This window comes from Salvelinus fontinalis, chromosome 42, assembly GCF_029448725.1.
Source record: "Salvelinus fontinalis isolate EN_2023a chromosome 42, ASM2944872v1, whole genome shotgun sequence".
Classification (NCBI taxonomy): Eukaryota; Metazoa; Chordata; class Actinopteri; order Salmoniformes; family Salmonidae; genus Salvelinus; species Salvelinus fontinalis.
This window is the reverse complement of record NC_074706.1, coordinates 16,303,538-16,447,716: the sequence shown is the minus strand read 5'-3', so window position 1 is coordinate 16,447,716 and position 144,179 is coordinate 16,303,538. Positions and strand designations below refer to the sequence as shown.

The 144,179-nt window shown below is 43.9% G+C and overlaps 3 protein-coding genes across 12 annotated transcripts; 2 read left to right on the top strand and 1 right to left on the bottom strand.

Annotated features, from left to right (window-relative positions):
* The first annotated feature begins 27,456 nt into the window (after positions 1-27,456).
* On the top strand, positions 27,457-83,181 carry LOC129841142 (protein FRG1-like). Of its 2 annotated transcripts, none has more exons than XM_055909277.1 (9): positions 27,457-27,485; positions 67,946-68,013; positions 68,129-68,251; positions 76,877-76,934; positions 77,236-77,350; positions 77,636-77,740; positions 77,947-78,038; positions 82,489-82,599; positions 83,009-83,181. In XM_055909277.1, exons 1-9 carry the CDS (start codon positions 27,472-27,474, stop codon positions 83,043-83,045), a joined length of 723 nt encoding a protein of 240 aa, XP_055765252.1. In that variant the 5' UTR covers positions 27,457-27,471; the 3' UTR covers positions 83,046-83,181. The 2 variants fall into 2 exon arrangements, with proteins under 2 accessions (XP_055765252.1, XP_055765251.1); XM_055909276.1 differs by lacking the exon at positions 27,457-27,485 and adding an exon at positions 67,581-67,728.
* A 1,915-nt stretch (positions 83,182-85,096) lies between these two features.
* Positions 85,097-89,566, top strand: LOC129841140 (acid ceramidase-like). The gene is made up of 14 exons (XM_055909275.1): positions 85,097-85,231; positions 85,354-85,400; positions 85,783-85,873; positions 85,979-86,065; positions 86,186-86,264; positions 86,364-86,438; positions 86,571-86,616; positions 86,874-87,018; positions 87,230-87,284; positions 87,371-87,452; positions 87,663-87,794; positions 88,563-88,686; positions 88,897-88,953; positions 89,090-89,566. Exons 1-14 carry the CDS (start codon positions 85,154-85,156, stop codon positions 89,177-89,179), a joined length of 1,188 nt encoding a protein of 395 aa, XP_055765250.1. The 5' UTR covers positions 85,097-85,153; the 3' UTR covers positions 89,180-89,566.
* Positions 89,567-90,334: 768 nt separating this feature from the next.
* LOC129841139 (pericentriolar material 1 protein-like) lies at positions 90,335-130,557 on the bottom strand. 9 transcript variants are annotated; one of them, XM_055909266.1, is made up of 40 exons: positions 130,387-130,557; positions 126,096-126,219; positions 124,992-125,243; positions 124,321-124,650; positions 123,491-123,661; positions 122,655-122,774; positions 122,026-122,206; positions 121,783-121,892; positions 121,133-121,418; positions 120,664-120,853; positions 116,861-117,067; positions 116,353-116,519; positions 116,029-116,252; positions 114,915-115,045; positions 114,612-114,741; positions 114,246-114,431; positions 113,792-113,970; positions 113,407-113,595; positions 109,815-110,106; positions 107,663-107,808; positions 106,899-107,128; positions 105,651-105,828; positions 104,843-105,162; positions 102,950-103,108; positions 102,734-102,790; positions 101,871-102,043; positions 101,449-101,580; positions 100,488-100,623; positions 100,162-100,314; positions 99,713-99,816; positions 95,998-96,132; positions 95,324-95,548; positions 95,144-95,203; positions 93,149-93,278; positions 92,712-92,854; positions 92,559-92,634; positions 92,081-92,277; positions 91,816-91,908; positions 91,564-91,684; positions 90,335-91,297 (listed from the first exon to the last, which is right to left on the bottom strand). In XM_055909266.1, the coding sequence occupies exons 2-40, from the start codon at positions 126,198-126,200 to the stop codon at positions 91,272-91,274; spliced, it is 6,444 nt and encodes a 2,147-aa protein (XP_055765241.1). In that variant the 5' UTR covers positions 126,201-126,219; positions 130,387-130,557; the 3' UTR covers positions 90,335-91,271. The 9 variants fall into 9 exon arrangements, with proteins under 9 accessions (XP_055765241.1, XP_055765244.1, XP_055765243.1 ...); XM_055909269.1 differs by having other exon boundaries at positions 109,827-110,106; XM_055909268.1 differs by having other exon boundaries at positions 113,792-113,967.
* Between the last annotated feature and the right edge of the window lie 13,622 nt (positions 130,558-144,179).

Here is a 144,179-nt window from a genome sequence, read left to right as displayed (position 1 = left end):
GACCGCCGAACGCCACCCGAACGGGAAGGAGAGCCTGCCTCGGTCGAAGTCGTGACAGTACCCCCCCTCTGACGCGCGGCTCCCGCAGCGCGCCGACACCGGCCTCGAGGTCGACCCGGAGGACGAGGTGCAGGGCGATCCGGATGGAGGCGATGGAAATCCCTCAACATAGACGGATCCAAAATGTCCCCCACCGGTACCCAGCACCTCTCCTCCGGACCGTACCCCTCCCAGTCCACGAGGTACTGCAGGCCCCTCACCCGGCGTCTCGAGTCCAGAATGGCCCGTATCGTGTACGCCGGGGACCCCTCGATGTCCAGAGGGGGAGGAGGGACCTCCGGTACCTCACCGTCCTGCAGGGGACCAGCTACCACCGGCCTGAGGAGAGACACATGAAACGAGGGGTTAATACGATAATAGGAAGGGAGTTGTAATCGATAACACACCTCGTTTATTCTCCTCAGGACTTTGAAGGGCCCTATACACTGCGGACCCAGCTTCCGGCAGGGCAAGCGGAGGGGCAGGTTTCGGGTCGAGAGCCAGACCCTGTCCCCCGGTACAAACACGGGGGCCTCACTGCGGTGGCGGTCAGCACTCCTCTTCTGCCGTCCACTAGCTTGTTGGAGTGATTCCTGGACGGCTCTCCATGTCTCCTTGGAGCGCTGCACCCATTCCTCCACCGCAGGAGCCTCGGTCTGGCTCGGATGCCATGGTGCCAGGACCGGCTGGTACCCCAATACACACTGAAAGGGGGACATGTTAGTAGAGGAGTGGCGTAGTGAGTTCTGGGCCATTTCGGCCCAGGGAATGTATCTCGCCCACTCCCCTGGCCGGTCCTGACAATACGACCGCAGAAACCTACCCACCTCCTGGTTCACTCTCTCCACCTGCCCATTACTCTCAGGGTGATAACCGGAGGTAAGGCTGACCGAGACCCCCAACCGCTCCATAAACGCCCTCCATACTCGGGACGTGAATTGGGGACCCCGATCAGAAACAATGTCCTCCGGCACCCCGTAGTGCCGGAAGACGTGGGTGAATAATGCCTCCGCAGTCTGTAGGGCTGTAGGCATACCGGGCAACGGGAGGAGACGACAGGACTTCGAGAACCGATCCACAATCACCAGTACCGTAGTGTTCCCCTGAGACAGGGGAAGATCGGTCAGAAAATCTACGGACAGGTGCGACCAAGGCCGTTGTGGAACGGGGAGGGGTTGTAACTTCCCTCTAGGAAGGTGCCTAGGAGCCTTACTCTGGGCGCATACCGAACAGGAGGAAACATAAACCCTAACGTCTCTTGCCAAGGTAGGCCACCAATACCTTCCCCGAAGGCTCCCCACTGTCCTCTTCACCCCAGGGTGACCCGAGGAGGGTAGAACATGAGCCCACCGAATCAATTTGTCCCGGACACCAAGCGGCACGTACTTCCGCCCCACCGGACACTGAGGAGGAGCGGGTTCCGCCCGTAACGCCCGCTCGATGTCCGAGTCCACTTCCCACACCACTGGTGCTATCAGCCTAGAGGCGGGAAGGATGGGAGTGGGTTCGGTGGGCCGATCGTCCGAGTCGTAAAAACGGGACAGTGCATCCGCCTTTACGTTCTGGGAGCCCGGTCTATACGTTAAGGTAAACTGGAATCGGGTAAAGAACATGGCCCACCTTGCTTGACGTGGATTCAGTCTCCTGGCTGCCCGAATATACTCCAGATTCTGGTGGTCGGTCCAGATGAGAAAAGGGTGCTTAGCCCCCTCAAGCCAGTGTCTCCACACCTTCAGGGCACTGACCACTGCTAACAACTCCCGGTCCCCCACATCATAGTTACGCTCCGCTGGGCTGAGCTTCTTCGAGAAGAAAGCACAGGGGTGGAGTTTTGGTGGCGTACCAGAGCGCTGTGATAGCACGGCACCTACCCCAGCCTCGGACGCGTCCACCTCCACTATGAATGCTAGAGAGGGATCCGGATGTGCCAACACGGGCGCATCCGTGAACAGCGCCTTCAACCTGTTGAAAGCTCTGTCCGCTTTTGCTGACCACTGCAAACGCACCGGACCCCCCTTAAGCAGTGAGGTAATAGGAGCTGCCACCTGGCCAAAACCCCGGATAAACCTCCGGTAGTAGTTGGCAAAACCCAAAAACCGCTGCACTTCTTTTACCGTGGTCGGAGTCGGCCAATTACGCACGGCCTTAATGCGGTCACTCCCTACCACCACGCCCGAGGCGGAAATGCGATAACCCAGAAAAGAGACGGCTCGTTTGGAGAACACACACTTCTCAGCCTTGACATATAGGTCATGCTCCAGTAGTCTACCAAGCACCTTGCGTACCAGAGACACATGCGCGGCGTAAGTGGCTGAGTAGATCAGAATGTCATCGATATAAACAACCACTCCCTGCCCGTGCAGGTCCCTGAGAATATCGTCTACAAAGGATTGGAAAACGGCTGGAGCATTCTTTAACCCATACGGCATGACGCAGTACTCATAATGGCCCGATGTGGTACTAAATGCGGTTTTCCACTCGTCTCCCTTCCGAATACGCACCAGATTATACGCGCTCCTGAGATCCAATTTTGTGAAGAACTGCGCTCCGTGAAATGATTCCATTGCCGTAGCAATGAGAGGTAGTGGGTAACTAAACCCCACTGTGATGGCATTTAGACCTCTATAATCAATACACGGACGCAAACCTCCCTCCTTTTTCTTCACAAAAAAGAAACTCGAGGAGGCGGGTGAGATGGAGGACCGAATGTACCCCTGTCCCAGAGACTCAGTGACATATGTCTCCATAGCCACCGTCTCCTCTTGGGATAATGGGTACACGTGACTCTTGGGAAGCGCAGCGTCTACCTGGAGATCTATCGCACAATCCCTTCCCGGTCGATAAGGTGGTAATTTAGTCGCTTTCCTTTTACTGAAAGCGATTGCCAAATCGGCATACTCGGGGGGAATGCGCACCGTGGAACCCTGGTCTGGACTCTCCACCGACGTGGCACCGATGGAAACTCCCAAACACCTTCCAGAACACTCCTTTGACCACCCCTGGAGAACCCCCTGTTTCCACGAAATTTTAGGATTGTGCCGGGCCAGCCAGGGAATCCCTAGTACCACCGGAAACGCAGGCGAATCAATAATATAAAAGCTAATACGCTCCTTATGATTCCCCTGCGTCACCATGTCCAGGGGAACCGTGGTCTCCCTGACCACCCCTGACCCTAATGGCCGGCTATCTAGGGAGTGCACGGGAAAGGGAGAATCTATCGGCACAAGCGGGACCCGTAACCTAAAAGCGAGTCCGCGATCCATAAAGTTCCCAGCTGCGCCTGAATCCACTAGCGCCCTAGGCTGGGAAGAAGGGAAAAATTTAAGGAAAAAAATCAAGACAAACATGTGACTAACAGGGGGTTCTGAGTGAGTTTGGTGCGGACTCACCTGGGGTGATCGAGAAGTGTTCCGCCTGCCATCTCGACTCCCAGACGGACCCCCCCAGCACCGATCGGCCGTGTGTCCTCTCCGACCACAGCTGGTGCAGGGAGAGCCTCCTCCTCCGGTACCCCTCTGCCCAGCCCCTCCCACCTCCATCGGAATAGGAGCGGAGGGGCTGGGTGGTGGAACGTACAGGACCCTCTCAGAACGCCCGCGGGCAGCCAGCAGATTGTCCAGACGGATAGACATGTCAATCAGCTCATCCAGGGAAAGAGCGGTGTCCCGACATGCTAGCTCCCTGCGGACGTCCTCCCGGAGACTACACCGGTAGTGATCAATAAGGGCCCTGTCGTTCCACCCAGATCCTGCAGCCAGGGTCCGGAACTCCAGCGCGTAATCCTGGGCGCTCCTCTTCTCCTGCCTAAGGTGGAACAGTCGTTCTCCCGCCGCTCGGCCCTCTGGAGGATGGTCAAATACGGCCCGAAAACGGCGGGTGAACTCTGGGTAGTGCTCCTTCGCTGAGTCTGGGCCATTCCAGACTGCGTTCGCCCACTCCAGAGCACGACCCGTGAGGCAGGAGACGAGGACACTCACCCTCTCCGCTCCCGAGGGAGTGGGTCTTACGGTGGCAAGGTACAACTCCAGTTGGAGTAGAAACCCCTGGCACCCCGCCGCCGATCCATCATAATCCCTCGGGAGTGTCAGATGGAGAGCGCTGGAGCCGAGGGATGGAGAGTCCTGGGCTGGAGGAGCCGAAGGTGGAGAGAGGAAACCACTCCTCTCCCATCGATCCATACGTTCCATTATTGACTCCATCGCTGATCCAATACGGTGGATAACCGTGGTGTGATGGAACACCTGTTCCTCCATTGATGGGAGAGGGTTGGCCGCTGCTCCTGCTGACTCCATATTTCTTTTTGGTGCGGGATTCTGTAAGGCCTGGGTGTCGGAGTGGAAGTCAAGCGCAGGCAACAGCAGGTGCAATAACCAAATGTTCTTTAATGAACATGCAGAAAACTAGGCCACCCAACTAACACACTGGGTGACCACTTAAACAACCCCAGACACGGGGAATACAAAACAGTACAGCAAACACGATGCACGGAACAGACACCACCACTTACAAACAAACACGCACAAAGAAACCTGTATGCCGGCTGATTAAATAAGCCCAACTAATTAACCCTCATACAAAACAGGTGCGCCCAATAAACACATAGGGAGGGGGAGAAAAGGATCAGTGGCAGCTAATAGGCCGGTGACGACGACCGCCGAACGCCACCCGAACGGGAAGGAGAGCCTGCCTCGGTCGAAGTCGTGACAGAACATGACAGGTATGTGTGTTAGAAATCACCCGTACTCTGTAAGAGCTCAACAAGAGCATGTCTTTTTGGCTCAACTGCAGACAGATATAGGGACTTCTCCTAAACCCGTAGTAGGGGAACATCAGACATATCCATAAAGAGAGAGGGCAGGGCACTGGAGATCTGAGGTGCAGAGAGGAGTGGAGGAGAGGTAAGCGCCTGAAAAAACAAAACTGTCATGTGTGGCAACAATACACTTAACTCAAAAGTCACCTTTAGTCCTATAAACGAACAACAAGAACATCTGAATGTGTGAGTTTCAATTCAGTACATGTTCATGTAATCTACAACTAATAATGAATGCTATCCTAAGTATTGAGCAACTATTTACTTTATGAATTTAATGCAGGGGCACTTAAATCAGTTTTACCTCATTTCTATCAACATGTTAAATGTGCAACCAGAGGGAAAATAACTCTGGACCACCTATACTCAGAGATGCATACAAAGAGATGCATACAAATCATTCCCTCGCCCTCCATTTGGCAAATCTGACCATAGCTCTATCCTCCTGATTCCTGCTTACAATCGAAAAATTAAGCAGGAAGCACCAGTAACTAGATCAATAAAAAAAGTGGTCAGATGAAGCAGATGCTAAGCTACAGGACTATTTTTCTAGCACAGACTGGAATATGTTCCGGGATTCCTCAAATGGCATTGAGGAGTACACCACATCAGTCATTGGCTTCATCAATAAGTGCATTGCTGACGTCGTCCCCACAGTGACCGTACGTACATACCCCAACCAGAAACCATGGATTACAGGCAGCATCCGCGCTGAGCTAAAGGCTAGAGCTGCCGCTTTCAAGGAGCGGGACTCTAACCCGGAAGCTACAAGAAATCTCGCTATGCCCTCTGACGAACCATCAAACAGGCAAAGTGTCAATACAGGACTAAGATCGAGTCGTACTACACTTGCTCTGACGATCGTCGGATGTGGCAGGGCTTGCAAACCAATACAGACTACAAAGGGAAGCACAGCCGAGAGTTGCCCGGATGAGCTAAACTACTGCAATGTTCGCTTCGAGGCAAATAACACTGAAACATGCATGAGAGCACCAGCTGTACCGGAAGATTGATTGATCACGCTCTCCGCAGCCGATGTGAGTAAGACCTTTAGACAGCTCAACATTCATAAGGCCGCAGGGCCAGACGGATTACCAGGACGTGTACTGCGAGCATGCGCTGACCAACTGGCAAGTGTCTTCACTGACATTTTCAACCTCTCCCTGTCCGAATCTGTAAAACAAACATGTTTTAAGCAGACCACCATAGTGCCTGTGCCCAAGAACACTAAGGTAACCTGCCTAAATGACTACCGACCCGTAGCACTCACGTCTGTAGCCATGAAAGGCTTTGAAAGGCTGGTCATGGCTCACATCAACACCATCATCCCAGAAACCCTAGACCCACTCAAATTTGCATACCGCCCCAACAGATCCACAGATGATGCAGTCTCTATTGCACTCCACACTGCCGTTTCCCACCTGGACAGAAGGAACACTTATGTGAGAATGCTATTCATTGACTACAGCTCAGTGTTCAACACCGTAGTGCCCTCAAAGCTCATCAATTAGCTAAGGACCCTGGTACTAAACACCTCCCTCTGCAACAGGATCCTGGACTTCCTGACGGGCCACCCCCAGGTGGTAAGGGTAGGTAACATCACAACCGCTACGCTGAGCCTCAACACAGGGGCCCCCCAGGGGTGCGTGCTCAGCCCCCTCCTGTACTCCCTGTTCGCTCATGACTGCACGGCCAGGCATGACTCCAACACCATCATTAAATTTGCCGATGACACAACAGTGGTAGGCCTGATCACCGACAACGATGAGAGCCTATAGGGAGGAGGTCAGAAACCTGGCCGTGTGGTGCCAGGACAACAACCTCTCCCTCAACGTGAACAAGATAAAGGAGAAGATTGTGGACTACAGGAAAAGAGGAGCGAGCACGTTCTCATCGATGGGGCTGCAGTGGAGCAGGTTGAGAGCTTCAAGTTCCTTGGTGTCCACATCACCAACAAACGAACATGGTCCAAGCACACCATGGCAGTCGTGAAGCGGGCAAGACAAAACCTATTCCCCCTCAGAAGACTGAAAAGATTTGGCATGGGTCCTCATATCCTCAAAAGGTTCTACTGCTGCACCATAGAGAGCATCCTGACTGGTTGCATCACTGCCTGGTATGGCAACTACTCGGCTTCTGACCACAAGGCACTACAGAGGGTAGTGCGTACGGCCCAGTACATCACTGGTGCCAAGCTTCCTGCCATCCAGGACCTCTATACCAGGTGGTGTCAGAGGAAGGCCCTGGAGATTGTCAAAGACTCCAGCCACCCTAGTCATAGACTGTTCTCTCTGCTACCACACGGCAAGCGGTACCGGAGTGCCAAGTCTAGGTCCAAGATGCTTCTAGACAGCTTCTACTCCCAAGCCATAAGACTTCAGAACATCTAATCAAAGGGTTACCCAAACTATTCATATTGCCTCCCCCCTCTCCACACCACTGCCACTCTCTGTTGTCATCTATGCATAGTCCCTTTAATTTACTCTACCTACATGTACATACTACCTCAACTAACCAGTGCCCCTGCACATTGACTCCGTACCGGCACCACCCTGTATATATTCTTATTTTTTACTGCTCCTCTTTAATTGCTTGTTACTTTTATCTCTTATTCTTATCCATATTTTTTTTAACTGCACTATCGGTTAGTGGCTCCTAAGTAAGCATTTCACTGTTGTATTCGGCGCATGTGACTAATAAAATTTTATTCCATGAATTTTATATTAAAAAAGCCTACTAACAAGGACATAGTAAATGGAATAAAGACAGTTGGAAAATCTCAATAGCATTTTCTTGATTCCTCGCTTCCTCTCTCTCTCCGGCTCAAAACCCATTGGAGGAGAAGGTCATAGTGAAGGAATCCTGACCTTCCCTCTCTCTGACCTCCTCCAATAGGCTTTGAGAAGGAGGTGAGGACTAAAGGAAATAGAGTTTACATTCTCCCATGGAGAAAGAGAGTAATGCAGACAGTCAACCCACCCCCTCACCAGTCCGCCTGCCTTCTCACCTCTATCTGCCTCTGCTCCATCCCTGTGGTTATCCACCACCATTCATCTCAACGGCCTCCTCGGGCAGAGGGAGATAAAAGGGCGGGGCACTGGAAATGTGAGGTGCCTCGAGGAGAAGAGCAGTGTGTGTGTCTCTGTCTCTGGAAAAAAATATATAGAATATGTAGCCATAACACAGCTAAACCAACGGCCCCTGGACGTCATGGACCATTCCATGGAACAAAAGTTCACAGCAAGGTCCAACACCCTGGTTTTCAGGTGGTTTTATATGAAAGAAATCTATTCACTGTTAGTCTTGTAAGAGACCAACAAGCACATCTGTGAATTCTCCTGTGTATGAGTTTCAATACAGTCGATTCAGAAATCTATGTAACACTAATAATAAATGCTGTTGTAAGAATTGAGTAACAATTGACTTTATGAATTGACTGATTTTAAACAGAATTGACACGTGTGAAAGGAAGGGGAGAGAGGGCAAAACAGCAACCAGACAACTTCTCTCCTCTTCCTGTCCTTCCTGTGAGCTGGTCTGCTAATTTGACTCCGGTAGGGAAGACAAAAACAACACATAAGTATTCAGACCCTTTACTCAGTACTTTTTTGAAGCACCTTTGGCAGCGATTACAGCCTCGAGTCTTCTTGGGTATGATGAAAAAGCTTGGCACACCTGTATTTGGAGAGTTTCTCACATTCCTCTCTGCAGATCCTCTCAAGCTCTGTCAGGTTGGATGGGGAGCGTCGCTGCACAGCTATTTTTAGGTCTCTCCAGAGATGTTCGATCGGGTTCAATTCCGGACTCTTGCTGGACCACTCAAGGACATTCAGAGACTTGTCCCGAAGCCATTGTCTTAATTGCAAGAAATCCGTCTGGCCCCTCTACCATAAAGGCCTGATTGGTGGAGTGTGGCAGAGATGGTTGTCCTTCTGGAAGGTTCTCCCATCTCCACAGAGCTTTGTCAGAGTGACTTTCGGGTTCTTGGTCACCTCCCTGACCAAGGCCCTTCTCCCCCACTCAGTTTGAACGGGCGCCCAGCTCTACAAATAGTCTTGGTTGTTCCAAACTTATTCCATTTAAGAATGATGGAGGCCACTGTGTTCTTGGAGACCATCAATGCTGCAGAAATATTTTGCTACCCTTCCCCAGATCTGTGCCTCGACACAATCCTGTCTCGGAGCTCTACGGACAGAGAATCTTGTATTTTTTTAACCCCTTTTTCTCCCAAATTTCGTGGTATCCAATTGTTAGTAGTTACTGTCACAGCCGGCCGCGCCCGGGAGGTCCATGAGGCGATGCACAATTGGCCTAGCGTCATCCGGGTTAGGGAGGATTTGGCCGGTAGGGATATCCCGGACGACGGTCGCGGCCGGCTGCGACAGAGTCTGGGCTCGAACCCAGAGTCTCTGGTGGCACTGCGATGCAGTGCCTTAGACCACTGCGCCACCCGGGAGGCTATGGCTTGGTTTTTGCTCTGACATGCACTGTCAACTGTGGGACCTTAAATAGACAGGTGTGTGCCTTTCCAAATCATGTCCAATCAATTGAATTTACCACAGGTGGACTCCAATCAAGTTGTACAAACATCTCAAGGACGATCAGTGAAAACAGGATACACCTGAGCTCAATTTAGATTTGCATAGCAAAGGGTCTGAATATATTTGTTTTATACATTTTGCCTTGTCATTACGGGGTATTGTGTGTCGATTGATATTTTATAATATTTTATAAATTTAGAATAAGGCTGTAACGTAACAAAATATGGAAAAAGTCAAGGGGTCTGAATACTTTCCGAATGTGCTGTAAATCCTGCTTGTATAGTGTAGTTAGTTAAATATTGGAACAATATGGTAAAGTTGGGAATTCTTCCTGTGTGCTCATGGAATTTGTATTTCAGATCAAAAGATGAATATGACAGGCAAATACTGTTGTTTCAGGATATTTTCCAACCTAGAAACAACAGCTATACATTTGTCTCATATTAATATTGTGATCTGAAATACCAATTAGCCTATATGAATATACCGCAAAAATTACCCACTTTACTTCACTGTCGCAATACTTATGACGCTACCTGTGTTGTGTATAAAAAAACGTACCAGTGAACTCGTGGCCACACTTCTGGATGACACGGATGTCATAGAGCACATATGTCAGAGTCAAGGCCCGCGGGCCACATCCGGCCCGCGAGAAGGTTTTTTACGGCCCCTGGGATGATCTTGATTTATTATTAGAACCGGCCCGCAGACCGCAGCAAGCCGGCAGCCCGCAGATCTTTTACACGCACCAATACTACATTTCCCACAATGCAACGGTGACGCACCGAGCAGTAGGCTGCTTCATTTCAATATTTATTGGCACAGCAGTCGTCAGCATCACAGTAAAATTAACTTTCAGATACCCATCAAAAATGGCAAAACGGAAGGTGGACACTGAGAACCGGGGGTTTCAAACAAGGTGGGAGTCGGAGTATATGTTCACGGAGGTAGCTGGAAAACCTGTGTGTCTTCTGTGTGGAGAAAGTGTGGCGGTACTGAAAGAGTATAATCTGAGACGACATTATGAAACGAAACACGCGGACAAAAACAAGAATATGGACATGGAACAAAGGCTACAAAAGGCAGAGGAATTAAAACGAGGCCTCAAATCTCGACAGGCTCTGTTCAAAAAAGCCAAATCACAAGGCCAGGCTGCTGTCAAGGCCAGTTTTATTTTGGCAGAAGAGATCGCTAAATCAGCCCGGCCATTTACGGAGGGGGATTTCATCAAAAACTGCATGATTAAAGTTTGTGACGAAGTTTGCCCAGAAAAAAGGCAACTCTTTTTAAATGTGAGTCTGAGCAGAAACACCATTGCCGAGAGAGTAGACCAGTTGTCCATCAATCTAAAAGAGCAGCTTGTGAAAAAGGGAAAAGATTTCATTGCATATTCCTTGGCTGTGGATGAGAGCACCGACATTTCTGACATTGCCCAGTTGTCAATTTTCATCCGCGGAGTGGACTCCAGCCTAAGCGTGACAGAGGAGTTTTTGGCTTTACGTCCTATGCATGGCACAACTACGGGGCATGATTTGTATGAAGAGGTGTCAAGATGTGTAAATGAGATGGAGCTGCCTTGGGAAAAACTCGTGGGTTTGACAACCGACGGAGCACCTGCGATGTGTGGACACAGGAGCGGACTGGTGGCGAAGATACGGGAAAAGATGCAAGAGGAAAACGCGACAGGTGAGCTGACAGCTTATCATTGTATCATACACCAGGAAGCGTTGTGCGGTAAAGCCTTGAAAATGGAGCATGTAATGAGCATCATCACGCGCACAGTTAACTTTATCAGAGCCAAAGGTTTGAATCACCGCCAGTTCAAGGCATTTCTGACGGAGTTAGAAACGGAGCATGGTGATTTGCCTTATCACACAGAGGTGCGATGGCTAAGCCAGGGAAAGGTGCTTCAAAGATGTTTCGAGCTTCGTGAGGAGATTTGTCTGTTCTTGGACAGCAAAGGGAAAGACACAACACAACTCCGAGACGAAATGTTTCTGTGTGAAATGGCTTTTCTGTGTGACATTACGAGTCATCTGAATGCAATGAACTTGCAGCTGCAGGGTCGGGATCATGTCATCTCTGATATGTACAGTACAGTGAAGGCATTTAAAACCAAACTGACTCTGTGGGAGACGCAGATGCGGAAAGAAAATTTGAGCCACTTTCCCAGCTGCCAGACCATGAAAGAGAAGCTCTCTACCAGTGCGTTCCCGAGCGCACAGTTGGCTGATAAAATAGGTATGCTTGCCGCTGACTTTCGACGCCGATTTGCTGACTTTGAAGCACAAAAAAGCAGGTTGGAACTGCTCGGTAACCCATTTGCTGTTGACGTGGAAAGCTCACCACCAAACCTCCAAATGGAGTTGATTGACCTCCAATGCAATGATGCACTGAGGGCAAAATATGCGGCAGTGGGTGCTGCGGAGTTCGCCCGTTTCCTCCCCGACACAATGCCCCAGCTGCGCATCCAGGCTGCTCAAACGTTGTCTATGTTTGGCAGCACATACCTGCGTGAACAACTGTTTTCTTTGATGAACCTGAACAAAACATCACACAGAAGTCGACTTACTGCTGAACACCTCCACTCAATTCTGAGGATTTCCTCAGCTCAGAGCCTTACCCCGAACATTGATGAACTTGTGGAAAAGATGGGACACCACCAAGTATCACCCTCAACCTCAAACAAGTGAACATTACTGTGCAATCACATATTTAGAGTTTTTACTCAGTTCAAGTTTAAAAGTTAAAGTTTAATATTTGTTTTCACTGCATGTTACTTCTCCTTAAACAAAGTGTTGTTTTTGATTAATAGATTTTTGCACTTTATTTTATTGTATTTCAATCCAATTATATTTTAAAAATATTTCAGTTGAGTGGATGATAGAAAATTGCTATTATTGTTTTTTTCTTTGAAGTAAATTTAGCCCACTTTTGCTAAAATAGAAAATATAGGCTACTGATGGTGCCTTGAATACCGGTTTCTTTCATTTAATGTTCATGTTATGGGGATTTTTATATAAAGGAAATTTGTCTTTTGTGTCTGTTGAAAATTAAAGATTACTGACAGAGCCATAAGAAAATATTGCTTTATTTATCTGATCATATTGGAATATATTTGTTAGGTTTTCAGTAGGTTCAATTAGGTTCACTAGACTATATGCGTCATTTAAAAAATTTTCAATGAACATTCGAACAGTCCGGCCCTCGGCTTGTAGCTAAATTTTTTATTTGGCCCTCCGTCCATTTGACTTTGACACCCCTGTCATAGAGGGTCTCGTGCGATGGTAGCACTTGTGGATGACGTAGTGGGTCTGGCTGTAAAATTGCCACTCGTTGCCCTAGTCACAATAAATGGATCCAGAAAATAAATAATGTAGGCAAAAGTGCCAAGACCGCTGGCCTGAAGCTGCTGACCCAGACCTCTTCTCTTTCTCTGCCCTTCTCTCTCTGTCACCTGTCCCTGAGTCCTCTCCACTTCCTGCTACAGTCTTCTTCTACATAGACATGAACATGATAAGCCAAACAATCACCTAACATAACTATAATTATTAGATAGCTAACATGGACATGTCACCAACTGTACACACAGACACACATCATTTATATTAGCATAATTTAGATTACTTTCTCTCTCTCTCACACACACACACACACACACACACACACACACACACACACACACACACACACACACACACACACACACACACACACACACACACACACACACACACACACTTCATTGGCTAGGTTAGGAAGCTAGCTTGCTAGCTAGGTTAGCTAACTAGGTTAGCTAGGCTAGCCACAGGCTAGCCACATCTAGAACAAGCTCACTACTAAACTGATCTCGCAATCCTACTATCGTGGACACTTGTCTCCAAGCAGCATTTTTTGCTTTTATGTCCCTGTAGCTGTCCTCAATGGTTTTGAGGATACTGCGAAAATGATTCTCTCCTCCATACCTCTGCAACACATGTGTGTAGATACCTGCGTTCAGCATAGTTGCATAGCTGTGCAAAATGTTAGTCAACATTGATACAATGACGCTGTCGGTATGATCAAGGCGTTGCTGTGCATCTGCAGTCTAAGTCACCTTTAGGGTGGTTATTTTTAATGGAACGGAATAGAAAATACGCCCAGAGCCTAAAAAGTCTGAATGGAGCATCGCTGTACACTAAAGATAGTCCATTTTCACCTTCATTGGCAGTTTGCTTCCTTGTTTGTGCCCAGTGCATGAAGACCGGGGTATTTGCAGTAATTTCTCTTGGCAGGTTTCCCACAATGACAGGTCTGCTGCCAGACTCTCCTGGGAATCTCATGAATATATTTTAGGCTATTAAACCAGTTTTAAAGATGCTGCTTTGCATGCATGCATTCTAATCATTACAATGTAAATTGGACCGGTGGGACTGTAAATAAGGAGTGAGTGAGAAAAATGTGGCGGACATTTTTTTTCTTCGGATACTCGCTGCTTCTGTACTAGACTGAATATGTGTTTCTTTAACATACAGTACATGTACTTTGTTGAGGCATATGGAATAAGGTTCTTCAAAACTGGATGCAGGAGTTAGTTCAAACTTCATTTTAGGGTCAGATAAGAAAGTCAAGGTGAGATTAAGGCTGTTACGGTGAACGTATTACCGCCACACCGGCAGTCACGTGTCATGACCGCGGTCCAATTCCACGTGACATTTTAGTCACAGTAATTAGGCATCTCCAAGGTCTGATGCTGCTGATGGTCATTAGTAGACTACCAAACTTGCTAACTGCCTGGTACTCAGCACTCTATTGTCACTTTAATCACTCTGACATCACATCTAAAAATCTTTAAATCAAATCAAACACTTCATGAAAGCCCATGAGCTCATGTTGCTCAATATTTCTATAGGCAATGCAATTGCGTGAGAAACAAGAGTTTTGATGTCCTTTATTGAAAAGAGGAGGATCCCGTCAGCTTTCCATAGGCTAGGCCTACTATATTTATTTCTCAACTTTCCTACTATTAAGCACATTGCTTCGATTTACAACAGGAGTACAGCCTACCTGGCTGGCATGAAAATGAACCACGGGAAAAGCAGCTTCCATCTGCTATTTAAGTGCATAGATGACATGTATTTTTTCACCCTGCCTCTGTTCTGAGACAGGTGCATGATAATGGTCCATTCTAAATCTAAACTAATTTCACACATGTATTATTATAGTATATGTAAAGACAAGATTAGTGTGATGGGTGACAATATTAGCCTATCACTTGTGAATGATACATTATCACTTGTGAATGATGCATTGTCACTTGTGAATGATACATGATCACTTGTGACTGATGCGTTATCACTTTTGAAATGTGCATTATCACTTTTGAATAATGCAGTATCACTTTTGAAAGATTCATTATCACTTGTGAATGATACATTATCACTTGTGAATGATACATTATCACTTGTGAATGATACATTATCACTTGTGAATGACACAGTATCACTTGTGAATGATACATTATCACTTGTGACTGATGCGTTATCACTTTTGAATTGTGCATTATCACTTTTGAATAATGCTGTATCACTTTTGAATGATCCATTATCACTTTTGAATGATGCATTGTCACTTGTGAATGATATATTTGCCACGGCTGTTGAAAGGAGAGGACCAAGGTGCAGCGTGGTGAGCGTACATTTCCTTTATTTAATCCAAATGACACCAAAACAAAACAATAAACACTACAAAAACAAACCGTGAAGCTCGAAGGCAAAGTGCCCTAAACAAAGTCAACTTTCCACAAAGACAGGTGGAAAAAAGGGCTACCTAAGTATGGTTCTCAATAGGAGACAACGATAGACAGCTGCCTCTGATTGATTGAGAACCACACCCGGCAAAACACAAAGAAATACACAACATAGAGCATAGAATACCCACCCCAACTCACGCCCTGACCAAACCAAAATAGAGACATAAAAAGGATCTTTAAGGTCAGGGCGTGACAGTAACCCCCCCCCCCCCCCCCCCCCCCCCCAAAGGTGCGGACTGGGGACCCTCGTAGCGGGCCCCGGACTGAGGACCCTCGTATGGTTCTCAATCAGAGACAACGATAGACAGCTGCCTCTGATTGAGAACCACACCCGGCCAAACACAAAGAAATACACAACATAGAACATAGAATACCCACCCCCAATCACGTGACAATATTATCACTTGTGCACGATACATTATTACTTGTGCATGATACATTAGCACTTGTGCATGATACATTAGCACTTGTGCATGATACATTATCACTTGTGCATGATACATTATCACTTGTGCATGATATATGATCACTTGTGAAGGATATATTATCACTTGTGAATGATACATGATCACTTGTGAATGATACATGATCACTTGTGAATGATACATGATCACTTGTGAATGATACATGATCACTTGTGAATGATACATGATCGCTTGTGAATGATACATGATCACTTGTGAATGGTGCCCAGTGGGTGTGCAGTAAGGCAAGATTCGCATGCTTTTTTGGGGGGTACTTTTTCAAATCATAGTCCCACACTTCATGTTGCCTAGCCCACAGGCCTACGTTTTGATTTGGGTTGTATTACAACTAAAGTGGCCAAATAGCTTCTTAAAATGAAGCATATTAATCTGCTTTACAACCAGTGTAGAGCCTAACTGGCATAGATACATTTACATTTAAGTCATTTAGCAGACGCTCTTATCCAGAGCGACTTACAAGTACATACATTCATACTTTTTTTGTACTGGCCCCCCGTGGGAATCGAACCCACAACCCTGGCGTTGCAAGTGCCGTGCTCTACCAACTGAGCCACACGGGGCCCCAGATAGGCGGCATGTGAGTTTCAACTTTGTGGAAGATCATTTTCACCATACAAATGCATGTTTATAATAAAGCATTACATGAGAGTGGTCTTTGCATAGCACCCCCACAACATGATGCTGCCACCCCCGTGCCTCACGGATGGGATGGTGTTCTTCAGCTTGCAAGCCTCCCCCTTTTTCCTCAAAACATAATAATGGTCATTACCGCCAAAGAGTTCTATTTTTGTTTCATCAGACCAGAGGACATTTCTCCAAAAAGTACAATTTTTGTCCCCATGTGCAGTTGCAAACCGTAGTCTGGCTTTTTTATGGCAGTTTTGGAGCAGTGGCTTCTTCCTTGCTGAGCGATATAGGACTCATTTTACTGTGGATATAGATACTTTTGTACCTGTTTCCTCCAGCATCTTCACAAGGTCCTTTGCTGTTGTTTTGGGATTGATTTGCACTTTTGGCACCAAAGTACGTTCATCTCTAGGAGACAGAACGCATCTCCTTCCTGAGCGTTATGGCGGCTGCGTGGTCCCATGGTGTTTATACTTGTGTACTGTTGTTTGTACAGATTAACGTGGTACTTTCAGGCATTTGGAAATTGCTCCCAAGGATGAACCAGACTTGTGGAGGTCTACAATTTTTTTTATGAGGTCTTGGCTGATTTCTTTTGATTTTCCCAAAAGTCTGCGTCAGTGGCTTGTAGGCTACAGTGTGTGTGGAAGCCTAGAGATGCTAAATGTGTTTATGTTAATTAAAGGTCAATAACCGTGAGACCAGCAGTTATTTGCCTGACAATCACCGGCTGACAAAATTTCATGACCGCCACATCCCTAGGTGAGATGACTTATTTAGCATTTCGAATATCTGACTGCTTAATTGGCCGTTCGGTAGCCCCAAGAACTATACCGTACAAATATACAATATGGACTCCGTATTTAGTGTAATTATACCACTCTGTTCAGTACCTCTGATTTATTGTTTCGCTATATTAATTATTAATTAATTTGTAATTACTTATCATGTCTGATACATATTTATTCCAGCCTATATTTCAACATCCCATTATGGCAATGACAGCTACACCATCTTCAATATGAACATGTCAGCACAAAACTCAAGCATTTCCACACTGAAACGTGAGCCAAGGATACAGCCTACCAGAGCAGATCAAACCCCTATTTCACTCTGTTCATTCATCTGGGAACAAAATGAAAATGTACACAATCTGTACGAGAGCTGAAATGAGACACATCAGAGAAAGGTGCCATTTCCCGCTGCAGTGATTCTGTGATGACGATCTGCCTGAGGTGGGCTGCGAAGCGTGACCTTATTGGAGCTCTGTGACCCAAAAGGTTTGCCCTGATAAACCATCTGGGGCTGCAGCGCTGCACAATGCACATCCACACTCTGGGGAGGCAGTGAACTGAAACGTAAGCATGTTGCCTTCCTGCAACTCCATCAATCACCAGTAAACAGAAACACATTTGCACATGAATCTTCACCTTGCAAATCGAGTGTTTGTATCAGAAATTCATGTTTTTTTGTATGACGCAGGAGATGGTTTATTTACAACTTTGGAGCACGATTGGGGAGAATTACCTTGTGGACACCTACTATTTACGATTCCCAGTGCAGCTAGCTTTAATCTTATATTTTATTCTATCTTATAATTACCATTTAATACAGTTATAGGCCGATAACTCTCTGTGCTAATTTTCAGACATTCCCCTATCATTTGCGGAGAGGATGTGATATTGGTAGTGACGTGGCTCTCAGTCAGTTTGCACCTGAATTTACCCCCTGGAAGTTTTGTGTCAACCGTACTGAGATGGTGTATGGAGAGACACATGTTGCGTGGTGTGACATGGGGTGTTTAGAAAAGGGTTCAGAATGCAGCTATACAGCTTTGCAGCTGTATAGTTTTATCGCAAACTTATCAGATGCGTTTTGATATCACTATTTAGTAAGCTTGTAGGTCGATAACAAAGCCCTCTACTGGTAATCATATGATACCTTGAATACTCTTGTCGATGGCCAACTCTTCAAAAGGGACAATATCTTATTTTGTAAGGACTTCTTATCTTTGCTTTGAAAAGAGAAACGTGGCACGGATCACAATATAAATTCGGACCCTAATTGACCTTTTTCAGGTCCCTATTTTGTAATGACTTTTAATCTTTGCTTTGAAAGAAGAAACGTTGCACATATCACAATATAAATTCGGACCCTTAATGACCCGACTCTCTCTAACATTGTCATTTTTAGAGGTCAGAGCAAACGGATGCGTTTTTTTGCCGACAGTCTTCATCAGCGTTCGGATAACAGAAGGTATTCACCAATATGTATAGATGACGTCACACTGTGGTACTGCTTCTTTCGTCATAACTTTTTCACAAACCTTATTTGCATTCATTATTTACATTTTCTACTGTTTTCCACTCGGAAAAAAATAAAACAATGAATTGCGAATCTGTTGCTCACAGAAAGCATCCTGAACAGAAGTTCTTAATTCCTGCCTCTAGGGCTCTCTGTTTGTGAGGATGTAATATGCTTCTCTTTGTAACAACAGCTGTTCCTCTGTCACCTCCTCTCTCTGATGGCTGTACACTTTTCTAAGCCCTGGAATCTGATGGCACACATCATGTCCCGCCGCATGAAAGAGTCTGGCTACCGGAGACTTCTCGTTACCATTTCTGATGTTGCTCTTGTGCTCTGTAATACAGACTTTACATTCTCTCTTAGGCTTCCCAACATACTAATAGCCACATGGACACTTCAGTACATGGACCACACATTTTGTTTTTCAAGATATTCTACCCCTGATATACATTTTCTTTCCCGTGTGGAGGCGAAGAAAGAAATCTCCCTTAATAATTGCATTACAGTTGACACAATTATGACATGGAAAATTGCCTGAGGGGAGGGTGGATAGAAAACGATGAGGGTGTACATATTCATCTGCTCTTACCATTTCAAGCACGTTTAAAAACGAATTGAGGAATATTATGAAAAGGCCCGGCCCACAGGTTAATGGAAGATTTGAAAGACTGATGGAATATGTAGGCACAAATGCAGAATGTTGACTATTAGGAGGGAACTGACCTTTCCTCAAACACTTAAGACAATAGGACTCTAAAAGTCTGAACACACTGTGACCTGAACTCAAACAAACAGCAAGCAATCGTCTTTCATAATAGCGACCGGCAATACAGCTTAACAATTTGTAAAGCCTGTAAAAGTCTCTAAATATATACTGAAGTGTACTATCACATCTGAGGCCTACTTTGCATAACCAGGTAAACAGAATCCTTTTTAAATGAAAGCCCTATGTACGGTGACCCAGAATGTACTCCACTATATCCCTCTGAAGGGTTCTGTGGATCTCTACGATGTCAGCAGTGGCTATGAGTCAGCCTAGTGAAGTGCAGTAGCAATGTCCCGAGCAGCTCTCCAACTGGGTGACTATCCCTGTAACAAATGACCCTCTTGGGCATAAATCAGCAGCTCTCTCTTTCAGCCCAGAACCACACTCAGCCATCCCCATAATCCACTCATCGTAAAAGAGGAGAAAGTCGAGAAAAGGTTAGAAAAATTGAAAAAAACCTCGGCCCCAAACACAGCTACCGTAGTACGGTGTGAGGAAGCCAACATTGAGACTTCAATAGGGCAATAAACAAGGAGCTCGATAAGGACAATCCACGATACCTTTGATGCCTTTTCACAGTGATGATAGATAATTGTTGAAAGAAAAGTGCATCTGTGACCTGTTTCGAATGTACCCACTGAATTGTCACTGACATTTAAGAGTTTGGTTTGGATTTTGAAGAATTTAGCGTGAAATATTCACTCCTGACAATATTAGGCTACACTGTGTAAAACAGCCAATGACACCCAGACACTTTCTATGAGTCACCTGTTTATGTACTTTATAGATATTTAAAGGTATACATTTCTTAAGAGGAGCAATGAGCTGTTTTATTATGCGTATTATCACTTGTGTGTGTGATGAATGCAAGACTAGCTGTCGCCATTGGCGTCGGCCCTAGGTGTTCCTAATCAAATCAAATCCAAATTGTATAGCCTTTAGGCATTTAAAAAGCCCGCTAAAAAAGAGCCTCTGAGCTGAATGCTTGTAGGAAGTCATATACTGCACTATTAGGCACTTTAAAGCGACAGTCTGGGATTGGTACATCCAAAAAACAAATGTTGGGTGACCTTTCAGTTGTTTTTCGAATCACAGACTGTAGCTTTTAGTACATTCATGATGTTTTATAAACAGGTGGCACCTTTTTTTTTTTTTTTTAACCAGAAACGGTAGTATGGTGACGAGAAGAGGCAATGTTCGAAGTTTCCAGTGTGTGCCTTTTTCAATATTTATGCCAGCACTGACATTCTTAATACAAGTAGCCTAATTGGAATCCTTACTCTCGGAAAATCACAGCCAGAGTTAACAGGATAGCACACTAATGGAGGAGAAAGTCATCTGTCAACGTGCTAGCAGCCGTTGACCATAAATCAGGACCACTGGAGCGCCGCTTCGGGGCTCCTCGCAACCAACAAGTCATTAATTGAACCTCATCCTTTTAATATTAAACAAAATGACCATGCTCTTTCCATCGCTCTATCTTTTAATTGCAAGAAATACTGCTGTGTGGGTGATCCCCCCCCCCTTTTTCCAATCATTACAATTAATCTTACTGAGCGTGTATCTGGATTTGCTTCCACTGTATTTTGGTTCATTTGTCCTCATCTCATGGTTAAAATAGCCGTTGTCTAATGCCACTGTCGTCTTTTCTCTAGACGTAGAGGCACCGTCGGTTGTCATTTGTTTGTTGGTTTATGAGCTGAATAGGAAACAATGGACACTCCGTGTTATCTCTTTTAAAGCTGTAAAAATATTTACGCCGTAATACGAGGCGATAAGTGAACCGCTCACTAATGCAGTTAAACGGCTATAATAGCGACTAGCTTATTTCATTCTCTGAATAGACTCCTCTACTAACGTGAGAGAGAGTCAGAGTGAACATCCCCTTTTGGAGGAGATCATCAGTGTGTCTCTACCTTGGCCACAGAACCGAGTCAGCCACGTAAGAGTTGAAGTGTCTTACCCGGTTGGAGAAATGTCAGTGAACTTTGACTAAAACCTCACCAAGTTGGGTCAAAACATTTCCATTTGATCAGTGGTCTCCAGGTTCATTAACACAGAGAGACGAAGTCATGTCTTTCCACAAAATGGCTGCTTGACAAAAGTTTCCAGGTGTCCCACACTGACGATCAGCACAAACACATATTATTACTTTTTTTTTCATCTTCATTTCATTGCCTTTCACAGTGTGCGCCCACGTGTAAAAAGCATTTCGTTTTTGCATCATCCCAAATAATGTTATTCGACCTCCATGTTTTTAATTCAAATGAGCTCCTCCATCTCCTGGGTGTCATTGATTATTCATAGATTTTGACGAAGGTGGATCGTTTTATCTCGGAAACTCGGCTGCTTTTTGTAATTCCGCTTTGGTTTCAAATCAAGTATCAAGTAACAAACCGATTGATTTCCTGCAAGAGGAAGTTTGGGTGCCGAAGTCCCAAAGTGTTCGTCAGCTTGGATTCAATTAATTAGCCAACATGCTGAGCTTATCTGAGTTCAACCGACTGTTACCTGGACCCAAGGTCACATCCAGTGTTCGATCTGGCGCTGAGAACAAAGGCCTCGTGGACCAATATGGCCTCCGTAACGTGGTCTCATTAGAATATGTTAAAATATTGATATATAACCATTGTAGCCACTTATGCTTACATATTAGTTGCATGCCACCTAACGGTGTGTTGTTTAATATCATGTTTTAAAACAAATACAAATAGGGCAAATCCTACACGAATGTACCCCATGTGACGTTCATTTTCCGCAACAGACACGTGAGGACATTTCCATGATGGCAGCAGAGTGCATTAAATCTATGATAGAGATAGAGAAGGCCAGTCTGGCCAAGGGAGGTTTGGTTGTATGAGGCAGGCAAACAGACACGGAAAGAGACGGAAAGATTGCTTCTGTGACAGCATTGAGGGCTATCGTCATTTCATTGCTAAAAACAGGCTCTTGTGACATGTGCTTCTATCTCCTCAGTCAGTTCATATTTGGCTGCTCCGTTTGACGAGGGGAGAGGGGGGGGGGGGGGGGATAGTGTCTGAAAGTCACCCCTGGAAACTAACCAGGGGACTAATAAGGTTGAACACCAATGGCTTGCTAAAGGGGATCATTTGGGCTTCCGTAATAACAGAAACATGCATTTTCTTTTCTTATTTCAATTATAATATACTTATACAATTTTTCTACCTCCTGGGACATGTTTGTATACAGTAATGTATAGAGCTGAAAAGGATTTAAGGCATTTGTCAGTATAAAATAATTTCTAATTTTGTGATTTCTGTGTGATGTTTAATGTGTTTAAAGGAACTCATTGGGATTATTGGCTTTGTAGAGGATTTCTACTTTCTGTTCAGTGCCTACAGTTTCACAGATGGGTTGAATTTCCATTTTTAGTTCAATGCAATGTCATACCTATTCAGAGGAAAACATGATTTAACGTGTGATTAAACTATTAAGAGAAAAAAACAATAATACTCAAATTTGACAGAAGCTTAAGATAGAAACAGAACATGTGTCTACTTCAATTGGCTTGGAAAGCCAGTATGAGGGTCAGCGCTCAGGCTAAAATGAAGAGCGGACAGTGCGTGGGAGAAGTGTATCTCCACTTAATTTGTTTGTAGAGCGCTGATGAAGGTGTTAAAGACGTAACGTATGCTACTTTTCCGGGTGAGCTCTTTTTAGCACTTTGCACTTATAAATATCGTATTCTTTCGAGCATGGATAAAATTAGAACAAATTTGCATCTCGGCCTTCTTGGGGTTTTTTCAATTTGTTTCGGATCGAGATCCCATTTAACTGTGCGAGATCCCATTTAAATTGTACTTCAATTAGTTGAAATCTAAGTCGTTGTTAGTTAAAGTTGAAGTTCCTTATCTAAATTTGCCTCATTCAGAGAACATGGTTTGTTCAGCTTGCATCTAGCCCAAAGCACTGACGGACAAAATCAGTTTTAAAAGGTTTTAAAGTTTATACAAAACAGATGAGTAACTAAAATATACGGTTTCCTTATTGTGTTCTTTGTTATGCATCACCCACCTACTTCTCCAAATTATCAGCATTAAATATTGGCTACATTTCTTGTGTTATATTCGCCTGCAATAAACAGCAAGTAAGCTTGGATGTATGGATAGGATAAGGATACAATATAAGAAATTGTACATAAAATTGTTTCTTATTGGATTGTATAGCAATCGTATCCTAAACATTGGAGCAACTGTTTTGTTAGCTATTCTAAAAGTTCCTTTACAGGGAATGCTTACGTTGATATGGTATTATAATGCAGAAATTAAGCTTTGTGAATATTGCAGACAAAATGGCCAGAAATACCAACTTTATCTCATAAGAAATGCTCACGTTGTTCGAATCGCAAAATATTCGCTATGTACGCGCAGGCACAACAGGTTCAACTTTTGCTATGTGGGCACAATTGAATATGTTAGCAAAAGGCTGAGTAACCATTTCATATGCAATATGTCATAGGAAGTATGTCATAGGCATTATGTCAGAGGGAGTAAGGTATCCTAAAATGTACACCGTACAGGCGTTTAACTCTACGCAACCTACCTTGCCGTTTCCCCGCACCGTCTGATGAAATTAGAATGGATTTATTGATCGCTGGTCCAGGTTAGGAGTGTACAGAAGTTATGATGGAAATGAAATGAAAATGTGCTAGTTCCAGCTTGTGGGTTGGATAAATGTGATGTTAATGATTTTAAAAGACATAGTGTTGCTAATATAGTAATGACTATATCCCGTGGCAGATGCAGATTGAAATTCGCCTTTAAAGCTGCAGTTGCAGATTTGGGCTCCCGAGACACTGACTGTGTATATAGACAGTGATCCTAATATGGATCTGCTGATGGGGAGATGATGCCTCTGTGATAATTAAAGAGGTATTCTCATTTCATTCCCATTTCATCAGCTCTGTAGGGGACTCTGGGTTCTAATGTGGGGCCTTGATCTGTAGTCAGGGAATATAGTGGAGAATGTGAGTGCCCTATACTGCTTGTATCATTGATTTTGTTCACTAGGGCACACTATAGCAAAACATTAAAGCAAAGAATAAAATTAAAAGCTGTGTTCTTATTCAAAGTTGAGGTAATACCTTCCCGTTTCACTCTGTTTAAAAACTCTATATCCCTACTGAACATGACCCCCAAGTCAACAGTGTTCCGATTGGTCATCTTGATTTTTAATATCAAAGTTGGAATCCTATCAATAATTTTTTTTGTTGAATATGAGCAAACTTACAAGCAGTGTATGTCCACCACAATTCTGAATGCTAATTGGACTCTGTAAGTGGCACTCATTCAAATAAGAAATCGCACTGATTTCTCAAACAGTACCTTGAGGTATAGGGATCGATAGGGACAGTTTGGCTTAAAGGGATATTCCAGCAATAAGGAATGAATCTCAAATATGTTTCATCCTCTGTCAGCAATTGTCTATATTCTTCACAAATGCATCTTAGAATCCAATTATTCATTACAGTTAGCTGTTGTTCTACTTTGACCTTAATCACACCATTATTTTATCCTCTATATTTCCTACTCTGAGGAACTTCCCTCAAATGCCACTATTCCCTACTCTATATAGTGTACTACTTTTGACCTCCATTGGGCTCTGGTCAAAAGTAGTGCACTATATAGAGAATAGATACCAAAATTGGGACACACCATTAGACGTTGCTCTTCCTTGGAGGAGTAGCCCCATATTCCGCCAGCAAAAAGGCTCCAAAAGCCCGCAATTAAGCCAGAAGTAATAGCAATTTTCACCTGAGATTTTCACTTGTCCTCCTCATCATTTCCTGTGGAAACCATAAAAAGGTGCAATTTTGCTCTTAACTCGGACCTGAGGGCCTCCATTCAAGGGGTTCCAAGAATCAGTACTTGTTTGTATTAAGTGCTGTTTAACATTATACATATTTCATATCCTCTGCCCCAGTAAGACACACACACCTCTCTTCTGGTGGTGATGATGGATCACATAACCAAAGCCTCTCTCCACCCCCCTCATCCCCTGTATGCGCTCTACCACTAATTTCTGTCTCTTCCACATTTTGTCCACACAGCCTGATGGATGGCGGCTGGCGCGGGAGATACGCTTGGCCTCTGTTTTGGTGCCAGAGAAGGCCCAGTAGGGGTCTGGTTCTCGTGTTTCACCACATCACCCCATTAGGCAACTCAACAGGTCTGGCGCTCGTGTTTTACCACATCACCCCATCATTCATTACCTAGAGGAGAGGAGAGGAGAGGAGAGGAGAGGAGAGGAGAGGAGAGGAGAGGAGAGGAGAGGAGAGGAGAGGAGAGGAGAGGGGTTCTTCAAGCAAACCCCGTATACTCAGTCTGGATCGTGAGAAGATCACAGTAGACCTAGGATTCCATCTCACTCGCTTAAAGACAGGAAGAGAGAGAAAGAGATACATTTACCTCCGCTACCTGCCACCTGAGTACCAACAGGTCCATTATGAGAGAGACAAATAAGAGTTGAAATTAGTGGTTTTAGATAAACGGTAAAGAAGGATCAAAGGGTTCATCTTGATTTTGCTTGGATGTTGGAACAAAGGGGGGATACAGTGCCAATACAAAGCCAACGTGTTGTAACACAGCTGATATGCTGCACTGTTGCACTGTGATAGAAACATACGTACCGGTCCTCTAATCAGTGTACAAAACTAATGTGGCCGGCCCTTGCACTAAACTGATCCATCAGTTGTGAAAAAAGAGCTCCACCTTGTGGTGGTCTCCGAAAGAGGCGTCAGCTTGGGTATAAGAGGATGGAAATGACCAGCCGAGAACACGGATGTTGTAATTCACACTTTATTACCACAGACCAAACAGACAGACAAGGCAAACAAGAATGGGTAATGGTGAAAGTGATAGTGGTTGTCTACAAGAGAAGACAAGATCATATATATTACACCTGATAGCAGTAGCAGTGCTATACAATGACAATGCAATAACAGTGCTAGCTATGAGTACCACGTAAACAATAGTGGTACATGTGCATAAGCAGTAATAGGTAATGGCTATACCTGTAGCAGGCTCAACATAGCTCTCAACAGCCAGACAGTAGGCTAAGTAGCAATGAACAATAGCACACGATGTACAGCAGAAGCTAGCATAGCACACAATACAAACAGGGCCAGCTAGCGTATTAATGAGCTAGCACGCTAGGGGCTAAAATAACACACCGTACAGCAGTAAATGTAACGGCAGCCAGCGGTAGCACATGCACCTGTGTTAATTAGTACTGGGTAAGAACAAAAATGTGCACCCCAACGCTAGGATTAAGAAAGCCTGCTGTAACACCAAGCTCCTCGTTGAAACACACGAGAGAGAGAGAGAATAAGACAACATACAGTGCTAGGAGAAGTATAGTGGGCAGTGCGCCGTGAGGAGGGAGAGCATCATTGTTAATCAGTTCATCCATCATGATGAATGATAGACAGCTGCTGAAGAATAGACGGAACCAAATGACAACTGGACGAGTAGCACAGAGTGGAGGAAGAACAGGGGGGTGATTGATTGACAGATGTGCCAGTTGGTGGCAGATGAGAGGTGGAGGCAGGCCCATAAGTCATGCCTAAGTTTGAGTCAGTCATTACAGTTTTACAGTTTTATTTATAAGATGTATTTGTCAGATATGAATGTGTGGAGTCGCTGTGCCAGAGAGTGGGCTGCTGTGAGAAGTTGAGAGCCACTCAAAATAGACAGAGACAAACAGCACTGTCAAACATATGCAATGTCAGAGAGAAAGCTTCTCACCACCTAAAATACTTCTAAATAGTTTATTTCAAATATTTGTAATTATTTTTGCCTTTATTTATACAGGTGAATCGATTGAGATTAGACATTTATTTTACAAGAGAGACTTGTCTGTGTTTAGACAGTCCCCAATGGGAAAAGTATGACCGACAAATAGGCCTATGATTTTCCTGAAGGCCTAGTAAAGTAACATGAAGAATTTCCAATATTTGAAAAATATTGACTTTGTGAGTAACAGCATTGTCCTTTCCAAACAGGAGTAGCTGCTACTTATCAGATTTGAGAGAAACCTCTACAGCAGCGCTAACAGCACTTTGTTTCCAGTAAAAAGAACAAATGACGTTTAAAAGGTGAGACTTGAGAGAAACCCATACCCCTCTCTCTCTTTCTACTCATCTCGCTCTTCCCCTTTGCTTTGTGTTTACACTCTAACCTCATTATTACGCAACTCTGAGGCAGCAGAGGAACACGACACAAAATAAACACACACACACACACAGTGGCGGATTTAGGTACAGGCGACATGGGCAGCCGCCCGGGGCGGCACGGGGCGCCCGCACAAAACATTTTGGATTGGTGACATTTGCGCGATCGGTTTTCTATCGCTCGTTTGCACGTCACGTCAATGAGATCATGTCACCATGTGGGACTGTGGGTCAATTAACCTTGTCGGAGTGGGCGCCCTGATTCTAGTTTGTGAGCTAGGCAGGCTACTGCCTGGGAAGGTCTCCCACTCAGAAGTACGAGATGGGGGGGGTGGGGGGGGGGGGATCTATCAAATAGCACACCTCTAACTTTGTACAGTACTAATGGAATTTGTAAAATCAGTCACACTACGAAATGCTACCAAGTACACCACAATTCATTCATAATAATGTGAATATATAGTTTCACAGACATATTGTAAAAAAAAGTTATGGTTTGTGCGAAATCATTAAGAATAATATAAAACCAGTCTGCACACCACCAAGGTGAATTGGTTGAGTCTTGACTCTTGGTTGACAGTGTTGGGGAATGGGTAATGTATTGATGCTCGAGTGCCAAATCAACACAAATTTGTTTCTATTTATCTTTGTTAGTTCTTTTTGATATTTATGAATCTTATTTTTTATATATTTTTATATATTTTTAAATGTTATGATCATTTCTTTGTGTTCCAAATGTCTGAATAAAAATTACAGTTAGTCCAGAATGGTGCTTTTTGGGTGGGGGGGCTGAAGGGGGGGGGGGGGTCGGCCAGGGAGTCATACAAGCTAGAGCCGCCACTGCGCACACACACACACACCCTGAAACACACACAAACACACTCCGACTCACACACCTCCCAGGAGATGGATAAGTGCTTATTGTTATGCACCAGAAAGAAATGACACACACACACACTCAGGCCCTTTCTGACCGCTGAGGGGACCGACATACTAATTGCTTTACTAAACTGATTAGAGCCTGTGTGATCCAATTGTTGTGGCAGGTCGGTCAGCAAGACTGACTCTGTGAAATAGACGGTTCATTTTGTACTGTAGGTGCACAGCGCAAATTCATTTAGCTCTTCTCCGCCCATTCACAGGCCACAGGAATCATCCTGATGATATCAGAAGCCATTTAGAAAGAGTTCACTAATGGTATTCATCACAGGTGTGTGCGTTTCATGAAACAAGTCATTGTATTTTAAATTTGTGTGACTGTCCTTGTGTATCAGTGTTTTGTTACTTGTCATGTTTGGTGTTTATGTGGACTCCGGGAAGGACCGCTGCTGCTTCTGCAAAAGATAATGGGGATGCAAATAAACACAATGGACTAGCTGAAGGTTATGAGTGATGGTGCAAGTGATTTTTTTTTTTGTTTATGTCCATTATGAAACCATTTGAGGAGGTGACCTGTAGAGCGAAAGTCACATAAAATACACACTTCAGATAGCTAACAGTGTGTGTGTGTCAATTGGGTGTCCCCACAAGGTTAGTAAAACAAGACTGTGTGTGTGCGTGTGTGTCTCCCTCTTCCTAGCTTCTATGTCTGTCTATCTGTCCGTTCTGCTAGTTCCAGTGTGTTGCTGACAGGTCTTTGGCAGGAGGAGGAACAGCAGTGCTGCTCTGGAAAGCTGCTCAGATGTTATTAGCTGTAAATATGTCTCCCCGGGCGTAGAACCGCAAGGAAATAGATTATCCCCCTGATTCTGCAGACTGTGTTGTACAAATGGACACAGATCCGATAGCAATGCATCTATACCTGAAGAGTGGAGTGGCAGATTCTATAGAAATATATATATATACAGTATATCTGGAGAAAGAAGTGACAGATTCTATAGAAAAACATCTACACCTGGAGAGTGGAGAGAGACACAGATCCTACAGAAATACATCCATATCTTGAGAGCGAAGGGAGACATTTATTACAAGCCCTATTATTCCTAGCCATCATAGCAGTCTTCTCTGCAACCCCAGAGTGAGTGTTGCCTGTTTTGTACAGATGAACCTACTAGTGCATCTCCAGATATACAATTGGTTAGCTAGGCAGTTTGTAATGATTCTGCTGTTGTGTAAATGCTGTATCTGATTTCTTCTTGCCACAGTAGCTTTACACTGCAGCTAAGGTACGCTCATTACCAGTCATGATAATGAGAACACCTTAGTCAAAATGATTTCGCTTCTCAGAGGTATTGTGAGCTCAGTTTGAGCATAAACACACTCACGTAAATAGCCAGTTGCCTCATTAGCTATACAATTGTGCTGCAGTTATTTGCTTTATCACAAATACTTATAATGAGGGGACTAGATACATAGTGTTTTTATTTCTAAATGGTAAAACAGATATGCGTCAAAATACCTTCAAATAAAGGTGACATTCTGTACTGTCGCCTAATACATTCTTTCTCAAATGCAAAATGCAGGAGAATAGAGCCAAATGTAAAATACATATGGTGATGACTGCATCTCCTCAACACAGGATTGAATCCCCTAATGTATGCTACAATAATACACTACTGTAAATCCGCTGATATCTCCTCAGGTTCTGGTCCAATCTCCTTCCGCGACTTTCAGTAGCGGTGCGTGAGTAAAATCACCAGGGATGATAAGCCAGAAATAAACAGCCATATTACAACCTATGTGCTGTGATAATTGTGTTGTTTGCTCTATAACCTGTTAGTTCATATGCCTTGACACCTTCGTATATAGGCCTAAGGCCGAGCCAATGAGAAGACACCGTGGCGGAATAAATTCAACCACACATTTGGTTAATTACAAAACCAGAGAGCAACATCTGTCCGGTGAAGTCCACAAAACATATTGTATGTTACTGTTTGACCTACAGCATGGTCATGCAAGGTAATGTTTCCGACATTTTCGGACTACTAAACAACTATTGATTTACAACCACGGAGTGACCGCAAATCGCAAAGAAAACAGGAGCTGCCTCCACTATTCCAGAACCATTTTAACTTCAACATTTCAACATCCTCAAATCACCTCTGCTTAGTCTAATAAGGCGACAACTAAAAGATACCAAAAAATGATTTAGTCCAATCAACGTAAGCTAAATATGATGTGGCTGTCAATGGTACTGATTTGTCTGTCTGTCTGTCTGTCTGTCTGTCTGTCTGTCTGTCTGTCTGTCTGTCTGTGCGCAAGTAGAAAAAAACATGTTGACTCACCCTACTTGTAGAGAAATGCCAATTCCATCCTCTTTCATGTTGCCTAAACGGTCTATGCCTCTGTAATACAGTACAAGCTTTAAGTTTTTGTTGTCCTAGGCTACCTGGCTAAAATGCTTGGTAGCCAGCATAACTTTCTTTCATGGGCAACGTTGCGCCAGGCCAGCTAGTTAACATTAGCATACTACATCTAGCGACACGGACAACGACACAATGAGAAGCAACAATTCAATTTTTTTTCTGTCCATGACATTTGGCTTCTGATGTGATTGGTCTTAAGCCAAATCCCAAATGGCTTCGCTTGACTTTTTTTTCTGTCACAGTTGAGCTCACTCAGTTTAGCTCAACGCTGATTGGCTATTATTTTATTATTATTTTTATCAGTGGAGGCCATATGCTAGCTGGCTTCCCTTGCATTCAGTGCTATGGGCGGCAATAATGTCATACTCATTTTGACCAGACAGCATCAGATAGATACGCTACACATACTGAGGCAGAGGGCCGCTGTTTCGTTCGCTCAGGTGCTTTCTCCGGTGAGATACATTCAGCCTCTTGATGAGATACATTCAGCCTCTTGATGAGATACATTCAGCCTCTTGGTGAGATACATTCAGCCTCTTGATGAGATACATTCAGCCTCTTGATGAGATACATTCAGCCTCTTGGTGAGATACATTCAGCCTCTTGATGAGATACATTCAGCCTCTTGATGAGATACATTCAGCCTCTTGATGAGATACATTCAGCCTCTTGGTGAGATACATTCAGCCTCTTGGTGAGATACATTCAGCCTCTTGATGAGATACATTCAGCCTCTTGATGAGATACATTCAGCCTCTTGATGAGATACATTCAGCCTCTTGGTGAGATACATTCAGCCTCTTGGTGAGATACATTCAGCCTCTTGGTGAGATACATTCAGCCTCTTGGTGAGATACATTCAGCCTCTTGGTGAGATACATTCAGCCTCTTGGTGAGATACATTCAGCCTCTTGGTGAGATACATTCAGCCTCTTGGTGAGATACATTCAGCCTCTTGGTGAGATACATTCAGCCTCTTGGTGAGATACATTCAGCCTCTTGGTGAGATACATTCAGCCTCTTGGTGAGATACATTCAGCCTCTTGGTGAGATACATTCAGCCTCTTGGTGAGATACATTCAGCCTCTTGCGGATTAAGGAAATTTATGAAACACTAATTATTTATTTGGGGGAAGCCTGGCTTCCCTTGGTATCCATGAGTACACGCCACTGGCGTCTTTTCATTTGCAGCAGACAAACACCAACAGTCCAGAGATGATTTGACCCTGATGCTCCTGGGATATTTACGGCTCTATTGAATTTCCCTCCTCCAGGAACGTTCCTCTTCTCTAACGCCAATGACACATCGCTAAACAAGTTCTGTCCTGGTCTTCCCTTACAATCCAATATTTTGTTACGTTATTGACATTTTCTTTGGAAATACTGTTGTTGTTTGCATCAGCCTGGGAGGGAGAAAACTAAGCGGTGTTTTGTTAAATTGACAGAAATACAAAGTGGCTTCCCCAGCAGGGAGTGACTGTCACAACACCTTGATGCTGGCAACCCAAGCACAGAGTACCATGCAGAGCAGGCAGCTCACACACATGTAGTCACGCACACACACGTACCCACACACAAACACATTAGTACAGAGCATCACACACATACACACACACACACACACACATTAATACAGAGCCCCATACAGAGAAGGCAGCCCTGAAAGCGCAGCACCTCAACAATTATGATGCTTTGCTACACAGAGACAAAACCCGGAGATCGTATTTACTCTCATGGGGCCGTTCGGAGTGAAGAGGTTGTTTAGTTCAAAGTGTTGTTGCCCTCTAATAGCCTTTACCTGAACACATGCAGTCCTGTGGGATAGTGTGTTTATTTATGAATACATTTGAGGCATGCTATGCTATGATTAGATTTTTTTCTGTTCACATAGTTGAAATCATATTGGAATGGTTATTTTATGGCGATGTGGGTGCCATCCATTGCTCCGTTCATATTTGGGAACCCATTGATAGCATCATGGCAAAGAAACCCCTGTTGAATTCAACCTGGTGTGCCATGGTGTATGGAAATGGTATGTTTTACTGTATGTTATGCTGATGATTGCATCCAAAACATTGGCTCATCGAGGGCTGTGAGATGCCGATCCGGCATGCTCCTGTTGAAAGGTGCCAGTTGCCAAAAAACCAGAGGGTGGATAGCACTTGTATCACGTTTTAGGGAAGACCCAGATGCAGACGGTGTCGAAGTAACACAAGTTTATTGATAGAACAGGGGGCAGGCAAAATGACAGAACAAGGGCAGACAGAGGCCAGTAATCCAGATCAGAGTCCAAAAGGAACAGAACGGCAGGCAGTCTCAGGGTCAGGGCAGGCAGAATGGTCAAAGCCGGGAAAACAAGAACTATAGAAAAGACAGGAGCAAGGGGAAAACGCTGGTAGGCTTGACAAACAAAATGAACTGTAAACAGACAAACAGAACACAGGTATAAATACACAGGGGATAATGACGGGAGATGGGAGACACCTGGTGGGGGGTGGAGACAAGCATAAAGACAGGTGAAACAGACCAAGGTGTGACAACTTGGATGTGCACTGGAATAGGACGTGTTTGCCTTTTTAAAGTAGGTTTTAAATCCTCGCAAAGATCCTATTCAATTGGTTTTGGGAATTGATATCTGATGAGCCAATCCGTACTTTCTGCAAAAGAGTCATACCTGTCTCTAAAAATGCGCTCTCTGCGAAATGCAGCGTGTGCCGAATCTTCCAGCAGAGCAAGATCAGCAATCTCTCATTTGATTTTCCCCTTTTATAGTATTTCAACAATGGTTTCACTCTCTAATTTTACAAATTCCTGTACTGAGGTGGTCAAATTATACATCGCATAACTCCACAATGGAAATACAATGAATTAAAACAATGATTTATTCATTAATCTTACAATTTCACAAATGTTCAACATATATTTAACCTTATTCTACACTTGACAAGCAGTTCCCTTATTTCACAACATGACATTGTGCGTACGCATGGTCATTTGCTGTGCATGAATTTACGCACACTCCCAAGCAAACATTCAGATTGCTGAATCTCACGCAAATGATCCCAGGCCTGGTTTATGCACAGATTTGCGCCTACACATGGTTGATACATGAGGCCCCTTGGAATTTTGCAACATGATGAAACTTAACAAAGATTGCACAAAAACAAGACAAAATGGAAAAGATCAGTTGGTTGCATATCCAGCACAGCTCCAAGTTGAAGCTTTCCTCTTTCTCTCTCTCTCTATGTCTAGCTCTCATCCCCATCCTCACTCTATGTCTAGCTCTCATCCCCATCCTCACTCTATGTCTAGCTCTCATCCCCATCCTCACTCTATGTCTAGCTCTCATCCCCATCCTCACTCTATGTCTAGCTCTCATCCCCATCCTCACTCTATGTCTAGCTCTCATCCCCATCCTCACTCTGTGTCTAGCTCTCATCCCCATCCTCACTCTATGTCTAGCTCTCATCCCCATCCTCACTCTATGTCTAGCTCTCATCCCCATCCTCACTCTATGTCTAGCTCTCATCCCCATCCTCACTCTATGTCTAGCTCTCATCCCCATCCTCACTCTATGTCTAGCTCTCATCCCCATCCTCACTCTGTGTCTAGCTCTCATCCCCATCCTCACTCTATGTCTAGCGCTCATCCCCATCCTCACTTTATGTCTAGCTCTCATCCCCATCCTCACTCTGTGTCTAGCTCTCATCCCCATCCTCACTCTATGTCTAGCTCTCATCCCCATCCTCACTCTATGTCTAGCTCTCATCCCCATCCTCACTCTATGTCTAGCTCTCATCCCCATCCTCACTCTATGTCTAGCTCTCATCCCCATCCTCACTCTGTGTCTAGCTCTCATCCCCATCCTCACTCTGTGTCTAGCTCTCATCCCCATCCTCACTCTATGTCTAGCTCTCATCCCCATCCTCACTCTGTGTCTAGCTCTCATCCCCATCCTCACTCTGTGTCTAGCTCTCATCCCCATCCTCACTCTGTGTCTAGCTCTCATCCCCATCCTCACTCTATGTCTAGCTCTCATCCCCATCCTCACTCTATGTCTAGCTCTCATCCCCATCCTCACTCTGTGTCTAGCTCTCATCCCCATCCTCACTCTATGTCTAGCTCTCATCCCCATCCTCACTCTATGTCTAGCTCTCATCCCCATCCTCACTCTATGTCTAGCTCTCATCCCCATCCCCACTCTGTGTCGTGCTCTCGCCTTGTTCTCTCTCACCTTCTCCACCCCCATCCCGTCTCCCCCTCTCCCTCCATCCTCTCCTCCCTCCCTCTCCCCCAGGACATGTAAAGATTCATCTATCTCCCCCTGTGGCAGCTGAGGATCCAGCCAGCAGCCAGGCGAGATAAGACCAGTTAGAGATGCTCCACTCTGGGGAGACGAGAGCTGCCTCCCTGATACACAACAGAGTAAATACATATTTACAGTCTGAGCTGAGATTACAAGAGAGCACAGAGGAACGGAGATTCCGTACAGATTATTAGAAACCTCTGATTCAGATTTCAGATAGCTAAACATGTAAATGTGAAGGGGGGCCAGGATATGGTTTCTGAGACTACAGGACTAGGGAATAGTTCTAGTAAAACATGGAGTTGTCTTATTCAATATGATGGAATGGCTACAATATATTCAATTTGATCAAACTTTATTTGCAGTGCATTTCAAAACACTTTACAGTAAAACAGTCAGATAACGGAGATAAAGAAACAAACACAAGGCAATAATATAAATTAATAAAAGAACATAAAATAAAATTATGTCTAATATAACAGTAAAATAATTGACTAGGTTATATTAGTACAGCTTGTTCCCAGTCATACATAGATCTGTCATGTTTAAAGAGCCTAATCCTCAGCCTTCATTCTCCTCATAGTTCAAGGGCTGCCGCTCTTGCCACTTTCCCCACAGTGACTCGGCTGTGGTGTTTTGTACACAAACCCTGAGAGGGCTGAGATGGGGGCAGTTTGCTTTGCGCCGGCACATTCTCTAGGCCTTCAAAGGGGAGCCGCCCCATTCGCTGATAAAGCTGTGTTTGGACCTGTCTCTATGAGGAGTGATACTACTGTAGGCAGGAATGATGACAAGGCGACTTGATTGTCGAAGGGTTGCAGGTTAAAGACCTGGGGCATGTTCATCAGGGCACTACGTAGCAAAACATTTTTAAACATTTCTCAACTGAAAACAAGCTGTTCTTATTGGACAACTTCAGGTAGTACCTCCCCGTTTCACTCAGTTTAATTCCATTTCATACCTAATGAACATGGCCCCGTGGCCTCACGGCACCAGGGCTGCTCAATAGAACAATAATTACAAGAACCACAATGCTCATTCAATTCAATGTTCTGAGATGGGACTTTGCCTATTCTAGGGATTCATTGTTATGGCTTGCCCACCTCACTGTCTACCTGTGTGTCTCTCAGCAACATAGTAACAATGACTCCTGACCTTTCTCACTGAGTGAGAGACAGACCATCATAAAGTAAACAGCAGTCTATTTCAACACTATGCCAAGTATCGCATTGATCCTTGCAGTCGTAGAAGGTCACAGACTTTGACCTTTTAGGCCAGGAGTGGCCAACCCTCCTCCTGGAGAGCTACTGGATGTGCAGGCTTTTGATCCAGCCCTACAGTATCACATTTGATTGTACTAATTATCATCTCATAAGATGAGCTGAATCAGGTGTAATAGGACGGGCTGGAGCAAAAGCCTGCACACCCACCCCTAGCCATACGGTACAACTGGCGACACGAGTCACCCAGTAGATCTCCAGGAAGAGGGTTGGACACCCCTGGTTCAAGACTCACTCACAAGACTCAGGTAAGCACTTGAATATGTTCAATAGTGTTTGAATAATTGTATGTGATTGTCATGTGATTGTATGATGATATGGTCTCTACCCTGTTTAGTGTTAGGAGCTGAGTAAAGCACGGGTCATTAACGCTAATGAGAGTCATTCTTAATGGCTACTGAATTGCAGATTCAGCAGCCATCATAACCTTTCCATGTGCTCTCACTTTTTTGCTGTCGTCTTCTCCCCCTCTCTCCGCGCTCTCTCTCTCTCATCCCTGCTCTCTCTCTCTTTCTCTCCCACTCATTCCTCCTCCCTTTTTCTTTCCATCTCTTTCCCGCCCCATCTTCACTCACTCACTGTCTCTCTCTTTATCCCTTCTCTCTCCCTCTCATTCCACCCCTTCTCTGCACTCTCTCTCTCTCTCTCTCTCTATTTCCCTCCATCTGAGGTCACAGCTGTTTTTCTGCCACTCTCCCCGCCACCATTAGCATCCTGAAAGGTTACAAACGCCAGACACAGGGGACGAAGGGAAAGACAGATTGCTGGAGGCAAAGTTGGGCAGGTGGAAATGATGGAGGGGAGGGGGGGGGGGGGGGAGGCAGGTAGAAAGTGGACAGACATCTGTAGGCTTAATTGCCAATTAGTTTGAAGATGTGAGCCAGTCAGTGTTTGTTGACTCTTGTGTTCGAGAGGTGGAGACTTGAGGAGGTACACAACATCTGAGAAGGTTGTGGCAATCAAAAAATAAGGTAGCATACGCTCTGTGGATTAAAATTGCTGATGTTGGTGTCAAAGGTGTGTGTGTGTCACAGTGTGTGTGTCACAGTGTGCGTGTCACTGTGTGCGTGTCACAATGTGTGTGTTTGCATGTGCGAGTGTCTGTATGGGTGTGTGTCTGTCCGTCCTCCTCTTCCCTCCATTATGGTGTCTTCTCACTGAGCACAGACGTCAATTCAACGTCTATTCCACGTTGGTTCAACGTCATTTCATTGAATTGACGCGGTAACAACGTTGATTCAACCATTGTGTGCCCAGTTGGTTGGGTCCCTGCGCGTTTCGTTTTTTTTTGCTTTGGGGTACCTTCCACTACTCAAGAGAGAGGCCTACTCAGTGTAGAGAAGCATCACGTGTGATTGTGTGCAAACACCAGTCAGAGTGTTGGAATTAGCACCTCCCACCGGGTATGAAGAGAATGAGTGTGGGCTGCTCTGATGGAAGCGCTCATACAATGTTGGACCCAGCGAGAAGGCACTTGCCTAAGTTCCCACCCAATAATGTACTAGAGTTGCGTGCAGTCAGGGAATTGATATTGTGGACTACAAGATCCTGACATAAACCGATATCATGGACAAATGTACCCACGTCAGATCCCAACATGAATAGACTACCACATTATGAGTCATGATACCCATAAAACGTAGCGGTCAAACAGGTAAATGTTTCCAATTGTTTTCCCACCATTCATTTTTCCCTTAGGGGATTTTAAAAACACTTAAAATAAGGGCTGTGTTTCGTGTAGGCTTACCCTGGCGTGATGTTTTGATAACTGTGTAAAATCTCTCTAGGACAAGCAATATGTTCGGCTCTATTTACTCTCAGATTCAAAAATGATCATTAGCATAAAAGTACACATTTTAAGTGTTACTAAAATCCCCTATGGGAAAAATGGATTAGAACCATTTCCCTGTTTGACTGCTAGGTTTTATGGGTATTATGACACCTCCACTGTGGGGCTCTATTGTTATCATGGACAACGTCCTGACATCGAGATTCTGAGCTTGCATGAAAACAAAACTCCCCGCACAATTTAAACCCCCCTTTAACTCTGTAAGTCTCCTCACTTCCATATGAACCCATATCATAGGTTGAACATCATATCATATCATAGATTTAACATTAATCTTTAAGATATAACACACACTCAGGGGAATTCCATGGGCTGCGTCCCAAACGGCACCCTATTTCCTATTACATTGAAACATTTTAGTCATTTAACAGACGCTCTTATCCAGAGTGACTCACAGGAGCAATTAGGGTTAAGTGCCTTGCTCAAGGGCACATCGACAGAGTTTTCACCTAGTCGGCTCGGGGATTCAAACCAAGCAACCTTTATGTGCACTATTTGGGGAATAGGGTACCATTTGGGACACAGACCATAGGGCTCTGGTCAAAAGCAGTGCTCTATGTAGGAAAAGGGTGCCATTTGGCAGTCCGTGGCTGCAGCATTTCCAGAGGCATTGACATGCACCCAGAGCGGAATCTGACAAACGTACTGAATCTGATTTGTGTAGCCTACATGTTCACGTATTGAAACGTGCCAACATGTGCATGCTACTATGTATCCTCCGTATTAACCTGATGACACACTCCAAGTACCTGTCAATCCGCACTAAACATTTACTGACCACCAGGGATTCATTTCCCGGCAGCAGTGTATATTCCACATGATTCGAAGTATAGATGAATGATGACAATCGACAACACCTGAAACGTTGTAGACATTGCTTCACGATGATACAGTTAGATGAAGGGAGTTACTTGAATACTTTAGTTGAACTTTATTTTTCCCAGAGGCAACTTCATTTGTGGTGTCAGATCTTGTCATTCATCCATTTTTACGCTCCAGCAAATACATGTGCAGCATGACAGATTGTGTTAGAACAAGTAGAACGAGGCTAATTTGCTTAAGTTAAGTGTGCAACAGTAGAGAAAGTTTTATCAGAGCCTTCGGTAATCAGTCGAAAGTCTGTTCAAGCAGCATGGAATATTTGACCGGAGTGGGGAAACTATTTCAGGATCATTTCAGAATATTCACAGACCTTGCAGTGTTGAACTCTCTTTGGCTTGCACACATGATTTTCTTTCTTTTCTTCCGCAGGAGTGCCTGTTACTGTGTGGTATGCTATCACAAATTCATTCCACCTCAAAATTCATTCAAGACTTTAGAATTGCACTTGCCTCAAAGAGGAAGACCGTCTTCTACCAGTATGGTGTCCATATTAGAACAGCCTCGGTCTCAGCAGTCAAAGTTGTCCTAATATGGGCACCATGGTGCCCGGAGGCTGAAGTGGACTCAGAAAAGTGGTTAACAGCCGGTAATTAAATATATAACTCATCCAACCTGTAGCCAATGTCCTGCTGTCTGGTCACACTGGATATTAATAAGAATTGTGCTCTTGCATCATAATTCTTCACGTTGGGCTTTGATTGGCTCCCTCTGGGTGTCCTCTGGGCGAGGTCTTGACCAACTGAGGCTCAGAACCTGACCGGAATATTTCGGTCAAATTCAAATCGGGAGAAAACGCTCAGCACAACTTTCCTTAAAGGAAATCTCTCTTTTGGTATTTGTTTCATTAGTCCATTTTGATATAGTCCCAAAATGTTTTGCATGTCAGCAATCACAATATCATACCGGCTGCATTTCTGTATTTTGAAAGTTATGTATCTTGAAAATTTGATTGCTGACATGCAAAACATTTTGGGACTATATCAACAATGGACTAATGAAACAAATACCAAAAGACAGTATTTGGGTGGAATTTCCCTTTAAGGGAAAATAGCGCTTCAAGTTTTCTCCCGAGTCCCAAGGTGTTGCCTTTTGACAGGAGTTGATAAGCTAATTCGTCACATCGGGATGTTGTTGTCGGCTCTTTTATGTGATGACATGGTTACCTTGTTTAAAGTCAATGACAACGAAACACTGGAGAACTTAAGGCTTAAGCGGTCTCAGTTCAAACCTGTTATAATAACGACTGGGATGACGGTTTGTCACGGCACAAATACACCGTGTCTATATTCTGACAGCCTTCTGCTGAGACTGAGACTGTCCTAATATGGGCACCGTACATCAGATATTTTCGGATATGTCCCCAAAGTAGGATCTCCTTTAAACAAGAATAGGTAATGATGTTTTTGTGTGTGAATGCATCTGTGTATGGTTCTCAGCGTACTGTACTGTACGTGGTCTCCACAGTGTGCTGGCTGGGAGTGAGGCCCGTCATTGATGAATGCCACCGTCTCCATGCTGCTCCACTAACTTGTCTCTCCGTCCCTGGCTGTGATTTCCAGCGCTGGGTCATATGTGGGATCTTCGCCTCCACAGCACACAAATCAACAGTAATCCACTCCTGCTACCGCGCCCGTCCTTCCAGGTGGAATGGATGACGGAACTTGATATAACACGAGTACACATTCTCAATCTTATACAGGATCCATAGGGTTCCACCTTGTTTTTTAACTCCACTCCATCTCGAACACACCTGCTTGAACAAAGGGCTTGATGATGCGTTGATTTGTTGAACCAGGGGATTAGTAGACTTGTTAAATCAGGTGTTGAAATCGGACTTTTGCCAGGTAACTCAACGAAAACAAATGATCTTTCACAATGAAACTGTTAAGCTGTTAGTGGTGAGCTAGAACAAAACAAAAAGTGCATTGTTCGGTCTACGAAAGAGTTTGAGAAGTACTGCCCGGGAGAACAGCGAACCCTTTGTATTGCCCAGAGGTGTGCTCCTTGTTAAGACTGGTTACCGGGAGACGCTGAAGGCAATGACATGTTGACCTGGGAGGATGTCCAAGGAAGTGACTCACACACCAGCAACTCAGCTAAAGGGATGGTCTGTGAGTTTTCAATGTCAGCTTAATTACTAACCCCCTGAACAATTATTCATTTTGTCCCATTCAGATATCCTAATATGGACACTGTACCCATTCAAATGAAATTTGGTTGAGTTCAATAGACGTAGACACAGGTGTCATTGAGCCAATGTCAAATCAGGTCCTTGTGGTTGACTTGACTGTTCTTGATCTTTGGAACGGTCATGTAAAGCTTATTCAAGTGCATGCAAAGATATAAGCCTACACAGCATGTCTTTCGGAAGACACACTGCCGTTCAAAAGTTTGGGGTCACTTAGAAATGTCTTCGTTTTTGAAAGAAAATCTTATTTTTTTTGTCCATTAAAATAACATCAAATTGATCAGAAATACATTGTTAATTTTGTAAATGACTAATATAGTTGTAAATGGCTGATTTTTAATGGAATATCTACATAGGCGTACAGAGGCCCGTTATCAGCAACTCCTGTGTTCCAATGGCACGTTGTGTTAGCTAATCCAAGTTGATCATTTTAAAAGGCTAATTGATCATTAGAAAACCCTTTTGCAATTATGTTAGAACAACTGAAAACTGTTGTCCTGATTAAAGAAGCAATAAAACTGGCCTTCTTTAGACTAGTTGAGTATCTGGAGCATCAGCATTTGTGGGTTTACAGATTACAGGCTCAAAATGGCCAGAAACAAAGAACTTTCTTCTGAATCTTGTCAGCCTATTCTTGTTCTGAGAAATGAAGGCTATTCCATGTGAGAAATTGCCAAGAAACTGAAGATCTCGTACAACGCTGTGTACTACTCCCTTCACAGAACAGCACACACTGGCTCTAAACAGAATAGAAAGAGGAGTGGGAGGCCCCGGTACACAACTGAGCAAGAGGACAAGTACATTTGAGTGTCTAGTTTGAGAAACAGACGCCTCACAAGTCCTCAACTGGCAGCTTCATTAAATAGTACCAGCAAAACACCAGTCTCAACGTCAGTAGCGAAGAGGCGACTCCGGGATGCTGAGTTCCTCTGTCCAGTGTCTGTGTTATTTTGCCCATCTTAATCTTTTCTTTATATTGGCCAGTCTGAGATATAGATGGCCGGCATCCCAGAGTCGCCTCTTCACTGTTGACGTTGAGACTGGTGTTTTGCGGGTACTATTTAATGATGCTTAATGAAGCTATTTAAGACGCTTGGACCTTCTTTTTTTCATATCTTCAGTGATATTGTTAACAACCACGCCCCCATAAAGAGAATGACAATAAAAACCAGGTTCGGCCCCTGGTTCGCCCGTGATCTGGCAGAGTTACTTCACCTCAAGAATTGCATTTGGCGAAAGGCTCGGCACATGCATACTCAGGCTGACTGGCTCTTGTTCAGGCAAATGAGAAATAAGTGCACTCAGGCTATCAGGAAGGCCAACATGTGTTACTTTAAGGAGCAGTTCTCTCTCTGTGGGTATAACCCCAAGAAGTTATGAAAAACAGTTGAAGACCTGGAGAATAAACCCTCCTCCTCACAGCTGCCCAAGTCCCTCAAATCAAATCAAAGTTTATTTGTCACTTGCGCCGAATACAACAGGTGTAGACCTTACAGTGAAATGCTTACTTACAGGCTCTAACCAATAGTGCAAAAAAGGTATTAGGTGAACAATAGGTACCGGTAAGTAAAGAAATAAAACAACAGTAAAAAGACAGGCTATATACAGTAGCGAGGATATAAAAGTAGTGAGGCTACATACAGACACTGGTTTATCAGGCTGATTGAGGTAGTATGTACATGTCGATATGGTTAAAGTGACTATGCATATATGATGAACAGAGAGTAGCAGTAGCGTAAAAGAGGGGTTGGCGGGTGGTGGGTGGTGAGACATTGCAGATAGCCCGGTTAGCCAATGTGCGGGAGCACTGGTTGGTTGGCTCAATTGACGTAGTATGTACATGAATGTATAGTTAAAGTGACTATGCAAATATGATAAACAGAGAGTAGCAGCAGCGTAAAAAGAGGGGTTGGGGGGGGAACACAATGCAAATAGTCCGGGTAGCCATTTGATTACCTGTTCAGGAGTCTTATGGCTTGGGGGTAAAAACTGTTGAGAAGCCTTTTTGTCCTAGACTTGGCACTCCGGTACCGCTTGCCATACGGCAGTAGAGAGAATAGTCTATGACTGGGGTGGCTGGGGTCTTTGACAATTTTTAGGGCCTTCCTCTGACACTGCCTGGTGTAGAGGTCCTGGATGGCAGGCAGCTTAGCCCCAGTGATGTACTGGGCCGTACGCACTACCCTCTGTAGTGCCTTGCGGTCAGAGGCCGAGCAATTGCCGTACCAGGCAGTGATGCAACCAGTCAGGATGCACTCGGTGTTGCAGCTGTAGAACGTTTTGAGGATCTCAGGACCCATGCCAAATCTTTTTAGTTTCCTGAGGGTGGAATAGGCTTTGTCGTGCCCTCTTCACGACTGTCTTGGTGTGTTTGGACCATTCTAGTTTGTTGTTGGCGTGGACACCAAGGAACTTGAAGCTCTCAACCTGCTCCACTACAGCCCCGTCGATGAGAATGGGGGCGTGCTCGGTCCTCCTTTTCCTGTAGTCCACAATCATCTCCTTAGTCTTGGTTACGTTGAGGGATAGGTTGTTATTCTGGCACCACCCAGCCAGGTCTCAGCCTATAGGGAGGAGGTCAATCTCGTCGTTGTCGGTGATCAGGCCTACCACTGTTGTGTCATCTACAAACCTAATGAGGGTGTTGGAGTCGTGCCTGGCCATGCAGTCCTGGGTGAACAGGGCGTACAGGAGGGGACTGAGCACGCACCCCTGGGGAGCTCCAGTGTTGAGGATCAGCTACCTACCCTCACCACCTGGGGGTGGCTCGTCAGGAAGTCCAGGACCCCTTATAGTTGATGTTGTGGTTGTTACTGACAAGAAGCACATGGCTGAGCTTTTTAATCACCACTTCATTAAGTCAGGATTCCTATTTGACTCAGCCATGCCTCCTTGCCCGTCCAACATTTCCTCATCACCCACCCCTTCTAATGCGACTATCCCCGATGCTTCTCCCACTTTTTCCCCTGCCCTTCAACAAAGTTTCTTCCTGCAGGCAGTCGCTAAGTCCAAGGTGCTAAAAGGGCTCCTGAAACTTGACCCTTTCTTCTTTGAGGTTGCTGCCCCTATCATCGCCAAGCCTATCTAAGACCTTTTTCGTTATTTTTTTTTAAAGGGGGAGATCCTAACTGTTATAGGCCTATTTCTACTTAGCCCTGTTAATCAAAAGTGTTGGAAAAACTTGTCAATAATCAACTGACTGGTTTTTGTTGAGGTCTATAGTATTCTGTCTGGTATGCAATCTGGTTTCCACTCAGGTTATGGATGTGTCACTCCAACCTTAAAGGTCCTCAATGATGTCACCATTGCCCTTGATTCTAAGCAATGTTGTGCTGCTATTTATATTGACTTGGCCAAAGCTTTTGAAACGGTAGACCATTCCATGCTTGTGGGCCGGCTAAGGAGTATTGGTGTCTCTGAGGGGTCTTTGTCCTGGTTTTCTAACTACCTCTCTCAAAGAGTGCAGTGTATAAAGTCAGAAAATATGCTGTTTCAGCCACTGCCTGTCACCAAGGGAGTACCCCAAGGCTCAATCCTAGGCCCCACGCTCTTCTCAATTTACATAAACAAAACGCACAGGCAGTAGGAAGCTCTCTCATCCATTTATATGCAGATGTTACAGTCTTATACTCGGCTGGCCCCTCCCCGGATTTTATGCTAAATGCTCTACAACAAAGCTTTCTTAGTGTCCAACAAGCTTTCTCTACCCTTAACCTTGTTCTGAACACCTCCAAAACAAAGGTCATGTGATTTGGTAAGAAGAATGCCCCTCTCCCCACAGGTGTAATTACTACCTCTGAGGGTTTAGAGCTTGAGGTAGTCACCGCTACAAGTATTTGGGATTATGGCTAGACGGTATACTGTCCTTCTCTCAGCACATATCAAAGCTGCAGGCTAAAGTTAAATCTAGACTTGGTTTCTTCTATCATAATCGCTCCTCTTTCACCCCAGCTGCCAAACTAACCCTGATTCAGATGACCATCCCATCTATGCTAGATTATGGAGACATCATTTATAGATCAGCAGGTAAGGGTGCTCTCGAGCGGCTAGATGTTCTTTACCATTTGGCCATCAGATTTGCCACCAACGCTCCTTATAGGACACATCACTGCACTCTATATTCCTCTGTAAACTGGCCATCTCTATATACCTGTCACAAGACCCACTGGTTGATGCTTATTTATAAAACCCTCTTAGGCCTCACTCCCCTCTATCTGAGATATCTACTGCAGCCCTCATCCTCCACATACAACACCCGTTCTGCCAGTCACATTCTGTTAAAGGTACCGAAAGCACACACATCCCTGGTTCGCTAGTCTTCTCAGTTCGCTGCAGCTAGCGACTGGAACAAGCTGCAACAAACAATCAAACCGGACAGTTTTATCTCAATCTCGTCATTCAAAGACTCAATCATGGACACGCTTACTGACAGTTGTGGCTGCTTTGCGTGATGTATTGTTGTCTCTTCTTGTCCTTTGTGCTGTTGTCTGTGCACAATAATGTTTGTACCATGTTTTGTGCTGCTACCATGTTGTGTTGCTACCATGTTGTTGTCATGTTGTGTTGCTAAAATGCTGTGTTGTCATGTGTTGCTGCCTTGCTATGTTGTTGTCTTAGGTCTCTCTTTATGTAGTGTTGTTTTGTCTCTCTTGTCGTGATGTGTTTTTTCTCATATTTATATATACAGTATATATATATACATATATTTTTATATATACATATATAAATATACATATATTTTTTAATCCTAGCCCCAGTCCACGCAGGAGGCCTTTTGTCTTTTGGTAGGCCGTCATTGTAAATAAGAATTTGTTCTTAACTGACTTGCCTAGTTAAATAAAGGTTAAATAAATAAATACAAAATAAAAGCTGCCAGTTGATGACTTGTGAGACATCTGTTTCTCAAACTAGACACTCTAATGTACTTGTCCTCCTGGTCAGTTGTGCGCCACGGCCTCCCACTCCTCCTTCTATTCTGGTTAGAGCCAGTTTGCGCAATTCTGTGAAGGGAGTAGTACACAGCGTTGATGTTTGATGTTATTTTAATGGACAAAACATTCTTTCAAAACAATGACATTTCTAAGTGACACCAAACTTTTGAATGGTAGTGTACCAATTGAAAGATTCAATGGAAGGCTAATCAAATTAGCAGCTTTTTAATATTTGAAAGACATCATATACATTAAGATTCTCATAAACCCTTGTTAATTAACCTACAGGCTAATTAATTAAATGAACGAAGTGGTGTAAATTACTGTCCTTTTAAAGTTTTCACATGGGAGCTAATTATGAATTATGTTTTATTCACGTTTCACAGACGTTAGCCCTTGATCTATACCAAATGGTGATTTGGCCAAAATAGTGTGTTTCTTTAGTCTAGAGAGAGATGTGATGAGTATTATCTCGCCCTACAGGCACTATGAGGACTAAAACACCCAATAATGTGGACTGTCTCCGCTAAGACCTTTCAGAGTCTTTTCTCTCTCTGAGTTTCAAGGGGGCAGTATGGGTTTGGGCGAAGCAGTATAATGGTCATTTAAAGTCTTGAGATTTACTTATTGATTCTTGAAGAATATAACTTATAAATGCCTCGTGACTTTAATCATTGAAAAGGTTATATGATCTATTTCTTTTACAAACAAAACAGGAACGTAAAACAATCAATGTCTTGGGTGTCACGTACTGTTAGTCCTTGCATCTGGAGCACCCTGTTTTGTTGTTTTCAATTTGCAGTGTAACTTTTAAAGCCTCATGCTACGAAACGAGAGTCGTCACTTTGAGCCCCTGAGTTTCTTCCCGTTCCTTGCCAGGAGCGATGTGACATCAAGAGACAGATCTGAGGATTAGAACCAGGCAAGGCCCCGGGGCCTTCTCTTCCCTAAGCTTCCTAAATAGCAGAGACGATACGCTCCTATTAGATAAGCAAATGTGTGTGGAGATACATAATACATGATTACCCAGAGGACTACTGTACATTTGGCTTGTTTTTGTCAAAGAAAGGACGGGTGAAGAAGGAGAAGAGAATATCACGGTGTAGCTTGAATAAACACAGGGCTGCTACAGGGCACCTGCTTTTCACAATTTGTTGTTTTGTTCACCGTGATTTGTGGACGGATATGCTGTAGACGGAGTGAGAATCGCCTGGAAATGTGTACAGAATGTGTGTAAGGAAAGCAAGGAGGACAGCACTCAAGAGCTCAAACAATCCACAATCCACGGTATCTCGCCCAGTCTCGCTCATTTCTGAGGAGTCGGAGATGCAAATTGGACCATTTGATCTGGTTGTCTGTTGTTTACAGTAGATAGTCGAGGGGAGGGAGCTTTACTAGCACGGTTGATAATTGAGTCTCGAGACTCCTGCATCTGCCTCGTAGATAGAAGCAAGAAAACATATTTCTTACATTTTCTATTTCTCAGAACAGAAATGATCTGGCGCTCACACTCGGCTCAGATGAGTAACGTCTGTTTGTAAAAAATATTTTAGAAAAGGGGAAAGAAGTATCACGTTAATGTGTGTCGGAACAAGATGTTGGCTTTCTGCAAGCTCCTATTACGAGGCTTTACTAATCCAAACATGCAAATCCATGTCAAAGATGCGCCTTCTGTGTATAATCCAAACACAGTTCCCATGGGATTAGGATTGAGAGGAGAATTTATAGAACAATCCCACTGGGCACAGACATCTTTTCAACGTTGGTTCAACATAATTTCATTGAAATGACGTGGAAACAACATTGATTCAACCCGTGTGTGCCCAGTGGAATGTGGCCAATATGACCCAGTCTGCAATGTACGGTGTTCATATTAGGACAACCTGCGGACACTGAGGCTGTCCTAATATGGACACCGTATGCAATGTTAAATTTCATATAGACCTATATCTATCTCTTCTAAGAGTGGGCTATAGCCGCTTATGTAGGATTGAATGAGACACAGTATAGAGAGTATTTTGTACTCTAAACTCAACTGCTCCCTCCCTCTAATCAATGGCTATTGCACCTTATCTGCCTGTAGCCTGTGTGTTTGCTGCAGTGAGGTAGGGTATGTTGAACTACACTATATATACAAAAGTATGTGGACACCCCTTCAAATTAGTGGATTCGGCTATTTCAGCCACACCCGTTGCTGACAGGTGTATAAAATTGAGCACACAGACGTGCAATCTCCATAGACAAACATTGACAAAAAAGAGCGCAGTGACTCTAACCTGTCATAGGATGCCACCTTTCCAACAAGTCAGTTCGTCAAATTTCTGCCCTGCTAGAGCTGCCCCAGGCAACTGTAAGTGCTGTTATTGTGAAGTGGAAATGTCTAAGGGTAACAACGGCTCGGCTGTGAAGTGGTTGGCCACAGAAGTTCACAGAACGGGATCGGCGAGTGCTTCAGAGCGTAGCGCTTAAAAATCATCTCTCCTCGATTGCAACACTCATTATCGAGTTCCAAACTGACTCTGGAAGCAACATCAGCACCAGAATTGTTTGTTGGGAGCTTCATAAAAGGGGTTTCCATGGGCGAGCAGCTGCACACAAGCCTAAGATCACCATGTGCAATGCCAGGCGTTGGCTGGAGTGGTGTAAAGCTCGCTGCCATTGGACTCTGGATCAGTGGAAACGCGTTCTCTGGAGTGATGAATCGCGCTTCACCATCTGGCATCGTCTGACGGACGAATCTGGGTTTGGCGGATGCCAGGAGAACACTACCTGCTCCAATGCATATTGCCAACTGTAAAGTTTGGTGGAGGAGTAATAATGGTCTGGGACTGTTTTTATGGTTTTGGGCTAGGCCCCTTAGTTCCAGTGAAGGGAAATCTTTGTGCTACAGCATACAATGATATCGACGATTCTGTGCTTCCAACTTTGGGAAGGCCCTTTCCTGTTTCAGCATGACAATGCCCCTGTGCCCAAAGCGAGGTCCATACAAATATGGTTTGCTGAGATTGGTCTGGAAGAACTTGACTGGCCTGTACAGAGCCTTGGTCTCAAGCCCATCGAACACCTTTGGGATGAATTGGAACGCCGACTATGATGTTCCAACATCTAGTGGAAAGCCTTCCTAGAAGAGTGGAGGATGTTATAGCAGCAAAGGGGGGACCAACTCCATATTACTGTAACGCCCATGATTTTGGAATGAGACGTTCGACGAGCAGGTGCCCACATACTTTTGGTCGTGTAGTGTATGTTCACTTTGTAAACGCTTCAGCCAAGTGAAATAACTACATAACATTTGATGTAACTGAAGTTCAGTTATAAAGACCACACAACTCCTCCCCTCTGTCTCTAAGCAAAGACTGTTATACACACCTGAGCTACCTCACTGTGACCTGTTTGTTTGCTACAGTGAGGTATCGAATGCTCTGGGTGTAGACCAATGACTGTACAAGGTTGGAGACACCTTTTGCCGAGTCTGTGGGTAATCTGTGATGTGTACAACAGAGGAAAAAACATTTGTCAAAATAGGTTGAACACTTGTTCATGATTGACTTCAGGTCATATAGTTATATTGAAGCCCGTCTGTACATGTGCACATCCCAAATGTTCACTCCGGTTCAGAGCCGAAAACAGACGCAGAAGAAAGAAAGCCTGCGTATTCTGCTCCCAAGGGGGGTGCCGGATTACTGTAAAAACTTCAACGCAGCATTTACAGCATTTGCAGCATTTACAGTGCCGACATGATATCATAATACTAATAACAATAATAATAACAATAAAAACAATAATAATATATTTATTTTCTATTGCGCTTTTCATACCGAATCTCAAAGTCACTTTAAAAAAAAAAGATGAAAAGGTCATTCAGGGAGCTTGCAGTTGATGGGAGGTGGTCTTTCTTCCGTCTGCAATGCGGACGACGCTCAACTACTTTTCTCCGGCCCCCCCTTCTGACACCCAGGTGGCGACACGCATCTCTGATTGGATGCTGGCCCACACTTCAAAATCGACCTCGACAAGATGGAACTGCTCTTCCTCCTGTGGAAGGCCTGCCCGCTCTAAGACCTCTCCATTATGGTTGACAACTCCACGGTGTCCCCCTCCCAGATTGCAAAGAGCCTTGGCGTGACCCTGGACAACACCCTGTCGTTCTCCGCAAACATGAAAGCAGTGACTCGCTTCTGCAGGTTCATGCTCTACAACATCCGTAGAGTATGACCTTAACTCACACAGGAAGCGGCGCAGGTCCTATTCCAGGCATTTGTCATCTCCCGTCGAGACTACTGCAACTCGCTGTTGGCTGGGCTCCCCGCTTGTGACATCAAACCACTGCAACTCGTCCAGAATGCTGCAGCACGCCTGGTTTTCGACCTTCCCAATTTCTTTCATGTCCCCACTCTCCTCCGCACACTCCACTGGCTTCCAGTTGAAGCTCGCATCCACTACAAGACCATGGTCCTTACCTACGGAACAGCAAGAGGAACTGGCCCTCCGTACCTTCAGGCTATGCTCAAACCCTACACCCCAACCCGAGCACTCCGTTCTGCCACCTCAGATCTCTTGGCCCTCCCACCCGTACGGGTTGACAGCTCCCACTCTTTATTTGTACTATTTTCTATATTGTAGAATAATAGTGAAGACATCAAAATGATGAAATAACACATGTCGTAACCAATAAATAAGTAACCGCACATGTAGTAACCAAAAAAGTGTTAAACAAAACAAAATATATTTTACATTTGAGATTCTTCAAAGTAGTCAACCTTTGCCTTGATGCCAGCTATGACTCTGCTGATAGCTACGTTATTGAGGAAGAATGTACTTTCTATACCTGTGGTATGTGGTTGTCCCACTGTCACGACTTCTTCCGCAGTCGGTTCCTCACCTTGTTCGGGCGGTGTTCGGAGGTCGACGTCACCGGTCTTCTAGCCGTCGCCGATCCATTTTTCATGTTCCATTTGTCTTGTCTTGTTTACACACTCACCTGGTTTCAAATCCCTAATTACATGTTGTATATGTTCCCTCTGTTTCCCCCCATGTCCTCGTCGGGAATTGTTTATTGTGAGTTCTCGTGCTTTATGTTACTGGCGCGCCAGGGGTTTTGTACCCATGTGTTTGATGTATTTATTATGCCGTGAGTTTTATATATTAAACTTCTTCGGCTATTTACCAAGTTCTCTTCTCCTGCGTTTGACTTCCCTGCCACCAGTTACGCAACCCTTACACCCACCTAGCCATCTTAAGATGAAGTGCACTAACTGTAAGTTACTCTGGATAAGAGCGTCTGCCAAATGACTAAAATGTAAATGTAATAAACGGTACTAATCCCGGCGCTTTTCATCTCCCATCCAGACTACTGCAACTCTCTGTTGGCTAGGCTCCCTGCTGGCGCCATCAAACTCCTGCAACTCTCTGTTGGCTAGGCTCCCTACTGGCGCCATCAAACTCCTGCAACTTATCCAGAACGCAGCAGCTCGCCTGGTACTCAACCTTCCCAAAATGATTACTTGGGTCAAATTTGATTTTGTGCCATATCACGTGTTGCTGAACTCATGAGGGTAGCAGGTAGCCTAGTGGTTAGAGCGTTGGGCCAGTAACTGCTAGATCGAATCCCCGAGCTGACAAGGTAAAAATCTGTCGTTCCGCCCCTGAACAAGGCAGTTAACCCACTGTTCATAGGCTGTCATTGTAAATAAGAATTTGTTCTTAACTGACTTGCCTGGTTACACATAAAAAAATGAGCAGTATGATTTTCCATGTTTGAAGACCTATTTATTTGGCAAGACAGCTATGCGTGTCAGAATCTCACTGTAGTAGGCTGTAGGCCATGTTTTGGTTATTTGGATCTCCCTTCGGCTTTTGTTTACTGCGTTTGTTTACTGTTAATGTAACTAGCCTAAATATAAATTGTCATGCCTTTATCGATCTGATATTTTGTTAACTAGGCCTACTACTTTGTACCACTGTTTTGTTGCGTTCAATTCATTGCATTCGCAGTTGTCGGTATTCTAAGCCAAAATGCTATTCAGTATTTTTGTTTGCATGCATGAATAACTAGGCTACTACTTTCAGAATTGAGTTTGCATTATTTTGGTAAGACAGCCGTGTGTTCAGCTGCATTCACATAGGGCAATTCACCTATTACAAGCAGCCTATCTATCTTGTAGCTTGTATTCATTACCAAAACCGCCTAGCTGTAGGATACTATCCATTGTACTAATACAGCACAGCAGAGATAGGCTACAGATTTCAAAAGGACTTGATGATCTTGGAGTCTCTGCATTTAAACTTTATGTTTACTGTGTTATAGCGTGATTACAGTGTATAAGCAAAATTCAATTTAATTCTAACACTTATTAATTCAATTTAATTCTACTCCAAACATTTATTGCCCTCACCGATTTCAACTGCCCCCTTAGTCACTTTATCCTGGCGCCGGGTACGGCAGGGCATCTCCTACTCAGCCCAGTCAAAGCACTCCTCTGCCCTGACACCCCAATGGTGGAACTTGTTGGAGCTTCCCACCAATGTCAGGACAGAAGAGTCCCTTCCCATCTTCTGAAAATGTCTGAAACCCTACTTCTTTAATGAGTATCTTAAATAAATCCCATGGCGCCACCAGATATTTTAGGTCAACACTCAAAAGGTTATCAAAAAACAAAACAAAGACTTTAAAAAAAACACATATATTCAATGTTTATGGAGCTCTCTGCCTAGGCTTCCTCACGGCACCCTAGTAACCCTCGATCATTGATATACTCCAAATCGCTATTCACCTCATAAACAAGCCTTAAAACTGCCACCTTGGAGGAGAACAACTACCCTTCGCCATTGACGCCCATTCAACATAGCCTAGATTTAAGTAGCTGTTACTTCTAAACAAAACAACTTGTTGGTGTTCTCACAGGCTAACAACGTTGTCTAGATTATTGCTTGAACAGTCGATAAGATTATATTTGGTTACGATAGCAAAATACCTATTTTGGATGCAGCAGTTGTAAGCTAGAATGCTTAAGCTCATTGCCTACATTGCTGCAGCCTACATAGGATAGGCAAAGCCTACGTAGGATAGCAAAGCTACAGCCATTTTACTGGTTGAAGTTGAAGTCTTTTTTTAAGTATAATGTTGTTGATTTACGACGATGACACCAACCTTATATTAAGCAGGACATTCATATGAGCCTTACAATCCAATTATAATCCAAAAAGTAGTGTGAAATGCACTCATAAGCAACATGTAAATTGAGACTTTTTTTGTTGGAGGTCTATGAGAACTCACCCATGTTTTCCCCCGAGGTAGGGAAATTGTGAATAGCAATTTGGAGTATACTGTAGCCTATCTTAGCACATGTTAGCTTTTCATATACACTGAGAATACCAAACATTAGGAACATCGTCCTAATATTGAGTGGAGATGCTGGAATTCATTCAACATGTTTTATCAAATAAGAGAAAATCAGACATATCCCATTTTACTGGAATTCTCTTGCTCTAAATCTTGGTTTTCATCATGTACTCTCCATGTGACACCCCTATTGAGATTTGTGCAAAGCAAGTGGTTCACACAGCCAAACATTAGACTCGCTGAATTCCATTGACACCCTATTATGGCCGATTGGATCTCCTTCACCCCATTACCTTTCACAGCACACCCTCTCTGTTGGCTTTGTTTGGAGTAGGCTATTTATTTTGCAGAAGGCTCATACTCTCTTCCTCCCCACTTTCTCCTCTCGTTTCCCTATCTCACTCCCTATCTCACTCCCTCTCTCAATACCCCCCCCCCCCCAGTCTCTCCCCCACCATTTCCTCTCTTTGCTTTCTCTCTGTCTCTCCTTCCCTCTTTCTCGCTCTCCTTCACTCTCCTTCTATCTCCCTTTCCACCCCATTCTCGGTATCTCTCTTCTCTCAGATTGCAACCTCTGAATCAAATTTGATCAGAGCTTAACGCGAGCGTTTAAAACGCTTCGGTTGTCTCAGGGACGCTTTTTGTTTCTAGAACGTTGACATTTAGAGTGAGAGTGGATGTTTGCATCATCTCAAATGCAGCAGAGAGAAATACAAATGAGCCTACCTGCTGCCTAGCTGTGTGTCTGATTCCGAATGGGATGAATAATGCATTTGCAATGCAGTGGCTCTCTGTAATTTGTTTGGAATAGTGGATGTGATGCTCTACACTACTATTTCCTTGACTAATTGCAGAATTTTTTTCCTCACATGAGGATTTGATAAGACACTCCTCCATTTTGAGAACAGTGGGGCTTAACAATTGTCAAATCAATCTTTATAGTTGTAGTGTACTGGCGCTCTAACCAGGATTTCTGATATTTTCTGGACTGCTAAAGGGGTGCTCAGTCTTAGGAATGTAAAACTAAAATAATTGTAACTGTCGCCCAGAACCTTATTTCAATATTTCAATTGTCAAACAAAATCAACCTTGGGGAAAATACAAAGGATATTCATCATAATGCCGTAACATACAAACTGTTATTTTCAATATTGACTCCATACCGTCACAATACTCAAAGCCCGTTGATTGGACAATGTTCAACTGAATGCAGGTCATTGATTGGACAGTGCAGTGTTGTCAGGAACAGGTGATGCTTAAGAGATGATGCCTGGCTTATTAGCGACTGAAGAGCTTTCAGGCAGGGAGGGCAGGAGGACATTCTAATACTTGAATGAGCATCAAAAGGTATCCGTGGCCTCGTCACCATCTGCACTGACATAAAGAAATGGATAGGTGAGATATCATTCCTGGACTGCATCCTACATGTTGCTTTCACCCATCCTGTGTTTTGAGATCAGTGCAGAATCAGGTGCAGGAGAGGTGGCAAGGAGAGGGAGCCACTTTAGACTACTGAGATTAAACCAGAAGGACAACATGTATATGACTATATGTTTAAATATGTTTTTCTCTCCATTTCACCCCATTTTCCAGTTACCTGTAATTCCACAGTTTGAGAAAAAATGTATGCCAAACATAAACCGTTGATTTCAAAGTTTAACAAACCATACAACTCTACGCACAAGGACTACCTCTAATAATTTCCACTGAACAAAAAAGTATTTACTGGAAGAACTGTGCTGGTGCAAAGTGTAACTGTGCTGTGCTGGTGTAAAAACTCCCGTGTCCACGTTTTCCAAAAACTCTGGTAAATATCTGCTCCGAATTAAGACTCAACGATGTCTGCAGAAAGAATGGAGTGTCAGCTATGACATGACGCCTTGAGTTTTGAAAAAAAATCTCTTTTGGTTATTGAACTGTAGTTGAACTGTAAGTGAGGTGGATTTACACCCGGTAACAGAATTGCGGTAACAGAATTTTATCATGGGTCCATGAGCTGTACTACACATAAATGCATGATTATGGATATTAATGTTATTCTCTTCCTGGTTATGTATCCTAAAAAGGTACACAAATGTAGAAATATGCAATATCATTCTATGCATATTTGTGTATTATTCTACAAAATGGCTATTATTTTAATGAGCTCTGCCACCAAACAAGACCAAATTTGGTTGGTCCGGACCAAATCAGAACAAATCATAGGCGTCTGTGTTTCACATGTTTGGACATTAATGTACAGTACAGTAGAGTACAGCAGAGTACAGTAAAGTAGAGTACAGTTCATATAATACAATACATTATAGTGTACTCAACTATATGTTGCTCTACTGTACTATGCTGAACTATACTTTACTGTACTGTGCTGTGCTACTAAACTATGCTCTACTTTTCTTACTGCACTCTAATGTGTATTACTGTAGTGTACTGTAGTGTACTGTACTGTGCTGTTCCAACTTGTGAACCCAAATACGGGTTATAACTATTATGATTTCCCATTGTAGCCAATTCAATTGAAGAAATTCCGTTATTTTTTAGTTTTAATAATTGAATCATTCATAAACAAAATGGATATCAGCAAAGACACCATAACTACCTGGTAGGTCTACCTTTCTGTGAACTTTCATTATCCTTCTCATCTTAAAGATATGTGAGTTTTTAGTGACAGAATTGTAAGGCACAAGGCAATGTTTCGGATACTTACAGAAAACGGAGATGTTTTTCCTAAACTATATATAAAAGTGTTAATATTAGTTGCCAGGGTTATTTACATAAGCATTATGCTCTGTTGAGGTGTTTCCAATACCTTTTATGTCTTTTCTGGCTGACGTTTTCTGGTTGACCCTTTTTCCATCTGTTTGACAAGAAATCAAACTGCTTATTTCAATTTTTGGGGGTGGAAATTGGTTGAAAAATGGATATATGCCTTAATGTCTTACAAATATAAACTCTTAGCTTTCATTTGACACCCAATTTGACATGCTCCTATGAACCGTCACGTTGGTGCTCATGAGTCCTTTTACATGGAAATGACCTTGCTGAACACACTCCAGCCATACGCCTCCATGTACTATACGGGATATGACTACTAGACAGTTAGATGGATGGGAAAATGTCACTCTTAGTATATTGTCAAACATGGAGCCCATGCTGTTTAAAACATTTCCCACCAGCTGTAAAGGGTTTTGTCTTAAATGGCACCCTAAGCCCTACACTGTGCTCTACTTTTGACCAGAGCCTTATGCTTTACTCAGGGAATTTGGGACACAAACAAACATTTCAGGCAAAAATCACTCGGAGTGAGAGGGAGGGGCTGAATTATGCACCAACCTGTGTATTTTCAAACCTCCCCATACATGTATAATTCAGAGAGATGTGAATCACGTTCCAGCTGACTGACATACTGTTAATCATTCAGTGTATCTTCACCTCACGCCAGGTTTGCACACACACACACACACAGTACCATACACATGCATGCAACACACACACTAGGGTTGAATGGCAGGAACCCGGTTACCCAGATTCACAGGCCGAAACCACTCCCTTTTCCAGGGATAAATAACTGCGAGGAACCGGTAAATTATAATACATTATTTATATGAACAGCATGGCGTGAAATGGAACTGTTAAATTATATGCGATGTCTAAATCTGGCTTCTCTACAGCCTCTGTGGTTTCTGCATGATGAATCAACATCAGGGTGGGGACAGACCCATCTCAGTATGAAGCACAGTTCACAATGCATGCAGACCTATCATCTCATGGTAACTGTTATTCTTGGTAGGCCCATAGTCTATGCTACAGTAGTATAAAGACTGGATGTGAGTCTTGTTTACCAATATCCATCTGGCTTTTGGGGTTCAACTTGCTTTTTAATTGTACTTTAAAAAAAAATATCGCTACTGCAGAGTTTTAAAACAGCCTATCACTCGACAATTGTTGCTTTAAATCAGTGCACGCACAAGCACTCTCTCACGGTCTTTCTCTCTCTCCATCAACTCCATTCAAAATAGATCATCCTGTTCTAAATTGACATATAGCCCTATATATGTCCTAGCTTAACTGTTTCAGGTAATCAATTCAATTCAGTATTAGCCTCATATTTAGCTAATTCATGATGAGTTATGTTTTTCTTTTGTGCGTAATGTGAGGTAGCATATAATAAATATGTATTGGATAACGGCACAATCATTTGGACTTGGGCTCATTAAATGTGATTAATGTAGGGCTCATAAAATGTATTTAATGTAGGGCTCATAAAATGTTTTTAATGTAGGGCTCATAAGATGTATTTAATGTAGGGCTCATAAAGCTCAGGTTGAATTTTAATGCTGATCAAATCCAGACATGTACAGTACCAGACAAAAGTTTGGACACACCTACTCATTCAAGGGTTTTTCTTTATTTTTACTATTTTCTACATTGTAAAATAATAGTGAAGACATCAAAACTATGAAATAACACATAATAACCAAAAAAGTGTTCAACAAATGAAATCATATTTTATATTTGAGATTCTTCAAAGTAGTCACCCCTTTGCCTTGAAGACAGCGTTGCACACTCTTGGCATTCTCTTAACCAGCTTCAACTGGAATGCTTTTCCAACAGTCTTGAAGGAGTTCCCACGTATGCTGAGCACTTGTTGGCTTCTTTTACTTCACTCTGCGGTCCAACTCATCCCAAAGTATCTCAATTGGGATGAGGTCGGGTGATTGTGGAGGCCAGGTCATCTGATGCAGCACTCCATCACTCTCCTTGGTCAAATAGCGCTTACACAGCCTGGAGGTGTGTTGGGTCATTGTCCTGTTGAAAAACAAATGATAGTCCCACTAAGCGCAAACCAGATAGGATGGCGTATCGCAGGAGAACGCTGTGGTATTCATTCTGGTTAAATGTGCCTTGAATTCTAAATAAATCACAGACAGTGTCACCAGCAAAGCACCATCGCACCTCCTCCATGCTTCACGGTGGGAAGCACACGTGGAGATCATCCGTCCACCTACTCTGCGTCTCACAAAGACACGGCAGTTGGAACCAAAAATCTCAAATTTGGACTCATCAGACCAAAGGAGAGATTTCCACCAGTCTAATGTCCAATGCTCGTGTTTCTTGCCCCAAGCAAGTCTCTTCTTATTATTGATGTCCTTTAGTAGTGGTTTCTTTGCAGCTATTCGACCATGAAGGCCTGATTCACACAGTCTCCTCTGAACATTTGATGCTGAGATGTGTCTGTTACTTGAACTCTGAAGCATTTATTTGGGTTGCAATTTCGGAGGCTGGTAACTCTAATGAACTTATCCTCTGCAGCAGAGGTAACTCTGGGTCTTCCTTCCACAAATTAACGTTTAACAAGGGACACCTATCAATTGAAATGCATTCCAGGTGACTACTACATGAAGCTGGTTGAGAGAATGCTAATATTGTGCAAAACTGTCATCAAGGCAAAGGGTGTCTACTTTGAAGAATCTCAAATATAAAATATGTTTTGATTTGTTTAACATTTTTTTGCTTACTACATGATTCCATGTGTGTTATTTCATAGTTTTGATGTCTTCAGTATCATTCTACAATGTAGAAAATATTTTTTTTTAAATGTAAAAATAAACCTGAAATGAGTAGGCAAGTCCAAACTTTTGACTCGTGCTGTATATGCTTTTGAATGACACTTCCGGTTTTGGCGGGAAATAAAGGGTTACCCGGGTGAAATGAGAGAATACTGAGAAAATATTCAACCATAACACACACACACACAATTACACACACACATACGATTACACACACACACACACACGCACGCACGCACACACATACACAGACACACAAACAATGAAAGCTTGTGATTGTAGGGCCTCCTACAGTGGAGGACTGTTTGATTGGAGGACCATAAATTCCGTTGCAAAACCCTTTGCTGCAGTGGGCTCTACTGAACACAACCCTATCCAATATTTATCTCAAAACCTTTAGGATGTCCATAAGATGTCAACAATAATTTATGTAGACCTGTTACTTGTTTTTTATGAGTTCTAAGTAAATTACCACACTGCAATATATAATCACAGCTGGACCCTCAACTGAACAATCAGATTGTGTGGCTGGAACAAACCGTTTAATAAGAATCAGCAGAAGACAAACTCTATCACAACATGGATGTGTTCACCTCCTACAACCTGTACCTATGTCATTAAAAATGACCTCAATGAATATCATGTGTGCTTTTTAAACCAGTTCCTCTCATTCCAGGTGGCTCGTCCTGCACCCTCTTCACACTCCACAACACTCCAATCACAAGCCATATTAGATTTCCTTGAAATATTATTATGTTCCTCAGAATTACACATTCAGATATGCACAGCCCAAATACATTTCAGTATGATTTACTTTGGAATCCTTCCTAAATCTCAGTGGCACACTCAGTGGCACAGTGGCAGGCTGGCAACACGAAGCACTGTGCATGAGCAATTTCACTTGACTTGTGCTGGTAGTGGCTAGGTCTCTGCAATCCGGGATCCTTGAGACATCCCTACCACATTGAAGTTGAAATGTAAAATGGTTATGGTTATGGTTATGGTTATGGTTATGGTTAGGGTAAGGGTAGGGACAGCCCAAGGATCTCGGATAGCACTTACCATAGTGGTTAGTAAATTTGTAAGTCGCTCTGGATAAGAGCGTCTGCTAAATGACTTAAATGTAAATGTAAATGTAGTAGTACATACGGTATCTATGAGGAGACACTGCCCCCTATTGTTGGCATGTGACAGACAGTGGTGAGGCTAGACTATGATAAAATATTGAAACTGAATTTTAGCACACACAGACACACGCGCACGTGCACTCTCTCAAACATACACACACACACACACACACTACCACACACACACACACACACACACACACACACACACACACACACACACACACACACACACACACACACACACACACACACACACACACACACACACACACACACACACACACACACACACACATTGACTGGACTCTACAGCCTAATCTCATTGGCCCAGCAGCAAGAAGACCCATTTGACTGCTAAATTAATCTCTTTAACATTCACAAATGATGAAGCACAACCTCTAGGTCTGGGAGGATGAAAGGGTCGAGGGACCTGCAGAAGACGAGTGGAACAAGGGAGGGAAGGAGGGAGGGAAGGAGAGAGTGACAGAAGGAGAGGGTGAGGGAGTTGTGTAGCGGGAACGGGAGTGTGTGCCAACGGTACACAGAGTCCCCACACAGCGAGCACCTGCCAGGGAGAAGGCATGCTGAGGCGTACCTGGGGAGTGTGTGTGTGTGTCTGTGTGTGTGTGTGTTTGTCTGTGTGCATGCGTAGGACATCTACCGCAGGGTGACCTGCGAGAAACCTGAGTGTCACTAGTGTGTCCAATGGTATATTACTGTGCTCTGACAAAGAGAAGGGAAGACATTTTTATTTTTTTATGTTTTTTACTGGACATCAAAATGACTGGTTTCTTCAATCTCCACCGCACAGTTTGTAATTACAGAGAGCCAGCTACGGACCTATATTTAACCGTGGTCCATGGCACTATATGGAATCGGAGAAGGGGGATGATTGTAAAGGGATTTTCTCAAATCACTGTTTTTCTCCAAACCTCTAATATGAGGAACTAATATTTTTGTTACATCAATGTCACTACTACTGCAATTATCTATATGCATTTGTTGACAGAAGCGTTCATGAAATTAGCCACCCTCATTTGGTAGCCTGGAACGAGATAGTTATGAAAGTAGCTCAAGTAGGCTACTGATATGAATGCATAATGTATGGATTATGAATGTGTTATGTGGGAACCCTTAAAATAAAGAGCGACCCTATTTTATATGCCCGTGGATGGAGCCATTTTGATAATTACAATTTTCACCATGGACCTTTGTTTGGCAGCCATTCATTTGTCAGTTCTCCATCAAGTTCATTGTTTGAAATAGCTTTGTCAGGTGCGCCACCGTGAAACGGCATGTCTAGCGAAGTGAGACCACTGTTAACTTGTCTCTCACTTGGCCTCATGAGAATTACTACTCGTTTTTTCCCCCATCGCCAACATCCGACCTTTTCACGTGGAACCCATAAAGTGGCTACCTCTGTTTTCCCCCCTGTGGCGTCGCCAGCGACACTCGTCCCCAGGGAGTGCAAAGTTTCTCATCCTCTCTAGGCTCCGAGTGAGCGTTGAGAAAAAGACAGGCGGGAAAATGAGGGGTGGAGAGAGAAACAAAGCAGAAAAGGGTCGTCTGTTACCTCCAACAAGGTGTTGAAAGGAAATTTCACGGCTGTTTATCCATTTGCTGAACTCCCATCTTCCATAGCCTGCGGCGGAATTGCCATAAGCCCCACAAATGACTAGAGACTGTAGTCAATTTCCCGAAGTAGAGCCCCATGAAGTCAGGTAATACCGCAGTCCAGCACACCATGAGAGAAGTATTCTACTCACACCAAAACATTAGCCCCTAGACTGCTTTTTACTTCTTTTAACGTCTGAACCCCTTTTTCTTCCCGAGTTAATCTTTTTTTCAACTCGAGAATATACAGAGCAGCACATTTTCAGTTTAACCTTAATTTGCTTTTTATTTGTGCACTCTCTTCTATCTTGAAACAGAATTGGAAATGCAGGGCCCACAGACATCATGGGGCCACACACACACAAAGTGATAGCTTTGTTTGAGCTGAGCGAAGGTTGAATTAAATGTATATCTGGAGTTTTTCCTCTTTCATTGGACTCTCATTTGCAGAAGTGAATTTACGGTAACAACAACATCAGTCAAAAAACGTATGAAAAAGCATGGTTTGCAGCTTGCTATGCTTATATAGCCCGTTTCCCAGACACAGATTAAGCCTAGTCTTTTCAGTGGTGAATCTCCATTGAACATTATTTTTAGTCTAGGACTAGGCGTAATCTGTGTTCGGGAAAGCAGCCCATAGAGTCTGTGGTCGAGGGTCCGCCCTTGTGTTGCTGATCTCTCTCTTTTTGGAAGGCTTGGTACTAACAGAGAGACGGAAGCGAAGCTTTGTTTCCGCGTCATTTCAACCAAAAAGTTACATGTGATTACGTTGAATCAACGTGGGAAGAATGATTGGATTTGAAAGAAGTTAACATAAGGGAATTCCAAAAAAAAAACTACATTTTTAACCTAAATTCAATGACATGGCAAATTGTTTTATTTATTTCATGTTGAATTCACGTTAGTTGACAACTCAACCAAATGAAAATAAAAATTTGACATTGAACTCATGTCTGTCCAAGTTATATAACTCAAGGCGAGACCCAGATGCAGACACAGGAGGCAGATGGTTGGAGTCTCAGATGTTTAATAATCCAAAAAGGAGTAGGTAAGAGAATGGTCGTGGACAGGCAAAAGGTCAAAACCAGATCAGAGACCAGGAGGTACAGAGTGGCAGGCAGGCAGAATGGTCAGGCAGGTTGGTACAGAGTCCAGAAACAGACAAGTGTCAAAACCGGGAGGACTAGAAAAAGGAGAAATAGCGACATCGGGAGGGGGTGGAGACAACAACAAGGACAAGTGAAACAGATCAGGGTGTGACAGTAACCCCCCCTAGGGGCACCACCTGGCATCCTGCCTGGGCTCATATCTGGCTGACCGGGGTGTCAACGGTGAAAAATAGGCAATGAGTGCCGGGTCCAGGATGTCTTTAGCAGGGACCCAGCACCTCTCCTCCGGGCCAGAACCCTCCCAGTCAACCAGGTACTGGAAACCTCTGCCCCGTGGTCGAACCCTCAGGAGGCGTCTCGCCGTATACGCTGTCTGGCCATCGATGACCCGGGGGAGGGATGGGCCTGAAAACAGAAGAGAAAGGACTGTGAGACAAGGGCTTAATCCTAGACACATGGAGGCAGGGAGAATACGAAGGGTACGGGGTAACACAAGATGGACAGCGGTGGAACTCAGGACTCTGGAGATGGGAAAATTACCAATGAAACGGGGAGACAGCTTGCGGGACTCCACTCGAAGGGGCAGATCCCGAGTGGAAAACCATACCCTCTGCTCAATGTGATAACGCGGAGCTGGGGTCCGGCGATGGTCCGCCTGTCGACGATACCCTGGCTCTTCTCCAGGTACGTCGACAGCGGCGGACAAACATCTGGGCCGAGGGTACGCTGACCTCCTGCTAAATACACTGGGGTAAACAAGCAACCCCTGGAGTGGATGGAGACAATAACAAGGACAGGTGAAACAGATCAGGGTGTGACAAGTTAAGCAGTGGCGATTTTAGCATGTAAATCTTGGTGGGCCAAACTCCCAAAGAGTGCAAGGTGGAGTTACTACCATATTGTGCGAATACTCCCACAGTTTTTTTCAGATCTACAGAAAGTGCTTTAGAGGCTAGGGGTTGTTTTTGGACTGGGCCATGTATCCATAACGTGGGAAGCCCCGACCGCTCCTATATGGTTACTCAACAATCAGGTCATAGGTTACGCCCCTCTCAAATGACCCTCTCAACCCCCCCCTCCCCCCCCCCCCATCTAGTCAGGAGACGACATCACCGTGCCATTTTTAACTCAGTGGGCCCCTTGGGACCACGTTTTAAGGATCCGTTACTCTCTGCCGTCTCTCCAATGCCACCCACATTAAAGAGCACCCCAGGAGTTGGTACATCTGCGCCGCCGTCGTAATCCCTGAGGAGCAGCCATCAGCGGGGCCCGGTGACATTGACAAAGTCAGCGGGGCCCCATAGAGGAGCATAACTGCACGCCGTCACTTAACAGAGAGTCAGGGACACCTGCTTGGGCGCTGTCAGTCACTTCACCCACGAACCAACCCAGTCCTCGCAGGAAGGATTTGAGTGACATGGGAGAGAGAGGAGGGAGATGGTTGCGGGAGAGAGTAGACGGCACTTATGTTTGCAAGGCGGGCTGAACAGGAGTTGAGGGACTGTAGTGCTAATGGTTTGGGGGAAAGGAGAGGAGGGGGACAAGGAGGGAGAGATGGAGGGAGAGAGGGAGTGAGAGAACGAGAGAGGGAAGGGAGGGTTGCATGTCAGTTCCTATCAATTGTGACGTCTCGTACCATCTACCGTTATCTGACGTGGGAACACAGTCCTCAAGATGCTTTTTACTAAATAGCTGTTATTTAGGAACACCTCTGGTCAATCTCATCATTTTACAAAAGGGATTGCTTTCCTGGGCATTTAACTACTTACTGTGTGCATAGCCATCATCATAGGGTTCATAGTTTACTGTGGTGTGTGCTTGGGTATATGTGTGTGTGCTCATGCGCGTGCTTGGACTTTGATATTAACTTTCAGTGGTTTGTCATAGTTTCCTGTCACAATCCCTTCACGTTTAGAAGTCAAACGAAAATGCCACTCAACCAAATTCCACTAACATCTCTCTTCTCTCTGAAACATTATTTCCTAAACCAATTTTTTGTTATCCTTGTTTAGTGTCTTGGCCACATAAAGATGAGGAATTTTCCTTCACAGCTGAAAGACAGCTAATGGAGCAGGAAGACTTATTAGATAAATTGCATTTTAAGGACATGAAAAAGAGGCAAAGAACAAAAAGAGAAAATCACAGAGCTCAATTACAAAGAGATAAAAATCTGAGTCCAAAATGCACCCTATTCCCTTTGTAGTGCACTACTTTTGACCAGGGCCTATAGGGCTCTGGTCAAAAGTAGAGCATTATAAAGGGAATAGGGTACATTTTGGGAAGCATCCAATCTAAACATCCACAGAGAGCGCTTTCAATTGTGTGTTTGCTTGAAACAGATTTAATAGTTGTGTCAAAAACAGTCAAATCTATGAAACTGCGGTGACTTCTCTTCCCATCCAGCGACATCTTTAGTTTTGTTAGAGCGTTCGGCTAATTTGAGGCTTAAATCTTGATTCTCATTTGATTCACACTCGCAAATTAGTCCAAATGTCAAAAAATATTTATAAAAACAAGACTAAGATTCATGTTTGCAAATTGATTTGGTATTGTTCACTCCACCGACTCAAACTCATCAAAACATTTTCAAAAGCAGCGATGTTTATTATCGAATTTTGTTATCACTGCAATATCTGAATAATTTTTTACGTCTGCCATATAGAGAACATTCCCTACAATCTTCCCATTTGAGAAATGTTAATGGGCTGTGATCCCAATCGAATTGCCTAATTTCCTTCCAAACTATAGTGGAAGGGAGTGAGGGAAAGTGGAAGGCTGTGAGGGAATTTCACCATATTGCTTGCACCTGACATGTCCTTGCAGATTTGATTTGTCTTACTTAAATCTCGTCCCAGTATAGCCAGAAGAAGACTGGCCAACCCTTGGAGCCTGATTTCTCTCTAGGTTTCTTATAGCTCCGTGCCTTCTAGGGAGTTTTCCAAGCCACTGTGCTTCTGCCTCTGCATTGCTTGCCCTTTGGGGTTTTAGGCTGGGTATCTGGTGTTGTGAAAAGGGCTTTATATAAAATACATTTGATTGATTGATCGTAAATTGTAATATCAACTAACAAGGAGCCAATACAACTCCCTAAAATTACCATTTATCACCACTGAAAGCATTTCATTGACTTCAGAGTCTCTCTTCTTTGTCTGTGTGACTTTTAAGCTCTGAGAAACACAGCTGCCACAAAGGGCAGGTCGTACAAGCTTCTGTCTCATTAATTTTACTTCCTGACACTGTCATCCAATGATTTATTACCTCCTGTCACAGGCTTCCTGATTGGGCTATTCTTCCTTAATGGGGTGTCATTAGTAAAAACATTAGTTTGAGCGCACCCCTTTCTCGGAGGTCGATATCTGCTATGGCTCACAGGTTGATTGTTTCAACGAAGACTCTGGGAGGAATTGGTGCAGGAATTTGACACAATGCCATGTACCTGCTAGCAGTCGGTGGAGTCCGTGTATAACTCTTCTGGTGCATTGTGTGATGTTGAGCAGCACACATATGCGTGTTTGTTGAAGTGGAATGCATTTGTGTGTGTGTGTGTGTGTGTGTGTATTGGTCTGTGTTCATGCTCTCTTTCAGCCCCTCCAGGAGTCTTGGTGAATGAAAAAACAGAACCAACGTCTGGGAAGTAATTTACAGTAATTTTCTGGTCAGGGACAGCAGACACACAGTCTATTAAGAGAAAAGCCAAACTCCAGTACCCCTCTGAGCCAGGAGACAGACAGTCAATCTCCCTCACACTCACACTGCCAGCCTTGGCCTGGACTCGGGTAGTTTACAGAGACACACTCTATGTGAGACTGTGCACATGGGCACTTAAGCTGCCCCTTGACTATGGTGTGTGTGTGTGTGTGTGTGTGTGCGTGTGCGTGTGCGTGTGCGTGTGCGCGTGTGTGTGAGAGAGAGAGTTGGGGTGATATTTTGAGTGTGTGCAAGTTTAAGAGAACGTGCGTGTGTGTGTGATTTTCTCTGGCACACTTAGTTTAGTGAAAAGCATGAGCTGTTGCACACCCAGCAGGTGCTGACTAACAGCGAGTAAACTGTAGGCTATACAAATAAAGAGAGTCACACACCCTCTATATAAGCTTCCAGTAATTTATTGGGTAAGCCACAAACGTTTTGGCATCACTGTACCTTCTTCAGGGGTACAGCGTCACACACCCTCTATATAAGCTTCCAGTAATTTATTGGGTAAGCCACAAACGTTTTGGCATCACTGTACCTTCTTCAGGGGTACAGCGTCACACACCCTCTATATAAGCTTCCAGTAATTTATTGGGTAAGCCACAAACGTTTTGGCATCACTGTACCTTCTTCAGGGTAATGTCATAGTTATGTAGACAAACATTTAAAAAAAAAGTTACATAAGCTTTTAAATATCACAAAAAAGTGCTGAAAAACAAACAAGGCATTACACAGAAACCGAACACATTCAATGTATTTTCCCCGAACACAGACAATGTAATATATTCTCCAAACAATAGATGTCGCTAGTTTGTTAGGTGATATTCGTTTTTACCTCGACGGTGACCGTACTCCCATGTTGTTTTCGTTTGTGTATGTTGTTAGCTTGCTAGCTAGTTTATCATAATCTGAAGATATGGCTGACTATTCAAAAGTGAAAACAACAAAACTTGTTTTGAAAGGACTAAACAAGGGGTGCGTTATTCCTCAACATCGAATTCAATATTTGTTTGTGTATAAGATGGCGAATCAAGCTGTCTAATAATGCTATCTAGCTAGCTATCATTCATTGACCGACCAGGCATTAACAGTTAGCTACTGGCTAATGTTAGCTAGCTAACTCTTTGCTATTTTTTTTTCTCCCCCATTTCTAATTTGACCTTGCTAATGTTGATCCACAATTGTCTTGTAGAAAGAAGAAGAAGCACAAGGATAAGAAGAGAAAAAGAGATGATGCACAAGATAAACCTGATATTGTTGGTATGTTTGCTGGCCAACGTATGCAGCTAGCTAGCTACATATCTAGCTAATTGAACATTGTCATTATGATATTCCACAAAGTAGCAAACCATTATGTTTTATTTCTGCTTTCTAGGTGGATGGTGGTGTATCAGTGGCTTTGGGGAGATTTCAGGAACGGTTGCAATAGAGATGCAGGCTAATTCCTACATCCATGCCCTGGATACTGGCCTGTTCACAGTTGGTGCACCACATCAAGGTAATAAAAGAGAGAGTGTCTTTAGCTAAATCTACCCAATATTTCCTTTATAGTGCACCACATCTCATTAGAGCCACGTGGAGCTCTGGCCAAACAAAGTGCACAATAATATAGGGAGTAGGGTGTCATGTGTTTTGTCATCAATGCATGATGATGATGATGCACACAATTTGCTGTGTGCCATACTAGGTTGTTATGCTACTTGATTGGACAGGGGGAAGTGTTTTGAGAGACATTTTGCCTTTTGTTACATCACTGAGTCGATAGGGTTCATTTTGAAGTGTTGGTGATGTGTGTGTGTGTGGGGGGGGGGGTTAGGCTTTCACCTCTGCACCGCTTGAGTTAGGGGTTAGGGGTCGAGTCCCTGTTACAGCTCTCACTCTCCTGCTCCACCTGTTACCAGGGAGCAGTGAGGGAGGTTTAACGTAGTGGAACTTTTGATTTGTTTACATACAGATTACGGTTTGAGACTTATGAAACACAAACAGTGGAAGAGATTGCAAACCACGGGTATCAAATAGTAGATGTTTGCACAATTCAAGACCTAAGGGTAAATCCTTTTGAATTCACTCACTTTTTGACAGCACCCCGTTTGATTTGAACTAAACTTTCCATACCTATTTGCCCATTGTAGAAGTGCTCAGAAAGTTAACACAAATCTTTGGGGTTACTCATCACAAGACATGAATACCGAGTAGCCTTTAGTTTGACATTATTCATCACAGAAAAACTGAAAGAAATGCAGAATTTACATCATAAAAAAATTGCATAGAAAATAGCATAAGAAAACATTCACTTGGATACATAATACATGGCATAAACATACTACATACACTACATGGGCAAAAGTATGTGGACACCTGCTTGTCGAAGATCTCATTCCAAAGTCATGGCATTAATATGGAGTTGGTGCCCCTCTTTGCTGCTATAACAGCCTCCACTCTTCTGGGAAGGCTTTCCACTAGATGGTGGAACATTGCTGCGGGGACTAATGTCGCAAGAGCATTAGTGAGGTCAGGCACTGATGTTGGGCGATTAGGCCTGGCTCGCAGTTGGCTTTTCAATTAATCCCAAAGGTGTTCGATGGGGTTGAGGTCAGGGCTGTCTGTGCAAACTTTACAGTTGGCACTATGCATTGGGGTAGGTAGCGTTCTCCTGGCATCCGCCAAAACCGAGAGAACGCGTTTCCACTGCTCCCGAGTCCAATGGCACCACTCCAGCCGACGCTTGGCATTGCGCATGGCTGCTGGGCCATGGAAACCCATTTGATTAGGACTGGCGGTTTTTACGCGCTACGCACTAGAGGTCGACCGATTTAATTAGGGCCGATTTCAAGTTTTCACAACAATCGGTAATCTGCATTTTTGGATGCAGATTATGACCGATTGCATTGCACTCCACCAGGAGACTGCGTGGCAGGCTGGCCACCTGTTACGCGACTTCAGCAAGGAGCCACGGTAAGTTGCTAGCTAGCATTAAACTTATCTTATAAAAAACAATCAAACTTAACATAATCACTAGAATACTTATTTTCCACCATAATTTGCAAATAAATTAATAAAAAATCCTACAATGTGATTTTCTGGATTTTTTTTCTCATTTTGTCTGTCATAGTTGAAGTGTACCTATGATGAAAATTACAGGCCTCTCTCATCTTTTTAAGTGGGAGAACTTGCACAATTGGTGGATGGCTAAATACTTTTTTGCCCCACTGTATGTATATATATAGTGTATTCCTGGACATTTTCTTTTGATGGTGGAAAACTGAATTGTTAAAAAAAAGATTAGATCTACTTTCAAAATATGTATGAGTTAGAATTACAGGCTGACTGCGTGCGTGAGCGTTGCAAAATAAATGTAGAAATCTATATTATAGAAGTCTGTTCTATTTGTGACGCAGATCGCGCTGCAAGTCCTGCCTCTCCCATCTCCTCATTGGTTTTTAGAAGCAGCTGCCCATGTGCCATCTCCTCATTGGTTACATCCACGTGGGTGACTGAAAGATGAATGAGGTCAGTGGTCGTAATGCACCTAATTTATGAAAGTTGCCAATCGCAATATAAAGTCCAGAGAAGAAAAAGCCTAGTAGAAGGAGAGATGACTAGAAACGATTCGGTTGACTGTTTTATGTGTGGATTAATTGTCGGAGATGAGGACCTTGTGCATTTCAGGTAAAATAATAACTCAATGTTTATATCCCCGGACAAATTAGCTAGCAACAGCAAGATTAGCTAGCTAAATTTCCATAAAAAAAATTGATATTTTAACCTGCGTGTCGTGATCGCGTTTGGTGTAGGGGGACAAAATAAATTTGCGCACACGCGCAGCCAGTTTGGGTTCCGTGTTATTGTACAGCCTGACAGCAGTGTGTAGTGTGTTTAAAAAATAAAAATACGTGTAATACAGGACAGTCTGTTTCTCGGAGCCTGGTGGTGCACTCACATCCCTTTATTAGATGGAGCAGATTTGAGTGTGCAGCCTGCTCTCCAGTGAGGGGAGCTGTGGTTGGCCTGCTCTCCAGTGAGGGGAGCTGTGGTTGGACTGCTCTGCAGTGAGGGGAGCTGTGGTTGGACTGCTCTGTAGTGAGGGGAGCTGTGGTTGGCCTGCTCTCCAGTGAGGGGAGCTGTGGTTGGCCTGCTCTGTAGTGAGGGGAGCTGTGGTTGGCCTGCTCTGTAGTGAGGGGAGCTGTGGTTGGACTGCTCTGCAGTGAGGGGAGCTGTGGTTGGCCTGCTCTCCAGTGAGGGGAGCTGTGGTTGGCCTGCTCTCCAGTGAGGGGAGCTGTGGTTGGCCTGCTCTGTAGTGAGGGGAGCTGTGGTTGGACTGCTCTGCAGTGACGGGAGCTGTGGTTGGACTGCTCTGCAGTGACGGGAGCTGTGGTTGGACTGCTCTGCAGTGACGGGAGCTGTGGTTGAACTGCTCTGCAGTGACGGGAGCTGTGGTTGAACTGCTCTGCAGTGACGGGAGCTGTGGTTGAACTGCTCTGCAGTGACGGGAGCTGTGGTTGGACCTCTGCAGTGAGGGGAGCTGTGGTTGGACCTCTGCAGTGAGGGGAGCTGTGGTTGGACTGCTCCGCCTCTGGAGATGATCAGGGCCCTCCTCTGCACCCTGTCTAACAGCACTCCACCGTGTTCCAGACCAGTCCTCACCAGCGTAGTATAGACTGTGACCAGATCTTCAGTGGGTAGGCCATTTCTGTCAAGAACAGTCAAAAAGTGCAGGCGTTTTGAGGCCTCCCTCACTGACTGCTCCACATGTGTGTGTCACCACTGCGGTTAGAGTCTAGATGAAAACCAAGATACTTGGTTGTTCTTTCCACAGGTGCTTCCTGCCCTCCTAGGATGAGTGGTACAGGTTGTGGAGGGTCTCTCTAAAAGCATATCTGGATTTCCACAAACTTTTTCCCGTTCAGGAGAATGTTGTTGGATGTAGCCAACTCATCCAGCTGCTTTGCCTCCAAGCCCATGGAAGTGTCCTCCTGGATGCTGGTTAGTGGTATATGGCTTGGGACAGCCTCACATCATCAGCGTACCCAGTGTCACTGAAGACAACTTTTCGGGTGAACATGTGAAGGAGAAACGGATGTGGTGAGACCACGCCCTCTCGTGGCACACCAGAAGTGGCCTCTGACCAGGGGCTAAATTCGCCATCGTCCTTTGCCTTCTTCCGCTGGTGTAGCTGTGGAACCAGGCTAGTAACCATGGACACAGTTAAATGTCAGCCAGATGTTGCAGGATCTTTGAGAGGGTAGTTGTGCAAGCTAACGCTTCTTAATCCCCTCATTTCTGTAGCATCCCCAGCAACTCAGCTGCTGAAATCAACTGTGATTCAAGTGACTTGCACCAATGTTACCAACCAAGGTATCTCCAACCAGGGTGGTCTGCACAACTCAAAACAGGTTGGCCCACTAAACTAAAGGCATCTTCATGCCTCAGAAAAACTAATTGGAGCGTAGTTTCAATTGGAACTTGATTTGCCTATAATCATCATACATTATGATTATCATAAATGATGGTTATAGTAAGGTTTGGTCTCTCAACTGGTAGCTTGAGCACACATTGTTTGAACTTAAACGGCTTAAGTCAAGGCGGTGTGGTGTCTTGTTCAACCATTTTAGATGGCAGCGTCACTCAAGTTGTCAGAATGAGTCGCTCTAAAATGACTGTAAATTCTAAAAGGATTTCACTTTGTTAAGCCTTGCAATTCAAACTAACAAGATTGAAATGAAGGAGAGAGAAACAAATCTGAAGTGGTCCTGGTGATTGTTGCCTCTTATAAAGTCATTTTTGAAATGCACGCCAGCCAAGCATGTCGCTTGCAGTTACTTAAATTGTCTGCATCAGGGCCTCTCGAGTGGCGCAGCGGTCGAAGGCAGTGCTAGAGGCCTCACTACAGATCCAGGTTCGATCCCGGGCTGTGTCGCAGCCGGCCGTGACCGGGAGACCCATGAGGCAGCGCACCATTGGCCCAGTGTCGTCTGGGTTAGAGGAGTGTTTGGCCGACAGGGATGTCCTCTAGCGACTCCTTGTGGCGGCTGGGCGCATGCACGCTGACTTTGGTCGCCAGCTGTACGGTGTTTCCTCCTACACATTGGTGCGGTTGGCTTCCGGGTTAAGTGAGCAGTGTGTCAAGAAGCAGTGCGGTTTGGAGGACGCACGGCTCTCGACCTTCTCCTCTCCTGAGTCCGTACGGGAGTTGCAGCGATGGGACAAGACTCTAACAACCAATTGGATATCATGAAATTGGGGAGAAAAAAAGGGTACCTTTTAAATATACTCTTTTTTTTTTGTCTGCAATGGATTCTGTAATCCGGCATTATAGGCAGAGCAAACGGAGCTGGAAATTGTCAGGAATGAATGAATCCCATAAGAGAATGGAAGATCCTAGTTTTCTCATGTTCTATTCTAATACGAAGAGAGCAAACCTTAAGAGGTGTAATGGACATTACGTTCCATTAGCGTGGCTAGCCTGGCAAAGCGGCAGGCAATTTTTTGTGTCATTAATTTGTGGAGAATAAGGGGGGGGGACTCCCTAATTGTTTCCTCCAACTTCATTTTCTTGCTTTTTCGATGACCGCCGAATTCGATGGCTGCCTGAGTGAAGTACCAAGCGTTATGAAATCAAAACCAATTTTGTCCTAAACGGTATAAGATTTAGTGGCGTTTTTCGTTCGAAATCAATTTGAAATCACACTCTGAGAGAGTGGACATGTAAAATGAAAGGGAGATCTGCACTACTATGTTGTTCCAGAAGCTATTAGGACATTCATTTCTGCACAGCTTGCCGGGTAATGGGTTAGAGAGGAAGCTGGAATTGCTCCACACACACACACACACACACACACACACACACACACACACACACACAACAGGCATTAATCCATTTCTTTGTCCTCTCAAGCATGTTATTGGATATCATCAATATGAATCCGGTGCTAGCTACGATTTATGGTGCCCATCCACTTGCAGACAATGAAATCATTTACATGGAGGAAATGTATTGCACAGCTCTGTGATGGGTTAGAATGCAACAAGGTAACAGGCACAGATCCACATGAGTGTCATTGTGACTCTTAAATGGATAGTTTTGCAGCACAACTTTTAAATTGGTCATGTGTTTTCATACCACCAAAATGGTATTGTGTCTGGGGTCCACGATAGATGGCATCTGTTGCGAGGATCCGGACCCACACGGTAGGCTAAGGCGAAAACTGTAGTCCACAATCTAAAATGAACGGGAAAGATCGGCACCAACCATTTCATTTCGATAATATGTTTACCGTTCCAAGTCGGCGTGCATGACAAGTTAGAGGGACATTGCCAACGTGTGCTGGAATCACATCTTTGAATCAAAAGGCTCACAGACGACATGCTTCGTCTCCCCACCGTTAGCTCCACTGACTAGCAGGCCAGAGCCCCATTACACCAGACCCCGAGCCTCAGGCAAAAAGGACTCGACTTGGGGGTGGAGCGCCTAACTAGCCAAGCTAGACTAAATGGGAGTTTCCAGGCAAAGATTCTCTGCCCTAAGGCGAGACATGTTTTAAGAAATGTTCAATGAAACCCATGCACCCTCCAAAAGACAGAAACGCAGACCTGGGATTCAGCTCACGTTTTTTAATTGAAGAGAGAAAGAGGGGGAAAATGTGCCAGGAGATAAAAACAGCAACCATTCCTATTCCCTTGGTGAGGCTCTAACTCGGGAGGCAGGCACATCTTAAATGAGATGAAAGAGAAATGGAGTTACAGAGAGAGAGAGAGAGATGATGTTTCTGCACTTTTATGGGATTTTCAGTAAGAAGGAAATCCATCTAGAATAGTTTAGCCCTCTCAAGCTGAGAAAAGCCCTCAAGGTGCTTAGTCACTGGATTCAGGAGACGTTGTGAATGCCCTCTGTGTAAACTCAAGGGTCACGGGGAGATATAGGCCTGCTTTAGGGGATGAAATATGATTAGACTATAACCTGTCTATCTGACTATTGTGGTCTGAGAAACATGGAGGTATGTGAGCCTAGGGGTTTTATTCGCTATCCCAATGCCCAAATGATTGGTTTCCCAATTTGCATCAATCTGTCCTTGAAATTGACAGACTCCCCCCCCCTTTAACTTTCCCTAACGTTGTGAGACCCTGTGATGGTCACATCCTTAAGGAGTGTTTCTCTGTATGATTAACTAGCTTCCTTTCATCGGTGGCCACTGATCTGGCAGGACATGATCTGGCCGGGCTCCCAAGTGGCTCAGCGGTCTAAGGCACTGCGTCTCAGTGCAAGAGGCGTCACTATAGTGCCTGGTTCGAAACCAGGCTGTATCACATCCGGCGGTGATTGGGAGTCCCATCGGGCGGCGCACAATTGGCCCAGCATTGTCCAGGTTTGGCCGGAGTAGGCCGTCATTGTAAATAAGAATTTGTTCTTAACTGACTTGCCGAGTTAAATAATTAAAGGTTACATTTCGAAAAAAAACATGATAGGTCAAAGCAATAGGGTAGAAATCCATCCACAACTTTTATCCATCACTGATGAAAAAGGAAAGGACCCTAGGGCATGACGCTATATTGGGCAGTAATATTTGACATGTGAATATTCCGTATATTATACAGTATATACATCACATGCGACTAAGCAATTAGCCTATTAAAATGTTTCGGACATAAAGATAGTGAATATATATACAAGCAAGCGTTAGGAAATATTCCAAGCATATAGATCCTAAGGTTAACTTACAGGACAACGCATGGACAAAGAGAGGTCTAGGAAATGAGAATTGATCATACAACCTTCCTCCGTGGACTGGATACAGGATAAGAGAGAGAACAAAGGCATTTCATTCCACTTATAACATCTGAAGGGGTAACCTTTCAACCCAAAACCAACCACCCTTAACCAATCAAACGCGATACCAAGTTACCAATGATACCACACTCCCATGCCCAATCTCCACAGTGTCACATAATTTTTAAAGGCTTGTGTGGGGGATGAGACCAATGTAAATAAGACAGGACCATAAAACCTTTTTGGATATAGTAATTCACCTTATACAAGATACATCCATATAGTTAGCATCAGAGTTATCCTGAGTGAACAGGTTTCAGATAGGTACCAAACATGGATATTACAGCATTATTCTATCACTCATTTTATAGTCAGTCCACTGGATACTGTAACAGAGAGATACAAGGGCTGACTAGTCCTTCAGAATTGTCCTTTGTTCCTGGACAATTTGCCATGCAGCTCCAGGTGACAGAGAACACAAATTAGGGCCGAGCCTACAAAGCCAGAGAAGAGTTTTGGAACTCAGGATAAGGATTGCCTGTCATTTTACGTCGGTCAGGGTGGATTTAATCTCTTGTGGATGGACTATGATGACTAACGAGCAACAGTAGTCCCGGTGCTTTGGCTTTGGCCAGATCAGTATGGTGTGACGACGGTGCTTAAATTGGGGCGGGGATTTCCAGAAACGATTACAAGTGGAACATTTTCTGAAGGTGTGGAGCCTTTAGCTGAGAGTTTCCGTTTAAGGGGTTGGAGACTTCTCTAGTATCTGTTCTCATACATCTCACCCCAGAACCTAATCGAGCATCTGATGGAATTACGCAAGATTTGAAGTCTGGGTTTCCGAGATTAGGGTGGGTGTAGGCGATCAATAGCACCCAGCAGCAACGTCGTGTAGCCCGAGGTTGTGTGTTTATAAATGACCATGAAGCATTAGTAAAACAGGAAGGCTCTACGTCAGGACGTCTCAAGGGTAGACCCGCTGCTAGAGGAAGTTATGCAATTGTCTGTTTTCAGAATGACACATCGTAATTGTACGCTAATACCTCCGTGATCAAATGCATTGTATTGGCACCACTGCGACAGATTTTCTTTTTCTTTCTCAAGATCACGAACCTGGCGAGAGAACGTGAGAAATGCTAAATCGTACACAGCGCCTCGACACTCTGAATGTTAAGTCGGCAGAGCCAAGCTCCCAAATGTTTGAAGTGGTAGTAAAGAGTCATCTTGTTTTTAATCCTCATTAAACCAAAACGAAGGCTCCTCTGGGAGGATAAAGAGAGAATGCTCTGATTTTTAGAATATCAAATCAGTGATTCGTGACTCTAAAAGGGAAATGTTGTCTTTGATATTTTGCAGACGACGAAGGGCCAGACCCCCCGGAGCAGTTCACTGCCATCAAGTTGTCAGACTCTAGGTGCGTATGAAAGGAGTAAATATCACCTATGCACATTTTATGTTGACTTCCTCTCCCCCCAAATCCGAATGGAAAGTGTAACTGGTGAGTTATAATAGACTTCGGGAAGAACACTTACAGTCTCTGCAGGTATACAATTTTGTAAACACAAAATTGGATTTTAATTACAACGTTATAAAGGAGCTTCGCTTCTGTTGTTCAAATGATCTTTGAATAAACCTTGGAAAAGTTGTTAGACACTCAAATCAACTTGCCATTATCCAGAAATGAATTTTGTTCTCCTGTGTTCCCCCCCCCCCAGGGTAGCCCTGAAGTCTGGCTATGGGAAGTATCTAGGGATCACCTCGGAGGGGGTCGTGGTGGGGCGTTCCGACGCCATCGGCTCCCGGGAACAGTGGGAACCTGTTTTCCAGGAAGTGAGTGAAGCGACTGCCAATCCCCAAAAAAACGTCAAAGTCAATGCATACGAAGACTGTGATATAATGCCATATCATATAGAATGTGTTGCATAGTAACCCTAGATATAGATAAGGCTCGTTTTCCTCACAGCTTGTTGCTTCGTTGATGCGTATCGGAGAGAGAACTTGACGCTCTCTGCATATAATTGAGCTTTTACCTCGCAAATGGTGTATCAGCATGAGGTGAAACTCATCTGTCAACTTATCTCTTCATTTCTGTTTTGTCTTCCATTTTTTCCCCAGGGCAAAATGGCTCTCATGGCAGCAAATAGCTGTTTCATCTCCTACAGTGAAAGTGGGGAAATTGAGGCAAAGAGCAAGTTGGCGGGGGACGACGAGATGGTTAAGGTGATGTATATATTTCACAAGGTCACTCCGTAATCCCCCCCATCTATAATATAGAAATTACATCACCATGGGGGAGTCTGAAGTTGGTGACGGAATGAAAAAACAAAATGTCTCTGGCCCCCCGCCAGGATATTGCTATTCAACATGCAACTGTTTTGTGTTTTCCCCCTCTCTCTCCTTCTGCCTCTCTAAATGATGATGAGCAGATCCGGTCGTGCGCGGAGAGGGAGGTCAAGCGGAACGACGACATTGCCGACGAGGACAGGGGCAACGTGAAGAACTGCGAGCTCAACTACGTGTATGTACCATCTGTCTACCTATGTCACAGTGGCAGCAACATTTGCAGCGGTGGTCATTCCATGCCCTCTAGTCTAGAGAGGTTGTGACCCCAGTCGTACGGCTGGTCTTGTCCAAATGAACTTAATTCACGGTAAAGGTATAGGAAATGCAATGCCCTGCCCTATATCATGACAAACAATGTTTTATGCATTTATGAAAAACTTGAAGACAGACCTTTTTGTAAGATATGCCCAACAAGGATCAACACTGAACTGTTAACCTAAATTACAGTGCAGTACTGAAATTATACCATATACCAGTTCAGTAATGCATGCATCACAGTTAAAGGAAAACTACACGCAAAAAACTGTCTTTTTGTATTTGTTTCAGTCGTGTATTGTTAATATAGTCCCAAAAGATATGTCAACTTTCAAAATCAGAAATACAGCTGGTGTGATTCATTTTGCCTCATATGATGAAAACTGCATAATTCTGGCTGCATATAAACTTTATTTTCGGCAAACTTAACATGTGTAAATATTTCTATGAACATAAGATTAAACAACTGAGAGATAAACGGAACATGTTCCACAGACATGTGACTAACAGAAATTGAATAATGTGTTCCTGAACAAAGGGGGGGGTCAAAAGTAACAGTCAGTATCTGGTGTGGCCACCAGCTGCATTTAGTACTGCAGTATATCTCTTCCTCATGGACTGCACCAGATTTGCCAGTTCTTGCTGTGAGATGTTACCCCAATCTTCCACCAAGGACCCTGCAAGGTCCCGGACATTTCTGGGTGGGAGTGGCCCTAGCCCTCACCCTCCGATCCAACAGGTCCCAGACGTGCTCAATGGGATTGAGATCCGGGCTCTTCGCTGGCCATGGCAGAACGTTGGCATTCCTGTCTTGCAGGAAATCACGCACAGAACAGGCAGTATGTCTGGTGGCATTGTCATGCTGGAGAGTCATGTCAGGATGAGCCTGCAGGAAGGGTACCACATGAGGGAGGAGGATGTATTCCCTGTAATGCACAGCGTTGAGATTTCCTGCAATGACAACAAGCTCAGTCCGATGATGCTGTGACACACCGCACCAGACCATGACGGACCCTCCACCTCCAAATCGATCCCGCTCCAGAGTACAGGCCTCGGTGTAACGCTCATTCCTTCAACGATAAACGCGAATCTGACCATCACCCCCGGTGAAACCGCGACTCGTCAGTGAAGAGCACTTTTTGTCAGTCCTGTCTGGTCCAGTGATTGTGGGTTTGTGCCCATAGACAACGTTGTTGCCAGTGATGTCTGGTGAGGACCTGCCTTACAACAGGCCTACAAGCTCCCAGTCCAGCCTCTCTCCGCCTATTGCGGACAGTCTGAGCACTGATCGAGGGATTGTGCATTCCTGGTGTAACTCGGGCAGTTGTTGTTGCCATCCGGTACCTGTCCCGCAGGTGTGATGTTTGGATGTACCGATCCTGTGCAGGTGTTGTTACACATGGTCTGCCACTGCGAGGACAATCAGCTGTCCGTCCTGTCTCCCTGTCTTAGGCGTCTCACAGTACGTACATTGTAATTTATTGCCCTGGCCACATCTGCAGTCTTCATGCCTCCTTGCAGCATGCCTAAGGCACGTTCACGCAGATGACCAGGGACGCTGGGCATCTTTCTTTTGATGTTCTTCAGAGTCAGTAGAAAGGCCTCTTTAGTGTCCTAAGTTTTCATTTCTGTGACCTTAATTGCCTACCGTCTGTAAGCTGTTAGTGTCTTAACGACCGTTCCACAGGTGCATGTTCATTAATTGTTTATGGTTCATTGAACAAGCATGGGAAACGGTGTTTAACTTCTTATGGCTGAAGGGGCAGTATTGAGTAGCTTGGATGAAAGGTGTCCATATCAAACGGCCTGCTCCTCAGTCATAGTTCCTAATATTTGCATATTATTATTAGTATTGGATAGAAAACACTCTAAAGTTTCTAAAACTGTTTGAATTATGTCTGTGAGATTAACAGAACTCATATTGGCAGGCAAAAGCCTGAGTTGAAATCAAAACAGGAAGTGAGAAATCTGAGCCTGTGTGTATTCACCAGAGTCCCTAAAGAAATCCAATTGAGCTATTAATGATGTTGCACTGCCTAGGGGTTCCACTAGATGTCAACCATCAATAGAAATTTCAATGAGACTTCTATGATGTTGTGGGAGAGAATGAGAGCAGAATCAGTCAGGTGTCAATCAAGCAGCCATTTCCTGATCATGCTTTTTCTTCATGGAAGCCACTGATGTTCCATTGCTCACGAAGAGAACAAAGAATACTCCGGTTGGAACTTTATTGAAGCTATATGTTAAAAACATCCTAATGATTGACTTAGTTTGAAATGTTTCTTCGACCGGTAATATCAAATTTTTAAGTTTTTGTCCGATATAAAGCTGACCAGAATTAGCGTTTGGACATGTTTACCAAACGCGCTAACAATTGGACATAAATAACGTATTTTGTCGAACAAAACAAACATTTATTGTGGACCTGGGATTCCTGGTGTGCTTTCTGATGTAGATCATCAAAGGTAATGGAATATTTATCATGTATTTTTGTGTTTATGGTGACGCCATCTTTGCAGCTGTGGTATGCTATTTTTGAGCGCCGTCTCAGATTATAGCGTGCATTTATTTTTCCGTGAGGTTTTTTTGAAATCTGACATAGCAGTTGCATTAAGGAGAGGTATATCTATAATTCAATGTGTATTACTTGTATTATCATCTATATTTATGATGAGTATTTCTGTTGAAACAATGGGCTATGCAAAGTCACTTGATGTTTTTGCATTTAGTGAATCTAGTCGCCTCAATGTAAACTCAGATTTTTTTATATAAATATGAATTTAATCAAACAAAGCATGCATGTATTGTGTAACATGAAGTCCTATGAGTGTCATCTGATGAAAATAATCGAATGTTAGTGATTCATTTTATCTCTATTCTGGTTTTTGTGAAGCTATCTTTAGCTGGAAAAAATGGCTGTGATTGTGGTTTTGTGGTGACCTAACATAATCGTTTGTAGTGCTTTCGCTGAAAAGCCTATTTGAAATCGGACACTCTGGTGGGATTAACAACAAGATTACCTTTAAAATTATATAAGACACATGAATGTCTGAGGAATTTTAATTATGAGTTTTCTGTTGTTTTGAATTTGGCGCCCTGCACTTGGACTGGCTGTTGTCATATCGGTCCCGTTACCGGGACTGCACCCATAAGAAGTTTTAAACCCTTTACAATGAAGATCTGTGATGTTATTTGGATTACAAATTATCTTTGAAAGACAGGGTACTGAGTTTATGTATTTTTGACATGCAAAACATTTTGTGGTGGAATTTTCCTTTAAACTTCACCTACTAGTTCTTTTAGTGGTGGGTGAAGCATTTTATGTAGAAAATACAGCCAGGAAGGTGGAGGGGTTGAACACTGTGACCTTCCGTAGACAGACAGTGATTTCCCTCCAGTTTTCACCTGACAACCTTCCGCTCCGGCAAGATTTTGACAACTAAATCACAGGCCCGGGTGCGCGAGGAGAAGGTGGGGGGGAGCATAGGGGCGCCACTTCATTCACTCCCTTAAAAGGCTGATTGATGGGCCAAAGCTGCGGGGATGGAAATGAGAACGGAACGCCGCTGCCGCTTTTCAGGCCTGCGGCGGCCTATTAAGTTCTGAGGGCTAAGCCTGAACAAGGCTGTCATTGTGTTCCGTTTCTCCTCTTCCCCTTTCAACTTCGTGGTCCGTTTTTTATCTTCCCCCTCTCTCCATCGTTTTTTTTTTTGGAAAACACGGTGGAAATGGACTCATCATGTTGACGTGACGATAATGGCTGCTCTTGAGACCGTCATTGTGATGTAGTGCTTAGCATCCCCGAGCGTGTTGCATGAACCGAGCACTGCCCGTGAATCATAAACCACTGACAGACTGTAACCACGGCTAGAGGGCCTAAATGTCGTTAGCGCGCCTTATAAAAATCTATGCGTTTGTTTGCGGCCCCGTTGCACTCTGTATGTATCTACTTTCAGGACTGTTTACTTCAATGGAAATAGCACGGTACTTACACTCGTAAGTCGCTATATAACGTTACACATGTGTCATGGTAGTCGGGTTTATGCCCCAGAGAGTGCAATGTTGTATATATTCTCTGACATTGCTCGTTCTAATATTTCTTAATTATTTTATTTGGGGGATTTGAGTGTTTTTTTGTTTTGTATTACTGTACTGTTGGAGCAAGGAACATAAGCATTTCACTACACTTGCGATAACATCTGTAAAATATCTGTACACGACCAATAAAATTGTATTTGATTTTTGTTCAGTGACGCTATTCTTTGTGTTTGATAGTGGTGTGATTGGTCCTCCCGTGTCTTATCATGAGGCTTTGTATGATATTTGTGTGTGTAATAAGTCTCACTGAACACAGATTTCTGATATTACAGAAAGAAGTTCCAGAGTTTCCAGGACAGGCGGCTGAGGGTGAACGAGGAGGACAGCACCACACTGAAGATGGCCCGAAAAGACGGGAAGTTCCACGAAGAGCTGTTAGACAGGTGGGAGAACATCTTCATAAAGAGGCAAATCCTAAACTCATTTTCATTCAGTCTCCCATTGACATCAATACATGAATAACATTTTTCTTTCAGTGGCGGTAGCTGCCCCAAACAAAACACACAAACTGGTTTTAATGATCAACACATCCAAATTTCCTTTCCAAGAAATCACTCTGGAACTGGTCCAAATGTTGACATGACTCCTACTGATGGCCATTTTAATAGCAGGAGTCAATCACATAACTGGTCAAACTGCCAACACACTCTAAACCTATTTGCGCAAACCTGTTTCAATTCAACATGTTGCGACAAGCTGACTTGTCACATGATAGCTATTTACATTGTCTGGTGGATAGTGGTGATGTAAGGACTAAAAATAAACACTTGTGACTTTTGTTTTTGTCCACAGGAGAGCCAAGATGAAAGCAGACCGATACTGCAAGTGAAGATACAAGAGTTTATGGATTGTCCACTCGTCTTTGAATTCCTTATGTTAAAATCAAAAAGGCTTTCATTTTTTATTTGTTTGACTTGCATTGATTAATCTGTTATCATGAATAAATGTTATTTGAGTAAGAGAAAGTCAATTGTGGGATTGTGTAATTTCAATCCCTAAGCTGGCTGCTCAGCTGGTTTCACTGGGTTTCCCAATGCGTCATCTCTCAGATAATAAACTGCAGTAGTGGTTATGGTGAGCTGGATTGTATTTCCTGTAAATCATTGCCAACATGCCTACCACCACTATCTTTGTTTTGCCCAGATCAGCAGACCTGTCAGATGTTTGGGACAGTCCATTGATGTTTGTTTATTAGGGAATACTGTAGGGAAGAGGGGGGTAAGTTGAGCCAGTCTGTGCTTACAGCATCACTCCAAGGGAAATATAGTATTCTTTCTAGCAAATATATATACACATTTCAGGATGTTGTGTATCCCTGGAAATAATCCAAATTCATGTGACCATTTACAGTTTTGAAAACAGCTTGTCCAAAAAAAGTTGTCTCTTGGCAAAACTTACGTGGCATGTGGTAAACTGAGTCGCAGGACAAGGTAAGTTAACCTCTATGGAATCGGTATCCCCCCGCGTCCAATTTACAGTAGCTATTACAGTGAAATAATACCATGCTATTGTGAGGAGACTGCACAGTTATGAATTTAAATGTATTAATAAACCAATTAGGCACATTTTGGGCAGTCTTGATACAACATTTTGAACAGATATGCAATGGTTATATTGGATCAGTCTAAAACTTTGCACATACACTGCTGCCATCTAGTTGCCAAAATCTAAATTGTGCCTGGGCTGGAATAATAGATTTTGGCCTTTCTCTTTCAGAGATGATGGTACAAAAAAAATGAATGCTATTTTCTTTGTATTACCCTTTAGCAGGTCAAATGTGTTATATTCTCTTACATTAATTTCACATTTCCACAAACGGTATCAAGAAAATGCATATTCTTTCTTCAGGTCCTGAGCTACAGGCAGTTAGATTTGGGTATGTCATTTTAGGTGAACATTTAAAAAAAGGGCTGGATCCTTTAAGCTGCTTGCAAATGTCTACTGAATGAAATATCACCACAACCTTTTTAAAACCATGTCTATCTGTAGTTCCCAAACACAATTCAACACAATTGCTTTGTCTTAATAATTTTAAGTATCTTTTAACACAGGCTTAACACCTTACAAACACTTTGTACTTTTAACATAGGCCAGGCCCTGTTGCCTCATATCCCAGCCATTTCACCTGGGAACAAAATAAACTAATTTTCTCAGTTTGCCATTGGCTCAACTTATCCCAAGGCAAACATTTTGACGATATTAGCCCACACAGCTACAAGGATGCACTGTAATGCTAATTTTATGTCCTCATATTGAAGCTTATAGACACCAACTGATGTATAGACCAATGATTTACTTTGGTTTCGATAAAAGCATCATGAAACATCTAACACATTAATTTGACTTGTTACATTTTTTTAACTAACTTGCTTCACAGACCCCATGAAATGATGACCTCTTTCTACATATTTTGTCAAATTATGAATTTTGTGTTTGGCTCAATTTACCCCACGCTCCCCTACAGCTTCAAGGTATGAATATGACATGGCTCCGCAGCTTTTCCTCATCTTTTTCAAACTATTTTAAACAGCACTGACAAGCGAATAAAAAAGATAGTCATTTGTCACAGCTCCTTAAATTTGCTTTCAGTTGTTTTATGAGTAACCTGTGCCCAATTTTAACTACAACAATCCCATTCTATTGATATTTAAATTGCCAGTCATGTCATGTGTGTGCTTCACTTCAGTATAACAATCAGGAATGTACCAGTATCAGGGGTGGGAGGACATATCATTCCACATAAGTAGAATCCTATTTATACACTTACATGTGTATATGTAATACGTGACATAAACAAAACTACTAATGTATCTGAATCAGAGAAAAATGCAAGTATAAAATATGTTGTAGCCGCCCGCCCATAGTGTAATGGTACGCTCCCTCTCAAATCACGAGGAAAGAATACACTTCCGTATTTTGAAGCTTTACACACAAACAATGGGACACAAGATGGATAGGTTGTGTTGTCTTATTTTGGTGTCCTTATCTGCAGTATCGGCACAGTTTGTGCCGCCGGTAAGTGATCCAAATAATGAATATTCTGTAATCGTAAACTGTCTACCAAATATTAGTCTGAGTGCTAGCTAGAGTGCGTTTTCACCTGAACAAAGCTTTGGTTTATTTTGCCCTCTTAACAGTATACCGAAGAATGCCAGACGGGCATGTACCCTCCCAAAGGTCCAACGTAAGTATTTGCCATTAGTTAGTCACAGTATGCTAGCTAAGTTAGGTAGTTGTCCAAGGTGCTGTCAAATGTCCATAACAGCTAAACAACTGGCATAAGTTTTGTAATACCCGGCCGGTCCCAGATCATGGCTCATACATGAGACGGCACACTTATGCCAGGTTAACAAGTGTTTGTATTGTGTATAACCAGGTGTATTTAGTCATTAGCTACCTGCCTCTGTCCATTGTAATTGGACTGGGGTAACTTTGACTACTGTAGCCTTAAAATAAATCTCACGTGACAATATTGTGTAATACCACTTGCAGGGGATAGTATAGTAAAGTGACCTCAATGTCATTATGCATCAATCTAACATTTCTCATGTCACGATTTTGATCAGATTCAAAGGGTCTGTCACCTGGTACACAATAGACCTGGATTTGCCCCCCAGCGAAAGATGGAAGCTAATCATCACCGACAAAAAAGCTGAGGTGAGAGTATTACATGTCTTGTTTGTATCAATTATGTAAATGTATTTACTGTAGGATCAATACTCATACTGTTTTCTTATTCACTATTTGTCTGGTTTTCTTCAGTTGGTCAACATGATCCAGGCTATCAGGGATTTGGCCAACGCATTTGTTCCTAGTGGGAAACTGATAGATTTGGTCGACAAGGACTTGGTGAGAGCGTTTGATCATTTCACTGGAAAACTATTACACCTCATAAAATAATTTCAATTATTTTTTAATTTGATAATGTAACTTTCTAATCCATTACTAATGGTCTTGTGTGTTCTGCAGCCTTTGCTAGTGAATACCCTACCCTACCCATTCAATGAGGAAATAAAAGGAATCGCGACTGCCTCGGGTGTTCCCCTTGGTAATATACAGTAACCCACAATTGCTTATTCCCAACGTCACTATCATTTAGTTTCTCACCTCCCTCTATTCTGATTCTATTACACTTGTTACACTCCAGGCGAGGTTATCCTCTACAACATCTTCTATGAGATCTTTACAGTGTGCACTTCTCTAGTGGCAGAGGACTCAAATGGTAAGTAGCTCATGTTATGTTATGACATTTGAATCAATACTTTAGTTATGTACATGTCATCATGGTAGGACGTGATGCTTGACATTTTCATGCACACACAGCATTTTGGTTTCTCTCCTTGCATTGTCATAGGTAACCTTATCCATGGGCGGAATATGGACTTTGGACTATTCATGGGGTAAGAATGTTACTGCTACGGTTTAGTGACAAAGCGTCAAGGGTCCTACCATGCATTGTTTTGTGCTCCATTGTGTTAAATAGGACACTGTAGCTATTACAAACCCAAATCACTAGTCAGTCACTGATTTATATCAAGTGTGCATTTGTAATTTGGGTAACAATTTGTGTGCTGGTTTTCGGTAAACTTTTTTCCAGTTGCTACATCTTTAATTCTTTACTGAAAATAAACCCCCTTATTGTTTCTTTCTCTACCAGTTGGGACATGAAGAACAGGTCCTGGTTGATAACAGAGAAACTCAAGCCTCTGGTGGTCAACATTGACTTCCAGAGAGGCAACAAGACGGTCTTCAAGTCCACTAACTTCGCCGGCTACGTGGGCATGTTGACTGGCATTAAGCCGGTGAGCTCCGGGCTGCATTCAGCAGGCACAAATGGAAGAAAGCAACATTTTCAAATGGGAAAAACATTGTCAAAAAGGAAAAATAAATCCCTTTTGAACATGACCCTGAAGTGGCATCTTTTTTAGCCAATGATGACAAACATCTGTTTTAATGTAGATGTGAAAGTGTAATATTTGACTAAAATGTTCACATTTCTCATTTTCTTTTAAGCATGCTTTCACTCTGACCATGAATGAGCGCTTCAGCCTTGATGGAGGATACATCGGTGAGCTACCCAACTCTCAAATCAGTACATTTATAGACCTGTTATGAATGCAGAGGGGGGAATATTAAGTGTGTCTGTCCTCTCAGGGATCATGGAATGGATCCTGGGGAATAGAGATGGGATGTGGATGAGCTTCCTCACTCGCTCCGTCTTAGAGAATGCTACCAGGTATCTCTACTTTCATGGAAGTATCAAATGTCAATGTCATTTAACTACAGTTGACATGTTTTGTTATTGACCGCAATAATACACATTCTTGCTTTAATGAGGGCTGTATTATGGAGGGAAACCTGAGCACATTCAAGACCAGCATTATGAAACAGACATTTCTTTGGTCTCGAGTCAAAACACACCCTTTATTTAACCCTGTGTGTCCAGCTACGAGGAGGCAAAGAAACTTCTGGCCCAGACCAAGCTGCTGGCCCCGGCCTACTTCATCCTGGGAGGGAACCAGACGGGCCAGGGCTGTGTCATCACCCGCTCCAGAGTCCTCAGCCTCGACATCTGGGAGTGAGTGGCTAAAACTTATTACTATCCAATTTCAACTACTGAAATACTAAAACACACTACTAGTGCAGCAGGGGTCTCTAACTTGTGTCATGGAGAAATACTAGCTGTGCAGGCTTCTGTTCCAGCTCAGCACTAGCATGCCTGATTTGAAAAGGTGCTGGGGTGGAACAAGATCACCTTGCATCACACTGGTCATACAAATCATATTGTTTAACATTCAGGGATGTGATCCAGACTACAAAAACAGGGAAATCTGAAATGTCTAGACAATAGGTACATTTCTATTACATAAGGATACATGTAAAGTAGATTTTATTTTTACCCATTTCGTGACGTCCAATTGGTAGTTAGTCTTGTCCCATCAATGCAACTCCCGTACGGACTCGGGAGAGGCGACGGTCGAGAGCCATGCGTCCTCCGAAACACGACCCTGCCAAGCCGCACTGCTTCTTGACACACTGCTCACTTAAGCCAGCCGCACAAATGTGTCGGAGGAAACACCGTACAGCTGGTGACCAAAGTCAGCGTGCATATGCCCGGTCCACCACAAAGAGTCACTAGAGCGCGATGGGACAAGGACATACCAGCCGGCCAAATCTGGACAACGCTAGGCTAATTGTGCGCCGCCTCATAGGTTTCCTGGTCGCGGCCGGCGTCGAACCCGGATCTGTAGTGACACTTCTAGCACTGCGCAACGCAGGAGGCCTAGATATTCCTGATTTAATCAGGAAGCATCACATTCCTAAACACTGTACTCCTGTTGTGAAGGATTGAGCTGAAGCTGGGCCGCTGGTACGTTCTGGAAACCAACTACGATCACTGGAAGGAGCCTCTGTTCTTGGACAACCGCAGGACTCCAGCCATGAAGTGTATGAACCAGACCATGCAGGCAGTGAGTACTACAACCATAGATAAGCCATATAGATGTAGTTGGGCAGACACCAACCATTCCATGGCTGAATAAAAAGTCAACTATAATTTGGCTCTGCTCCTTAATTTCATATTTCTGGATGTTTGTTTCAATTTCCTGTACAAATTCAGACAAGGTATCTTTGTGCTTAACAAAGTGGTAAGATTCTTTCCCCCTATCCTTTCTCCTCAGAACATCTCACTGAAGACCGTGTACGACGTGCTGTCGACAAAACCAGTCTTGAACAAGGTGAGCCCTTATTTACTGTTTTATCATTATGAACCATTCAAGGCATTTCTATCGATTCAATAAATCTGGTCTAATGCGCAAGTCCTGTTAGCATTTTTGAAAAGACCACCCGAGTGACATTGACTTGTCATTGCAGTTGACCACATACACCACGTTGATGGACGTGAACAAGGGCAAACTGGAATCCTACATCCGTGACTGCCCCAACCCCTGTATGCCCTGGTGAAGCCTCCAGATGGGTTTCTAACAGAAAGGTGGTGGGGAGATGGGCTTAACTGATTCAGAAACAACTGGAGAAACCTGTTATACATATTTCAAGTCTGCGCTGTAACTAAAGGCTCCAATCGAAATATTGCTTAACACTCATACATGGGTTGAAAATGGCAGATTTGGGCACTGTTAAGCACCCAAATTGGAACAGTGAGCCCTACAGTAACATGCTATACATGTCAGAGATCACATTCTCTGAACTTGAGCATTACGCAACAAGTTGCCTTCCCAGTAATTGGGCAACTTTGTCTGAGTGAGAAATGCTGTAAATTAAGAGGACTCGATGTATTTTGAAACATGACAGGGGATTATAATAAATACCACTGATGTCATACAAGCAACACCTGGGAGTCCAAATGTGCACTTTACATTTCCAAATACTAAAACTCATGTCTATACAGTGCCAAATGTTTATGACCACTGATGTACAGTTAAGATGTAATGTCATCATACCCTTGGTTTTTCTGCAAAAATGTAGCCCATTTGAATTTTTGGGGGCTGCTGCAGTCATGACTCCTTTCTATGCGCAGCAAAATTACAATGTTATGCTTTCACAAGGCAATTCAGACATGTCTTGTTACTGGATGTATCTGGAGTTTTATTTATTTATTATCAAAATGTACACAAAGCTCAAATGCAAATCATGTGTAAAATGTGGATTCAGTTGAACTTGTGTACTCCCCTTTGGTCTAATAATTTACACACGGTTCCATGCATATGCTTTTGATAAACATTTCAATAGGCCAATTCCCACAAGTGTAAAGAGTTAAATGGCACCTTAATATTTAGAAAACATTTAGCCATTCACGCTTCGTTCCAAATTAACATGTATTAGCCTGTAATTTATATTAAACGATAGAGCCTTTCTACCACGGTAGGGAATGATTGGTGAGGAAACGCCTCCATTTACCAAATCTATTTACAGGTCACAGAGTAGAGGACAGATTTTTACACAATTGAGAAAGTGCCCAGGACACATGTCAGCACCAGGTATAAACTGGGCTCATGAAAGCATTGATCAATCAGTTCATAGTTTGCATTCAAGTAATCTGATTTTAGGTCTTAGCCTTCCAGTAAACTACACTTGTTAAACCCAAAGACAAGCAACCGCTTTGAAAAGTTCCATCATTTTATTCTTTAAAACTACATACAGCAGTTATCTTTAATGACATGGGAAACTGCCCCGAGAAAACAAAAAGAAAATGTCAACATGCCTACAAAAAAGGTCAAACTAAGATTTGGAAGGTAAAAGGTAACATTAAGAGTGCAGTAAAAGGCGACGACAGCCCCATGACATAAGGGAAAAGATGTTAGGTGTCAATGTAGTCTTTACAGCCAAAGGTGAGGCAATGACTCACCAGCAGCCTGAATCTAGTTTGAAGTCGTACTTGTAGTTCATTAGTGTTGTAGTTAAGAGTTCAAAAAGGTCAGATGCTTGAATAGCATGGGCGCTAGCAAGAGAGAATAAGACAAGGCCAAGAAGATGAACAAATAAAATTATTCAAAATGACAAACCGATTCCAAACTGATCCCATATCCGCAAAAAAACAGAAGGCGATTTTCAACAAGTTTGCTAGACTAGAGGATTCAAACGAAATTGTATACGTAACACAGCAGCAGAGTGAGAGAGAGACCCCACCCTAAATCCCCAAATCAAAGAACACATTCAGTAATCAGGGGCTGTATGTATCAAGTGTCTCAGAGCATGGGTACTGATCTAGGATCAGGTCCAACTTGTCCATACAATCAGTACGTATGATGATCAAAAATACCAAACTGATCTTCAGCACTCCTACTCTGATGTGCTTAATAGATACAGCCTCAGGAGTAGAAATAAACAAAACAGTGTTGATTACATTACAGTTGTAGTTGTTTTTAACCGTTGTAGTTGGTCAAATGGTTTCGAGCGAAGCTTAGTCACTGGCATGTCATGACATTGTCTCGCCACCCCTTGCTACCATCCAATCATTAAGTACCAATAGGAGTCTGAACATCTTTAGGATTATTCTGTAGTGGTCATTTGACAATGTTTGTACAAGACAGTCTTTTTATGCACTTTGTGCACCTATCATTTCTGTAAGAAAGATGAGAAAAAAAAGTAGACGAATTATTGTCTTCCTAGAGATATCGCAAACACAGATGGATACAATAGTATAAAGTATAAATAGTACATAGCCAACATTTACATGTCTACATGGCAGACTAATATCGGTTCTGCAACATACATTTATTTCCCTGGACATTCTGTGAAGTTGCGCTCTACCAGTTTCATGAAACAATTTTGAAATGAAAACTGTGCCAGAACAGTGAATCATTTCACTAGATACTGCATGTACCTACCTGGTTCTTTGAGTGTGTGTCCATTGCCCACTAGTCCACTAGTGTCAGTGTTCCCATTGAGGATCTCAGCAGACAGATTATTATTCTGCTGTTCCTCAACTACCCTCTTCTGGAGCGCCTCCTGTTCATCACACACAGAGAACGTTATTCGATTTCACAAGACCAATGATCAGACAGTTTGTAAGAAGAGGGGAAAAAAGGAAGTGGACGTATTGATAACAGGGGAAATGGAGTCATTCTGGCTAGTCCCACCTCACATATGACACTCAGCTGCATGGGTAAGTCCTCCACTTTCACAAAGTCTTCCTCATCTGACTTTTGGCTCATGTTTCCTGATCCCACCTCCTGCATGAATTAAATGAAAGCATATACATTATAAAGGGTTTGGAGAAGTAATAAAGACATTGGAATACACATGTATACACATACATACATAAAAATTACAGACTTGAATAAAATCAACTATTAAAGATTTTTGTAGTTTAAAAAGGATCATAGGTCTATGTAGTGGTGTTACATCTATGTTGAGCATGACAGGTGACTCGGTGTCAGGGCTACTGCTGCTGTTTGAGCCCTGTGAGTGGGAGCCCTCCTGGTTGCTGGTGGTGTCTGAGGCTGCACCTCCCTGGTTCTCCCCCTCCGGCCTCCCGTGCTCCACACCCTCACCCTCTGGGGAGTCCACCACCTCGATGGACTCGGACTTACTGCTCTTGACTGGGGGTGGGGGCGATAAGCAAGCAGAAAAGTTTAGGATAGAGAGGAGAAGGTAAGGAAAAAGGAGGGAGGGAGAGACAGGATTAGGGGGGGGGGTTAATTGAGAATCAGAGGGGCTGAAAACACAGGCATCCATCAGACCAAACATTACTATAATGAAAACATCTGACAACCATTTACCAAAATGTGGACTAGGTACACAGCAAAAAGTAGATGCAAAAACATACTATTTTGGCTGACTAAAAGCCAAGAGACAGAAAAACAACAGTGAGCGTTCTTACCATCGTTACTCCCAGAGCTTTCTTGATCAGACTTCGTCTCTCGGTTTCCATTTGATGGAGCTTCATTTGCTGCTACCTGAAATACAGGAGAAGATGGTAACTAGACAGTCTAACGGAAGTGTGTGTACTGAGTGTGTGTGTGTGTGTCCTAACCCGTTGCTCTCCGCCATCATTGCTAGCCTGCAGGGAGGTCTGGACGTCCTGGGGCTCAGCTTCAAACTCCTCCATCTCCACCTCGTTCTCATCCTCCCCACTGCCGTAGTTAGTCAGGGCCTGGGTCTCCGCCTTGGACAGACCTGGCAAAGAACACAAACAATGAAGGGTTAGCACTAGGAGAACTAGTCATGGGTGTGGCACTTGTCATAATCCTAGTAGGAGTTTACTTTGTTGGAAACAGGTCGGCGACAGTTGTAATGACGTGACCATAAAGATTCACAACAAATCCTCCATTGTAAACCTGCAGAACACTCGATCACAAGCTTCCTCTAGTAGCTACGGTCACTAGCAAGGTTTTCCGTGGTTGAACTAACTCCTTTTACAGAGTAGCTTTAAGGCTAATTGAGGCTTCTCGCATTGTAGTGTTCACTCACTAATAGAGTGAAGCAGTCCCTCTCTAGCCCCATCTTCCTCCATCTCAGAGGTCTCGCTGCTCCTGCTGTCCTTCCCCTCTCCTCCGTGCTGCTCCCTCTCGGTCTCTTTCTGCTCCGTCTCGTCTTCATCCTGGCACACAGAGTGAGATGTAAAAAGTTAAGACATTTACACGCCTTAATCCCAACCTTTAGACTACGTACACCAGGGGTGTCAAATATATATATATATATTTTTTTAAATATGTATATATGTATATATATATATATATATTTTTTTTTTAAAATATGTATATCTATAAACTCAGCTAAAAAGAAACATCCCTTTTTCAGGACCATGTCTTTCAAAGATAATTCACAAAAATCCAAATAACTTCATTGTAAAGGGTTTAAACACTGTTTCCCATGCTTGTTCAATGAACCATAAACAATTAATGAGCATGCACCTGTGGAACGGTCGTTAAGAAACTAGCAGCTTACAGTAGGCAATTAAAGTCACAGAAATTAAAACTTAGAACACTAGAGGCCTTTCTACTGACTCTGAAAAACACAAAAGAAAGATGCCCAGGGTCCCTGCTCATCTGCGCAAACGTGCCTTAGGCATTAGTACTGCAGATGTGGCGAGGGCAATAAATTGCAATATCTGTACTGTGAGATGCCTGCGACAGCGCTACAGGGAGACAGGACAAACAGCTGATTGTCCTCGCAGTGGCAGACCAGGTGTAACACCTGCACAGGATCGGTACATCCGAACATCACACCTGCGGGACAGGTACAGGATGGCAACAACTGCCCGAGTTACACCAGGATAGCACAATCCCTCCATCAGTGCTCAGACTGTCCGCAATAGGCTGAGAGAGGTTGGACTGAGTGCTTGTAGGCCTGTTGTAAGGCAGATCTTCACCAGACATCCCCGGCAACAACGTCGCCTATGGGCAAAAACCCACCGTCGCTGGACCAGACAGGATTGGCAAAAAGTGCTCTTCGCTGACGAGTCGCGGTTCTCTCTCACCAGGGGTGATGGTTGGATTCGCGTTTATCGTCGAAGGAATGAGCATTACACTGAGGCCTGTACTCTGTAGCGGGATCGATTTGGAGGTGGAGGGTCCGTCATGGTTTGGGTCGGTGTGTCACAGCATCATCGGACTGAGCTTGTTGTCATTGCAGGCAATCTCAAGGGTGTGCATTAAAGGGAAGACATCCTCCTCCCTCATGTGGTACCCTTCCTGCAGGATTATCCCGACATGACCCTCCAGCATGACAATGCAACCAGCCATACTGCTCATTCTGTGTGTGATTTCCTGCAAGACAGGAATGTCAATGTTCTGCCATGGCCAGCGAAGAGCCCGGATCTCAATCCCATTGAGCACGTCTGGGAGCTGTTGGATCGGAGGGTGAGGGCCATTCATCCCAGAAATGTCCGGGAACTTGCAGGTGCCTTGGTGGAAGAGTGAGGTAACATCTCCCAGCAAGAACTGGCAAATCTGGTGCAGTCCATGAGGAGATGCATTGCATTACTTAATGTAGCTGGTGGCCACACCATACACTGACTGTTACTTTTGATTTTGACCCCCCCCCCTTTGTTCAGGGAGACATTATTCCATTTCTGTTAATCACGTCTGTGGAACTTGTTCAGTTTATGTCTCAGTTGTTGAATCGTATGCTCATACAAAAATTTACACATGTTAAGTTTACTGAAAATAAACGCAGTTGACAGTGAGGGGAAGTTTCTTTTTTTGCTGAGTACACACAACACACACTTTAAAATGACTAAACCAAATTGAAACTGTAGAAATTATAATGGACCTACATTTATACATTATCCAGCTTGCTAATAATCACTGAAATGAAAGCTAGACAGTTCGGGAGCGTCGACGGCAAAGAAATAACACATTTTCTGAGTTTGACACCCCTGGATTACACTATGTGTAGTCTGAAGAGACAGATCTGGCTTGAAACCACACAAGAAAATCAGATGTTGAATGTTGATTTCCTCACTTTGTCTTCATCGAGATATGCTGGGGAAAAGGACTTCTCGACCTCCGGAGACTTGTTCTCCTGAAAGTAGTCAAATGTTCACTTGTATTGAAATGTATTCGCTCATTTCGTATTAGATTGAATGACACACACAAATCCAATATGAAAACACTCACCCACACCCCTATCCCCTCCACCTACCTCATTATTCCCGTGTTCCTGCTTGACTTGGTTATTATCAGGTCTCTTGTGGGTGTTGTGCCTGGCCTGGGAGTTAGCTATAGTAGCAGTACTACTGCTGTTGCTGTCCAGGTCTTGCATGAGTCTGAAGAAGGCCAGCTCGTTAAACAGGATCTCAGAGATCTCCACAAGCAGGTCCTCGCCACAGTCCTTTAGAGTACGTCCTGCAAACTTACTCAGAGAGTCCTGAGGGGAGGGAAGAAACTTAGGACTCTATTTTGACAATAACGATACGCTAAAAACAGCACTAGATAGAATAGGTGTTGAGAAAATCTGTCTAAGAAAGCTGCACACCGCTACTTATTTTTAAAAATGGCTGAACCAATAGGATCTCACTAGCTCGTGCGTGGCTCTTGCCCCCTCCTTGCTTGTTCTGCCCACCATAGCTCATCTGTTCCCATGGAAACAACAGGCTGTGGTCTATCTTGGCTTAGTTTTAAAATTGGTATCAGCAAAGATTTTTTTATAACGGCTGAACCAATATTTCTGGATATAAATTCTTATATTAGTCTGCACTTTGTTAACTTGTTCGAGTGGATGTTTTCAGCTCTTATACCCAAAAAAAAAAACAGTTACCGGACTAATCTGAGGTTTGAGTCGCAGTGGGGGAAACCTCTAAATTTGCTATATCATACCTGCAGTATGCCTCCCAGCTGTCGGTGGAAGAAGCGGACAAACTCCTTGCTCTCGTCGTTCTGCTGGGTGAGGGTGAGCACCATGCGCCGCACCGACGTCAGCAGCTGGTAGGAACACACCTCGTCCATGTGCTCCTGACAGACCACAAAAACAAAAAACAACCTCTTTCAGTTCTTTGCCTTTAACATAGTAGATTGCTAGCCTGGGTACCTGACTGTTTCTGGATTCAAAATCATGCTAGTTTGCCAAATTGTCTGTCAAAGCAAAAACAAGGGCTTTTCCATTGCCAATAGTGACACAGTCACAATATTCTTATGTTATCGCACTCCAAATGTAGCATGAGTCTGCACATTTGTATTTATTAGGGATCCCCATTAGCTGCTGTCAACTCTTCCTGGGGTCCAAACACATTTATGGCACTTACATCACACATAAAACAGTACATCATATAACATTATTACACCACTACAATACAAAATGTCTAACACCACCATAAAACAATATTATAACGTACGTGTGTGTAGAGTGGGTGTGCTAGCGTGTGTGTGCGTATGAGTGTCTGTTCCTGAGTGTCTCTTCAGTCCCAGCTGTTCCACAAGGTGTTTAAATATTTTTTTATCCGATTCCACTGCTTGCATCAGTTACCTGATGTGGATTAGAGTTCCATGTAGTCATGGCTCTATAGTACTGTGTGCCTCCCATAGTCTGTTCTTGACTTGGAGATTGTGAAGAAACATCTGGTGGCTTGTCTTGTGAGGTATGCATGGGTGTCCGAGCTGTGTGCTAGTTGTTTAAAAATAGACACCTCTGTGCATTCAGCATGTCAACACTTCTTACTAAGTAATGAGAGATGTACATGCATATTATTAATGTAATCTCTCCATGTACATTTAAGGGCCAGCCGTGCTGACCTGTTCTGAGCCAATTGTACATTTCTGAGGTCCCTCTTTGTGGCACATGACCACACAACAGTAGACGTGGACAACTTCAGATACCTAGGTGTCTGGTTAGACTGAACTCTCCTTCCAGACTCACATTTCCAATCCAAAATTAAATCTAGAATCGGCTTCCTATTTTGCAACAAAGCCTCCTTCACTCACGTTGCCAAACATACCCTCGTAAATCTGACAATCCTACCGATCCTTAACTTTGGCGATGTCATTTACAAAATAGCCCCCCAACACTCTACTCAGCAAATTGGATGCAGTCTATCACAGTGCCAACAGTTTTGTCACCAAAGCCCCATATACTACCCACCACTGTGAGTATGCTCTCGTTGGGTGGCCCTCACTTCATATTCGCCGCCAAACCCACTAGATTCAGGTCATCTATAAGTCTTTGCTAGGTAAAGCTCCACCTTTTCTCAGCTCAATGGTCACCATAGCAACACCCACCCGTAGCACGCACTCCAGCAGGTATATTTCACTGGTCATCCCCAAAGCCAACACCTCATTTGGCTGCCTTTCCTTCCAGTTCTCTGCTGCCAATGACTGGAACGAATTGCAAAAATCACTGAAGCTGGAGACTTATATCTCCCTCTCTAACTTTAAGCATCAGCTGTCAGTGCAGCTTACCAATCACTGTACACAGCCAATCTGTAAATAGCACACCCAACTACCTCATCCCCATATTGTTATTTATCTTTTTGCTCTTTTGCACCCCAGCACCTCTACTTGCACATCATCATCTGCACATCTATATCTCCAGTGTTAATGCTAAATTGTAATTATTTCACCTCTATGGCCTATTTATTGCCTTACCTCCCGAATCTTCTACATTTGCACACACGGTACATAGATTTTTTTATTGTGTTATTGACTGTACGTTTGTTTATCCCACGTGTAACTCCGTGGTGTTGTTTTTGTCACACTGCTTTGCTTTATCTTGGCCAGGTTTGAGTTGTAAATGAGCACTTTTTCTCAACTGGCCTACCTGGTTAAATAAAGGTGAAAAAAAATATATATATATATAAAAGATGTGGCAATATTGTCTGCTATTATCCTCAGTCATTTTCCAAGTTGTCAGACCCTGGTTGCTTGTCATTGTTGATAGACAACAATAATTTTTTCACTTCTTCCACACTCGCTTTATGGAATTCAAAATTACAATGCTCGTCTTTCCAAATTTAAATCAGTTATACTTTGATGTGTAGTGTCAGCATTTGTTGCTGGCACGTCATGCCTAAGTTAGCTAATCTTGCCAATGAAAAAGTCAGTCATTGGCAATATCAGTGGGTTTTGTGAAGAATGAGCCATCTGATTCAATGAATGGAGCAGAGATTGCCTTTTTGCCCAACATTTCATTTAAGATGCACACCAAAGCTTTTTACTATCATTCATCTTTGAGTAAAAAGAGGAAACTATAATATGAAACAGTTTAGTCACATGATTTCTCAATTTTCAGTACGTTTGTCAATCGGTTGTGCACCCAGACTTGCCATTCCTTTTGCCTCATCCCTCAACCATACCGTTTTTGAATTCCTCATCAATCCAAGGGGATTTAACAATTTTTTGTTATTTTCTTAAAAATGGGTGCATGCTTTTTCGTAACTGGAATAAGCAATTTCATAAATGTGCCAAGCGCAGCGTCTGGTTGCTCCTCATTACACACCACAAATATTCTTTACATCAACATAGGAATCAATACAAAACATCTTGTTTGACCTCACACTATTAGGTCCAGTCTTTGGAACTTTTTATTTTCCTAGATACGGCTATTATATTGTGATCACATCCTATTGATATGGATACTGCTTTAAAGTACATTTCTGCAGCATTAGTGAAGATGTGATCAATACATGTTGATGATTTCATTCCTGTGCTGTTTGCAACTACCCGGGTAGGTTGACTGATAACCTAAACCAGGTTGCAGGCACTGGTTAGTTTGAAACTTTTTCTTCAAAGGGCAGCTTGATGAAAGCCAGTCAATATTTAAAATCACCCACAAAGTATACCTCTGTTGAGATCACATACATTATCATGCATTTCACACATATTATGCAGATACTGACTGTTAGCACTTGGTGGTCTATAGCAGCTTCCCACAAGAATGGGCTTTAGGTGAGGCAGATGAACCTGTAGCCATATTACTTCAACAGTATTTAACATGAGATCCTCTAAGCTTTACAGGTATGTGGTTCTGAATATAAAAACAGCCACACCTCCACCATTGGCATTTCTGTAGATGTTATAACCATGTATTGCTACCACTGTATCAAAGGTGTTATCAACGTGTGTTTCAGAGATAGAATATTGTTTCTTAGGCTACATATGTTAATGTGGGCTATTTTTAGCACTTTTCTGGGATGCTTGCTTGATTTCATTGCTTTAAATGGGAAGCTTAGCATAAGTAGACATGCTCATGTTATTTATGTTCGAGGTGATAGTGCAGGGTGAGCTGCACACAGTGGACTTCCTACTAGGGCACACCGTCTCAGTGCTAACAGTATAACTGGTCCATAGGTACATGATTTGCATTCATGGCAATTAGAGGGACACAAATTAAGTTACTTACATTGTGTCTGCCAACGCCCCTGGGATAATGTACATTCGCTGAAGCATTATGACAACTCTGCTACACAATGGTAGGGATTATCTGAGCTAGGCTTGGGCACATCCAGACCAGTAGCTTTCCAGGATGAGGATTGACCACCCCTAGTATAAATGAAGGACAGGAGACCACTATAGAGTATTGAGGCGGGTCCTGGGTTCCTACCTTGAGGAAGGGGATGACTTCGGTCATTATGGCCTTAATCTGTCTGTCCAGCTGCTGGGTGTCGATCTGGGGACAGTGGACATCACCTGACCAGACTCCCGCACCTTTACACACACACACAGACTTATTATTATCTCCCATCTGAGGTGTGTGTTTTGTAAGCTGGCACCAAGAGAAATCAAAACAGCTCAGCACACCATTGCCACATCCCATTTTTCTTTACTAAGTGCGTGAGGGCACCACTGCACACATCAAGGACTCTACATGAGACCGCAGACAGCCAAAGTGCTTTGCACTTGGAAACACGTGTGTGGGAGTGCCACCGACCGCAACACCGGAGAGTGGGACGAAGCACATGGCTTTGGAGAGCAAGCGTTACCCATTTCTACCAGAGATAGAGAGATGTAGAACAGAGAGAAGTCGAGAGAGAGAGAGAGAGAGATGTGTACCTTCCAGCAGCTGAGCAGCGCTAGCAGAAGAGTTAGCAGAGGCCTCAGAGGCAGTAGCAGCAGTGGTGTTGGGGCTAAACTCAGCCTTGAGCTTCATGCGCTCGTACTCCCTCATCCTGGCTAGAGCCTTGTCTAAGTGGATCACTGTGTTACCTGGCAGCACAGCATTGCAAGTGGCAGGAGAGGGGAGGGAGAGAGCGAGAGAACACAAGAGAAGGGTATTATAAGAGCAATGCGGGATAATAAACTCAACTGGCCACAACCTGAAGTTATTTAACCTAATGTGCTGTATCTTAGACCATGTGTTTTTTTATTCTATTTTATACCTAAGTCGTCGTTAGCGAATGGCTCCAGGTTGGAGGTGGTGGACAGGGTGCTCTCGTTGTCTACCGATTCTGCGTCGTTCAGCCTCTTACTCGGGACATGATGCTTGATGACCCGGATGTTCTTCTCCGACACATCCTGAGAGAGAGGTAAAAAGGGAATTCAGTCACACACACACACACACCACTCACCCATGGGAGCTAACAAACACAATTAAGAAAAAAAAGAATCCTAAATGAGAACCCATTCATCCTTCATTGTCCGAATGAGGAAGAGAGGGGGGAGAACAAAAAACATTGATTCATTGCAGAGACCGCTCTGCTAAACTCCCTTGACCGATTTTGCGTCTATTCCATCTCGTGAAATTAGCGAGGGATGCAAAAGACTAAAAACAATGGGTAGCGCATCTGCCCTTGTATCCTTTTCTCCAAACATGTGGAAATCGGGCATCTCATCCATCACTGGGGAACAAAGGAGTGATTTACAAAGACAAAAGGGATTGTTATAATTTAGCGAAACATCCGGGGACCTAGGCTAGAACAAAGACATGGCCAGCCACACATCTAATCTGTCCGGCAGGCAGCAACCGCAACGTTTCGCTCAGACAGATGGGCCTCACGGCACAGTCTTACTGACAACTGGAGCACTGGATTTCAAAGACGAGGGGGGGGGGGGAGGTAGGGAGAGAGAGAAAAAGAGATGGACGGAGTGTTTAAGATGGATGAGAGTGAAATAAAATTAGATGGACAGTGTTTAAGATGGATGGCTGAAAAGAGCGAGAGATGTTGAGAAAAACTGAGAGCTGTCAGGAATGAGACATGGGCAAGAGAGCTAGAGAAAAGAGCGAGAGATGGGGAAAGCTTGAGAAGAGAAAAGAGGGAGTGGGAGATATGACAGGCAAGTGATTTAATGAGGCAGGTGTGTGTGTGTGTGTGTGTGTGTGTGTAAATCCGTCTGTCTCACCCCGTCGCTGGTGGCCAGGCTCTCGCTGGGGGTGAGCTCTGACTGGGAGCCGGCTGCCCAGGCCACAGGGCCCAGGGTGGAGGCCTGGTACTCGGCCGCACTCTTCTCCGTCAGGTGCCTGGTCACTATGTCCTGGAGGTCAACAGCAAAAAGACATGGTTAAACATGAGAATCCAACAGCAAGGAAGAAGGTTACAAGCATGAGCTGTACATTTAGAAGAAGAAAAAAAACACTGCATTCTATGCTCCGACATGATTTATCAACAACATTTTGACACCTCAGGTCTTTATCAGCAGCTCCTTGTGGCTTGTATCTATTCCTAGGAGGTTCACCCATAGATTGTATGAAATACTATTTACAGTCTCAGAGTAGGAGTGCTGGTCTTAGGATCAGCACTAGATCCTCATTCGGACGTGTTTACCTGTAGGGTGTAGAGTGCCCTCTGGCGCAGGTAGTCAGTGTTGAGCAGCTGCAGCTCGTGGAAGAGCTCGATGAGGAAGTGGGGCCGCGACTCGTTCTGGGAGATGAGCGTGGCCACCTCCGAGTAGATGGTCTCCCTCAGGGCCTCGAACAGCGAGAAGTCACTGCTGGCATCTGGAGGTGTTAACGCAAGACAGACACTCAAGAAGATGTTGTCGCAAGTATAAGAAGCAGTCATATGTGGCAGTCTATTGGGGAGATTATATATATATATATATATCCATCCAGTATTGCACAGGTGGCGGTGTAGTCTTTGGCTCCAGCTCTGCTGAAACATACCTTCATCAGGACCTTGATTGGCTGAATCAGACGTGTTAGAGTAGAGTTGGAGGAAAAGCCTGCGCACCTAGTAGTTCTCTAAGAGTAATGTACCCCAAGGCAATGATACTGTACAATGCAACACATTCTAACAAATTCCTAAATGTAAAAGAAAAAGCAATTGCATTTAAAAATAAATAAATAAATATTTTAAAGCCAATTAGAATGCCAAGCATATTACTCTGATTCAGAGGGGTTGGGTTAAATGCGGAAGACACATTTCAGTTGAATACATTGTTGGACAACGGACTAGGTATCACCCTTTCCCTTTCAATTGTTAGCCAAGTCCATTAGATCAAGCGAGAGACTCGAAGGTTACACTAAGGTTGGAATCTAGTTTGAGTCCGTTAAAAGTTTAATTATTACATGCATGAGGTGCTTGGATGACCGATATTACACAAAAGTTGTGAAAAAAACACCCCAAACTTCAAATCAGTGACAATCAGTGTTAGCTGGTGCTTAGCTGTGTGCTAGGGGTGAGTTTACCTGGCACTTCAGTGCATGCAATTCTGTTAGAGAGGAAAGGTGTTCTCCAAGCATAGGCTGTGAGGAAAATCAACAAAACGTAATGACATAAATAAACAAAAAAGTAAAACGTGGTTACGTTACAAAAAGGTGAGGACAAACTCAAATAACAATAATAATGAATAACTGAAGATGTGAGTGGACAAGGTGTAGTGTGATCGAGTCAAGTTTTTGTACCGGAGGAGAGGTCGTTGGGCTTGTTGCCCGTCTTGGTGTCCAGTTTCTCCTGGGTCAGTTTGTCAAGCAGGCTCTGGTTCTGGTCCCGCTGGCGATGGGGCTGCGGCACCCTCTTCTGGACAAAGTCGGCCGTGCTGGACACGCTGTCACTCTCCACTCCTGGAGATACACAAGCAAGGAAAGAGAAACAGAGGGGAGAAAGTATGAGATATGCAAAAATAAACATTTACACACATCGTATGTTTAAAATAATACCCTATTTGTGCATTCATCTTTTTAATACACTGCTCAAAAAAATAAAGGGAACACTTAAACAACACAATGTAACTCCAAGTCAATCACACTTCTGTGAAATCAAACTGTCCACTTAGGAAGCAACACTGATTGACAATAAATTTCACATGCTGTTGTGCAAATAGAATAGACAAAAAGGTGGAAATTATAGGCAATTAGCAAGACACCCCCAAAAAAGGAGTGATTCTGCAGGTGGTGACCACAGACCACTTCTCAGTTCCTATGTTTCCTGGCTGATGTTTTGGTCACTTTTGAATGCTGGCAGTGCTCTCACTCTAGTGGTAGCATGAGACGGAGTCTACAACCCACACAAGTGGCTCAGGTAGTGCAGTTCATCCAGGATGGCACATCAATGCGAGCTGTGGCAAAAAGGTTTGCTGTGTCTGTCAGCATAGTGTCCAGAGCATGGAGGCGCTACCAGGAGACAGGCCAGTACATCAGGAGACGTGGAGGAGGCCGTAGGAGAGCAACAACCCAGCAGCAGGACAGCTACCTCCGCCTTTGTGCAAGGAGGTGCACTGCCAGAGCCCTGCAAAATGACCTCCAGCAGGCCACAAATGTGCATGTGTCAGCATATGGTCTCACAAGGAGTCTGAGGATCTCATCTCGGTACTTATTGGCAGTCAGGCTACCTCTGGCGAGCACATGGAGGGCTGTGCGGCCCCACAAAGAAATGCCACCCCACACCAGGCTGTAAGCACAACCCCCACCTGTGGACGTCGGGCCCTCATACCACCCTCATGGAGTCTGTTTCTGACCGTTTGAGCAGACACATGCACATTTGTGTCTTGCTGGAGGTCATTTTGCAGGGCGCTGGCAGTGCACCTCCTTGCACAAAGGCGGAGGTAGCGGTCCTGCTGCTGGGTTGTTGGCCTCCTCCACATCTCCTGATGTACTGGCCTGTCTCTTGGTAGCGCCTCCATGCTCTGGACACTATGCTGACAGACACAGCAAACCTTTTTGCCACAGCTCGCATTGATGTGCCATCCTGGATGAACTGCACTACCTGAGCCACTTGTGTGGGTTGTAGACTCCGTCTCATGCTACCACTAGAGTGAGAGCACCGCCAGCATTCAAAAGTGACCAAAACATCAGCCAGGAAGCATAGGAACTGAGAAGTGGTCTGTGGTCACCACCTGCAGAATCACTCCTTTTTTGGGGGTGTCTTGCTAATTGCCTATAATTTCCACCTTTTGTCTATTCCATTTGCACAACAGCATGCGAAATGTATTGTCAAACAGTGTTGCTTCCTAAGTGGACAGTTTGATTTCACAGAAGTGTGATTGACTTGGAGTTACATTGTGTTGTTTAAGTGTTCCCTTTATTTTTTTGAGCAGTGTAGATAGTGTTGACCAAGTCGCCTTGAGCAATACTGTTTCATTTGTGTCTCCGAAATATTGAGAGTTCTTCAAATCTCTAGTCTTATGATCTTGTAAATATATCAACAGGCAGGTGCTACACAGTGGTGACGCTTGGAGCGAGTTACCTCCCGGCCTTCCTAACTGAGCTGCCGGAGAGGAAGGAAATGTCAAGTTTTAGAGAAAAAGCACTCAATATAAATCATTAAAGGTCCCTACACAGTATCCCATGTCCCCGTACCAGTGTTCTTGTGGTGTCCCTTGGCCAGCCGGGTCCTCCTCTTGGAGTTGGGCGTCTTGTCGCGGGAGGCCAGGCTTGCCTGGGCAGAGGCCTTACGCCCTGCCCTGAAGGCCTTGGTGATGATGGTGGGGTCAGCCGGGTCCGGCATGCTGCTGGAGCTCTCCTGGAAGGCCTGGTCGAAGGCCTGGGGCCGGGTGTTGTTAGCCCCTCTATGGGGTAGAGGGGAGGGGGATTCAGTGATAGGAGCTGGAGGCTGGGAGACGTTGAGCCAGCCAGATTCATGGCCACGACTGCCGGTTCCTTCATTCTGCCTCTGGGGCCTGGTGGGATGGATACAGACAGAAAGATGTTTGGACTAACGAAGGAAAAAATGTGTGAGTAAGAGAGAACTAAGTACCAATGAAGTATGCCTTTCATTCTTTGCACACACACACAGGCCGGGGAATTGCAAGGGACATCACGATACTTAGGTGCCAATACGATATGCATTGCGATTCTATATGTATTGCGATTTGATGTTCTAAAACATATTGCTCACTATACGTCTGCTGCAAAGGGGCAAGAGAAAAATAGTTTTGATCAGTCAGGGAAATAGAAGTACTGAAAGCATGTTGGCTCACTATTTAAAAAAGACGGAGAACATGCTATAGGATGAATAAATACTGGAGTTTTGGCACAGGTACAGCCGACAAGCGCTAGCTAACGCTGCCTATATCGATTTTACAAATCGATACTTGGAGTCAAACGTCAGTAATAATCGATACAATATCATGATGATTTTTTTCTCCAATCAATCACTAGCACACACCTTTTGTCTATAGTGTTGAGTGGGGAGCACTGTAGGGGCGGGGGGAAGCTCAAGTACTCTGTCTTGACTGAGGTGTTGGGATCCAGCTGCTGCTGGTGGTTGTCTGGGCTGACTTGGCCACCAGCACTCTGAGGGAACTCCCCCATAGCAGAAGGGAACATGGGGTTGAAGTTAAACCCTGTGGAGGAGAGAAAGAAATGAAGTGAGCACACATATTGAGGTATATTGTGCAGGTTAGCGGTTTTTCCATCATGAATCTGGTTCTGGAGGCAATTCTGCAGCGTGGTCATTAGCTGGCACAACCACAAAGTCATAAAATCTGATGTTAAACCTAACCCCACTTCCTAACCCTAATCTAAAAAGCTTTTAATTTTATGAATTTTTACAATAGACAATTTTGACTGGCTTATTTAAGGGGAAATCGTTCAGTTCTGCCTCCAGGACAAGACTGATGACAATAAACGTCAACCTGCGTATATCGTAATCTAGAAAACACTTGGTTACAAACATATCAAATCAGGAATTTCTCCTACTATTCCAGTATGCCCTCTATTCCTCAATAACACTCATATGTGCCAGAGCTTCTCCATTTCTAAAGCTAACCTCTGAATTGAACTGGGTCAAGGTGACGAGTATTTAAAGAGTGCCTTCTATGACATTACATTTTTACACCCAGTTCCTGAAAGAGACATCATTTGAACACTAACTATACAAAAACACCTGCTCTTTCCATGACAGACTGATGAGATGAAAGCTTTAAAAGAGACAGGTTAAAGGATTGTTAAGCCTCGAGACATGGATTTTGTATGTGTGCCATTCAGAGGGTGAATGGGCAAGAATTTAAGTGCCTTTGAACAGCATATGGTAGTAGGTGCCAAGCACACTGGTTTGTGTCAAGAAGTGCAACGCTAATGGGTTTTTCACGCGCAACAGTTTCCCGTGTGTATCAAAAATGGTCCACCACCCAATAGAACACCCAGCCAACTTGACAACTGTGGGACGCATTGGAGTTGACATGGGCGCAAACATCCCTGTGGAACACTTGACACCTTATAGAGTCCATGCCCTGACGAATTGAGGCGGTTCTGAGGGGTTGTTCCTAATGTTTGGTATACACTGTGTACATTCTTGGATTTTTCATTACTTTGAGAACTTTCACTCATACAAAACATGTCATAACATCAACGAGGAAGGATCGAAAAACAATGGATGGAAGATGTATCTATAAAGGGTTGTTGGAAGGCGTACCGGAGGAGAGGGGTGAGAATCTGGCCAGGCCGGGAGGCAGGTTCAGGGAGGGGGGCATGGAGGAGATGAAGGGGAGAAAGAGACTGGTGGGGGAGAAGGGGGGACAGGCACTGCCGGAGTCCCGGGACGTGGAGCCCTGGTTCTGGGCCTGCTGACCTGACGACGAGGAGGGCGGCGGCGGCTGCTGCTGTTGTTGTTGACGAAGCAGGTCGCTCAGCACCAGTTTCAGTCTGGGGACAAATACAGGCAAGTCAAGTGTTAAAACCGAACCACATTCTTGTATTCACAAGTCATGTTTAAACCTGATGTCATGTTCACATGTACTCTAGATAGTCATTTAACCATGATTGGCTATGCACTTAGAGCTATAAACTAATGTAGACATGAGATGAACTTAACAAACGAAAGCTGCAATGAATAAATGTCCAACTGAATTGTAAGGTCTGGAAAACAGACACTGATCATTTCCCTCATGCAATACATTGAGCCAGTGACATTAACATATCATTAAACTAGTAAAGTATCTGGGGACTTCAGATGAGAATTAGCTACAGTATACATAGCAATGTTTGCTGTACATTATCTGTGTCAAATGGGTCCTGTGTGGCTCAGGTGGTAGAGAATGGCGCTTGCAACGCTAGAATTGTGGGTTCGAATCCCACGGTTGGACCAGTACGAAAAAGTCGCTCTGCTAAATGACAAAAATTTAAATAAACCAATAGAATCCGTATTTCTAGTTGATTTTTTGTGTGTGTTTGTTCTACCTTTCGGCATTGTTCTGCTGCCAGGCCAGCTGTGTGTAACACTGGCTGAGCTGGTGCATGACCAGGTGGACCTGGGGGGAGGACAGGTTGTTGGGCAGCGCGTTGTACGGTCCTGTCAGCAAGGTCTGGAGCATGTAGGACAACGTCTGGAGAGGGGGGAGGGGAGAACGGGTAGGGACAAGGAAAACAGGTAGAAGAGTGAGAGGAAGAGATGTAGAAAGAGTGTGTGGAGAGAGAAAGAAAGTTTGAAAGAGAGATAGAAAGAAGGAGAAGAGAACAAAACTGTATTCATGAACCTGTCTGTCAATTGGTTTCCCCATACAGGTTCTGACACCCAGTCAAATAGGATCTCAAGCCAACGGCTGATTTCTATAAAAGGAATAGCAGCGTTTGCATTTCCATCAAGATGACACACGCTGAATAAATTCAAATTCAACACCATGCCCTATAGGTTAAGTGTCACCGCCACCATGCTATATCAATGACAACGTGGAGAAAATCCATTTAGGCACCTCTAACACAAGACTGGCGTGAGTAATACATGTTCTTTATTAATGTACTTTATTGACCTTAGTGAAATGTAATAGACAATGAACAGAAAGGAAAGCGAGCAGAAATGCCAAACATTACTTAGGTTGCTGCTACCTTTTCTGTAGCTTGGGTGAAAACAGATGTCCTGACTCCAAATAGGTCAGATAAGCTTTGCAATAAATAACTTCAGCAAGACCCCCGCACACGACGAGGGGAGAGAAGGGAGCTGGTGGGGGGGGGATAGTAAATCAAGGAGAGAACATCGCTCTCCAATGTTCAAACAGGAATGCGCCTTTGTCTACATAGACATTTCCCACCGAAACGCTAACACGTTCTACAGCAAATACTGGAACAATATTTCTAACATACAACATGGGGAATGGGCAGACATGACCTAAAAGAACACTGTCGTTGGGTTGTTATTTTGTGATGTCATATTTTTTTTATAGAAGGGACCTACTGTAACTTGAAATGTATCAGTGGTGGACAGAGTACCCAATTGTCATACTGGAGTAAAAGTAAGGATACCTTAATAGAAAATTACTCAAGTAAAAGTGAAAGTCACCCAGCAAACCAGATGGCACCATTTCCTTTTCTTTTTTTTAACTTACAGAGAGCTAGAGGTACACTCCAACATAATTTACAAACAAAGCATGTGTTCATGACCAACAAAGACATTTACACGTAAATATATTCATGATGACTTTACTCCAAACGGGTGGCGGTTCGTGTGCAAAGTATTATGTCCCCCCTGCCGTTGTAACAAGCCGCCATATTATTTTAGTCCACTAGGGACCTTTTGCTAATGTATTAAGTGTATGTTTATCCTGTGTTACCATTTAGCTAGTAAATAAATTAAACCAATTTGTGTAGCACTGAATCATAAGGCTGGGGTTTTTGCAGAAAAGAGGTTACAACTGTTCAGAATGATGATATGATACAAGGTTATCATTAATACGTTGACCGTTTATAGATGTGATAGGTAAAGACCCTTAGAGTTTAAATCGGGAGATGGTAACTCTTTCAAGAACTGCTCTCGTGGTGCCCCAATTCCTAATGAGTTAATTGTTAATGAGTTAATTTAAATAATTTAAATTGGGTAACAATTAAACAGTTATTTGATTAGATAAATAAGTCATCAGATTAATGAAAGTAAAGTCACGACACAGACCAGGCGTGAATACACAATATTCAGAATATTTAAAATACTTGAGGTGTACTTTATTTGGCTTAGCTGGTCATGTAAAATGGAAACAAACTCCTCATGTCAGGCAAGCTAAATTAACCTCAAGTACCTCCTTTGGTTTGGTGAAATCAGACATGGTTCGATACGTATTCCAAACACTTGAAATACTTGAGGCAATTCATTTAGCTTGGAAGGTACAAAGAAAACAATGGAATAGTCTGAAATGCACGCAAATCCCTCATGCCAGACAAGCTAAAATCAATACATTCCAAAGAATTGACATGTAAGTTCCCTTGATATAGCTTAGCTTGTCAGGTACATAGAAATCAAACTCCTCATGCCAGCTTTCCTCGTACCTGACAAGCTAAATCAGGCACGCCTCAACCATGTCAAATGTTTTAGATAAGCTTATGTATTTGTGTGAGGTGACTTAACTGCTATACCAACCTGCTGGTCCTGCAGTAGGGTCTGACACATGCTGGTGCTGAAGTCCAGCTGCCTCTGTAGTGTGCCCACCTGCTCCTGCCAGTGGTGTGATGCTAACGCAGACCCAGTGCCAGAACCCTCCTGGAATGACAGCTCAGCCGCCCAACGCAGGTTCTCCTGGCGCCTCGCACTCCCGATGCCGCAATGGGCTTGGGACTGTTGTTGTTGTTTGGCTCGAGAACGGGTAGAGGGTCGTCCACTAGCTACAGATGCAAATTGTTGGGGCGGCTTCAGAACATTGCTGGAGAAAGGGGGAAGAGTGATATATTTGTATTATTGGGTGTCCAACGAGTTGTGGGTGCTGCTGTGAATGCATGACCCAATTTTCCCCCAGAACTTTCATGATGCCAAGATTCAAGATTTATTAGTCTTATAAAAACGGGCTACGTATGGTCAACATCATCCAACAAAGTGCTTACTTGGAGGTTCCTTCTCGACAATGCAAAAACAATAAGAAAATACCAATTAAGTAAATGGAAGAACAATACCGTATGTAACCATATATCAATAGAAACCTATGGGGTGGAACAAAAGCCTGCACACCCAGAGTATCTCTCTAGGACTGGAGTTGGGTTAGGTGATCAGGCCTACCACTGTTGTGTCATCAGCAAACTTAATTGTGTTGTAGTCGTGCCTGGCCGTGCAGTCACGATTGAACAGGGAGTACAGGAGGGGACTGAGCTCACACCCCTGGGGTCCCCCATTTTGAGGTTCAGCGTGGCGGATGTGTTGTTAACAACCATTATCACCTGGGAGCGGCCCATCAGGAAGTCCAGCTTTGAGGGCATTCTGGTGTTGAACGCTGAGCTGTAGTCAATGAATAGCATTCTCACATAGGTGTTCCTTTTGTCCAGGTGGGAAAAGGCAGTGTGGAGTGCAATAGAGATCTGTGGATCTGTTGGTCTAGGGTTTCTGGGATAATGGTGTTGATGTGAGTCATGACCAGCCTTTCAAAGCATTTCATGGCTACAGATATGAGTGCTATGGGTCAGTAGTCATTTAAGCAGGTTACCTTAGTGTTCTTGGGCACAGGGACTATGGTAGTCTCCTTAAAACATGTTGGTTTTACAGACTCGGACAGGGAGAGGTTGAAAATGTCAGTGAAGACACTTGCCAGCTCGTCAGCACATGCTCCCAGTACACGTCCTGGTAATCCGTCTGGCCCTGCGGCCTTGTGACTGTTGACCTGTTTAAAGGTCTTACTCACATCGGCTGTGGAGAGCGTAATCACAGTCGTCCGGAACAGCTGATGCTCTCATGCATGTTTCAGTGTTACTTGCCTCGAAGCGAGCAAAGAAATTATTTAGCTCATCTGGTAGGCTCATGTCACTGAGCAGCGGATGTTGCCTGTAATGTTGCCTGTAATCCATGGCTTCTGGTTGGTGTATGTATGTACAGTCACTGTGGGGACAACGTCATTGATGCACTTATTGATAAAGCCAGTAACTGATGTGGTGTACTCCTCAATGGCATCGGTAGAATCCCGGAACATATTTCAGTATGCGCTAGCAAAACAGTCCTGTAGTTTAGCATCTGCTTCATCTGACCAATTTTTTATAGAATCACTGGTGCTTCCTGCGTTCATTATAGCTTGTAAGCAGGAATCAGGAGGATAGAATTATGGTCAGATTTGCCAAACGGAGGTGCGAGGGAGAGCTTTGTACGCGTCTGTGTGGAGTAAAGGTGGTCTAGAATTTTTTTCCCTCTGGTTGCACATTTAACATACTGATAGAAATGAGGTAAAACTGATTTAAGTTTCCCTCCATTAATGTCCCCGGCCACTAGGAGTGCCGCCTCTGGATGAGCGTTTTCCTGTTTGCTTATGGCGGTGTACAGCTCATCGAGTGCGGTTTTAGTGCCAGCATCGGTCTGTGGTGGTATGTAGACAGCTACAAAAAATACAAATGAAAACTCTCTAGGTAGATAGAGTATCTCATGATAAGCTGTAGACCACACTACCTCAGGCGAGCAAAACCTTCCTTAGATATCATGCACCAGCTGTTTACATTATTGCATAGGCCCCACGTCTTACCAGAGGCTGCTGTTCCATCCTGCCGATAGAGTGTATAACCCGCCAGCTGTATGTTCTTAATGTCATCGTTCAGCCACGACTCAGTGAAACATAAGACATTACAGATTTTCATGTTGAAAAAGTCTAGCGTCGGAACGGTTTGGCCTACAAAACTACTACGACTATGGAAAGATGAGACTCTCACGAACATGATGTTTTTCTTAATTTTGCTATACAAGTGTCACAGGACTCGTCTGAAGGTAACCCATGCAAACAAATAGAAGTATGGAGGTAGTTTAGTGGCAACAAAAATAAGGGGTTAAATATGTGTCCAAAAGAAACAAAAATATTTCCTGATCTTTCTTAAAATCTAACTGTATATTTTTTTACTTCTCTAGGGTAGGGGGCAACATTCGGAATTTTGGATGAAAAGCATGCCCAAATTAAACTGCCTGCTTCTCGGGCCCAGAAGATATGATATGCATATAGAAAACCTGTTAAAATAGTGTCTGAGTATAACAGAACTGATTTGGCAGGCGAAAACCTGAGAAAAATCCATTCGGGAAGTTTTTTTTTTTTTTTTTTTTTCTATTCAATGCCATTACAGTATCCATTAACCTAGGACTCAAATTGCAGTTCCTATGCCTTCCATTAGATGTCAACAGTCTTTAGAAATTGTTTCAGGCTTGTATTCTGAAAAATGAGGAAGTAAGAGTAGTCTGAATGAGTGGACCCTAAAGTGTCAGAGCTTTTTCATGCACACGACCGAGAGAGTGCCTTTCTTGTTTACCTTTTACATTGACGACGTTATTGTCCGGTTGAAATATTATCGATTATTTAGGCTAAAAACAACCTGAGGATTGACATGTTTCTATGAACTTTACGGATACAATTTGGATTTTTTGTCTGCGTTTGAGCCTGTGGATTACTGAAGAAAATGCGCAAACAAAACTGAGGTTTTGGATATAAAGAGACTTTATCGAACAAAAGGAACATTTATTGAGTAAATGAATGTCTGCTGAGTGCAACCATATGAAGATCATCAAAGGTAAGGGATTAATTTTCTCTCTATTTCTGACTTGTGTAACTTCTACTAGGCTGGTTACTGTTTGTAATGATTTGTCTTCTGGGCTATGTTCTCAAATAATCGTAAGGTATGCTTTCGCTGGAAAGCATTTTTTAAATCTGACACTGTGGTTGGATTCACAAGAAGTTAATCTTTAAACCTATGTAAAATATGTTTTGCTTTCTGAATTTTTATAATGAGTATTTCTGTATTTGGCGCCCAGCATTTTCACTGGCTGTTGAAGAGGTGGGACGCTAACGTCTCACGTACCCAAGAGAGGTTAATACCCAAAGTGGTCCTAAAATTCTAAATCAAATAGATAAACGAGCCATGGTATGACCATCTTAAAACAATTCCCTATGTAGCTTAGTCCCCTCCCACGGCTTAGACTTTTAAAAGGTTAAGACTATTGTGCCCTGAATAGGAAAAAATAAAATGGGTATCCTTGTATGAATTTCACAGACCTGCCCAGTGTCTTCCTATTGCTGTAGGATCTCTGCTTCCTAGTAGAGTAGAGATGCAGGTCATCACTGGAGCTGGACTCTGCACCGTCCTCTTCTTCTTCCTCCTCCTCCTCCTCAGCACCCATCTCAGAGGGGTAGCCGTCCTCGTCTAGCTGACAGGGGGTGGAGCCTCCCCACGTGGCCATGGTCCTGAGGAGGGGAACAGATCAATTAAGGCCCCACTCAGAGACTAAACTGATCTCCCAAGGCACTTCATGTAGATATGAAAGCACACAATGGCTAAAAGCGTCCTTCTACTTGTATCTGCAACATTCAGAATGTTTCACATCATGGAATTCCCCCAGATTATTTAGGGGTCTTAATTTAGGGGTAACGCTTCGCTCACCTCTCGTCCCTGCTAAGTGGCTGTGAGGTGGCGTGTCCCTCTGGGTCCTCCATCTTGTAGGGGGAGTCGCTGAGGCCGCTCCTCCTCTGGTGCTCGGCCATCAGGGACTCCAGGTGCTTCCTCCGCTGCCGCAGCTCCTCCCGCAGGATCTGGTGGCGCCGCATCTCACACCACAGCTGCTGGAGAACCATGAAGGTAAATGAGCAGTGTCATTTTCATGGTTACATCTGCAAGATAACCCACACACTACAATACAGCTCCCTGACATCCAGCCATGGCTAACTCGGTTACGCTAACCCTTACCAGTTAACCCTCAAGAAAAGCCTTGCACTGAGCGGGTGATACAAGTGTTCCATTTGATTTTGTCAAGCAAGCACTTTAAGTCTGTGGGATGAGCATACTATCCTTGATGTTACAGTAAACTGACCCTGTCAAATCAAAATAAAGAACCCACCTCGTTGTCAGTGACAGAGGCATTAGCAGCAGCCTGGGCTGTGGGTTTGAGCACAGCGGTGGCAGCAGGAGAAGCGTTGGCTTTGGGGGCTGCAGCCGGAGCAGGGGGAGGGGCCGGGGTGGAAGTTGCAGCTGGGGGCTTCCTCATAAGGGCCTGTTGGCTCACTGTGCTGCTGGACACTGACGACTGGAGAGAAGATGGGAGAGAGAGTGTGTGAAAGAGGTTGTCTCAAATAATACCCCATTACCAATATAGAACACTATGGTTAAAATAGGTCAGAAAGAAGTTCTGACACCAAAGCCTTTCAACACAATCAATCAGGAAATAGGGTGGTGTGTGATCAGTGTGTGTGCGTGCACGTGTTACCTGCAGATCGGGGCAGGCCCACTGCAGGTCCTGGATCTTGTCCTGGATCTCCATCAGCCGCTGGCGTTCCTCGTGAAGCTGCTGCAACTCCTGCTGCTGCTGACAAAGCTTCTCCTCATACAGCTTCTCCCTGAGACACATAGAAAATATTTTAGATTCACAAACAGAATCACCAGCTGTGTAATTCACATGCTTAAACGCACTCACTTAGATATAGACACAGGTACTTTCATACACTTGTTATGGTTCAACGGCCTCTACCGCGTGTGTTGGTGCTCCATATAGGTGCGAGTAGTCTCCTACCTGGCCTTGTCTGTGAGGGTTAGGTCTCTGGGGCTCTTGCCTGTGGAGGAGGAGCCAGCAGCAGCACCTCTGGTGTTGTTGGGCTGCTGGTGGAGACCCTCGTCGGCTGTGGTGGCATCTGTATCATCACTCTGGGAGACAGGAAGTCACACGGTTACTATTCCATAAAGCCATCGCCCATAAATGACTCAAATTCCAGCTCTATTTTCTTGGACTGCAAAAGGGTCCTCTTCCACTCAGAACTGTCTAGACCACTCAGCTGCACCATGGTCATTTTAGATTCTATACAATGTGTTCTATTTTGTATTATTGGCTTATATGTATGTGTTATGTTTCTACTATATTCTCTGCTTTTGCATTCATTTTTTTTAACTGAATGTTATCAGATCTTCAACCAAAACCTAATATGAGACAGAACAAAAAACACAATGACATACTAATTTCATAAACAAAATTATCCAACACCCAATGCCCGTGTGAAAAAGTTACTGTCCCCTTGCACTCAATAACAGGTTGTGCCACCTTCAGCTGCAAAGACGGCAACCAAACGCTTCCTGTAGTCGAGCGGTCTCTCACATCACTGTGGACGAATTTTGGCACACTCTTCCATGCAGAACTGCTTTAACTTAGCAACATTTGTGGGTTTTCAAGCATGAACTGCTCTTTCAAGTCCTGCGATTCAGCTTCAGCTCACAGACAGATGGCCTGACAGTTCCCTGTAGAATTCTCTGATACAGAGCAGAATTCATGGTTCCTTCCATTAAGGCAAGTCATCCAGTTCTTGAGGCTGCAAAGTATTCCTAAACCATCACACTACCCCCACCATGCTTGACAGTTGGTATAAGGTTCTTACTTTGGAATGCAATGTTTGGTTTGCGCCAGGAATAAAAATGGGACATATGTCACCCAAAAAGTTATACTTCTGAATCATCTGTCCATAGAACATTCTTCCAAGAGTCTTGATGATCATCCAGGTGCTTTTTGGCAAACTTGAGTCAACTTTTTGGATGAGATTGGTCCCATTACTGACTTGCACTATGGGGCCAACAATTTATTTCAGATTCTATATCTCTCTCATATGCTATGTTTCTCTGTTTCTAGTCAGTCCTCTCACCTGCACCATGGCCACCAGCTCCTGGAGCTGCCGTAGTTTCTCCTTGGCGGTCTGCAGCCGGTGGACTTTGTGGGCGAAGTCTGCGTCCTCGTTCTCCAGGCTGCTCCTTCTGCTCGACCCCGAGCCCTCGCTGTCCCGGGCCCCCCGCACCTCCTCTTCATCCTCCAGGGCATCGTCATCATCGTCGTCCTTGACCTGGTTGTAGGGGCGGTTGTACTGGCACTCTGGTGGAGACAGAAACAATGAGGGTTAGTGAGATGAGTGGGTTGTGTGTGTGTGCACGTACAGGTTGCAAGCATGTAATGTGCGTATATGTCACGGTACCTATGGCTGAGGGGATGTTGAGGCTGCGGAGGTTGGCTGCTGCAGAGCGGTTGTTGATCTCACACTCGGTGTTGAGCCTCCCGTCAACGTGGTTGTTGGTGCTGCCGCCTCCTCGGCCGTTGGTCAGACTGTTCATTTCTGTCCAGTTCCCAGAATGCTGTGGGTTTCTGAACAGGGGAAAGAAAGATGGAGAAGAGCGTCAAGTCTCAATTTCACTCCCCGGTGTGATTTGCCCTTGGGAATGATATTATCTAAACCTTTATAACATTTCTTAGCCAGGAAAGTAATTGAGCACAAACAATATTTTACATTAACCAGGTAATTTGGGGTACATGAAGGGAACAGATTATATGCTTGGTTTGAAACTAACCAGTTATTGTCCGTGGTTGCCGGTTCGAATCCCAGGTCTGTGATGCTTAGAATCAGAATTGGACATAGTCCACTAATAAACAGCTCTAATGAGGAATAATAACGACTTCACCCTATTCCGTCCGTGTCCTTCAAGTACCTGATGTTGGTGATGGGGGGCCGGCGGTTCTCCTGCTCCGAGTCGAACATGGTCTCCAGCATGGAGCCGTCCTCCTCAGTCTCCTCCTCCTCCTCTTCCTCCTTCACGTTCTCATTGACTGTGTCCACCATCATGTCTGATGTCTGCTCGTAGTACTGCACCAGCTCACGCAGCTCATTCAGACGCTTGTGCACCTCCTTCAGCTTGCTGTGGTGGGCGGGGGGGGGGGAGACTTAGGCCTGATTCTGTTTTAAAATGTCTCCACCTCAAGGACTTATAAGCACCGTAAGTGAGACTTGCAAGCAGTCCATTCCTTTTGAGTCACATTTCAGAGAGAGTGTGGAGGAATGAATGGGGAGACATGGAATGGGGGAAAGAGACTAAGGTTGATACACGGACAACTGATTCAATGAAGGAGAGACACTTGACTAATTGGATCTATTGTTCATTCATCAGACTAATGAATGAATAAGAGGGATAAGGGTGATGGATGGTAGAGTTTGTCTGAAGGAACAGTGCAGTATGGATCTTCAGCTGCCGGTACCAGAGAGATACAAAGGGTGCATGCTAATAGACTGAGTTGGTTCCCTCTACTCTGCTTCATCGGCAATGGGTTGTTTTCATTTAGTCCAGGTAGTCCCAATAGAAAATGGAACACTGGTCACTGCAATAATGTTTACATACTGTTTTATTCATTCCATATATTGTATTCTAGTCAATGCAATCCTATTCAACTATTGCTGAATATAAACTATTCTATCCTACAGACTCACTAAATATTCTATCCACAAAAAAAAGAAACGTCCCTTTTACGGGACCCTGTCTTTCAAAGACAATTCTTAAAAATCCAAATAACTTCACAGATCTTCATTGTAAAGGGTTTAAACACTGCTTGTTCAATGAACCCTAAACAATTAATGAACATGCACCTGTGGAACGGTCATTAAGACACTAACAGCTTACAGACGGTAGGTAATTAAGGTCACAGTTATGAAAACTTAGGACACTAAAGTGGCCTTTCTACTGACTTTGAAACACACCAACAAAAAAAATACCCAGGGTCCCTACTCATCTGCGTGAACGTGCCTTAGGCATGTTGCAAGGAGGCATGAGGACTGCAGATGTGGTACTGTGAGAGGCTTAAGACAGCGCTACAGGGAGACAGGACGGACAGCTGATCGTCCTCGCAGTGGCAGACCACGCGTAACAACAGCTGCACAAGATCGGTACATCACACCTGCGGGACAGGTACAGATTGGAAACAACTGCCCGAGTTACACCAGGAAAGCACAATCCCTCCATCAGTGCTCAGACTGTCCCAATAGGCTGAGAGAAGCTGGACTGAGGGCTTGTAGGCCGGTTGTTAAGCAGGTTCTCACCAGATATCACCGGCAACAACGTTGCCTATGGGCACAAACCCACCATTGCTGGACCAGACAGTACTGGCAAACAGTTGTCTTCACTGACAAGTCGCGGTTTTGTCTCACCAGGAATGTTAGTGTTCTGCCATGGCCAGCAAAGAGCCCGGATCTCAAACCCATTGAGCACGTCTGGGACCTATTGGATCAGAGGGTGAGGGCTGGGGCCATTCCCCCAGAAATTGTCAGGAAACTTGCAGGTGCCTTGGTGGAAGAGTGGGGTAACATCTCACAGCAAGAACTGGCAAATCTGGTGCAGTCCATGAGGAGGAGATGCACTGCAGTACTTCATGCAGCTGGTGGCCACACCAAATACTGACTGTTATTTTTGATTTTGACCCCCCCTTTGTTCAGGGACACATTATTCAATTTCTGTTAGTCACATGTCTGTGGAACATGTTCAGTTTGTGTCTCAGTTGTTGAATCTTGTTAGGTCCATACAAATATTTACACATGTTGGCTGTTGGCTGAAAATAAACAGTTGACAGTGAAGACTTTTTTTTTTGGGCTGAGTTTACGATCCATGTCTATACATCCCATCCAGTGCATTCGGAAAGTATTCAGACCACTTGACTTTTTCCACATTTTGATAAATTACAGCCTTAATATAAAATGTACTAAATACAAAAATGAACTCAATCAATATAGCCCATAATCACAGAGAAAACAGAAATACCTTATTTACATAACTATTCAGACATTTTGCTATGACTGAAAATTGAGTTCAGGTGCATCCTGTTTCCATTGACCATCCTTGAGATGTTTCTACAACTTGGGAGTCCACCTGTGGTAAATTCAATTGATTGGACATGATTTGGAAAAGGCACACACCGATCTATGTAAGGTACCACAGTCGACAGTGCATGTCAGAGCAAAAACCAAGCCATGAGGTCAAAGGAATTGTCTGTAGAGCTCCGAGACAGGATTGCGTCGAGGCACAGATCTGGGGAAAGGGTACCAAAAAATGTCTGCAGCATTGAAGGTCTCCATGAACACAGTGGCCATCTTTCCTAAATGGAAAAAGTTTGGAACCACCAAAACTCTTCCTAGAGCTGGCCGCTCGGCCAAACTGAGCAATCGGGGGAGAAGGCCCTTGGTCAGGGAGGTGACAAAGAACCCAATGGTCACTCTGACAGAGCTCCAGAGTTCCTCTGTAGAGACGGGAGAACCTTTCAGAAGGACAACCATCTTGGCAGCAATCCACCAATCAGGCCTTTATGGTTGAGTGGCCAGACGGAAATCACTCCTCAGTAAAAGGAACACGACAGCCGCTTGGAGTACACCCAAAATGCACCTCAAGGACTCTGACTATGAGAAACAAGATTATCTGGTCTGATGCAACCAAGATTGAACTCTTTGGCCTGAAAGCCAAGCGCCACATCTGGAAGAAACCTGGCACCATCCCTACGGAGAAGCATGGTGGTGGCAGCATCATGCTGTGGAGATGTTTTTCAGCGACAGGGGGACTAGTCAGGATTGAGGGAAAGATGAACGGAGCAAAGTACAGAGAGATCCTTGATGAAAACCTGCTCCAGAAAACACAGGACCTCAGACTGGGGCGAAAGTTCACCTTCCCACAGGACAACGACCCTAAGAACACAGCCAAGACAACGTAGGAGTGGCTTCAGGACAAGTCTCTGAATGTTCTTGAGTGGCCCAGCCAATGCCCGGACTTGAACCCGCTCCAACATCTCTGGCAAGACCTGAAAATAGCTGTGCAGCGACGCTCCACATCCAACCTGACAGAGCTTGAAAGGATCTGCCGAGAAGAACGCGAGAAACTCCCCAAATAGAGGTGTGCCAAGCTTGTAGCATCACACCCAAGAAGACTTGAGGCTATAATCACTGCCAAAGGTGCTTCAACAAAGTACTGAGTAAAGGGTCTGAATACTTACGTAAATATGATATCAGTTTATAGTTAATACATTTGCAAAAATGTCTAAAAACCCATTTTTCCTTTGTAATGATGGGGTATTGTGTGTAGATTGATGAAGGGAAAAAAATATTTAACCCCTTTTAGAATAAGGCAAAATGTGGGAAAAGTCAAAGGGTCTGAACACTTTCCGAATGCACTGTATACATGCACACATACATATTCATACGCCTGACTCAGACATTGCTCGTCCTAATATTTCTTAATTCCATTCTTTTAGAGATTTGTGTGTATTGTTTAGATATTACTGCACTGTTGGGAGCTAGGAACACAAGCATGTCGCTACACCCGCAATAACATATGCTAAATATGTGTATGCAACCAATAAAATGTGATTTGGACAAGTGCAGGAAGTCCCTCTGCATTTCAGTCAGTTTTCTACCATTTGGTTTCTTATGAATACAACTGTGGTGTGATGTGCACTGATCGTAATAATAGTTGAAGTTGCGTACCGGAGTTTGTCTGCTGGAGCGTCCTCATGCTGGGGTTGCTGGGTGTGTGTGGAGGGGTGGTAGGTGGAGGGGTCCCGTCTCATGGCTGAGGCCCCGTTGGGCTCCCGATACAGGCCAGAGGGGCGGTCCGAGGGGCCCACGCCCAGAGCCAGGCTACGCTGAGAGGACAGGGACACACTGCCACCGCGACCTGACAGAACACACATTACTCACACATGCACGGCAGCAAACTTACAAGCTTGTATCATATGCACCAAGGTTCCCCGCAAAGAACGTTAGATGGGAGCTGCGCAAAAAATCCAAATTAAAAAAAACTAGTTTATCATCATTAAAGGCAATGTTTTGCAGGAAATGGTATTTGTAGGTGTTTAAATTAGCAAGAATCTTGCCCAAAAATATATCACTGCTCCCCCCTCCCTGACGGTGTTATCCTACTCCAAGTCAGTTAGAGAGACAAACCGTAACTTACAGGAGTTGTTGTTGAGGGTCTGGTCACGGAGTGAGTGCAGCTCCTGCAGGATCTTGTCCATGGTCTGCTTCTTGTCCTGCAGCTCCTGCAACTTGGTCAGCTTGGCGCTCGCCGCCGAGGCCGACGTGGGGTTGATGGAGGTCAGGGAGGTGAGAGGGCTGGGATGGAGGAAGGAGGAGGCAGTGCGGGAAGGAGGGGAAGGCTGGGAGGAGCGAGAGCGGCAGACTTCCCGGGAGAGGGAGAGGCTCGCGGCTTGTCTGCGGTTGTCTGGAACGGCTGCCTTGGTCTGAGGAAGGAAAGGCACACAGGATGTTAGTAGGTGTTAGTAGTTGAACAAACATTCAACTCATAATTTATTACTTTGATGGGTAGCACTTTACATTACCACAGGATAAAGTGGTAATAACATGGTAACAAGTTCTAATTACTCAACATGAAGACTTAATTTTGCCCAGTTATCCCTTCATTTAAATGTAATCATTTTAGTTACAGGGTTATACACCACGTCTGTAATAGAGAAGTAACAATATCATGTTATTACAACTTTTGACATTTGCCAGGATTGTATTCATTAGGCAGAACAAAGCGCTTATACTTTTGACTGTGGTGTGCCCTAATTAATACAACCCAGTATTGTATGTAGCTGGTACCTGGGAGTCATGCAGCTGGTTGTGGAAGCGTTGAATGAGGTCGTTCAGCTCATCGTTCAGCTCCGAGGTGATGCTCAGCCCTGACACACTGCCTGTGTTCTCTGTCGGCACTGAAACACACACACAACAAATTAAATAAGGTTACGTGTGTGTGTAGCTACCAGCTCTGCATATGCGCCGTGTGTCCAGTGTGTGTTTACTCCTCTGCATGCGCGCCCTCTCTCTATGTGGCCCGTGTCTCACCGGTGTCAGCCATGGTTTGTGTGGCTTGCTGGGAGCTGTGCTGCATGGTCAGTAGTGCTGCCTGACGGCCCTGTAGAGCCCTGAGCTGCTCCTGCTGCTCCAGCATCTTCTTCAGGAGCTCATGCTGCTTCTTCAAGTTCTCCAGCTCCTCCTTCTGGTCACTGCGGCCTGCAATACGGCCCTGTTGGAGACACGCACATAAGAAATCTCCAGCACAAGCAGAACTGGTTGTGCGTCAGATGCTGACGGCGCAGACTTCCTGGTGTTACACCGGCAATGGAAGGGATGGAGAGAAGGAGGGAGGGAGAAGGAGGGAGGGAGGGAGGGAGAAAGAGGGATGGAGAGAAGGAGGGATGGAGAGAAGGAGGGATGGAGAGAAGGAGGGATGGAGAGAAGGAGGGATGGAGAGAAGGAGGGATGGAGAGAAGGAGGGATGGAGTGGGATGAGGGAGGGATGGCAGCAATAAAATTAGCCTTGGTCTGCTTGGGTGACTACTTCTAGAAGAAGTGTCTTACTATCTGGTAGCAGCATATCAGATGATCTCGTTTGTGACCAATCCAAACTCCTCTATAAAACAAAAAACTAGCAGGATGAGTTGGTTGTCAGAACTAGAGGAAGGGCTACTTACGGTGGCATTGGAGGCGTCCGAGGAGCGCACCTCGATGTTGAGGGTGGTGCTCTCTGGCAATGAGCCTGAACCCACGGCCGAGTCCAGTGTTCCCGCCTCGTCCTCCTCCTTCTCCCTCGCCTACAGAAGAGGCGGCGGTCAGTAAAATAGTAGGCACGGACTGCAAGCACGGTCTCCCTCTTTAGCCCGAACTATGATACTATGGACACTGAGGGTGTAGTGGCTATGGGAACACAGGTCTTCAACCGTTTTCTTCCCTTTCTCCACCTCACTTTCAATGTAATACTTGAACAGTGGTTGGGGAAAAAGTTGCTATACAACAATGGAAATAGTCATAACTACTCGCACATAAATGCCGGAGGGGGGTAACCTATGTAATATTGATTGCAAAATGCGCTGACAGCAAGATCAAATGACACGTGCCATCCAGCAGTTCCGAAGCAGTGTGTCATGTCCTAGATTTGTCTGCCAAATGGAACAAGATACACAACTGTCTTGCCGGCGTTTCAGACGCCTTGGCATTAAAAATACATGACCAGGGTGCAGTGAAAAGTTCCCAAGCACAACACCTTGAACTATCAACAGCAATGTGAGAAAGAAGCAGTGTACTGCAGGCTTCTTTAACAGAGAAAAGCCCAAGGCTGCCGTAGCTTGTTTTTACTATAAATACCATAGTGAATTCAAACTTAAAGTCTCTCGAAAGCAGCCCCCTTCATCCTTAAATGACAGAAGGATGGAAAGAGAAAAATAAAGACACAGATCAAGTCAAAGACAGAGAAAGGAGAAAAACAGAGAGACAGTGAGAAAGCCGTGATAAGCCAGCGTACTGTACTGACCAGCATCTTCTGCAGGAAGCGGAGGTAGGACCTCTCCTGCTCTTTGAGGTGGGCGATGAGGTGGGTGAGGCGCTCCACGTTGGCCGGGATGTCGTTCTTCTCCACCAGGTCATCCCTCATGGAGCTGGCTTTGCCGATATACTCCCGGATCTGAACTAACTTGCTCACCACCTGATAGGGACACCAGAGTGTGTAAGTGTGTGTGAGAGACAGGGTGTTTATGAGATAGTGGCACAGCAGAGAGAGAGCATGTGTGCGTGCATGTCTGAGAGTGTAAATGATAGAGAGAGCGAGACAGAGAAATGGTGTGTGAGAGCGTGGATACCAGTCCGCTCACTGCAGACTGAGCTAAACGAGGGCAGAACTCACTTGGGAACCTGCGGTGGTGGCATATTTTTAAATTGCCCTAAATAAGCACTGGTTTCATCATCATCTTGCCTGCCTAGTCTCCCATCCTTGTTCTACCATTTATTTTCTTACAAGATCGAGAGCACAGCATGCCATGTGACCGTTTGCAGACAGTACAGGACGATCAGTTCAGCGCAAGCACAGACTTGAGTGGTGAAAATGCTGTTCCAAGGTATGCTATTTATATAGATGTGTTCAAAATGTGTTACTGAGTAAGACAAATTTACAAGTTTTTCCCTCTATGTACCCACAACTAAACTAACTTTGTTCTAAGCATTGTCCTATGTTTGTTCTATTTTAATTAAGTATTGAAACTACAAACTTCAATAATTTGCATTGTGCAATAAGTGGCTGATCAAACAAAACAGACTACATACAGAGAGTATAAAATGTGAATAAAAAAGTGCCTAGACGTTACCTACCTGGCTACTGTCGATGCTGAGCTCTCCTCTCACATCCTCCCTAGAGGGAAGGAGCCCTCTCTCGGCCCTTCTACCTAGCCTGTGGGTGTCATTGCTGGGCAGGGAGGGGGTGAACGCTTCCCTGAGACCAAGACCCAGGCCAGGGCTCTGCTTCTTGGCTGTGGCGGCGACGGAGGGGGTTGCGGGGGCCGAGGCAGAGGGCGCCTCCCGGCTCTTGTTGGTGTTGACGTGCAGCGGCAGGAATTTGAAGGGCTTTTTGTTTTCCGCCGCCAGCTCTCGCTGATTGTTGGCTGCTGTGACACGACCCTGGGAGTCGCTGCCCACGCTCCTCTGGGAAAAGAGAGAGCGAGGGATGTATCATAACCTGGCTTCCAGACTAAATTACAGTACTCTGAAACAGAACAATGCAGCAGAACCTCTGCGATATAAAAAGATGGAAAGAAGGTTCTTTGGAACATTGAATAGTTTTTTAAAAACTTTCACATTTGTGAAGACAACACACCAAGAAAAGTGTGCATTTTTACATGAACAGTACCCTTTCACAACATCTTCGGTGAACACATTTCTGGATTAACTATGACCCCCCTCCAGACACCAACCCCGAACAATCACAGACGAATACTCCAAGAAGAAATGCTTAGTTAAGAAAGCTCTAGGGAGAATCCTCTCACCTCGTCTAGATCAGTGAAGTTGATCCTCTGCCGGAGACGGTCCAGCTCGGCCTGGTCAGGCACCGACATCTGGGTGGTGTACTTGACGTGGGGGAAGGAGTGAGGGGTGTTTGTCCTTCTCCGCCCCGTGCCAGGTGTGGACTCCGGGGAGATGTCATTGGTCAGCCGGCTCTCCGCCACGCCGCCGGCTGAGAATTTCTTCCGGTTCTTCTCCGTTGAGCGGTTGGCCTTCTTCTGCTGGATGCCCCAGTCCTGAGAGGGGACAGGAAGCTTTCAAAAAGGGGTGTAGGGTGAAGTTATCCCTAAACACTGATCTTGGGTCAGTTTTGCATTTCCCCACCACAAATGGTTCAGGTTGGGATTGAGGGTGGGGAAGCTGATCCTTGACATTTACCTAGGGGAAACATCACCCTGGAGCTTTAAAAAAGGACAGAAGGTCATATCCACATATGCATGTGTTTTATGTAATACCATGTACTGTATAATGCTGTACTTGCTTGATGATAAGCACATCATGGTTCCCCAAAAGGGACACATTACAATAAACTTGTAATATACTATTTCAAATCCATGTCTCGCTTTGGTCATCATTGTAGGTAGACTGACAGACTCTAGAGCTAGACAGTGAGGGAGCTGAATCCTTACTAAAGCTTTCGAGTACCACAGCAAGAGTCATAATACCCATAAAACCTAGCGATCAAACAGGGAAAATGGTTCCAATAGTTTTTCCACCATTCATTTTTCCCCATAAAGGGATTTTAGAAAAACTTCAGATAAGGGCTGTAAATTGTGTAGATGAATGGTGGGGAAATTATTGGAACCATTTCCCTGACCTCAAGGTTTTATGGGTATTATAACACCTCCACCGTGGGGCTATATGCACAAACTCATGCAATCAAAGATCTTAGTTACTTTCGCAAATCTCCAGTTAGGATTTAACCTTTTAGTGTCCATTGTCAACGGTCCCAAATGTCACACCATTCCAGTAGTGCCCTACTTTCTACCAGGACCCATAGGGCTCTGGTCAAAAGTAGTGCATTGCGCTACATAGGGAATAGGGTTGCCTTTGGGACGCAGCCATTGTCTCTCTCGTCTACTCTGTACCATGTTGTTGAGCCTGTCCTCTAGGCTGCTGCCATTGGTAACGGTCCAGTTGTGCAGCTCCTGATCCTCTGCGCAGTCGTCAAAGGGAGTGCCCCCTGTCGCCATGTCCTCCTCTGTGCCGCACCTGTTGGGTTGTTGACATGCATTGTCAGTGAACACTCTAGAACGGCTTTGGACTGGAGGCAAAAGCATGTACACACACAGTAGGTCTCTTTCATACTGGCATACTGTACACAACTCATTCACTCACCAGGGTTTCCGCTTGCGGGTAATTGCCAGCTTTTGGACAATAACAAAATGAAAAACCGATAAAAATCGTTGCCAGCCAAATTGACCAGGAGAAGAAGAAAAAAACACCCCAGTGCAAAATAATGCTTTTTTATTAATTGATGGAAATACAGTTGTCACCAACCGGTCGATCGACCTCCAATGAATTCCTAGTCAATCGCTAAAACATTTCTGTAAAAAACCCAATGATAAAGCACTGTGTTCCTATTTATTTATAGGTCTCGGGCTGACGGCGGTAGGTGCACCCAATTCACCTGCCCTACGCGCCGGGTAGGCGAACTGTTGCCATTTTATGTGTCTGAAGGTATAAACTGCCTTCCCTAGGGCCCAGAGAGCAAATCAAGTGCACTACAGGCCTACCGATGGCCAATCGGATGGCTCAGATTAGCATCTCTGCAGTATCGTCGCACGCATAAAAGAAAAAGCTACAGCAAAGTAGATACTGTGAGATTAAAACCCCGACTAGACAAACTGTCAACGAATACAGCAAAGAGCTGCTTTTTATATGAATGAGTTCATTTTAAAGTTCTTACTCAGCACTGTCAACACTTTTATAGGCCATGAATTGCAGGTTCCCATTTCCACTCAGCCCTACAACTAGCAGTGCAGCAGTAATGAATGAGTAGGAAAGTGGATCTATAGGCATGCGTCATTATTAGCAGCTTGGGTCTTTAATACAGAGGAATATTTCACTTTCTCTGTCCATAGGAGTAACGTGAATTTGTGCACGAGGCAGAAATAATGTGGTGTGACTCAAGTTTCACTATCAGCTGGAAGACGGTGTCCATTTTTTGGTCAGTGGAGGAAAGGGAGAGCGGAGGGATGTTGAGAGGCGGACGCTCAGTCTGCTGCCCTCTCCTCTGCTGAGACTGACCATCAGATGCAGGCACCATCAGCCAAGGGGGCGGCAGGTAGCCTAGTGGTTAGAGCGTTAGGCCAGTAACCAAAAGGTTACTAGATCAAATCCCCGAGCTGACAAGGTAAAAATCTGTCGTTCTGCCACTGAACAAGGCAGTTAACCCACTCTTCCTAGCCCTTCATTTTAAATAAAAATAAATTCTCTTAACAGACTTGACTAGTTAAATAAAAATACCCCATACAGACTGGTGCAGCATAAACAATCTGAGCTACAGTAGACCTACATGCAAATAAACCATTGCCATATATGGATCTGTGCCATTTACTTTGAACTGGATTGTGTTTACAGTGGTTGTGAGTAGATGTGCTTGTTTTGAGATCAAAGCAAGAGCTGCATGCAGCAACGTGTGCACATTTTGTTCATATCCTTTGCTAGTTAATGAGTTATTAGTGCAGTTAAATATAATTAGTAGTCATTAATAGCTCATTTCTAGTCAACAATGGGTGAGTGATTGCTTCTGGCAAGAGCACAAAACTTGTACATTTCTAGACATCTTTGAAAAGCGAGTCAGTTAAAGAGCTTTGTCTTAAAAGGGGCAGTGTTGTATTTTGAGACTGGCTACTTAGCTTATTTAAGCCCATAGGCAGAGGGTAGCATAATTTCTGATTCTCTGTAATAATGGTATGACAATAATAATGTATTTTATTTTGTAAAGTGGCTTCTTAGATCAAACAGCATTTTCAGTCACCTTGTCTGAAGGAGAAGTTGATGAACAGGTTATTGTCAAGCCCTGTATGTTTTTTCCAAAAGTCTCATGGAATGTAAACCTACATTGAACACCACACATTGGCTGCTACTGTAGGCTGAAAGATAGAACAGCTATTTCCATGTTAAAATTTTATGAGGTGCATTTTCTTCATTGTTTTTGATGTTAGGTCACTCTGGTAGGTCTACATTATGATCAAATAGCCACAGTATCCTACATACTACTGTTCAAACTAACTTAAAGCAGGTACAGCCTCAGTGTTCAGAGTAAATGCACACTGGAAGTTACACCAAATTTTTACACCTTTCAAGTTCCAGCTCAGCAGACCTGAAATTTGTTCAGTGCCGAAAAATAAATAAAAGGAACCTGGGTCGTAATGTATAATTTCTTACCTGCGCACAGAGCCTATTTTGAGCGGAATATCGCTTGTCAGACAGTGCGCGCTACTGCTGAAGTAAAACATGTACTTTTATAAGACCAGTCATTGGGCAACAATTCTGAAAGCAGTCACCTGAAAACAGTTGATGGCCACGATTAAAAAGAGCTACTACTTTTATTTCCCAACTGGCAATTGCAACATTCCTCTCAATCAAGTGCAACCGTAGGCATGCTATCAGCACGTCACCCACCAGTTTGCTGGCAGCAGTACGCATTTTGCAAACAAACTTACAAACAATTTTAACCTAAAAGTTTTTACTTCATATTATGGGGCATGTCTTACCTTGCTTCAAAGCAGCCTAGGAAAAATCTGACCATAGAAACACAGAAGCAATTACTTTATGGACTTCCTCATATACTATTTAAACCAGCATCTCTCCTGTTGGTTTTCATACAAACTTTCTTTCGTTGTCCAGAAGCCAAAATCCCAGTTATATTAGCAACCTAAGTTTAACAGAGATTTATCTGTGTCACATATGGAACCGCTGGCATCAGGTGCGATGTTTGGAATGGTGTTGTTTTACCACAAATTGCATTTTGGCAAATGTTTGAAAATAATGCTTTAGTGTCTGCTTCATTACAGGAGTTGGGTGTTCTGTTAAAATGAATATCATAATCAAAATTTCTGTCATTTTTAGCACCATTGTTGTAACAGACCACGTTGTAACAGAGTGCATGATTCTAGAGGTGTTTGTTGCTTTCAGAAACAGCCTCCAGTCAGAAACAGTGCCTTGTTTGGAGGAATGTTCCTGCAACTAAGCAACAGTCAACATTCACAGACCTTTCCCTAAGTATGACAAGTATTACAGTAAACTAAACCATAACATGAGGCATAACGTTAATAATCCAAAACACCATAGCTAACTACAAACCATTGTATGACTTATTTATGACACAGCTAAATAATACAACTGTGCCGATATCAATAACGTTACCTTACCTATCGATTACGTACCTGTGTGGTGTATTCAGTTACCCACTATTCATTTGTTGGTTTGCTTTTGGAGAAATCGCGGACTGATTAAGGATTTCTTGTTGACTAACAGTTTCCCAACAAAAGGCACTGTTTAGTCAATAGGGATTAGCGTTAAACCAGCGTTGTAGACCGCTAGAATTCCCGGTAACGTTTCCGAAATTCCCTCCACTTCAGCGAGTTCGAGGGAGCCAACTGTCACTAGCAACAACTAACGAGCCCCCCTCTGAGAACTTCTAGTTAACGTAAAAGAATAATGGGGACAAAAACCGTCATCAATATACACTCCAATAGCCTATCGATGCGGTGTATTCATCATTTGGGATACCAATGGGGCTATGCAAATCTAAACTACTTTACATTTGGTTTTGTCACTGTTTGGCAACATGAAGTTGCACGCCATGGTAACGCATGAGCCCTCCCCTTCCCCGCGAAAACTGGGGGTGAAATTCCGACAATGGAAAATACATTGAAGGCTAACAAACGTTACAATTGTTGCATTCACTGCCCTTTGAAAGTTTGAAAAATGGATGTTCAAAACAAAAGCTAATGTTAAATTCGGAGAGGAAAGTACTGTCACTATCTAGTCGGAGTTACAGTTAGCTAGGATTTACAATACCTTGCAGACACTTGCGTAGGTAACGTCAACTTGCTAGTAACGTTAGCTAACGTGACCCATCTAGCTAGCTGGCTAACTAAAAACAAACAAGATTTCACGGCCCGACAAGATTGCATGCCTAGATAGCTAGCTGCCTAGTTAGTTATTGTTGGCTATAATAGTTTCAAAATAAGCACACGTTAAATACATTAGCTAATGTCTCCTCAAATACAGCACCAACCTAGTTTTGTTTTGGGTAAGGAGGTAGGTAGCTAGCTAGCGAACTGCGTGATGATGCTACGTTAGCTAGCTGGTGGTGAACTAGCCACTTGCCTTGGCTAATAAAAGTAGTGGAAATAAATGAATTACCTCAGTGAGTTTTTGAGAAATTATCGTAACACTTTATGGTCAACGGCTCATTCTAAGAGCCAGGAGAAGACTGTGTCTCAATAAATACAAATAAGTCGTTTCGGTGTTGTTGATGATTCCCCTCAGTCAATGTACACTTATCAGCCCAGTGTCAGCCATTATATTCCCTGTTCAAGGAGGCGGAATGATATAAAATTGTAGTGCTACTCGCACAAGAGCCCTCATCAATACTGTTATGTTTTTCCTCAAATGCACACACACACACATGTAAATAGTATATCAAAGTGAGTGTAATTGTGTACAATATTTTTGACAAAATGTACAGGCAATGGCACCCTTATTGAATAAGGTACTATTTGGGCTCTCGGATGGTTAACTAACGTTACGTTGCAATAATGTCAGTGTTTTGCCTAAAAGTTGCATTTTGAACAGATCAAGTTTATTTCAATTTAATCAAATTGGCCAATGACTTACAGTATTCACTCACACTAGTGCCATGGAAATGTGTAAATATTCAAACTGTTACAAGCTCTAATTATATGATAAACAAACAGGCCCCTTTGTGAATCAATAGAACATACCCTTATCATCTGAGCTGAAAGTTTGCCACGCACAGACACATAAAAACACAATAAATCCCTATAATCTATATTAATAATATATTTAGACTGTAGAGAAGTATAAAAAAAACTGTGTTTAGTGAGTCCGCCAGACTCAAGTATGGATGACAAGGGATGTTCTCTTGATAAATGTGTGAATTAGACCATTTGCCTGTCCTGCTAAGCATTCAAAATGTAACGCGTACCTTTGGGTCTCAGGGACAATGTATGGAGAAATAATTTTATTTGAGAATGTAGTGAAGTTAAAGGTAAAATTGGCAATATATAAATAGTAAAGTAAGGTACAAAGACCCCCAAAAACGACTTAAGTAGTACTTTCAAATATTTTTACTTAAGTGCTTTACACCACTGCTAAGGTTAGCTGAAGTTTGTAGTGACTGTTTAAAATCAACTGAACCATAAATTACAGTTTCTCTTGGCCCATAGACTACTTTCAGGGTGAGGAACCATCTAACATCAAGTTGTAACATAGTGAATACAGAATGATACAGTAGCATCTTCTCTCTGTTATTTTATACCCAATATAATTGTTTGTATTTCAATGGTAGCTGTACAGCCTCGTCATTCATCTGAACTATTACTATATACTGGAAATGCATTATTATATTGATTCCGTTTACATCACACTCACAATAAAACCCTTCAAATTTGCTTTTGTATCTATCCCAGATCAAAACACCATCCAGCGGGCGGCGCTGTTATCTATTTCTAGGCTCGCCACCCGCTGAAAACACAAAGGAGGAAGGCAATGCAAACAATTCTGCAAGTCGAGGCGAGTTTGTTTTGAATTGAATGCCGACCAATCAGTCCTCTGAAAATGGCCAAAGTACAGTCTTTGAGTGTGTTTGCTAGTGAGCGTTTAACAGTGGCTGCAGTAGAGATTTTGGGAGTAATAGAGAAAGTGGTAGCGAGTTACAAGGAGGAGATTTCCCAATTTAAAGAGGAGAATGACAAGGCTAGGGAGACTGCTGCGGATCACACCCGAAATAAAACGATGTAGAATAGACCCCGCCAGTTCTCACTCATTGTCTCTGAGGATGAGGACTCCCCCCAGGACCAGTCAGGATGTAGGGCAGCTTCAGGGACTCAAGGCTGACGTCATAGAGTTCATATTCACTCCCCCCTGTGTGAAAAATGATCAGGAGGATCAACTTCGGTCCTTGACTCTTCTCCAAATGGTGAAAGAGAGAGTGACTCTAAACCAGTGAATCTCAAACCTTTTGTCACTGTGACCCACCTTGACAATCCCTGTGACCCTCCAGATAATCAAGACAATGCCTCTAGCCACAGATCAGCCCAATTGGATCCCAACACACCATTGAAGAAACCCAGCACCACTTTTTCTTTAAACTCACACTGGGAAAAAATTGAATTGCAAGGGGACCTTGAACAGGCACATACAGACCCTTACAGGAGAGAAACCCTTTAGCTGTGGTTACTGCCAGAAGAGCTTCAATCGCAAGTGGACCTTAAATTAGCATATAAAGACTCATACAGGAGATAAACCATTTAGCTGTGGTGACTGTGGGACAAGCTTCAATCAAAAGGTTTCTCTTAACAGACTCACACAGGGGAGAAATAATTTGTTTGTGGTGACTGCGGGAAAAGTTTCAGATAGAAGGTTAGCCTTAACAGGCATATATGGGCTCATACAGGAGAGAAACCATGTAGCTGTGGTAACTGTGGGAAAAGCTTCAAGCATAAGGTAGAGACCTAACCAAACATACTCTGATTCACACAGGAGAGAAGCCATTTAGCTGTGATGACTGTGGGAAAAGTTTCAACAAGAAGGGGAACCTAGCTGTATATTTACTGACACACACACAGGAGAAAAAACATTTAACTGTGGTGACTGTGGGAAAAGCTTCATACTCAAGGAAAACCTACCTGCGCATATGCATACTCATAAAGGTACCGGAGAGAAACCATTTCGCTGTGGTGACTGTGGGATAAGCTTCAAACACTAATTGAACATGGACAGTAATAAACTCAGCAAAAAAAGACACATCCTCTCACTGTCAACTGCGTTTATTCTCAGCAAACTTAACATGTGTAAATATTTGTATGAACATAACAAGATTCAACAACTGAGACATAAACTGAACAAGTTCCACAGATGTGATTAAACAGAAATGGAATAATGTGTCCCTGAACAAAGGGGGGGAGGGGTCAAAATCAAAAGTAACAGTCAGTATCTGGTGTGGCCACCAGCTGCATTAAGTACTGCAGTGCATCTCCTCCTCATGGACTGCACCAGATTTGCCCGTTTTTGCTGGGAGATGTTACCCCACTCTTCCACCAAGGAACCTGCAAGTTCCCGGACATTTCTAGGGTGGAATGACCCTAGCCCTCACCCTCCGATCTAACAGGTCCCAGACATGCTCAATAGGATTGAGATCCGGGCTCTTCGTTGGCCATGGCAGAACACTAACATTCCTGTCTTGCAGGAAACCACACACAGAATGAGCAGTATGGCTGGTGGCTGTGTCATGCTGGAGGGTCATGTCAGGATGAGCCTGCAGGAAGGGTACCACATGAGGGAGGAGGATGTCTTCCCTTTAACGCACAACGTTGAGATTGCCTGCAATGACAACAAGCTCAGTCCGATGATGCTGTGACACACCACCCCAGACCATGACGGACCCTCCACCTCCAAATCGATCCCGCTCCAGAGTACAGGTCTCGGTGTAACGCTCATTCCTTCGACGGTAAATGCGAATCCGACCATCACCCCTGGTGAGACAAAACCACGACTTGTCAGTAAAGAGCAATTTTTGCCAGTCCTGTCTAGTCCAGCGACGGTGGGTTTGTGCCCATAGGCGACGTTGTTGCCAGTGATGTCTGGTGAAGATCTGCCTTACAACAGGCCTACAAGCACTCAGTCCAGCCTCTCTCAGCCTATTGCGGACAATCTGAGCACTGATGGAGGGATTGTGTGTTCCTGGTGTAACTCGGGCAGTTGTTCTTGCCATCCTGTACCTGTCCCGCAGGTGTGTAGTTCGGCTGTACCGACTCTGTGCAAGTGTTGTTACACGTGATCTGCCACTGTGAGGACGATCAGCTGTCCTTCTTGTCTCCCTGTAGCACTGTCTTAGGCGTCTCACAGTACAGACATGGCAATTTATTGCCCTGGCCACATCTGCAGTACTCATGCCTCCTTGCAGCATGCATAAGGCACGTTCATGCAGATGAGCAGGGACCCTGGGCATCTTCCTTTTGGTGTTTTTCAGAATCAGTAGAAGTTTTCATAACTGTGACCTTAATTGCCTACTGTCTGTAAGCTGTTAGTGTCTTAATGACCGTTCCACAGGTGCATGTTCATTAATTGTTTATGGTTCATTGAACAAGCATGGGAAACAGTGTTTAAACCCTTTACAATGAAGATCTGTGAAGTTATTTGGATTTTTCCGAATTATCTTTGAAAGACAGGGTCCTGAAAAAGGGACGTTTCTTTTTTATTTGAGTTTATATAGAACATCCACAAAGAAAGAAAACAGAACAAAATTGGAAAAAATAAAGACAATGAAGACAGAGATCAGGAGAGTATCAGGAGATGGACAACTCTGTTAGGAAAGCAAAGCAACTCTGGATCATTCATGTTGTAGGTTTAAGATAAATATACTGTATGTGTGATTCATTTACTTTTGTAAAATGAGTTTGATTTAATTTCATGACCAAAGAGTACAGAGTATTGTAGGAAAAACCAGTCCTGATCTGTGAGGAAACGCACACTGCTGTTGTTCAAAGTATGTTGATGTTTTCACTTATTAGAAACAGGAATTCCTGCTTGTTTTTTGTCTCTCATGGAAATGAGAGAATGGCAAAACTGATGTTATCAATACATTAAACATGTTATAATTTTCAGGGTGGAAAAAGGGGAAATGAACTAATTAACCAATCATTGATTCAATTACCTGATTACCAACAGCTGTGGTAGTGCTGGGCTCAAACAAAAATGTGCACTCCCTGGGGGTCAACCGGGAATGGAGTGAGGAACACTGTTCTTTTATGTTCTCTCGGGTCCTGATGGATTTGATAATGATGGAAACTCCCTCCAGCCGATGCTAACACCAACCCAATGCTTTGAAATCTATTTTCGGGCATTGTTCAAGTGCACACTTTGGGAGAAGTGTGGAGAATTGGGACGCAAACAACGGGAGAATCTCAATAGGTTGTGCTTGACTCCTCATGTCCTCACCTCCATCCTCTCTTCGCCTCCTGGGGAGAGGCGAATTACGTTTACATAGGAGGAATCCCCCCAAATTTGTAAAGTGTTCCAAACAAATGTAGCTCGTTGTGCAATACATTTTATAGATAAAATGACAAGTAGCGTTTTTTAAATGTGTGCATGCTTTTCTCCTTAGAAAAACAACAGCTGATTCTAAGGGGGTGTGGCAGATTTTAAAACACTTCCACTCTAGCCGCTGGGAGGATACTCATTAGTATTTTTGGCGGGAGGAGGCTATCGAGTGGAGGACACTCTTCCGTTTGCCTACTAACGACTTGACACAGGCCTTTTTCCTGTTTGGACAAAAGTCTGTCCTTCGCCCTCTCTCCTCAGTGACCTGGAAACCAATGAGTGGTCAAGGAGTGTCAATTTGCTAGTAGGCAAACGGAAGGTCCTCACCTCCTCTATAGCCTCCTTTTGGAGAGGAAGCACGTGTATCCTGAAATCTGCAACACCCCCTTTGAATTAGGTATTTCTTTCTTGAATGAGAAAAGCTTGCAAACATTTAAAAACAATATCCTTTCATCTGTAAAATATTTTGCACAACTAGCTAAATTTGTTTTATCACTTTATACATTTATTTTGGGATTCCATCCTGTAAACATAATTTGCCTGATGATGCGCGATTGGAGTCTCATTTCATGCAAGCACATTTTCGTCCACTTTCTCCCTCCTCACCGCTTCTCCTTGATTACCTTTTACCTTTTTCAAAAGGATGCCAGAGAGGACGGAGGAGAGAGGATGCAGGAGTTGAGCAAATCTAATTGAGAAAAGCACACTCTCCTTGACCACTTATCAGTGAGGGAGTTTGATTAAGCTACTCCGAGTTGAACCGGGCTATGGCCTGTCACATGACCGGGTGAATCCAGTGAAGGTGGGTGTGCCCTGCTCAAATAGAACAGTAATCCACTCCACTGTCATATTGCCAACAATGCAGCATGGTGCATCGTTCAGAAACATCCAACATCTCTTTTTCATAAAATATCTGTTTGAGTTCAAACTAGTTTATATTGGGAAGGCAGATAAAGCGTAATATATATATATACATACATATATACATATATATATATATATATATTAGATATATATTAGATAGAACGAACGACCAGCCGGCTTGGGTAGCAACCCTAGATTTGTATCGGGACTATATCTTGTGGAAGGATAAATTACTATGAATAAATTCATCAAAATAACATTTTTAATGCAAATATGTCAATCATTATTTGAAAATGTTGGTATCCGTTGTATAAAAGTGACAATGCTCGAGAAGCCGGTGTTTGGAGGATATAGTGGCACTAGTGTTGTTATATTGGCTTCGAGGTTATCAACATATTTAAATAATGATTGACATATTTGCATTAAATGTAATGCAAATGTGTCAATCATTATTGAGAATGTATCCTTCCACAAGATATAGCCCGATACAAATCATGGGTTGCTACCCAAGCCGGCTAGTCGTTCGTTCTATCGGTTTGGTTGCTAGAAACACGACCCAGTCGTTTAGTCTATTCTGTATCTATGGACCCAGTCGTTCGTTCTAAATTTTCCATTGACATACTGTCTGGCAATGTTCTTATCCTGTGCTTGCTAGCTAGCCAACTACGGTTAATTTACAGTCGCGTCAAAAAGTGCAGCAGGAATAACAGCAAAGTAGCTGCCTTTGCATTTGTTTAAGCTGTTTTCTAGATACATTTCTAGTGACATCCATAACAATGACCTAATGAGGTGCAATTTCGCCTGTTATAGAAAATTTGCTCACTCGATCTAAACAGGACTCTAAAGAGGAGCTAACCAACAACACAGCAAACACAATCACTTCAAAATGAAGCTGGAAATAAATCTCCGCTGTTGAAAACGAAATGTTAGTCTAAAAGAAATGTGAGATAATGTCTAGATGCTTTTTATAGTGGAGATCAAGTTTATGAATTACTTAGCTGGGCTGATGAGACAGTGGATTGCACAGTCAGATGGAACAGAGTAAATAGGCATTTTAACGTCATAGATTTAGCCAGTGGTAACTTGTGGAATAGACACCGGCTGGAACGCGGTTTTATCCAGCATTCAGAATTAGAACAACCCGTTGTATTAATTCCATTATATCGATTATTTTAAATATTTTACACTCGCCATATCAACCTTTAATCTCCAGCTCATAACACTATCCAGCTAGGAGCGCTGTTTTCTTTTTTGGGACTAGCCAACCGCTGACAAACAGAAAAGAAAACACAGAAGTAGAATTAGTGGGGGGATTGTTTTGATTTTGCACATGGCACATTCTTTGCGTGGGTTTCGACGCAGTGAACTGAATCCCGAACGCTCAGTCCTCTGACAATGGCTAAACTACAGTCTGAGTGTATTTATTAGTGAGCGTTTAATGGTGGCTGCAGTGGAGATTTTTGACGTAGTGGAGAACGTGGTAGAGGAGTATCGAGAAGAGATTTCCAGATCGAAACAGGAGAATGATCGGCTTCCGAGACTGCTGCGGGTCACACAGGAGATGAAACTACGTAGAATAGACTCCCTCCAGTTACCTCTCGCTGTCTCTGAGGAGGAGGAGGTTATAGCTGAGCATGAGTGGAGCCCCAGTCTGCGGCAGGAGGACACAGCGCCCACACAGATTAAAGAGGAGCAGGAGGAAATGAGGACCAGTCAGGAGGTAGGGCAGCTTCAGGGACAGGAGGCTGACATCATAGAGTTCATGTTCACCCCCCTGTGTGAATAGTGAATGTGATCTTCCCCAAACCCAGACTGGGGAACAGAGGGAATGACTCTAAACTGTTGGATCGCAAACCTTTGAGGGGAAAAAAAACAAAGAACAGCGCCACGTCTAAAAAAAACGAATTGGTGCCATGACTGTGGCAAATGCTTTACTCTGGTTGGCCGAATGAATATGCACTCGAAGATTCATTCAGGGTCGAACCCATTTAGCTGTGGAGACTGGGAACAGCTTTAAGCTGAAACGAGAACTAACCAAACAAATATTTGTTCACACAGAAGTGAAACCATTTAATTGTGGTGACTGTGGAAAAAGCTTCAATCGCAAGGTTAGCCTTAACAAGCATGTACTGCTTGTCCACAAAGACAAAACAGAACGAAAATGGAAAGGTGACTGCGGGAAAGTTTCACTCGCAGGCAGACCTTGAACGAACATAAAATGATACACACAGGAGAAAAATATGGGAAAGGCATCAATCGCAAGGAGACCCTCAATGATCATATCCAGAATCATACAGGAGAAAACCCGTTTAGCTGTGGCGACTGCGGGAAAAGCTTAAATGGGAAGAGGAACCTAACTTCTCATTTACTGACTCACACAGAAGAGAAACCATTTAGCTGTGTTGACTGTGGGAAAAGCTTCAAGCAAAAGATTGACTTAACCAAACATTCACATGGAAGAGAAACCATTTAAATGTGGAGAATGTTGGAAAAAGCTTAAATTACAAGGTTAACCTCAACAGACATATACTGTTCATCCACAAAGAAAGAAAACAGGAAGATAGTGGAAAGAAGAAATACAATTAAGATAGATCTTCTGACAGGAGATGAGAATAAGAAGCAGGATATGGACAAAACTGTTAAGAAAGCAAAGTAACTCTAAATCATTCTTCTTGTCGGTGGGTCGTTCCGCAAAATAAGTGCTGTTGATATTTTAAAGCCTCTTACATTAAATTAAGTATTGTTTAATATAACCTAGACCATATGGGAAAATCTATAAATCAACATTTTTTTATGAAGAAAGACTTACTAAAGTGCCAGAATTCTGCATTTTAACATATGTCCCTCTTTGCGTCCTCTGTGAATTGTAGTAATATTTTAACCCACTTAACCCCAACATTTCTTAAAGTCTTCACCATCATTGTAAAGCCCTAGTTTTTTGATTGCTTTGACAAAGTCATTTCTGAAGATGATTTTTATTAGTGATTAATTTTAAGGTAAAAAACAACAACCTGTCCCTCATTTTAAGGTCAACCCTGTTATGTTTTAATATGGTGTGACTATTCCTTTTTAAATATTTTTTTTTCAAAAGAGACATTGAATATCTAATAGTCAAATCATAGTGTAAATGGGATTTATGGCTGTTACTTTATTTGGCACCTAATAGGCACTTACTATAGTATTTCTTTATTAACCTCTTGGGATGGGAACGTTTTTTAAAAATAGATTGACGTACCCATGTGTCAATTTAATTATCATTAAAAAATTCCCCATCAAAATCTGTCTGTTTAAACTAGAGATATTATAACGGCAGATTTCCTCCTCTTCGTCTGAAGAGGAGGTGTAGCAGGGATCGGACCAAAACGCAACGTGGTTAGTGTTCATCATGTTTAATAATGAAAATCAACGTGAACACTACAAACTACAAAAACAACAAATGTGAAAAAAACGAAACAGTCCTATCTGGTGCATAGACACAAAGACAGAAGACAGCCACCCACAAACCCCAACACAAAACAGGCTACCTAAATATGGTTCCCAATCAGAGACAACGCAAAACACCTGTCTCTGATTGAGAACCATATCAGGCCAAACAAGAAACCCACATAGAAACAGACAACATAGAATGCCCACTCAGCTCACGTCCTGACCAACACTAAAACAAAGAAAACACAAAAGAACTATGGTCAGAATGTGACAGATATCTGTATTTTGTGCATGGGCTGCATCTCCTACCGCATCCGCCGGTGTCGGCCCTCCGCATCTGTGGTGGAAGGTGATGTTTGTCAGACCAGGAGACATCCCAAAAATCTTTCTTCTCACAAGAACGCCTGTAGCATCCAAACTAATATGACCTCTGTATGGAAAGATGAGACTCTCATGAACATGATGGTGTTTTGCTCTATGACCCCCACAAGTGGCATGGGAATCCTCTGAAGGTAACCTGGTACTGGGATGAAAAATGAATGGAACTTCCATGTCAAAGGTATACGGGTAATTAAACCCCAACTTTTTTATGAGCTTTCTTGTATCTCTCAGATATATGACAGACCTCCTTTTGATTTCTTTTTGGACTGTTTTTCCATGTAATAATCTGTTATTCAATGTGTTTCTATGGGCTAATATCAGTAAGGCCAAATTAAGTGTTTCATCAAATAAGTAAAAAATATATATACTGAACAAAATTTTAAACACAACATTTTACAGTTTATATAAGAAACTCAATTTAAATAAATAAATTTGGCCATAATCTGGATTTCACATGACTGGGCAGGGGTGCATCCATGGGTGGACCTGGGAGGGCATAGGCCCACCCACTTGGGAGTAAGAATGAGTTTTTCCTCACAAAACGACTCCTTAGTTTCATCAGCTGTCTGGGTGGCTGGTCTCAGACAATCCCGCAGGCGAAGAAGCCCGATGTGGACTTCCTGGGCTGGCGTGGTTACACGTGGTCTACGGTTGTGAGGCCTGTTGGTCGTACTGCCAAATACTCTAAATTGACGTTGGAGGCAACTTATAATATAGAAATGAACATTAAATTCTCTGGCAACAGCTCTGGTGAACATTCCTCAACATGCCAATTGCATGCTCCCTCAAAAGTGTGTCACTGTGTTGCGTGATAAAACTGTACATTTTAGAGTGCCAATTTATTGTCCCCAGCACAAGGTGCACCTGTATGATGATCATGCTGTTTAATCAGCTTCTTGATATGCCACACCTGTCAGGTGGATGGATTATATTGGCGAAGGAGAAATGCTCACTAACAGGGATGAAAACTAATGTGTGCACAAAATGAGAGAAATAAGCTTTCTATGCGAATGGAACATTTTGGGGATCATTAAACATGGGACCAACACTTTACATGTTGCGTATATATTTTTGTTCAGTATATACCTTATATTTTGTTAGATAAAAGAGTCCTAAAAGTCTAAATGAAATAGCCAAATTATCCTTGGTATGACCATCTTAAAATAATTCCATATGTTAGCTTACTGGAAAACCCAGCCCGGGCCCTTAGACTTTAGTTAAAGTTACTGAAATAAAACTAATCTTGGTCAGCTAGCAACTTGCGTGAGTCTGCAAACACAAAATTGCAGGGATCGAAAAGTTTGTTAGGTTTTCCATGTTGGCTCCATCTCCAGCGCTGGTTGTGTGACTCTTACACCCGGGCCTTTAGACTTTAGGGGGTTAAAATTAGGTTACGCCACTCAAAAGGCACCTAATTGGTGGAATGACCCAGGTTTCAGAGAAATGGATATGTGATTCATTTACTTTTGTTGAACATTATTCTATGTAAATCATTTTATTTTATTAATGATATAATGGTCAAACAGTACAGTACAGTCTGTTGTTCAAAGTATGGTGTTGATGTGGTGAGACTGATGTTACACATGTATAACTACAGTTTCCTAGTTCCGACTAGTGTGGCAATAACTATTGCAGGTGAAATTGTTGGGGGAAAATAACAAAAAATGTGGCAGAATGTGAAACATCTAAAACCAAGGCCTTTTGTAAAAAATAAAAACATTCACAATTGCCTACAACGCATAATGGATGGGGAATATCAAAGACATGATGTCATACCCATGCCTAATATACATTTCTAAGAAGAAGGAAAAAATTAGGTGAAAGATTTTAATCTTTAATCTTCTCCTTTTCCCTTTCTGATGACCAGGTGGCGAATCACATCTCTGCATTCTGGCAGACATATCAGTGTGGATGACGGATCACCACCTCAAGCTGAACCTCGGCAAGACGGAGCTGCTCTTCCTCCCGGGGAAGGACTGCCCGTTCCATGATCTCGCCATCACGGTTGACAACTCCATTGTGTCCTCCTCCCAGAGCGCTAAGAACCTTGGCGTGATCCTGGACAACACCCTGTCGTTCTCAACTAACATCAAGGCGGTGGCCCGTTCCTGTAGGTTCATGCTCTACAACATCCGCAGAGTACGACCCTGCCTCACACAGGAAGCGGCGCAGGTCCTAATCCAGGCACTTGTCATCTCCCGTCTGGATTACTGCAACTCGCTGTTGGCTGGGCTCCCTGCCTGTGCCATTAAACCCCTACAACTCATCCAGAACGCCGCAGCCCGTCTGGTGTTCAACCTTCCCAAGTTCTCTCACGTCACCCCGCTCCTCCGCTCTCTCCACTGGCTTCCAGTTGAAGCTCGCATCCGCTACAAGACCATGGTGCTTGCCTACGGAGCTGTGAGGGGAACGGCACCTCAGTACCTTCAGTCTCTGATCAGGCCCTACACCCAAACAAGGGCACTGCGTTCATCCACCTCTGGCCTGCTCGCCTCCCTACCACTGAGGAAGTACAGTTCCCGCTCAGCCCAGTCAAAACTGTTCGCTGCTCTGGCACCCCAATGGTGGAACAAACTCCCTCACGACGCCAGGACAGCGGAGTCAATCACCACCTTCCGGAGACACCTGAAACCCCACCTCTTTAAGGAATACCTAGGATAGGATAAAGCAATCCTTCTGACCCCCCCCCCCCCCCCCCCCCTAAAAGATTTAGATGCACTATTGTAAAGTGGCTGTTCCACTGGATGTCATAAGGTGAATGCACCAATTTGTAAGTCGCTCTGGATAAGAGCGTCTGCTAAATGACTTAAATGTAATGTAATGTAAATGAATTTCACCATCAGATTATGTGTACGATGCCTCTGTCTTTATGACCTTGGCCTGGGGAGAAAGTCTTAAGAGGAACCAGTGTGCTCCAGGAGTTAATCCAGCTCCAGGTTACGGATGATACTGACATACCCCTTACTGATGCAATAGGTGCACTTGGGGTCAAAAGCACCTCTGTGATGTTGGGTCACGTAGATCCTGTCCAACACCAGGTCTGACTGCAGGCTGATGATGATCCGGTCTATGTTGCTGTTGTCATTGTGTCCTGTGTGGTTTTCGCTAACATAATCCAGCAGGTTCTCAGACCCTGGGGCATTCAGATTGCGCACTTCGTAGTACGGTAATCCCTGGTCTGGTAGCAGTTGGTTGTCGATGAAACGCCTTATTAGGCTTGCGCTCTGTCACCATCGCACTGTCGTTGTTGAATGTGACATAGTCGTGGGAGAACCAGTGAAGGAGTTGAAGCCTGTGTCTGGGTCGGGGTATACCAAAGCCAGACGATTGGAGGGGATCAATTTCCTTCAGTCTCTGCATGGGTATGATTTACTCTAGAAAGGAGGGAGTGCAAGGTGGAAAAGGTAGAAAGATGGAGAGAGAGAAAGAGAATAAAAGTGTGTTTGCTTATCAAAAAGTACGAGCTAAACATATATTTAACTGGTCCAAGAGAAAGAGGACACGCACTTTTCTGTCATTGTCTCTTTACAGAGGTGTCCTTGATAAAAATGGTTTTCATCCTCTTCTCGACACGACAGAAACACACTAACTGGAGGTGGACTTCACCCTCATGGTCTCTTTGCTGTTCTGCCTATGTTGCCTTCAATGGGAATCTGAACAATAAAATTGCTATAATCAAAGGTGTGGGCAACGGTAGGACAGTCAAGTTGCATCTGGTCGTAAAACTAGAGGAGCAGTGTCGTTTCTCGGGACCATGCGTGGAGGCCAGGAGAGTACCGACTCAGGTTTACACACCTGAAGGCAGCAGGCCCACAGGGTCAGGGAAGGGTGGGTACCCCAAGTCATATGGCTGAGACCCTAGCAGGCAGGGTTACATATATATTTAGTCACATCCATAGATTACAGATGCATTTAGTCACATCAATAGATTACAGATGCATTTAGTCACATCAATAGATTACAGACAACATGTAATGTTGTTGTTTTGTGTTACCTATAACACTAAACAGTATGTACAGTATGTATGTTATCCACGCCAAGCTCTGTGTCTTCCCTGTTAGATGAATGTGGTGGAAAAGGTTGGTTCCCCTACCGCTTTTTTGAGGAGGGGACCATCGTCATTAGATGTCTGGGGCATGGGTTAACCATCAAGCGACTTATCTTTTGGAAACAAACAGCTGGAAGACATATTAGTAGGTGTC

Coding starts and splice junctions, on each gene's coding strand:
- LOC129841140 (XM_055909275.1), top strand. CDS start 85,154: ATGGGACACAAGATGGATAGGTTGTGTTGTCTTATTTTGGTGTCCTTA. Junction 85,401..85,782: donor TACCCTCCCAAAGGTCCAAC/GTAAGTATTTGC, acceptor GATTTTGATCAG/ATTCAAAGGGTCTGTCACCT. Junction 87,453..87,662: donor GTCTTAGAGAATGCTACCAG/GTATCTCTACTT, acceptor CTGTGTGTCCAG/CTACGAGGAGGCAAAGAAAC.
- LOC129841142 (XM_055909276.1), top strand. CDS start 67,670: ATGGCTGACTATTCAAAAGTGAAAACAACAAAACTTGTTTTGAAAGGA. Junction 77,351..77,635: donor GGGAACCTGTTTTCCAGGAA/GTGAGTGAAGCG, acceptor TTTTTTCCCCAG/GGCAAAATGGCTCTCATGGC. Junction 77,741..77,946: donor GGGACGACGAGATGGTTAAG/GTGATGTATATA, acceptor GATGATGAGCAG/ATCCGGTCGTGCGCGGAGAG.
- LOC129841139 (XM_055909266.1), bottom strand. CDS start 126,200: ATGGCGACAGGGGGCACTCCCTTTGACGACTGCGCAGAGGATCAGGAG. Junction 122,775..123,490: donor GCTTCCTGCAGAAGATGCTG/GTCAGTACAGTA, acceptor CCTCTTCTGTAG/GCGAGGGAGAAGGAGGAGGA. Junction 113,596..113,791: donor CCACTTAGCAGGGACGAGAG/GTGAGCGAAGCG, acceptor TCCCCTCCTCAG/GACCATGGCCACGTGGGGAG.